Here is a 144179-nt window from a genome sequence, read left to right on the forward strand (position 1 = left end):
CTACCCAGTACCAGCTTACATGCTTTCATTAGTCAGAGTAGAACCATGCACACAACTGAAGATCGCCCAAATACAACTCTTCAACGAGGAAATTCTGCTGTTTCTTTGTAATTTGTATGTGACTGGACACAATAGGCTGTTAGAGAACAATCATATATTATGACCACCAATAGAAATGTTCCTTATGAATACTTTTCACATGCAAAAGGCACAATTCTGTTTTTGGATGGAGTTTAAATAGCTTTCTTCTTCCTAAACATATCTTGTGCAGATGCAGTCTCAAACCAACAAAGCAACAAGCATTTTGTGTGTATGCTTTTTCCTTGGTATATAAGGCAGAGTCCATGGTCTATGTAGCTTAGGCCATTGTATATCATAGATTTTTATATGCTTCTGAATGATTCAGTTGACCGGATCTTATCTACTGCATACCACTTTGTTTTATATCTCACCTCATGTGCTATGTTATCCTGACTTTCATTTCAGCAGTCTACAAATATCAGGCAGCAACTTTAATGACTTCTTTTAAAATGTGTAAGATATTTGCCTTGTCAGTTTGGTACTGAATTACATATGAACAGGTTTTAAGGTTCATAAAATTTCCTAATTGCTGACATGTGGAAAGGCACATGTTTATGAGCTTACCAATTACTGATGAGATTTCCTTCCATTTTTGGAACAACACATCGCCCTGAAATAAATAATTAGTGATGTGGCTAACTTAAGTTTGTGCAGACACATAGTCCTGAACTAAACATGTAGTGATGCGGTGTCCTTTCACTTGTAGATGTCGAGTGTCACAAGGCCCTGAGCCGACCTCTTTTTGTCATTCCTCCACAGTCTTCATATTTATAGATGTGATTAGGGTGAAAATAAATTAATTATTTTGATCGTCTGCTATCTATGACGGATGTCAGCAGAAATATGAATTGCAAAAACACTATTTTGTGGCATAGATATTAGACATATGCTTTAAGGGAGAAAATTTGAACATAGTAAGTTATATGTTAGGATGTGCAAAATATCCATTGTATCCCATTTCTATAACAGATTATTCATCAACCTGCTTCTTGTTATTCTGCTCTTTTAATATTAGTCCTGCCTGGTGTTGTGATTCATTGTCTCCAGTTAGTTCAGTCAAGGGCCATGTTTCTATGTAGTCTCACAGCTTTCAGGTCATTTGTTCTATGCTGTCTTGTTTGTCCCCGGTATTCATGTTCGCTTCATTACAAAATCCATAATTTTACACAAAAATTTTAAAATTGTGTTAGTAGTTAACAGGAAGGTAAATGAAGACTGTTATACTATAGGATTGCCCACTTTATCATGTAAGGGCTGTCCAAGAATTTTTTGTTAACAAAATTTCACTTTTTTGAGACTATCTAGCAACTACAAAAATGCATTTATTTTAATGTTTCTTTCGCCGAACTATCATCGTTAGTGTTCTTGATGCCTCCTACTAAATGTATTAGTTTATCACGATTTCACAAAGAATTATAACACCTTATTTCAGGAATTCGAAGTTTCAAAAATAATTTTTTAATTTCTTCGTTCTCAGTTTTTGAACGGGGATATATTTTTTCTCAGTTCTAGTACAAGATATTCCTAAATTAATTATCATCAATTTGAGACCTTTTCGAGGTAGATATCCGATTTAGAACTCGACACATTGTTGTTTGAACCTGAAAAGAAAACATAGTTTTTAGTTTTGAGTATATTTAAAGGGTTGTATTATGATTAGACCTGTTTGTTTTTACCTGAAAGTATTAGAATTCTCTCGCTGCATAGGTGCGACCTTCCCCTTCAAGTTTCTTGTCCTATTTCAGCTTTCTTCTTCCCCTGAGGTACCTCCTTTGCTGTCTTTGTTCAGAAGTGTTCTGAGGCTGACCTATGCGTACACATGCCTCATCAACTTGTGACACTCCTGATGCTGAGTACATATCAGGCACAACCTTAATTCTTCCTAAAACCTTTGTTTGAACCTTGTTTCCACAATTAAAGTGTAAAACTGCATCCATGACACCCAGTTTGAGAGTGGATAGCCCCACATATGTATTTTTTCTACACCTCATCCATACCGTACCATTGCATGACACATTGGTATTTTGAGTCAAACAATGAAGACATTTGAATAACATTTTTGGATTACAGAGCCTTTCATACCCAGGCTTCATTGCATGTGCCAACGGCCGTAGCCGTGATGAAACACCGGATCCCGTGAGATCTCCGAAGTTAAGCAACATTGGGCGTGGTCAGGAGTTGGATGGGGTGCCACACGCTGTTGGTGGGGGTAAGAGAATGGAGGAGCAGAAAGGAACTGGCCACCCTTCTGCATGTAAACTCCGGCTCAGGAACACCTCTGCGGAGGTTCGGACCTGCCTTCGGGCAGAATAACCCTTACCTCACCATTGCATTAGGACTTCCAGTGGTATTCCTGCCAAGTAGATTGTCAGCTGTGGCTCGTTGGTATAAACACCAGCTGTCTGTTCCTATAGGGCACCTGTGGTGGGGAGGCGCTTTATGGGCAGTCAAATGATACAATGTTGCCCATACAGCATTTGTCATATCTTTCATGAAACTGTAATTGGAACGCAAAGCAATTCCAAAATAATTCTGACACTTGTCTATCAGTGTTCCAGTTAATTTGCTTCTAGCGCCCATGGTTTGTTACGTTGTGCAATTTTTCTAAGAGCTGTTCCTATATGCTTTTTATAGTGGCCCACACATTCCAGTTTATTGACTTCTTTACCATTGTATGGATTGGAATCACACACTACCTTGTAACTTTTGGAATCCCCATCCCCATAGAAATCTACATACTCCAGACCTCTACTCTCACCCGAGCGAGAAAATATTTTTACTGTTCCATATTAGGCGAAGACCCACTGTAATTTTTGGCAAAGACTGCAGCATGATCCAGCTTTCCAACCTAAATAGAATGGGGAATGCTTATAATCATTTGAATGTTTCTTACATCCAATACAGTTTCTGGACATTATCTCAACAACGAATATACATCCAAAGGCACACAGGCAAACAGGCAACATGACAATATTTTTCACTAAAAACACGCAGTTATGGAAACCATGGAAGCTCTCAATACCAAATAGTATTACTGTTGCATACAAAGAATACGCATGTGGAGCCATCTATGGAGAGCTATTCTATAACAACGAGCGCCAAACTTGAATTAAATCGAACGGAACCATGAAATTCTCCGTGAAGCGAAGCCACGCCCATCTTAGACCAAGACACGGGTGCACTGTTCCCTTTATATCAATTTTCTGAGCATATTTATGCACGAAATATGTAAGTACTATACATATTCTTAAAGTAGAAGAATAAATCTTTCATCAGAATACAAAAATGGAAAAGTGAAAATTCTGTCTAAATACGCCATTTCAAACGTTTATGAATACCTTAAACACGTAATCCAGAGTTGCTCTGTCATTCAAACACTATTTAATGGAAAATAAGAACATAGATATTAGACATAGGCTTTAAGGGAGAAAATTTGAACATAGTAAGTTAAATGTTAGGATGTGCAAAATATCCATTGTATCCCATTTCTATAACAGATCATTCATCAACCTGCTTCTTGTTATTCTGCTCCTTTAAAATTAGTCCTGCCTGGTGTGAGTCTCCAGTTAGTTCGGTCACGGGCCATGTTTCTATGTAGTCTCACAGCTTTCAGGTCATTCGTCTTATGCTGTCTTGTTTGTCCCTTGCGCCTCTTTTCCCCTACTTTCTGTGTATACGCTCAATTTCCCAATATATCGTCCTCTGCACTGTCTGTGAGTCACATACTCTTGCCCTAAAGTTCAATGTTACAGTGCCCTACTTTCACCTGAGACCACATAGTGTCAACCTGCGAGAGATGCCGGTGCGGGGTATGGGCCCGCCTCTTTCCGGCCGAGAATCTGTCTAAACTGCGGCCTTTGGGACTATCAACCTTGGGATAGGCTTGGAAGCTGGACTCCAACCGCCCACTCCTTCCTAGGCCCGAACAATTCTATTTGGTACTTTATGGATGGTACCTCAGATTTCCCCATCCAGTCATCGTCAGCAGCAGCCACTCTTGCTACAGACTCTGGGAGCAACAGCCCGAATTTCTGCTACTTCGCAAACACTATCTGAACTACTTTACTTCAGAAAATTACAAGAAGGGACTCTCTATCAAGTGATACTCCAACTTATATAAGTTTTCTAAAAAAATATGCATGGCAAGAGTCAAGATTTCAAAGCTGTTCATACCGTGGTAAGACCTTAGGGGGTGGCGGTCTGTACCGAGTGTGCACTTTCTCCGTCCGGTCGAACTGCGTGCATTCTATAAGGCCATCTATGTAATTGAACTTGAAATAATGTTATGCAAGACACTTGGATTTTCAACTGTTAGATGCCTCCACCATTGGCGTAAGTACCCTCTCTGGCGAGATTAACGGCAATTAATTCTTAAAATGATGCTAATTTTCAGAAGTGGTTTAGCATAGTTTTGAAGTTTTTTTTGTTCTTGTGTCAAGGTTGTCATCACATCTGCCTCCCCGCTCAATCTCCCGTACCTATCAAACAATTCGAATTTGCGAATGCCTATCTGTAAAGAGTTCACTAACCTCCGCTCGAGATACTAAAAACGCTGGGTGGATTAAGACCGTGTTGTCATTGTCATGGCTCCACTTTTTTGTGTGCGGCGTATACTAAAGTGGCAGAGGTCGCAGATCTGCGTTCGGAAGGCTCAGCAATACAAGGTAATGACAGAATTTTCTTAACATGTGATAGCTCCCGGAGATAGCTTGAGGGAAGTAAATTTCTAAACCTGTTGGATTAAATATAACATTTTCGCCAGTCTGTTTTATTCCCAACTGGGATATATGTAATGTTAGGGGACAAGAGTGATTACCCTCTGTTGACCACCATTCAACTCGGTATGGGGTGACTAAAGTTTTTGGTATACAATTTTATTATTTAGTAGCCCTGGCGCACAATAGCCTTAGCCTCTGTATCTTGGGGCTATGAGCCCACTTAAGGTTTGAAGAGTTTTCTAGAAGGAGTGCTGGTTTTTCGCCTCCCTGCATTTTGTTTTTGGCCGATCATTATCATTCTTACATTGTGGCCATTTGGTATGGGCACTCATTGCCCCTCTTCATGTTTCCGGAAAATAATAAGAAAATAATTGCGCAGAAGTGACTGTAAATACCTCATTTGAAGGTTGCAATTGTATAACCTTGTGTGCTATAAGAAATTTATGCCTCTTAGAAACTGGACTTTATTAGAGTTTGGAGCTTAGACTTTTAGGCTATGGAAGTTAATGGAGCAAATCTACTCTTATACTATAGTGTACCTGTTTCAGAGCTAAAATACTCATCCCTCGTATATTATCATGCTGAAAATTCTCTCTACTTTTGTATCTGATTTTGTACTTTAAGTCGTTGTTGTTGAAGCTAACGAGTACATTATTATATTGCTATTGTTTATTCACATCTCATATTTACCAAATTTTAAATAAGAAAAACAAGAAGGAAGGAACAAAATTTCAAAATTTAGTTCATTAAATTATGCTCTTGTCAAATCCTTGTCAATCCACCTTCAGCCCAGCACCTACTTACACCTCTGTGATCCGCGATATTTCCGAAATAATAATAATAATAATAGTAGAGGAGCAATAGGGTTCCCACTCCACCTCGTCAGCACTTTCTTTGTTGCGTAAGCACCGGAAGTTATTGACCCCTAGTAGTGTACCTAAGCGGGTACTGACTCCAAGATCATTGACCCCTAGAATAGTAAAAGGACTAGGCCGATTTGCTGACTTTACTTAAAAGAGCGAGCGTGACCTCACATTCGCAATTTTCAGCTACTTGTTACTTGTTTCACGTCGCACCGACACAGATATGTCTTATGGCGACGTTGGGATAGGGAAGGCCTAGGAAGTGGAAGGAAGCGGCCGTGGCCTTAATTAAGGTACAGCCCCGGGATTTGCCTCGTGTGAAAATGGGAAACCACGGAAAACCATCTTCAGGGCTGCCGACAGTGGGGCTCGAACCCACTATCTCCCGATTACTGGATACTGGCCTCACTTATGCGACTGCAGCTATCGAGCTCGGTCGCAATGTTCAGGGGCGTAACCTCACTTTAATGGCTAATTGCCCTTCCCGACACTTAAGAGAGCGAGCCTAACCCCACATCCGCCACCTTGAAGGGGGCTATCCTTAGTTTTGGGGCAATTGTCTTTCCCGACAAGAATTCCACAAGATATCGGCTATACACAGCTCCTTATGGGATGGCCTAGGGCCACTTGCACAAAATGGCTACTATACATAGGCTCTTATGAGACGTCGTAGGGACGCTTGCGCAAGATGGTGGCTATCTAATTGCACAAGATGGCGGCTATACACAGCTCCTTATGAGACAGCCTAGGGGCGCTAGGGTACTAGGGGTCAATGACCTCGGAGTCAGAACCCGCCTAGGTACACTACTAGGGGTCAATGACCTCGCTTGCTGACGCAGCAAAAGAAGTGCTGATGAGGTGGATTAGGAACCTTATCGCTCCCTAATAATAATAATAATAATAATAATAATAATAATAATAATAATAATAATAATAATAATAATTTCATTGCACAGCTAGGCACTGAAAGGAGATTCAAAGGCCCAGTAGGGGATTACCCTGCGCACAAGAGAACCAATAACAATGGAGAAAGGCTTGCGAACTTGTGCAAAAGACACAAGATGAGAATCATGACCACACACTATAAAGCCAAGGCGAGTAAAAAGACAACCTGGGTAAGTCCGGGCAGTATAATTGGTGAAATGCAGACAGACCACGTAGCGATCTGAGACAAAAACCATGCAGAGATCATGAACACCAAAGTCAGGAAAAACAGCAGAATGGAGTCTGACCACTATCTTACTGAAATCAAATGTAGATGGATACCAAACAGAACTAGGAGAAACACAAACACACACCAGATCGACAGAGAACTGCTGAACAAAAACTGAGATCAGTACATGAAGAACCTGACAGTGGAGAGTAAATGGGAAACTTAAATGACAAGGTTAGAGAAGAATCCAAACAATTGGCCACTAATAACAAGAGAAGGAAGCATGAGTGGTGGACAGAAGAATGTGTAGAGGCGGTAGAGTACAGGAGGAAGATGTGGGTAAGGTGGCAGACTACCAAGAAGGAAGAGGACCTGTCAACATTCGAGAGAGCGAGAAAGATGGCTGCCAAGATGATCACGAATGCCAGAAGGGAAAGGTGGAATGAAAGGCCGGAAGAAGCTGATCATGCGTTTAAGAAAAACAAATCGCGATCCTTCTTTAAGGAGATGAAAAGCAGGATAAAGGGTTATGAGGCGAGAGAACCTTTTGTGAAAGAACAAGATGGCGAGTTGAAAATAGGTGAAAAAGACGTATGCGAGGAAATGGCAAGATATTTCAAAGATCTACTGAACACAGAAGTACCCACAAGGAGTATGGCTCTACAGTACAGCAGATACATCAACCAAGGACGAGCAACCACCAGAACAGGAGTTGTGAAGGCAATCAAGGATCTCGAGAACAACAAAGCGGCAGGTAATGATGGAATATGCGCCGAGGAGATCAAATGGGGTGGCCTGCAATGGAAGAAAGCATGTACAGAATAATAATGGACATCTGGATAAATAAGAAGATACCTAGCGACTGGAAAGGAGCCATAATTATACCGGAACTTAAGAAAGGAGACAAAAGAATACTGGATAATTACAGAGGTATCTCACTGCTAAACAGTGGATACAAGATACTCTCGAGATTATTGCTGAACAAAGTGGAAGAACAGCTTGAATCGACCATAGGAGAATACCAGGGTGGTCTCCGGAAAGGGAGAAACTGCGTAGAACAGATCTTTGGACTCAAGAGAATCATAGAACACAGGAAAGGAAAGGACACAATAGTTACATTTGTAGACTTCGTAAAAGCCTACGACTCGATAGACAGAAACACACTTCTGAACATCCTACGCGACAGAGGATTGGATTCTACGACACACGCATTGGTGGGCGAAACACTGAAGGCTACAACCTCTAGAGTTAAATACCAGAGTATGTTGTCAGACAGCTTTGAAATTACGACAGGAGTCCGACAAGGGGATGGTCTGTCGCCAATATTATTTAACCTAGTTTTGGATGAAGTGGTGAAGCAGTGGCTACACTTGAATAGAACCATGGGAATTGAAGGTGTACAGATTGAATATAAGATCAAAAACAATGTCATAGTGGATTGCCTTGCCTTCGCAGATGATATGGTGTTGTTACATGAGAAGGAAGAAGACGCGAAGTTGGCACTAGCAAATCTAGCTGAGACTGCAGCAAAGGTTGGTCTAAAAATAGCCTACAACAAGACGAAGATACTGAATACAAAGACCGATTGGAAGGTAAAAGACCAAGTGGTAGAGAGAGTCGACAGCTTCCGGTACCTAGGTGAGAACATCACGGGTTAACTACAAAGCAACAAAAGTACCACAGACAGAGCTCAACTGCTGCTGAAACTACGATATGCAGCCATGACTACGTATGGACGAACGCCGATCTGCGACACTACATGATAACCATGAGGAATGCTGCATTATATGCAACTGAGACGCTGACATTGGGCAAGAGAGCATGCATACAATTGGAGAAGGAGGAAAGAAGAATCTTGAGACATACACTGACTGACAGAGCAAATGCAACACCAAGAAGGAGTGGTTCGAAAGGGATGAAAGTTGGGGAAAAAATAGAGACGGCACGGACGAATAATTGATGTTTATTTCAAACCGATATGCAGGTTACACAATGCGCACGGCATCGACTCAGTAGGATGTAGGACCACCGCGAGCGGCGATGCACGCAGAAACACGTCGAGGTACAGAGTCAATAAGAGTGCGGATGGTGTCCTGTGGGATGGTTCTCCATTCTCTGTCAACCATTTGCCACAGTTGGTCGTCCGTACGAGGCTGGGGCAGAGTTTGCAAACGGCGTCCAATGAGATCCCGCACGTGTTCGATTGGTGAGAGATCCGGAGAGTACGCTGGCCACGGAAGCATCTGTACACCTCGTAGAGCCTGTTGGGAGGTGCGAGCAGTGTGTGGGCGGCCATTATCCTGCTGAAACAGAGCATTGGGCAGCCCCTGAAGGTACGGGAGTGCCACCGGCCGCAGCACATGCTGCACGTAGCGATGGGCATTTAACGTGCCTTGAATACGCACTAGAGGTGACGTGGAATGATACGTAATAGCGCCCCAAACCATGATGCCGCGTTGTCTAGCGGTAGGGCGCTCCACAGTTACTGCCGGATTTGACCTTTCTCCACGCAGACGCCACACTCGTCTGCGGTGACTATCACTGACAGAACAGAAGCGTGACTCATCGGAGAACACGACGTTCCGCCATTCCCTCATCCAAGTCGCTCTAGCCCGGCACCATGTCAGGCGTGCACATCTATGCTGTGGAGTCAATGGTAGTCTTCTGAGCGGACGCCGGGAGTGCAGGCCTCCTTCAACCAATCGACGGGAAATTGTTCTGGTCGATATTGGAACAGCCAGGGTGTCTTGCACATGCTGAAGAATGGCGGTTGACGTGGCGTGCGGGGCTGCCACCGCTTGGCGGCGGATGCGCCGATCCTCGCGTGCTGACGTCACTCGGGCTGCGCCTGGACCCCTCGCACGTGCCACATGTCCCTGCGCCAACCATCTTCGCCACAGGCGCTGCACCGTGGACACATCCCTATGGGTATCGGCTGCGATTTGACGAAGCGACCAACCTGCCCTTCTCAGCCCGATCACCATACCCCTCGTAAAGTCGTCTGTCTGCTGGAAATGCCTCCGTTGACGGCGGCCTGGCATTCTTAGCTATACACGTGTCCTGTGGCACACGACAACACGTTCTACAATGACTGTCGGCTGAGAAATCACGGTACGAAGCGGGCCATTCGCCAACGCCGTGTCCCATTTATCGTTCGCTACGTGCGCAGCACAGCGGCGCATTTCACATCATGAGCATACCTCAGTGACGTCAGTCTACCCTGCAATTGGCATAAAGTTCTGACCACTCCTTCTTGGTGTTGCATTTGCTCTGTCAGTCAGTGTATATGGGGCACCAAAAAGCAAGGTGAAATCTGGGTATACAGATCATGGCAGGAACTATATGCGAGTATAGAACCAATCTCGAGTGTGATAGGAAAGAGAAGGTTAGGATTTGTTGGACATCTCATGAGGATGGATGACAGTAGGATGACGAAGAAGATATGGAACGCAACCTGCTTAAACGGAAATAAGTGGATGAAGGAAGTCAGAGAAGATTGGGAGACTATTGGCATAAAGGAAAAATATCCACTAATGACAGTACTGGATAGGTCCAAATACAAAAAGCTCGTGGAAGGTAACAGATGGACAGACACCAGGATACAGATTCAGATCATGGAAGCCGAGAGAAAGAAGAGGTATTGGGAAGAAAGAAGACTTACCGAACAAGTCACTCGTGATCCTCAGGGGTCGTAACGAACCTAATAATAATAATAATAATAATAATTGTACCGGGCGGTACACCTCCACGCCGCTAATTTAAAATGTGCGCCAGTTGAAACTCCTCTGCTGGAGGAAGTCTGAACTTTATTGACGGTATTAAGTTTCAAGTTTCTCAGAAGATGTCACTACGTGGAAATTTTGGAGTTTTTGAACTGTGTCATTTTTGATGTGTTTTTGTTTTGCTTGAAGTAAAAAGTGTGAACTTTCTCTTCTAGAGGACACTACTGAAGATCAACAATAGTGCACCCTAGTGCGGAGTGAAAGAACTATTTTTGGAGAAATTTTTATTTCAAAAGTTTGTTTCTTGTTAAATTTCCTTCTGTTATTGTTTAAGTTGGCTGTATACCCCTCTCTTTCCCCTTGTTTTGTATTTAGCCAATCCCGAATTTCTTTTATTAATTTCTGACCAATCGGATCTATCTTCCCCCAACTTGAATATGTTGCTGTATCCTACCCAATAAAGAGTTTGTGGGAGGGTGTTTTCATTCCCCTAACGCCTCGAACCTTCCGCGAGAGGATATAAACTGCTGATTTTAGGGTCTCGGGGCCACTTCTGTTCCATCTTTCAGTGTGTAAAGTACATAGCAGGGGGCGGGAAGTGCCTCTTTCTTCGGCAGCGGTCAACAACAAAGGTAATGACCAATTAATAACTTCTTTCTTTGCTAGCTCATCAGTTTAACTCTCGGGGCGGGTCCGAAGTTTTTCCATTATGTAACCTTCCTTAAAATGTAAAGGAACTTGTATCTATTCCATCTTTTGAACTGCATATCGGGATAGAGAGTACTTAACCCTCTCGAGCTCCCAATCATATTGTTTTGAGGTGAACTTATTTTTCTCAACCTATTCTTCGTTAACGTAAAACAAATTGTTCTTTTCTAAAGTCACCTCTGTAGTATGCGATTAGCCCTTGCATTAGTGGCCTAGAGCCAGATTAGGTTTTAAAAACAAGTGTATTAGGAGTGCAGATCGCCTCCTCTCAAATTGTTTCTTAAGAGGTCATTGTAATTACCCTTTTTCATTTAATTGACCTCAGTAGGTTGGGTATGTTACCCCTGCGTCTATGTCCTGAGAGGACAACTTGAAGGTGGAGTTTGGTGTGGCCTTTGAGAGGCTTAAAGTTGAGAGCGAGTGGCTCTCTTTCGAAAATTGAGTGTTGTATGCCTTGTGGAGGCTTTTCAGTGTAATTCGGAGCAAGTGCTCCTGAACATGAATGGGGTTTTCTGCCCCTCTGGTAAAACTTATTTTGAAGTAAGGTTGGGCTGATTGTCCACGAATTGTGAAGTAAGGGCGCTGAGCCCAAATCCAGTAAATATTGTACCTACATTTTGTTGACTTGCTACTCTGTACCTGCAATGCTTGTTATTTCTTCATTTTAAAAAGAAAATATAACCTTGTTAAATTTTATATTAACTTTGATTCCGTAGTTTGAGACCCGTTCACGCCCGCACCTTCTTTCACCTCTACCTACCGCTAAAACACGGTAACAATAATAATAATAATAATAATAATAATAATAACTGATGGTCCCTGGTGTGTGTTACTGTAGTCACATTCTAGTTCGTGAACCATGAGCAACGGCTGAAAGGCTTAGTAAGTGGCCTTGAGGGTCGCGATACCAGTTGCTACGGAACGCGAATGGTTCTGTGTAATAGCCCTTCGCGTGCTCAGACGGCTAGAACTACACAATCCACCGATGGTCCCTAACCCGTTACGGGAGAGATCCTCACTTGGACTATGTGTAAGTAAGGTAGCATCCTGCTTCATGAATTTGCGGAGTTCAGAACGTTTTAAGCAATCCTCGGACCTATGGGAGTAATGGAGCCCCACTCTCATTTGACAGGTAAGGGAATCCTTGGAAACAACTTGGCGAAAGAAATGGAATTCGATGGAGAGCTATCAGTATTAATGGGGCTTTTGAAAGAAATAAAGTAGAACTGGCTGAGTCAGCTTAGAGGTGACGCACCCAGATGTACTAGGGGTAAGTGGTATTCGGGTAAGAAGAGATAACGAGGGAGAGACAGGAGATTGTAAAGGGTGCTTGTTGGGTGTTGGACTGGCAGAGTATGTGGCAGGACTGTTTATGAGAAATACTACTGTACGCAGCATAGTTTCCTTCAGGCACGTAAATGAGCCAGCGATGTGGGTACATTTGGCAGTTGGAGGAATAAGGACGAGAATTATCTCAGTGTATTCACCATTTGAAGGTTGCATATGATAATCAAGTTGACAAGTTTTATGAAACATCGTGTGACATCGTAGTTAGGGTCAACAACAAGGATAGAATAGTGCTAATGGGCGATTTCAATGCGGGAGTTGGGAATAGAACTGAAGGATACGAAAGGGTGATTGGTAAATGTGTGGTATATTTATGGAAGCTGATGGGAATTGGAAGCGTTTTCTGGACTTCTGTGCTAGTTTGTGTTTAGCCGTTACGAATGCATTCTTCAAGCATAAGGCTATTCACCGCTACATATGGGAGGCTAGGGTTACCAGATCCATAAAGTAGACTATATCTTAAGTGACTTTAAATTCAGGAAGTCTGTTAGGAATGTGTGAGTTTTCGGGGATTTTTCGGTGGTACAGACCACTATCTGATCTGTAGTGAACTAAGTATCTCTAGGCCTAGGATATGGAAAGTGAAATCTGTCTGCAAAGGAATAAGAGTAGAAAATCTCCAGGACGAGGAAATTAGAAGTACATGGATATGATTAGTGAGAAGTTTTGAACAGTAGACAGTAAGCAGGTTCAGGATATAGAAAGAGAATATGTGATATACACGGCTGCTGTATTAGAAACAGGAAGGGAATTCCTAGGAACGACTACGTGTACAGGTGGGGAAAAACGAACATCTTGTTGGACTGTCGAAGCGACAGCAGCTTGTAATCGTAAAAAGAAGGCCTATCAGAAATGGCTCCAAAGAAGGACTGATGCAGACAAGGAATTGTACGTAGATGAATGAAACAGAGCGAAAAAAATAGTTGTTGAATCCAAAAGTTAATCTTGGGAAGATTGTCTTACCGGTAATAACCTGGAAAGGCTATGCCAAGCAGCAGCGAAACCTCTCTGGGCAGTAACAAAAAGTCCTAGGAAGTAAAGGAAAAAGAAATGAACAGTGTTTTGGGTAATTCAGATGAACTCATAATAGATCCCTGGGAATCATTGGAGAGGTGGAGCGAATATTTTGAAAATCTTCTCAATGTAAAAGGAAATCTTCCTGGTGGTTTCGCGAACAACCAAGTTAATGGGCAGGCAGGAAATGATATTGGTGAAATTACGCTTGAGGAAGTGGAAAGGATGGTTAATAAACTCCATTGTTATAAAGCAGCAGAAATAGATTAACATGGACCTGAAATGTTGAAGTATATTGGGAAGGCAGGGATGAAATGACTTCATAGAATGGTAAGATTAGAATGGAGTTTTGATAAGTTACCTTCAGATTGGACAGAAGCAGTAATTGCACCTGTCTATTAGCAAGGGAACAGGAAGGATTGCGACAACTTTCGAGGTATCTCATTGATTACTATACCAAGCAAATTATTCACTGGCATCTTGGAAGGGAGGTTGCGATCAGTGGTTGAGAGGAAGTTGGATGAACGCCAGTGTGGTTTCAGATGACATGGAGGCTGTCAGGATCAAAATTTCAGTACCGCTATGCGCCAGATAATTGAAAAATCCTACCAGAGGTATAGACATTTGTGTTTACGTTTCGTAGATTTAGAGTAGGCTAGGCATATGACAGGGTGCCGAGGGAAATGATGTTCACCGTACTGGGGGGCGTGGGGTGAATTTAAGGGTAGATAATTAAAATCAATCAAAGGCACTTACGTTGACATTTGGGCTGCAGTGAGAATTGATGCTAGAATGAGTTTTTTGTTCAGAATACTTACAGGGGATAGACAGGGCTGTAATCTTTCACATTTGCACTTCGTAGTTTACGTGGATCATTTGCTGAAAGGTATAAATTGGCAGGGAGTGATTCGGGCAAGTGGAAATGTAGTAAACAATCTGGCCTCTGCTGACGACTTCGTCTTCATGGCAGATTGTGCCGAAAACCTGCAGTCTAATGTACTGGAACTTGAAAAAAAGTGTAATGAGTATGGAATGACAATTAGCCTCTCGAAGACTAAACTGATGTCAGTAGGTAAGATAATCAACAGAATTGAATGTCAGATTGGTGATACAAAGCTGGAACAGGTAGATAATTTTATGTATTGTTGTTGTGTGTTCCCCGAGGATGGTAATATAGTAAGTGAGATTGAATCAAGGTGTAGTAAAGCAAATTCAGTGAGCTGACAGTTGCGATCAACAGTGTTCTGTAAGAAGGAAGTAAGCCCCGGACGAAATTGTCTTTACATCAGTGTGTTTTCAGACTACCTTTGCTTTACGAGAGCGAAAGCTGGGTGGACTCAGGATATCTTCTTCATCAGTTAGAAGTAACAGACATGAAGGTAGCGAGAATTATTGCTTTTACTAACAGAGTACTCGGAAGGAGGAGATAAAGTCTAAGTTAGGAATGAACTCAATGGCTGATGCTTTACTTAAAAAAAAACGTCGTCGGTGGTGGGAACATGTGAGACGAATGGAAGAGGATAGGTTAGTCTCTATTATGGAGGGTAAGAGGAGTAGAGGAAGACCAAGATGACAGTGGTTTGTTCAGTTTGTAATGATTTAAGGATAAGAGGTATAGAACGAAATGATGCCATGGCACTAGTTCAAATAGAGTATTGTTGCCGCGTGCCCTTATAGTAAATTCACAGAAGCTTGTAGACTGTACGTTGAAAAGCATATCGGACTATAATGATAATGCATATGTACATGTATTAAAAGAACCGTACAATTTTATTTCCGTGAGTGTGCGAAGAATTGGATCGTAAAATTCAATCATTTGATCCCTCCTCCCATGGCTGTCCACATGCGTTATGACTTATGGACCTACTTTTGTATTCTTTTTTCCGCCCGGAGAGGTTCCTTCTCCCTTATATATGAGGGGTGTAGATGCAAAACTCATATTCTCCACTTTTCCAAACTTTCGGAAAAGGTGAAAAACTGTTTAATGTTGAAGGCCATGGTATCGTACTTTTCTTTGTTACAAGTTTGTTTCAACATGAACTGTTTGCCCACACTGCAAAGTTTTGTGTAAAGAGGGCTCTTTTGTAATTTTAAATTAAAATTCAGACAATGTGAGTTTTGAACAAAACTGTGGTCAACTGTGAGTTTTGCAACAAACTTTCATGGATAATGTTAGTTATGAAGCAAAACGGTTTAACTCTGAAAACGGACCAAGGAAAATATCGTGGGTTGGTATGCTGTTATAGGTTGGGTTAGCAAAAAGGAAACAAAAAGCGTTAAGGAAATAACAAATTTTAATATCTAAAATGTTAGACACTTTATAGTAGTCTACAGGTTTTACACATTAATGACAATGACTTCTTCAATCGGCTCACAAACTGGTTCCTCTTCTTCAGTGTCATCAGCCCCATCAATAATGTTTTTGAAAAGTAGCAACTCCTCGTTATCTCTCCTGTGGTCCCCGTGATGTTTCCTTAACAAGTTGTTGACATCAACCTTCTTGGATTCTTTTGTTGTGTTTGACGAAGGAATAACGTTAGGACTCATGCTAGAAAGCCGTTTCCTTGACTTGGTTAGAGATTTGGACGCTCCAAGGTCTGACTTGTATGTGTACTCTCCCCGAACAAGTACGTCATTCGCTTTAGTTCTTGTCAGAACAATCCTCCTGCAGGCTCCCAGCCGTAATAATGAAAGATTAATTAATTAAAAACTTGCTGCGTAAACTGAGAGGTTAATGCTAAGAGCGAGGTGAACAAAACATCAACAGAGTGAAAATAATCCCAAGATGCCCTGGGGGCATCACATGCTCTTAGATTGGTTGAAATGGAGAGAGTGAATTTTGCTGTAAAACATCCGTTGGATAATGTGACTTACGTTTCAAAACTCCATTTACAGTATATAATGTGCGTTTTGGTTCAAACTACCATCACAGTTCGATGCGCTTTTACAAGATGATCATGGTGATATGCATAACTCAATACCTTAAAAAATTGGAGAATGAGGGTTTTGCACCTTCACCCCTCAAAAATCCTATTTGAGCCAGACATAGCGGGACATTGCACCCAGTGCAGCCAGTGCTCTTTTCAGTAAGTGTCGCATAATCTGTAGTTGTGACTGGTAATGCATCCTTTCCTAAATTCAACCAGTTCTACTGGCTGTTACAAATCAAATTTGTTCTTCCAGAGTTTCTTTCAAGTTGTTAAACCACCGCCGTCTCAAACCTATATACTACCTGCTCTATGCCATCCAGTTAACATGCTTCTCAGTGTGAGCTCTAAGTGTCACGAACCTCCGCTAGGGGCGCCAGCTAAATCACCCAACTTATCTCCGTACCCACGTTGTTGTGTTCTAGGGCGTTTGTATCGAGCATTTGTGTGTGTGTCTCTTGTTATAAAATGATTAATTGTTGTGTTCCTCTTTGTATATCAAAGCAGGAAATCCAAATTCTTCAGGTGTGAGGATTTCTCTTATCCCCCCATTAAAGATCTTCCGGAAAATTGGCTTAACGCTATATCAGTGCAAGGATCAACCAAGGGTAATCAATGGATTCCATTCGATTATTCTCGTGTTTGTAGCCTGAAGTTTAGAGATGGAGATCTAAGGTAAAACTAAAAGAAAAATATATTGAAGCCAGACAGCGTACCTAGTTGGTCTTCGAATTATCCCCATTACCTTCAAACCAGAAAAATTGCTCCACGAAAGACCAGACAGCGACAAGATATTTCTTCGGAAGAAATCTGTGATAAAACCAGCTCTTCAACTGAAGGAAATGCATTGGATGACGAGTACGAAATTAATTTGAACAACGATGTATCAATCCAAGTCAATATTCCATCGAGTAAGAATGCCAACAGTGATTAGAAAATCAGACATCAGAGGCTCTGATCAAGAATTCTAAGACTGCGATAACAGTTGATGACTACCGGTATCCATAATGAAGTTGAAAGACTGCGGAGGCAATTCGAAGACAACCAAATAATTTATCGTTTGAATAAAGTAAAGGAAACAGCCAAATATAAAGGAAAAACTTCCGGTTTTTAAAGAATTTCATAATTTTCGCAAGACAAAATCCAGGCAGTCAGAACAAATCATGCGGTACTATGTGGCTTGGTGAATAGTATCCCAAACGGTTACGAATATGGCAGGACCCCTGGTCTACTGTCGGCTCCGTCACAAAGCACTCTGGACAGTAGCCTAAATGGGAAATGTTGATAGTGTTTGCCGGAATTTCCCAATTAGTGAAGGAAAGACTTAGAGCTGAATGTAAAACTTTCAGACCAACAGAGAGGAGTGTAACAGTGATCGCCGATTAAATGGCTGATTAGGTACGGCTCCTCTATGACCGAACCAGTGACAAGTTCGTTTGCGTGGTCAATGTTGAAGGTGTATGCGGCACAAATATTGTAAAATCTCCTGCTCTCGCAAATAAACTGTTGTGTTTTCTTGTAATCCGACTTTCAATGAAGTTCTCTAGTCCTGCTTCCTACTTCGTCGTTAAAGGCTTAGAAGTCTCCGATCTACCCTTCTAGTTCAGAAATGATTACTGTAATGCCTTTCGGCAAAACAATCCAGATTGTGTGCATTTCGATTGACCAGTGGATAAAATACTTACAATGGTTGAATGATGATTTCATCGAGTACGTTAAAATAATTCGTTTGTAATCAAAACGTGGAAAACTGAAGTGTCTGACTTATGAGACGGCAGATGCTGTGTCGCTAACTGTGAAATCTATAGTGGAATGAGTGTCTTATCTGTTACAAAAAAAAGTAATTTTTTTTTTCACTAGATGATTTTCTGGAGACGCAATAGAAGCTCTATATCGTTCAGTGAGATTGGGTGGTGGATTTAATGACATGGGGAACGCACGCATTATGTGCCGTAAAACTTATCCTGAAATCTGGTCATGAACAAAGGGTCAGCGAAATAGTGATATACTTTTTTTTCGTCCACTGTTGGTAAGCAACAGTAAGACTAAAAAGGAGCTCCGTCACTCGTGTCAAGAAAATTCTGAAATTTGTATGTACCATGCAGCAGTGAGACGATTCTAATATATTTGCTGTAACTGTTAAGATTTCATATATTTTACGTTTCTATATCTTAAGCCAAGTTCAAATGTGAGATGTTAGTTTCTGTATGTGTATTATCTTCTCAATTAGTAACATGCTAAGAATTATTATTCATTTTATATTGGCTTTGCGACGAACTCTCATTTAACCAACATGTGCTCTGGGTGCGGTAAGTGCTGCCAATGTCGCTGTAAACGCAATTCCCGCGGCACAGAGCAGGCAGTATGTAGAGATCAAGGATCATATAAGAGAAATAGATCCGTCACTCCTGTATAATAAGGTTGGCTGAGAAAACAGGTCATGGAAGCTGCAGTGGCCACTTTCTGTCTGCCAACATAAGGAAATAAATCCCACGATAGTACCTCGTAGCAAACACGATTATGATAGTTGTTACTTTGTTAAAATTTCAATTGTGATAGAGATAATGATTGTATTTCGGTAGGAAAGTTGTATCTAAAGCTTCTCTAGTGTCTTTTACTTGAAAAGTAAATTGCAATTACCGTATTTGTATGTTGGCAATACTGTTATAACGCTAGCTTGTATCGTTGATTCACCGTTCGCATTTTAATGTAAATTTACATCTATTAAGTGATAAATGCAACATTGATTACTGAAAATGTTAATGCAATACATATAAAACCCCAAAACGCCCATACTTGCCTAAATCAGATCTAACATAACCTCATTCTTTGGTTCGTTCGTTGAACCCTTCCCACGACTTTTATGTAAAGGAATGGAAAACACGAGAAGGAAAGGATGAAAGTAAAACTCAGCATAATGCACACAGTTTATATTTTGAATTTATTTATTCCAACCAGCAGGTAAAAAAGCAGAATCACACAGAAGTTTACTCGCAACAGGTAGGTAGTTCAATGTGAAGTACGTTCATGATCATAATACCGTACTATTTCTTCACACTAAGAACGCGCATAATTATAATTTCACACCATACCCTCAAAAAACTGGATCAAAAATCTCGTTCAATGCGAAAGAATCTCAACAAATTTTCGTCTAACAAGCACTATTACATACCGTACGACCAAGGTCCCTTCGCGCGCAACGATAACGGTTTTGTGTTTTGAATTTGCTGTACCACGCAACTGAATGTGTAATGCCAACCTCTGCCATCTAAATTAACCCTCTAGTTTTCATTAGTTGGCGGAGATCGATTGGCCCATCTCAGAACTGCTTCGGACGCTCCCTATGAAGTGTCACCCCCCTGGTAGAGATTGAGACGGCGGTGGGTTAAACATTTATATATCAGGTTTTTTGTGTTATCCTTTATATCTCGGCCCGGTCCAGTTTGTGTATGTAGAAAAGGCGCCGAGAACGGCCACTCTGGTGTGAATATAGTGCCCTGTGTCCTTGTATAATTTGTGTCATCCCCTTTAATTTTGTAGGTATACCAGCAATTCCAATCCAAATTGTAATGGTACAACCACAAATATGGTTTACCCTTCGAGTATGTTTTAGTATATACCCTGGATATTAATATTTTCTATCCTCTTAATCTAGTCTCGTAGTTTGATCAGCAAAACAGCAAGTTTTACATTTCTATAAGACAGTTATACCGATGTCTGGGACTTCTTGCTGCTGTAATCTATGCATATAAATTGAGGAAGAAGCAGAAGAGGAAGTAGTGTACGTGCTACCAGTATTAGTGATCTCATTGTGTGATACTACTCCCCTACTGATTATCTATTTCGTGAGTCATTATAGAGAACATCGCGCAGTGTATACAGTTAATTAAGCTAACTTAATTGGCAAAATATTAATAATAAAGATCATACATCTTCATCAAGAAGTAGAATAAATATCAGGTTTTGTTTCGAAGTGGCTGGTATGGTATGTATGGAGCGTGTTAGCCAATTCTACAGCTTATTCCGTTAAGTGAGTTACGGATTTTCCTCATTGAGGAATTGTGATTTCTATCATTTGACACTGTGTCCACAACCTCTGACATATTGACGGTAATGTTCAAGTTCAATAATTTACTTTTGCTAAATGTATAGATCTCAGTTGAGAATATTAGAAGGTAATACTTATCTTTCTCAGTTCCAGATTTCTACATATCGTTAATATTTAATGTTATTAATTTTCTTAAAATTTATTTTTAATTAAGCATTAAAAATGAATACGTATATAACTAGATTGCTTTTAGAAAACTCCCAGCATTTGTGTTGCAAGTTCCGGCAATTGTGTGTAGTAGCAATATGTCGTACGGTACCGTATATCTAAATTTAGTGGAATGAGGATTATTTTCTGAAGAGCTACGGTAGTTTCAGAAAGAAATTGCAACATGTAGTGTGTAATTTTAATTATTGTTTTTCTGTGTTATTTACCTCTGTGTGCAATTTTATATCGACGCTGTGAATGATGAGTTGTTCTTTACACAGTAGGCTGCAACATATGGTAGTAGGTTCGAAATCTTGAGAGGTTTCGATTTAGGATATCTGTATCTCTTTATTATCAGTGTTGTTATGAAGATTCTTCTGTATCACTTCATTACCCCACGGCAGCTATATCCGGTATTTATTCGTGATGATTTAGGTAACAGTATATAGGCTGCCCTCTGATTTATTGGTGTGGAAAAGATCTTTGGGCGTGAGTGGCGATGAGTTTACATGGGGTCAAATCCTACGATAGGCAGCCCTGAAAAGCGTTTCCGTGGTTTCCCCATTTTATCATTAATTATAATTATTTCTGCTGCATATCTAATATTGTCCCTTTCCCTTGGAGTTGTTAGTGCAACATTAAACTGCTGGCATTAATGGAAGAACAATCTTCAGGAATAAATTCTGGCTGTGGAAACTGTAGAAGGTAGTTACTTGAGAGTAAAACCAATAATATATTAATAGAATAACCTGTGATGGCCAGAACACTTAAACACGGCACACTTCAGTGTTGTCCCCTACATTGAAATATACAATTGAGCATATTTTCCTGAAGAGATATGTGTATACATAGAAATCTGCTCCCTGGCAATGTGTAAGAATCGACTCAATTAGCCACAGGAACGAAGCTTGTATTACCTGTAGGGGAAATTGTAGTTTTCCTTGTTAGTGCAGTAAGTTTACATTTACAGTAAAATATCACAGGGCCCGATGACCTTCGATGTTATGCCCCTTAAAAAACAAGCATCATCATCATCATCATCATCATCAAAATATCACAAAGTGACTAATGAACACTGCTATTGGGTGAAATGAATTCTCTGAGGCACTACTTGAGGTATTCAACCTAGACAAGTTTCATGCCACCTGGGGAACAATGAAAGCTGCTAAACATTTAAACCAATTGTTTGACACAGAACTTCCTACAAGGGGCGCTCCGATAAACATCACTCGGTTGTGTCATTAGACATGACATGCACAGAAAAATAAGGAAAGGACACTTAAGTAAAGGTTGGTGGCATTGTTCAATGAAAAGAGCTGATAGCTGTATTGTGTAAATTTTTGTCTTCATTTCAACAGAATTTTCTTTGTTTTCCATTTCCAGTCTTCTGGGTTGAAATGTGAATCAAGAACCTCCTTATTTTTCTCTTTCTCCACCAAGCCCTTCCTTCCTCGAATATTTTTTCTACTTTTACTCCACTCTTCTCTGTACTCTCCTCACCGTATCCATTCACCCCATTCTGGGCATTCCCCAATATCTTTCTCCTATGACTTTCTCTATAAATACTTACTTCAAATCAAATCAAAATATCTTTATTTGCAAATGAGGTGTCTACCTCGGTGGCAAATGGTACACTAAAATTGTCAAGCACTAAATTAACAGGAGAAGATGAACATTTTCCTAGAATACAATATTGTACAATTTATGGTAACAATTTTCTCTATTCATCCTAATTAAATTTATTTTGTTTACAAAATTCTACTTATAACATCTCCTGTACTTACAAACAAAGTCAACTCACATACAGTATGTGGAATTACTTCAAATGATACTATACAACTTGTACAAGATTAAAATTCTCATTGCATTTATTTACTTATTTGTTTTTTTTTTACCTATTTTGGAACCTATGTAGCATTACGACCTGCTGCATCCTAACCAGAGCCCCTTTTGCCACCACTTTTCAGTGTTCCTGTAGGGTTTTCACAGCTACCGTAGCGGCCCCAGGGCCCTCGAAGTCCCCACTGTACTTCACCCCTACAGGCAGTCTGCTAATTCGGCTGTCCATACTCCTTAGACCCGGGGGTGGAATTAATTTATTCACACACATTTTTTATTTACAATAACCTGCACTGGTCGAATGCCCTGTAACATTTAATTTATTTTCTCTGTTGCTGTTTATTCTCTTCTTGAATATCTGTGCAGATTTTGGAAAAGGATCAAACACTACCCCTGGTACACTGTTCCACTCCTTCACGCCCTTCCCATTGAATGAAAATTTACCCCAATCGCTTCTGCTAAAATTCCTTCTAATTTTATACTTGTGGTCAGTTCTGCCATGGTAATTATTTTCCAACTGAAGCCTCTCATGGGTTTCTCCCCATGCTGCTTCTCTTGTACGGGCTCTATATAATTCTCCAAGTCTAGTTTTCTCCCTTCTCTTACTTATTGTTTTCCTCCCAAGTTCCTCTAACATTTCTGATACACCACTTTTTCTCCTGAAATCCCCTGTTACAAGTCTTGCTGCTTTCCTCTGCACACTACCTATTTCTTTTATTAGGTATTCTTGGTGAGGATCCCAAACACAGTTTGCACATTCCAATAATGGAGAAACCATACTTATATAACTTTTTCCTTTTAATTCTTTGTTGCATCTTTCGAGTAGCCTCATTATGACATGTAACAATCTGTATGCTTTCCCAACAATGTCACCAACATGACCCTTCCAGTGCAGATTACTTTCCAATCTCACACCTAAGTATTTGCACTTGCCATCTTTTGGGATAATTACCTCATCCAAAGGATATTCAAATTCAGTTTTAAAGCTCCTGTTTGTAAATGTTGTAACAGTTGATTTGCCTCCATTAACCTTCATATTATTTTCTTCAATGCATTGTTGGATACTCTCAAGGTCCGTTTGTAATTTTGAACAATCCTCAATGTTATTTATTTCCCTATAATCTGCATACAAACTTATTCTTGATGTTATATTGTTTCCTAAATCATTTGGGTATATTAAGAAAAGTAACAGACTGATTATACTACCCTGTGCAATTCCCTTCCAAACTTTCCTTTCCTGTGATATATTATTCCCTACTTTGACTTTCTGAACCCTTGAATTTAGAAATGTTTTTTCCAACGAATAACCCTTACATCCAATCCTATTCCCTCCAATTTCTTTAATAATATTCCATGTTCCACTCTATCAAAGGCTTTGGAAAGACCTATGGCTATGCAATCTAACTGGCCTCCTGAATCCAACTGATCTGACATGTCATGCTGAAATCCCACCAGTTGTGCCTCACAAGAAAATTTCTTTCTAAATCCATACTGGCTTCTCATGAACCAATTTTTATCATCACATATCCCTCTGATGTACTTTGCTATTAAACTCTCCAGTATTTTACAAACTATACTGGTCAGGCTGATTGGTCTGTAGTTCTCTGGTTTCCTTTTATCACCCTTTCCTTTATAAATTGGTATTATTATAGATTCCTTCCATACTTTTGGTATTACACTATTATTTATGACATAGTCAAAGAGAAATTTTAAATAAGGCACTGTGTACCACCCCATTGTCTTTAATACCTCCCCAGTAATTTGATCAGTTCCTGCTGCTTTTCCTTGCTGAAGCAGTTGGATTTCTCTGAAAATATCTTCGTTTGTGAATGAGAAGCTTCTTGTTTACCTATGTGTGTCTCCCTCTCTATCTTCTCTTACAGTTTCCAAGTCCTGACAAACTTCTATTGAATCTCTGAATTACTTTGGAACTCCGTCCTCTTCCATTCTCATCATGTGTCCATGCCATTTCAGTTTACTGGTCTCTGTCTTGCCTTTCAGCTCAGGGAATCCCATTCTCTTCCTAATTTCTATGTTTCTGACTTTATCCCTTCATGCCCTCCCTGTTATTTCTCTGAGGAATTTCATCTTGGCCTCTTGCATTTTGCTTTCATCATGTTATGTTGTTGTCCATGTTCCTGATGCATATGTCAAAATTGGGGTGTAATACATTGGGTGCAAAATTTCCTTGCATTCCTTTGGGACGACCCAGTTACAGACTATACACCTCACACATTGATAAAACTCATTGTCTTCTTCAATTCTCTTTCCAATTTCTTAATTTATTTTTCCATCTTCTGCAATTATTCGCCATGAATGTTTGAAGCTTTTGGTCTTCCATTTACTCTTCAATATTTCCACTTCCTTCTCCTTTACCTCTCGTCACCACTACTATATTACACTTTTCCATACTTATTTTCATTTTTATGTTCCTCTATCTCCTGATTCCATACAGTATCTTGTTCTTGTGCTTCCATTTCATCTTCTCCACATATTATTGTGTCATCTGTGAGGAGTGATGCCTTTGCCTCCTTGGTTCCCATTTTGTGTTGAATACTTTTGTGGATTTCATCCGTGATTGTAATGAAGATTGGGGGGGATGAAACACATGCTTTTTGAAGTCCTGTTTCTACTTTGAACCAGTTTGTTTGTCCTATCATAGTATTCATACTACTTACTCGCTTTTCGTTCATGGGTTTTATAACTGGTTCTGCTCCTCTCCCTGCTTTCTTTTTTATCAATGCATCCGAGAGCACTTGCCTTGGTATACTGACATATGCTTCCTCAATATCGATAAATATCATCACTGAAACCTATCTAAATTTCCATCTCTTCTCCACATTTTTTAAGTTCAACAGATTGAAAAATTTAAAAATTATGTTTACACCGAGTAAGGAGTACAACTCCATATGAAAGTGAAATATGATTAATAACTTGTGCCAAGTAAAAAAGAGTTGAAGCCTTTGAAAGGTCATGTTATCAGAGGTTATTGAAGATCATATTGATAGAACATGTCTCAAATAAAGAGATAGTGTATCAGCTTGTTGAGAGGAGAATGGTTTGAGAGAATTTGATCCTGGGAAGGAAAATTTCTGATAGAACACACCTCAAAGAACTGTGAACATTTTCAGTTAGTTTTGAAGCTGATTGCAAAGGATATAAATTGGTAGGAAGATTCCAAGGTATGGGCCCGGGTGATCAGAGTGATATGCAAACAGAATAGTGACTGAATTTTCAAGAAGTTTTGTTCATTTTGATCACAAGCGATGTGCGTTGAATTTTTAACAAGAAAGTCATCTTGTTGTGGTTTCAGTTCCATATAAAACTGTATGTTACGTAGCTATTAATGTGATATATGTCATGTAATACTAAGGGTCCTTTGGCTTTAATCTTCATATCGACAGATATGTTAACTTATATTCCTATGGAAGTGATCATCTTTTCACAAGTCATGTAAAACTGGAGGTCGTTAGCTTTGACCAAGGTATCAGTCATAGAACACTTGAGGTCTTATAGGTATGATCACAATATCAACAATCATGTAAAATTTCAAGTTTTTCAGTATGATCATAATATTCATGGTCATATAAAATCACAAGCTTATTGCTTAGTCTGTTGACAAACAACATAAGTAGCAATGACAGCAATAAGGTAATATATTTTTCTGGTTTATGTTTCAGTGTAAGGTCGTTGGAAGTAATCAACAATCCCAGTACCTTCTAACTACTTCGGCTGCAGTGCAAAATGGATCTAGATATAAAGGTGAAAGAGAAACCAGCCTGGCTTGAAGAAACAACAACTGCACCACTTGTAAGTCTCATTTCAGATAACTTTTTAGAGGGCAGAAATTAACCCTTAATAGTTGAATAAGTTTGGCAGGAGCATAATTTTCTATTTGCTTCCTCAATATTAACACCAGCAGTCACCATTTGCTGCATGATCATTTATTCATAATGCAATTCTTTTTGTTTCTTTGTATGGGAATACACCTCTAAGCACTACACAAAGCTGCCTACTCTTAGGACCTTAAGGTTGGGGTTGGATTAGTCTGTACATTTTACTGTCAGTATCGAAATTACTTTGGTTCATGGGTTGCACCTCTTCTGTTCTTCCCCTCTCATTATAATAGACACCTGGCAAATGCCGGGGCTGTACCTTAATAAAGGCCACGGCCGCTTTCTTCAAATTCCTAGGCCTTTCCTATCCCTTCATCGCCATAAGACATACCTGTGTCAGTGCGACGTAAAGCAAATAGCAAAAAAAGAAATATTATAATAGAGGATGGTTGGCCCATTGTTCTTTTCTTTTAAACTAATATCTTCTAACACTACTGCACCACCATTAGCACCATATGTTAAAAATTATTACTCCTATCGTAGTTAGTGTAGCAGACGTTAAATCACAAATCCTTCGTTAGTGTTTTTGAGACTGGATACACCAGTCTGCTAAACAAAATGTCCACACAGGTGTGATTATTTTGGGTTACCCTCGCATCCACAATGTGCTGGAAGATATGTGTGTTAAAGAACGAGCAGATTTGCCTAAGGTATACGAGGGATAAAATAGCTGAAAATCTGAACATATATTCTCTCAAAATAAGTATTTTGCTCAGACGTTGAATTCATTTAGAAAGGCAGAATAGTGGTTAGCTCATTTTATTTCTGAAATACAGGTCAGATTCTGTATTATATAGAGAAACATGTCTAAGGGCTCCAGGATGCAGGATTTCTGAGAATAATTTATTTAATATGCCCCTTTCTGGGCTCTGACACTTTAGGGACTCAAGGCACATTAAACAAAAATTTTCTTTCCTCGTCATTATTTCTCTCTCCTTTGTATGCATCCTGTTCATGCATTCCTTAGTTCAGCTACTGTTCCCTTCTATATTGAATGGGTTAAGTCAGTATATTCTAGAACTTGATACTTTAATTCACTTTGATTAGTAAGTTAACTTATATTAGAACATAAGCTTTTGATCAACTTATATTAGAACATAAGCTTTTGATCACAGTCTCTTCCCTTCGTTTGGTGCCAACAAGGTTTTATGAATCCAAGTGAGAAATTTAATTGTCTCATAGTAGATCTTGAAAGATCTTCTTAAACTGCAGATGTACACTCCAACATTGCTGACTTTCCACTGACAGTGTCTTCATCCCCACAGTTATTCAGAGAACACTATATAACATGCTTGTAGTAGTAAACTATTTCATTTCTAGTTGCTTTGACTTTGGGCTACATCACATCTTTCGCTGTTATAAGACTGATAAGCCTGCTTCTTTCATGTTTATTTTTTTATTTTACACTTGGAAGCATTGAAATATATGTTTGAAACAGAACTGTCTTAATGCTTTATGTGGCCCCTGTGATCTCAGCAAAACCAGAGTAGAGAATGTGATTTCAATATTTCAAGTTATTTTAAGCTGTCTATAAACAAACTCCATGCTGAGACAATAAATTATTTAGAACAGTTGTAACACTTGTAATTGGTTTAAACAAATTTTAAGATATGATTGATATGATTGTACATTTGAAAACAATTCATACAATTTAGAGTTTATTCCTATGGTTGCTTCCTTCCAAATTCTGTGTGAGATGGCCCCAATTCCATCTCTGGTATTATATCTTCTGATATGGCTAGAAAATGTTTTGCATTTTATATTTTGTTCTCAGTCTTATCCTTTCTCTCCCATAAGGAGTGAGCAAGAATAGTAACACCATTCTCATTACAGCCTTTCTTTATAACAATCCTCTGCTGGTAGAAATCTTCCTTAAATATTAGTGAAATTCTGAAAGTAACCGTAATACTGGAAATTAATGAATTAACATGCTCATTTTTTGGTGACTATATTTGTAGATGTGTGTTACAAGGATACCTATTATATCTTATTTTCCGCAGGAAGTGATAGCTGTGAAAGAAGAACTTAAATCAGAGTTAACGGAGTCAGGGTCAACGCAGGAAAACTCTCTTGAGGTAATGTACATAATTTGATAAGCTATTGTCAGGTAATTGAAATGGTTAGAAAATGGCTCAACAGATACCAGGGTTCGATCCTTCATTTCAGTGCACATGATTGATAGTCCTACAGAAAATATGCTTTTTTATGAGATTGACTGTTTACTTACCTAATTTTAACTTTTTCTTCAAGTTGTTCCAAGATCTTGCGTTATGAATCATGCAGCAATTAGGATTACTCCAAAGACCTCTCCTCTATATTGTTTGGGAGCTGGTATCATTCCTACAAATACTTCTGAATTCATGAATAGTTTTGAACGCAATGTAGTTATAAGATACATTGTTTTGTTACTGTTACAGGATATTTTACTAGTTGCTTCCAAATGAAACACCCTTGTTATCTTATTGATTATTTTAAATATTGATTTCTAGATAATACAGTAATATGTTGATACAAGTTGCAGGTGATATTCTTGTTTACTGTGTGCGTTCGCTTATATACTACACACATTGTAGCCATCTTGTGGCAAGTGAAAATTATTCTTCCTAATGTGGTCTGTGGTGTTACTTGTCCATTGTGACTTATAATATTACTTAAGCATGCAGTGGAATAAATAAGCCATTCAAGAGTTATCTTGAATTTCTGTTTCATACTTCGTACAGGATAGTGTTTGTGAATTGGCCTTGTAAGTTCACCGTTACACACCTGAACATTCTTTACATGAATTAATTTGTTGTTACGAGGATACACATTTGATCACTGTCATCATCCACTTCATAGCATGCGTGTCCTCTTCTTTCAGTATGACTATGTTGCTATGGGGTATTTCATTGTGCATTTATTGAGATATTCATATCACAATCTCTTCTAGGAGTTCTGTGTAAGCTTTTGAAAATATAGCCATGTGGGCAAGGTTGTGATGAGAGAGGAAGTATAATCAGTATCAGAGAGTGTGGTAATTTGCTCTCCTATAAGGAACCATGTGACCTTGCCGCGGTGGGGAGGCTTGCGTGTCCCAATGATGCAGATAGCCGAGCCGCAGGTGCAACCATATCGGATGGGTATCTGTTGAGAGACCAGACTAACGAATGGTTCATCGAAAGGGGGGTAGCAGCCTTTCGGTAGTTGCAAGGGCGGCAGTCTAGATGATTGACTGATACGGCCTTGTAATAATACTCAACATGGCTTAGCTGTGTTGATACAGCTACACGGCTGAAAGCAACGGGAAACTACAGCCGTAACTAACTCCCGAGGACATGCAGCTCTCTCTGTATGAATGATGTACTGATGATGGCTTCCTCCCGGGTAAAATATTCCGGAGGTAAACTAGTCCCCCATTTGGATCTCAGGGTGGGGACTACACGGGAGGGGGCGATCATCAGGAAGATGGATACTGACATTCTGCGAGTCGGAGCGTGGAATGTTAGAAGTTTGAATCGTTGTGGTAGGTTAGAGAATCTGAAAAGGGAGATGGATAGGCTAAAGTTAGATGTAGTTGGTACAAGTGAAGTACGTTGGCAGGAAGAACAAGATTTTTGGTCAGGCGACTACCGAATTATCAACACAAAATCAAACAGGGGAAATGCAGGAGTTGGTTTAATAATGAATAAGAAAATAGGGCAGCGGGTAAGCTACTACGACCAGCATAGTGAAAGAATTATTGTCGTCAAGATAGACACCAAACCAATGCCCACCACAATAGTGCAGGTCTATATGCCTACTAGTTTAGCGGATGATGAAGAAATCGAAAGAATATATGAGGAGATAGAAGATTTAATACAATATGTAAAAGGTGACGAGAATCTAATTGTGATGGGAGACTGGAATGCAGTGGTAGGCCAAGGAAGAGAAGGTAGTACAGTAGGAGAATTTGGATTGGGACAAAGGAATGAAAGAGGAAGTCGGCTGGTTGAATTCTGCACTGATCATAATTTAGTCCATGCCAATACTTGGTTCAAACACCACAAACGACGGCTGTATACGTGGACGAGACCTGGAGACACTGGAAGGTATCAAATAGACTTCATTATGATTAGGCAGAGATTCAGAAACCAGGTGTTGGATTGCAAAACTTTCCCAGGAGCAGACATGGACTCTGACCACAACTTGTTGGTCATGAAATGCCATCTGAAGTTGAAGAAATTAAAGGAAAGAATGCAAAAAGATGGGATCTAGACAAGTTGAAAGAAAAGAGTGTGAGGGATTGTTTCAAGGAACATGTTGCACAAGGACTAAAAGAAAAGGCCGAAGGAAACACTATAGAGGAAGTGTGGAAAGTCATGAAAAATGAAGTCAGTAGGGCTGCTGAAGAAATGTTAGGAAGGAAGAAAAGACCAACTAAGAATCAGTGGATAACTCAGGAGATACTAGACCTGATTGATGAACGACGAAAATACAAGAATGCTAGAAATGAAGGGGGCAGAAAAGAATACAGGCGATTAAAGAATGAAGTGGATAGAAAGTGCAAGGTAGCTAAGGAAGAATGGCTGAAGGAGAAGTGCAAGTATTTCGAAGGTTGTATGGTCCTGGGAAAGGTAGATGCTGCATACAGGAAAATCAAGGAAACCTTTGGAGAAAGGAAATCTAGGTGTATGAATATTAAGAGCTCAGATGGAAAGCCACTTCTAGGGAAAGAAGACAAAGCAGCAAGATGGCAGGAGTATATCCAACAGTTGTATGAAGGTAAAGATGTAGATAATTTGGTTCTGGAACATGAAGAGGGTGTTGATGCTGATGAAATGGGAGACCCACTTTTGAGGTCAGAGTTTGACAGAGCTAGGAGTGACCTCAATCGGAACAAGGCACCTGGAATTGATGATATTGCCTCTGAATTACTGACTGCCTTAGGAGAAACCAGCATGGCAAAGTTATTTCATTTAGTGCGTAAGATGTATGAGACAGGAGAAGTCCCATCCGATTTTCGGAAGAATGTGGTTATACCTATTCCCAAGAAAGCCGGTGCTGACAGGTGTGAAAACTACCGCACCATTAGTTTAGTATCTCATGCCTGCAAAATTTTAACACGTATTATTTACAGAAGAATGGAAAAACAAGTTGAAGCTGAGTTGGGAGAAGATCAATTTGGCTTCAGAAGAAATGTAGGAACACGTGAAGCAATCCTGACTTTACGTCTGATCTTAGAGGATCGAATCAAGAAGGACAAGCCCACGTACATGGCGTTCATAGATCTAGAAAAGGCATTCGATAATGTTGATTGGACCAAGCTATTTATGATTCTGAAGATTATAGGGATCAGATACCGAGAACGAAGAATTATCTAAAATCTGTATAAAAATCAGCCTGCAGTGATAAGAATCGAGGGCTTTGAAAAAGAAGCAGCAATCCGGAAAGGAGTGAGGCAAGGCTGCAGTTTGTCCCCTCTCCTTTTCAATGTTTACATAGAACAGGCAGTAAAGGAAATCAAAGAGAAATTTGGAAAGGGAATCACAGTGCAAGGAGAGGAAATCAAAACCTTGAGATTTGCCGATGATATTGTTATTTTATCTGAGACTGCAGAAGTTCTCGAGAAGTTGCTGAATTGTATGGATTAAGTCTTGGGTAAGGAGTACAACATGAAAATAAATAAGTCCAAAACAAAAGTAATGGAGTGCAGTCGAACGAAGGCAGGTGATGCAGGGAATATTAGATTAGGAAATGAAGTCTTAAAGAAAGTAGATGAATATTGTTACTTGGGTAGTAAAATAAGTAACGATGGCAGAAGTAAGGAGGACATAGAATGCAGACTAGCACAAGCAAGGAAGAGCTTTCTTAAGAAAAGAAATTTGCTCAATTCAAATATTGATATCGGAATTAGAAAGATGTTTTTGAAGACTTTTGTGTGGAGCGTGGCATTGTATGGAAGTGAAACATGGACGGTAACTAGCTCAGAAAGAAAGAGAATAGAAGCTTTTGAAATGTGGTGTTACAGAAGAATGCTGAAGATGAGATGGATAGATCGAATCACGAATGAAGAGATACTGAATGGATTTGGTGAAAGGAGATTGATTTGGCTAAATTTGATGAGAAGAAGAGATAGAAATATAGGACACATCTTAAGACACCCAGGACTTCTTCAGTTGGTTTTTGAAGGAAGTGTAGGTGGTAAGAACGGTAGGGGTAGACCAAGGTATGAATATGACAAGCATATTAGAGCAGATGTAGGATGCAATAGTTACGTAGAAATAAAAAGGTTAGCACATGATAGAGTGGCTTGGAGAGCTGCATCAAACCAGTGTATGGACTGATGACTCAAACAACAACAACATAAGGAAATGAGATGTAGTTGGGTAAGGAGTGTCAAAAGGATCATCATTTGGCTTTGGTGAATCAATGTGAGTATATGTTGCAAGAATGGTCCATTCATTGTTCGAGAAGCGATAAGAATCCATCACATGTCTGAGGCGTTAGATCAGACTCTTGACAGCTGCTTCCCAGATTCCACCGAAGTGTGGTGTTGCAGAAGGGATGAAATGTCACGTCAGTCCCTTGCCTGCAATTGTGTGAAAAGTTGGTTTTCTGAGGGTTGTTTTGCAGAAAGGCCTTGATTTCTTCAATTGCTCTGAAGAAGTTTGCTCCTTTATTGCTGTAAATGTTCAGGGGTTGAACTCTATGAGAACTAAGTCAAGAAAGTGCAGAGAAATGTTGTGGTGAGATCACGTATCATGTCTATGTAGACAGCCTTGGTAGCTAGGCAGTCTGGTCTCGTTCGATTTCACACGATTTTTTATTAGAATTTGGCCAGCGTAGTCAATGCTAGTTTTAAGGAATGGGTATGTCGGGATTAAAGGCACCATTTGTGTATTTCACATTAATTGTTCTGAGGTACCTGCATGGAACGTATAACACTTGAGACGTGTATGAATGTGGCTTCTTTCCATTCCCCTTGCTGATGAGATCCTAAACTTGTCTCTCAGAGGGTTGAGTGCCAAGATGAAGTAGTCGAAGTTGTTCCGCCATCATAATTATATTTGTGTGATGATATGATACAGAATTTGTAAAGTTTCCCCTCCACTAGTATTGGAGTGTTGTGTAGTCGTCCACCGACAAGAAGATAGCCTCCTTGTTCTATGATTGGATTTATAGTAATTATATGAGTTGTTAGTTTCCTACACAATATTAATATAACATTTCTGTACAGGGTTCAACTCTGATACGAACAGTGGAATTTAATTTCACTCCGTGGGTTGTTTACAACAATCTCAGATTATTGTATGTTACAAATCTCATGACTGGTCCGTATGGAAATGTACATTAATTCAGCAATGTTACAAAAGTTTATTGAAATCCTCATATTCAGTACACATTGGGTTCTTAAAAGGAGGATTTATATCTTGTCATAATAATTTAAAGGGACATGTTTCGCCCATTGCATGGGCATCATCAGGCATGGTCTCATGCCTTAGGGATTAAAATCAGGATCCTGATTACTCTAGTCAAAGTGTTACACAGAGGAACATGTGTTATAAAAATGAGGAAACTTGTTGTAAGTTCACAAATGACAATTTACACAATTAAGACACGCCTAAGTAATATTTAGTTAGAGGGTGTAAGTATGTGTTGTAAGAGTGGTCCATTCTTTGTTGGTGAAGCGATAAGTATCCACCACTCTTCTGAGGTGATATATCAGACTCTTGACAGCTGCTTCCCAGATTCCACCAAAGTGTGGTGCTGCAGGTGGGATGAAATGCCATGTCAGTCCCATGCCTGCAGTTGTGTGAAGAGTTGGTTTTCTCAGGGTTGTCTCCCCCTGTGGGTGGGGGCGGTAGAATAACACGCACGGTATCCACTGCCTGTCGTAAGAGGTGACTATGAGGGTCCCGAGGGGCTCTGGTCTTTGGAGCGTTGGTTGGCGACCACGGGGCCCTTAGCTGAGTCCTGGCATTGCTTCCACTTACTTGTGCCGGGCTCCTCAATTTTCTCTATCCTATCTGACCTCTCTAGGTCAACTCTTGTTATTTTCCAACCCCGATGCTATTAGGTTTGCGAGGTCTTAGGAGTCTTTCATTTTCACGCCCTTCGTGGCCCTTGTCTTGCTTTGGTCGATATCTTCATTTTTTGAAGTGTCGGACGCCTTCCATTTTTCCGCTCTGATTAGTGTTATACAGAGGATGGTTGCCTAGGTGTACTTCCTCTTAAAACAATAATCACCAACCAACCATCTCAGGGTTGTCTTTTAGAAAGGCCTTGATTTCTTTTGCTACTCCGAAGAAGTATGTGCCATTATCGGTGTAAATGTTCAGCCTACGGCCAACAGCACATAAGCTTAATGCTCCACTCATCTCCTCTCCTCTGCCACACCCACTTTCCTCAATACCACACAGATACAATACAGAAAGTGCAATTATCATTCGTTCTGATTCTGCAAAGGCAACTAGTTCACACCAGAAAGGTCGACGTGGTAAGTAAATGTATACACAGCGTTTTTCGTCAAATTTAACCCTTTCTTCTCTACTCTTAAATATCCTTCTACCCTCATCTCGTTACTCACTCTTCACTAAACATCCCTCAGTATTCGATTTCAACATTGACTCTGTAGCCAACTTCAAGCACGAGCATCCCCATTTGACTAAAAGGACAAGAGGAGGCTTTCACATCAGCTAGTAAAGACATACATGGCAACACACAGTTGTTCACCTTTTTTTAACTTCTTCAACACAAATAAGAAGACTGTGGCCTCGCCATAGAAATACGGGTTTAGCAGGGCGGCCACCCATATGGAAAACCGGAAACTGGGGAATATCAGGGTATTGGATTAATAGTGGGAAAACCAGGAAATGTCAGGGAATTCAGAAAAATCTGGAAATTCGTTCCGCTGCCAGATAAAATGGACATACCGTATTTATCCCTTAGTAGAAGCACATATTAAAAATTTTTATAATATTAATCTTGTGCATGTCTTTTCTGCCAGGAATAAATTGTAAAGAAAACTGAATAAACATTAACAAAACCAGTGTGATCTCGAATGTGAAGTAACAGGTAGCTTCATTAGCTATATGGATAGCCTATAGCAAGCAGTAGCGACTATGATCAATTCAATTTTCAATGTTTTGATCTGCTTACTCTCGTATATTCTGTGTTGTTGGGGAATGGCGAGGCCTATATCGTGTTCTAAGTATTCTAATCGCTTAAATGTATGGCTTCCACACTGTGTTTGTTTACTAAGCAATGACATGTGTGATAGTCACTACCTCGTAAATTCTAAAAAAAAGGCTACAAACACTGACTAAATGCAGGAAAGTGTGAAATTCACTTGAAGTTAGTACTCATTCGAGTTCTCATTATTATTATTATTATTACAATTATTAATTGTGCTGATGTAGGAAAACCTTGTGTAAATGTGTAATGCATCGTGACACCGTTCGGGCTGTACCATGTTGAGTTTCTAACCTATCTGATGAAATGGTTGGTGGCGGACATGGGTGAGTGAGGCTCCACAGTAATCAAGTGATTTGAAGGTGTTATTCAGCAGTGGAAGTGATAAAAACTTGTGGAAGTGTTACGTTTGTATTTACGAATCGATATACCCACACGTTTTGTCAGTATTGATCGTCTTTTTCTTCCAAATTTGCATTGTAACAAAAACGGGCCACCAAAACAACGGAGTTGGAAGCCCAGCCACTACCAGTGCTGCCAACGTAGACTGCCTCGTGAAGTGCTGGCTGTGCGACTTCATTAACTCGGACAGCTTCCTTGAAATAATTGTGTATGCCATTTCGACCCGCTTAAAAAAATTGGTCATAAAGAACTTGAAGAAAGTTTAAGATTTAATATCAAAGCATTTCCAGAGTTAACTGAAAAAGTTGATAAGAAAGAGCCGGGAATATACAAACTGAAGGAGGATGTGGACACCAAGTGCGATTCAATTGAGCAATACAGCAGGAGAAATAATGTAAAAATTTCTGGCATCCTCGAATGTGCCAACGAAAACTGTGATGAACTAGTGCTCAAGATGTGCAAAGCAGTAGGAGCAGATGTTAGACGTAATGACATTGATAGGTGTCACAGAGTAGGACCTCGATCACCAGGGAAAACAAGACCTTCCTAGTGAAATTTGTGTCTTATCGCTCACGGCAGGATGTCTTCACTAGGAAAAGAAAACTGAAAGACTCATCCACAACAATACGTGAAGATCATATGGCTATCAGAATGTTCATCTTGAAGACAGCAATCCAGCATTTTGGTCTTACAAACACTTGGACTGACTCAGGAGACATTGTAATCAAGAAGGCCAACGGGATGAAATTAAGAGTGCCACTTAAAGGAACTTCCTATGGCTTAAGCTTCTGTTGCAGTGCTGCCTTATCACTTGACAATGTTAGTCCACTCCCATCCTTTACTGTTAGTCACAGTTGAGAAGCTAGCTTTTTTATTTTTTTCAAGTAACTTTATCTATCTCGCTATCTTCATCTATCTATCCATTTACTGTATTTATTTATCTATTTATCTAAATATCTCTTTGCTATTCTGTCTTTTTATCCTACCACCTGTCAATCTACTTACTCTTTAATAAAATTTTCCTAACTGGTTCTAATTTAAATCAGGCCTCGGTATTACGTCTACATAGATCTAACATCAACATGTCGAATAAGCTCCTACTTGAGTATTCTGTATGCCTATTCTGCTGCTGCATGGTATCACTATTATTATTATTATTATTATTATTATTATTATTATTATCATTATTATTATTATTACTGACAATGTAATTTTCTAAAATACGTTAATTGCTGACCATTCATGGAATGTAGTCACATGCTGTGTTCTAGTTAGTTTCATTTTAGGAATTGGCAATGCACACCACAAACAGCCGTAATCCCTCTGACCATAGCTATACTTTGCACACTTCGCCTTCCCCACCTATCCTTTCAACCGGTCTACCTGCTAGTCCATTGACCCAAACCCCACCCCTTGAAGCTGCAACACAATCTCCAGTCAGCCCTAAATGGGCATAAAAGCGCACTTCACATATGTCACGTTATTGCCCAGAGTTTAGTTTCTCAAAATCGTATACATGAATTAAAAGCGATTTTCATATCACTGTCCTTTAATATAATCTTATGGAGAGAAAGTTGTTTGAAAGTCCAAACATCAGGCTAAGAATCTGAAATTACCTGGCTACTGCTTTCTGAGGAATGACAGACTTGTCAAAGGGGGAGGTGGGGTCTGTGCTTTTGTCTCTTTGTGCTTGAAACCTCAAATTATCTATCAGTATCAGTGTGAGCGAAAACCTGAGTACATATTCATAGAGATACAGGTCTCTACTGTGAAATGCTTAGTAGGTGCTGTATACAAGCCACCTAAAACTCGCTGCCTGAATGACGTAGAGACTTATCTTTACAGACTGTTACCTACGTACGAACATGTTATAATGATCGCAGACTTCAATACAAACATTCTAGTTACAAATTCTTCCGAAATCACCCATCAATTGAATTAGTTTCAGGCATGCAGTATGGCAATCCTCCCACTTTCTCCCACTCACCACACTTAAACTCCACACACACTACTGGACCTAATAGTAATGAACAACCCTGATAGAGTATTACATCATGGCCAAACATCTGCTCCCAGACTGTCAGCCCATGTCATTATGTTTATGACTTATGCGCTGCAATGCCCCACACATAAACCTAAGTAAATTACTTACAGAGACTATAGCCGTATTTTCAATGTTATTGGAAGACGCTTTTTCGATGCCGTGGCAGAAGATAACTCATAGACCTAACATTGACGACATGGTCACCATTTTCAATAACATGATACCACATAATTTCGACAAACACGCTCCTCTATGAACAACACACATCTGTAAAAGACTCTCCCTATGGCTATTTGATGATATTAGAGCAATTATAGCTAAGTGGGATGCAGCTCATAGAAAATATAAACATTACCCGACATAGGAAAACTTTATCTGTTACAAACGCCTATGTAATAAAACGACTCAGATAGTAAAAAACACTCAGCTACGTTACGCCCATGACCTTATAAAACCTGACTTTTAAGACCTGCTACCTTGTGGAAGTTCAGTCCGTCAATCTGGACAAACCAGACAAGCTAGATGATTTGGGGATTTCTCTTTATGAACTGAATAATCACTTCGTATACTCCCATGTTCAATAAAACAAAGAAGCAAACGGAAATCTTTTGAGTGCAAATTACAACACACCATCCATAGGCAGAGGCAAATTTTATTGTAGTTATTTCACACTCCTGCAAGTGAAAGCATCTATCTTGCAAATTAAAACTAAATCCACAAGGGTGGACAATATATGTAATATAATGCTAAAGAAAATTATCAATGCTATTAATCCAATATTGACATTCATATACATCTTCTCCCTTCAAAACAGTGTATTACCAGCTGTCTGCAAAATGGCCCTGGTAGTTCCTTTACTGAAAACAAAATCTCGTAGACTAAACAGTGACTACAGACCTATTAATATACTGTCTATAATAGCCAAGGGACTCGAACACATAGTGCTTAACCAAATTGTGAACTATCTCAACAACCATGACATACTAGACCCACACCAGTCAGGTTTCTGACAAAAGCACAGTACATGTACTACCTTACTAAGCGTGACAGATGATATAAGACAGGCTATCGATGAGCAAAAACTGACAGTTATAGTATTATTGGAATTCAGGAAAGCATTTGACTCTGTAGAGCATGAGTTGCTCCTATCCAAACTTTATCACCTAGGGTTCTCCTACAGTTCTCTGAGATGGATGGGAGCCTATTTGCACGAATGTCAACAATGTGTCGTCAAACAAGGTACCTTTCCTTCATGGCAATATGTGAAATGGGTGTACCACAAGGGTCAATCCTAGCTCCCTTGCTATTTTCTGTCTATATCAAAGACTTGGCTAAACTGCTGACTCATTGTAAATGTCACATTAATATTGATGATGTACAATTGTACATCCATGCAAAACCAACAGACATTTCGAAAGCAATTGAGCAAATTTACATGGATCTAGAGGCCATAAGCAAATGGTCTTCCCAGCATGGACTTATTTTAAACCCCAAAATTCCCAAACCATAACAGTAGCCCACCCATTTCCAATAATTACCGAACTCTGACGTACGACTTTAAAACAAAGCTTTATACTTTCGCAAGAGCGTAAAACGTCTCGGAGTGTTCATTGACCAGCACTTCTCATGGACGGATCAGACAATATCTGTGAGTGGGCGAATTTTCGCACTGCTGGACATACTAAACAATTTCAAATTTACTTTTCCATTCAGTTTAAAGAAGAAACTATTTGAAAGCCTTGTTATTCCAATATTCAATTATTCTGACGTAGTTTACAAAGACATGAAAACAGAGCTTCGATATAAACTACAATGTGCACAGAATGCCTGTGTAAGATTTATATATAATCTGAAATTTTCAGATCATGTTACCCAGTCTTACGTTGTCTTCGGATGGCTATGCTTTGAAGAGAGATGCAAGCTGCATACCTTGACTTCATTGCACCGAATCCTTACCTTACAGTCCCCATCTTACCTGTATCAATGATTTCATAGCCTTTCTGAGTGCTATGATAAAAACACCAGAGCACTGAGCTAGACATTGCTTGCTATTATTAAGCATAAAACGTCAACCTACAACAATTCCTTCACTGTTGTGGCCAGCCGTGAATGAAACTTCCTTCTGCAGGAGGTCAGAGGGATATCAAACCACGGATGACCTAAAATATGTGCTCAAAATACCTCTATGAAATGAGCTCGTAGTGTGACAGATTTCTTCTTTCTTGTCTTCTTCTTCTTCTTCTTTGTCTTTTTCTCCTTCTCATCCTGACCTTTCTTGTTTGTCTTCTTGTTCTTCTTATTATTATATCATTCATCAATAGTGATAGAGCATACTCAGCTGTGGTTCCCAGCATAGTTAACCTTAACCCAATCCCCATTTTGTAATGTTTTTCACTGGCAATGAAAACACGAAAACTGTAATATTCATTAGTGTGATATATTTCTGGAATTGGACAAATTAATTGTAAATATTAGGCTTGTCTATAAAATAATAATAAGGCATTATTATTATTATTATTATTATTATTATTATTATTATTATTATTATTATTATTATTATTATTATTATTACCGTATTATTATTATTATTATTATTATTATTATTATTATTATTATTATTATTATTATTATTGTTGTTGTTGTTGTTGTTGTTGTTGTTGTTTTTGTTGTTGCAATTCGTTGTATATTAATTTTTTGCAGGTATTATATTATTATACTTAGGAAATGTTTATTTATATTGTGTTTTATAGATGATAGCTCAGACGGAAAAATTCAAAAGGAGAAAAAAGGAAGAGGGTGAAGAATGGTTTAATAAAGAGTGTGAAGGAACGGGGAAGAGGGTGCTGTTAGCCTTAGGAGAGGATAGGAAAAAGGTGGGAGGGCAGAAAGAGAGGTCTTCTGTAAGTTAAGGAAAAATTATAAAAAGAAAATTTGTGAGGCAAGAAAGGCGTTGTTGGAGGAACAGACTGAAGCCATAAATAAGGAATGTAAGTTGAATAGCATTGAAACAGTGTGGGAAAGGATTAACAGAATAATTAAGGGTGGAAGGAGCTGAGAGAAAACGAGAATTGAGGAGGTGCAGTGGGTGAGCCCTTTTAGTGAATTACTCGGGGGAAGGGGGAGGTATGGTCATGTGAGACAGCGGGAGAAGTAATTTGGAGGAATAGGAGAGTGGCAATTTATGATCTAGACAAGGAAATTACAAGGAAAGAAACCTTTGGAGTGATAAGAATCAGGGGCAGGGCGGCGGGGGGTTGCAATGGGATCAGTAATAAGTTTTGAAAATGAATTAGCAAAAATGGGACAATGATAGAGGGCATAGTGAAACTATTTAATAAGATTTTTGACGAGGGGAAGTACCCTATGGAGTGGGAGACAGGATTTGTATGTCCAATATATAAGGGAAAGGGTAGCAAAAGCGGTATGGATAATTATAGGGGAATATCTCTGTTAGATTCTGTAAGTAAAATTTATTCAAGGGTGTTGGTGATCAGGTTAAGTGAATGGGCCAAAAGAAACAAGGTATTGTCAGATAACCAGGGTAGTTTAGGAGAAAGAAAAGAACAGTTGACAATATAATGATAGTGAAGATGGTTATGGAGAAGTACATGAGTCTGTCAAGAAGTAAGGTGTATTTAGCGACAATTGACTTTGAAAAAGTGTTCGATGTGGTGAATAGAGGGGCTCTATTAGAGAAATTGTGTAGTTTTGGGGTTTCAGAAAAGATGATAAGGGCAGTGGAAGCTTTATATAGGGTGGTCAGTTGCTGTGTAAAAATCGCAGACGATAGGTTGAGCAGACCCTTGGAGTCTAGAGTGGATTTAAAGCAAGGTAGTAAAGATTAGAAGATCGAGAAGCAAAGGGAAGGCTGCCCTAGCATCAGTCAAAATCTTGCTGGGTAAATTTCCGGGAATCAGTTACAAAACTTTGAGGTTAGTTTTAAGAACAGTGGTTTTTGGTAGGGTAATGTATGGTGCAGAAGTATGGGTTGAATGAATAAAAGAGTGGAATTAAGACGGATCATTATGAATTTTGGTAAGTCGGTGATGCGGCTTCCCCAGTGCACAGCTAATGCAGGGGTGGAATTAATATTTGGGGATGATTTGGAATTTGAGTGTGTGAAAAGAGTAGTTAGGTATTGGATGACTTTGAAGAGACAAGAACGTGAGAGGGTTTACAAGCTGCGTATGAGCAACAAAGGAAGAGCATGCATAAGGGATGCTGGCTAGTAAAAATTAAGGTATACTTAGAGATAATAGACTTAGAGTACATGTGGGGGAGGTGAGGATGAAGACAGAAGCCAGGGGACTGAATGTGCTTTTGAGGAGGATTAGTGATATACATTCGTCGCCATAAGACCTATCTGTGTCGGTGCGACGTAAAGCCCCTAGCAAAAAAAAAGAGATATACATAGGCAGAATTTATTGTGAGAAAGTAGATTAAGAAGTTATCTCAGTGTTTTTAATAAGGTAGAGGAAGTAACGGGGATAAATATTAGATACATTGATAGGTTAAACAGGGGTGGGTTGGTATGGTGGCTGATGGGACTACATAAGAATAAGGGTTGGTTAAAAGGTAGAGATAAGACAGTATGTATACTATGTGGGGCAGTGAACGACGATTTTCACTTATTAGGTAATTGTAGAGAAACAATTAAGTTAAGAAGTAGTTTATTGAATGCCAAGCATCGGGAAGTATTAGGAAAAGGGGATGAGCAGATTATTATAAGGTGGATTATCAAGGAATGGAAAGAAGGAGGAGAGTTGAACTGGTATCTATGTGCGATAAAAAATTCCTATGAGAGAAAGATGAAAGAGGGAGAGTCATATGGGTAATAGGTGTATGTGTAAGAGATGTAAAGTGAGAGGAGTGAATAAGGAGGCAGAATTGGAGTGGAGTTTGAGCCTTTTTTTTGTGTGGTAAGAATGAAGGTGGTAATGAATATGGTTGTTGGTGTTTGTATGATGAAATTGTTGATAGTAAGTGTAATGGAGGTATGTGCAGTGAATTCAACGAGGATGAAGTATAGGTTAGAGAGGATATGGGGTTGTGTGTTTGGAATGATGACGTGTGTTTATGGGAGGCTTGGTTAATACGATGGTGATATTCAGTGGATAGAGTTTGTTTGGTAAATTTAGTAGTAAGTGAAGTGCTGGTGATGTGTATATAGTGGAGAAGGTAGAACTCCAGCCTGGAGGTTATCTATGACCGAGTGATAACAAAGAGCATTGAGTTAGTGGAGTAGGTGAATAGTATGGTAAGTTGGAAATGTAGAGGCTCTACTGATTGCGATATTGCAGGATAGTATGCAATTGTTGTCATTTGGTGTACTTGAATCCAGAGAGAGTTGGTCAGGGAACAAGGAATGCAAAGTAAGCAGCTGAGTAAACATAGGCATGTGCAGAGTCTGTAGAAACGCGAAATCAGCGGTTCTTGCAGCAACGATCTGTTGTGGCGGTTACGTGGAGTATACAATGACAGGGTGGGGCTAGATTAGTCTTAGTTGTATCAAATTAGTATATAGATTCTCATTTTATTATTATTATTATTTATTGTACCAGGAGATACACCTCAACTCCGCTCATTCAAAAGAAGTGCCTAAACAAGTCTATCTAGCGAACAATACGTGAAACAGCTACGGCATGAAGAAGATCAGACATTAACCTGAAGATGTCAACATTGAAGTACTGAATAATAGTGTTATTGTAAAGTTGCCTAAACTGACTGGATTTATTTGCTCTGTGTTTGTTTACTTCAAGAAGTTTGAACTTTTCTCCATAGATATCTCTACAAGAAAACTGTGGTCATGCACTCTGGTGCAAGACGGAGGAAGTAGTTATTTAAAGAAGTTTTGTGTTCTTATGTTTACCAACTAAATTTATGTTCATTTTTTAATATTTTTCTAGTTTAGCAACACTTCTCTCTCATTCTGCCAGTTTTTAATCTGAACAATCACAATTTTTGTGTAATTATTTTTCAGCCTATCACAGGCTTCTTGTTGGTTTTGAGTGTAACTTTTGATTCTGCCAATAAAATTGAGAGGGTATATCCGGATTAGTCCAGAACCTTCTAGAACCGTCCCCTCGCATATATAAACAGCAGCCTTTCTGACTACCTTCTCTCATTGATTGTCGTCTTTCTGAATGTGTGTGTTAAGACAGGAGGGCCTCATTCTTCGCCAGGCAGACCAACAGCTCAGGTAATGGCCACCAGTATGCTATCTTTCTAGCTGTCTCCGCAAACTTCGAAGGTTCGAATTTATAACTATGTAACCAACCTTTTCTAAAATGTAAATTTTCTTTTGGTAATGTAAAATTTCATAAAGTCTTCAACCTTAAATCGGGGATAGATAGTGCTTTACCCTCTCGAGTTCCCCTTCAACTTGGTTTGAGATGACAAAATTTTGTAACTGTTTTTCTTTACTGTAATGCTTTAAATGAACCTTCTTTTGAGTCACTTCAGTAGCTTGGGATTAGCGCCTGTATCATCAGGCCAAGAGCCGAGTTGGGATTTTTTACTTCATTATCTTGGAGCGCAAATTTACGCCTCCATTCAGGTTGTGTAGGGGCCATTAATATAACCTGTTCTTTTTCCTCGAAGGCCCACTGGTTTGGGTAATAGATACCCCTGTATAAAAGTAATTTTAAATTGTAAATTGTGGCGAGAGAGGCCAGAGATCGTAAAGTTTTTTGTAATGTTGCTTTAAGCGGGCTGTTAGAAATTGGTTAATGTTGGGGAACATGTAAGCTCTTTTCTAAGTTTACTGTAATATTGAGGGGTGCCTTTGGAAGGCCATGAATTGATACTGTTGGAGCCAAGTGCTCATGAACACTGTGTACTGGGAGATATCTCTCCTTATCTGACTAACGCAACATTTGCAAAACTTGTAAATTTGGAGCCTGAAGATCAAAATTTTTAAATTACCTATTGTTGGGTTTTCTTATTTTTGTATCTCTATTGCTATTTTTTACCTGATTAGCAGTACCTGAAAACATTGTTTGTTAAGTTTGAGATTCTAAAAGAAATATAACCTTTATTGAAAGTTTTAAATTAATTTTTGATATCATAGTTAGACCCATTCAACACCAGCACCTTCTTTCACCCCTTTCTGCTCCACGGAATCCCCCAGAACAATTATTATTATTATTATTATTATTATTATTATTATTATTATTATTATTATTGCATTGTGAACATGTATTTGGGCTGAACGCATGTTATGTTCAATAATGATAAATAAATAAATATTGTGTTTTATAATAGATATTTTATGTATATTTTATGTACAGCAGGATAGCACAATAACATAGTAATTTGTTTGTCTCTTTTTAAATTCAGTATTCAAATATTCTTATTTTATGTTATTTATGTATTTCACTGGTTAAGTGTAAGACAGGAACATGTGTCCCTAACTTTGCCAGTTAAAATAAACCATATCTATCTGCCTTTCATGTGAGGTGTTCGGAATCTTGAGGCACGACTACTAGCTTCTAATATCAGGTGTAATTTTGTGAATAGGGAACAAGATTTAAAATAAAGTGACATCACATGGTATGATGAAAGTTTTTCGTAGGTTTGGAGTTCATGAGATTGTGAAGTATGATTCTATGAGTTCGGTCTTGATCCAGCCAATCCCAAGCTGCCATTCATATCGATTTATATAGATTGAGTGCAATCTCTAAACCTGCCAGCCAATTGTATTGTCTACAATACATCACCAAGTGGCAGCCACGTGGTTAAACTACCTGGCTCGGCGTTTGCGATATAGGTTTAGTAGTCTTCAGTGTAGACGTAATTTTATTTACATCCCTCTGCTGTTTAGTATATAGTTTGTCTGTGTACCATACATTAGTATAGTTCATGAAAGACAAGTGGCAAGAATGTGACTCCACAAAAGTTGGCGCCATGGTCTCAATCAGCCAAAACATCCTTCCCATGCCGGTCATTAGCCGCAAATAACTTATTTCTTTTATTCTTAATAATAATATACGTATTCTTATTTTAGTGTTGGATATTGTTAGGAAGTGTATACACTATCTTAGTGATAGTGAAGTAGATACTATTTTGAAGCTGTTAAATTTGGGTTTTTCTTGCTTCTGTTTTTCCCATCCACATATTTGTCAACATTATGTAGGTTATCTATAGCACGTTCAATGACTGTTGAATTTTCAAGCCATCTTATAGCACAATATTTCAAAGGAAATACTTTGGAACCCAAATAATGTCTTACAAGAACGTAGCAAAACAAGAAGTGAAGAGCACGAAGAAACTCTGCAATATTCCACTGGATTTCTTTTACAGGCATTTTATATGATTTGTGCACAGTATGCAAGCCACAAGGTCCAATGTTCACCAAAATAGGAGCATCTGGATCATCATTTAATAAATTACCAATATCCTGAAGCAATTTTTTATTAACATTTGGACCATCCATTGAAATTTGTTAGAGTTTTTTAGATTGAGTCCTTGCAGTGCTTGCAAAAAACCATTTAACAAATCCTAGGAGGTAGAGTGACCAAGATACACGGAATCAAAATAAGAAGTGCATACATCATTAGTATCAGGATTGAAACAACAAACTACAAGATCCATTTGGTCCATCTGAGAATCTTTATTCAGTGACTCATCAAACCAATTGTGAAATGTGTGCACTTAATTCACATCTCAAGAACTTGTTTATGAAAATAACAAGCCAAACCATGAGTGATTGTATATGCAACTTTTGTTCTGTGTAGTTGAACTTTCGAAGTGATTTCAGAGTCTGGAAACTTTAACGGGAACAAATGTACACTAGTTTCACTGGCTCATGAACAATGGTGTTGCATGCCAGTATGCATGCCCCATATAATCTCAGCTTTGGTTACTTGCTCTCTTGAAAGATATTTCTGTAGATATCTCACCTCTGGTGAACCTTCTTTAATGGAAGTAGAAGAAGAAGCAGTGGAGTCATATGTGATAGAGTTCGTTGTGCTAGCTGTGGTAGGCAGAACACAATTTGTGTTTGCAGCAGGGTATTAAGGCCGCTTTGTTGCTGAAAGAATTAGAAGAACAGAAGTGGAGGGTGATTGCAGAAGCTCGACAGTCATTGGTGTCTGTATACAAGGAAATTTCTTCACTGCAGCAGTATTGGTAATCAATTTGTTTAGAATCTTAAACTGAATTTAATTGTACTAGATTTAATTTCCAAGTTTTGAAATTTAATAAGCACAATTTCAACATCTTCATTTGGTGGACACTCTGTTTAATAACAATAACAAATCCATCAGTCACACAGCTGTACACTCTTTGATAACCCTACAAGCTTCCTACAAGAATATTCAGAATGGAAAATTCTAAGTTCCCATGGAGGGAATTAGATATTTTTCACCAATAGAGCTTATCAAAAACAGATCAGATGTAAGGCCTTTCAGGCATTTGCTCTATTAACCAGCATTTCATCTTAGGTCTGACACTAGACTCATAGAATATTCAGTGTCATCTTTCAAAGATAAAACTACTTAAGGTTTATAGTAATCATTCTACGACTTCATATTTAGTTGTTTTAAACCAGATTCCATTCATACTTTGAACTTGTAACTTGAGGACATAATTTTAGCCATAGACATTCTTATCATTCATGTAAATATAGACAGATTAGCTATTTTTAAAAATGGTTTAAAGATATAAAAGTAAAACTCCACCAACATTAACCACTATTCACACATTATTTAGACATGTATTAATTGTGTAAATTGTCGTTTGTGAACTTGCAACATCTTCCGCATTTTTATAACACATGTTTCTCTATGTGACACTTTTACTAGAGTATTCAGGATCCTGATTTTTATTCCTTAGGCATGAGATAACGGGTGATGATGCCCATGCAGTGGGCGAAACATGTCCCATTCAATTAGTTTGACAAGATGTAAATCTTAATTTTAAGAACCCAATGTGTATTGAATAGGTGGATCTCAATAACCTTTTGTATCATTGTTGAATTAATCTCAGATAATTTGCAAACAATATGAAGCTACTCTGTATACCTTGTGTAATACTGCAACTTTTATTATGAGCAGATCATTATGCCTGAGCGTAAGAAGCATTAGTGGCAATTTTTGAATTGGGAGATTAATTTGAACATTATGTTTTCATATTGGACTACTCAAATGATCTTGATTCAACCGTCTAGGACCATGGCAACAAACTGTATTGTTGATGATTATGTTCATTTGTAGTCGTCTTGTCACTAAGTCAGCGTGTTTCCCCTATTCATTTTAAATTCGATATCCTCCATAATGTTTCTTATTTCTCATTGTACAATTGGTTAGTAATCATCTGTTCTTTTTAATGAGTCTAATTTAAATGTTAGTGTCACTCTCACTGAGATTTCCTTTGTGATTAGTTTTGAAATATATTTCAATATTTTTTGTGCAGTACTATTTGTAACTTGTGTCTTGTGTTTCATTACATTCGAAGTAGCCAATTCTTGTTCATACACTAGTGTCCTTCTATTTGCGTGACTGCTTATGTATTATTTATATCATCCCCCCTGTGTACCGTCCATCTTACACCACTTTTTGGCCGGCACTTTCATATGTCTCTTTGACGATCATCTTTTATCCTTTGTAAGTAATTATACTAACCTATCCATCACAGATTCTCCTCAATTTTTTTGTTTTGGAGAACTGGATAGGTTTCATGTATTTTCTGATCCATTATTAAATGCTGCATGAAAATTTGAGTTCATGTGAGCCTAATTGTTAGAAACTACAGTAGAATATCCCATTTTGTCTCTGACAACTGAATGTGGAACATGTCTATGGTTCAGGATAAGCACTTTGCTTGGTAATGATTGAATATTACAGGAATGATGTGCATGTAGGTGTAATCCAGGCTGATTTAAATATTCTAGAATGTTTTAATTCCCAGTTAGGTTGGGATTTTATTCTTGATAGGGTAATTCTGATAAAATGCAAACTCCTGCGGGAATAAATTCTGGCACTAGATTTCTTTTTCTTATTAGGTATGCATGTAGAGTATTCAGTACAAAGGTGGGTTGGATCCTGCAAATTATTATTGTGTATGTAATCCAGACTGATTTAAATTTATTAGATTTGGAAATTCCCAGCTGGGTCGGGGATTTTATTATTTATTACCGGGTAGGTGATTCTGATAAGACGCAAACTCCTGCAGCACTAAATTCCGTCACCAGCTAATTTTTTCTTGTTGGGTATGCAGTTGAGTATTCAGTATGACGGTGGGTTGGATCCACCAATTTGTTATTATCATCATTAAATGTGTGGGTGTGTTTTTGGCACTTAATAGTTGAATAGCCGAGCTCAGTAGCTCAGGCGGTTTATCTTTCTTATTGTGCATGAATGTTGAGTATTCAGCATGAAAGCAGATTTGATCTTCAAATTTATTATTGCAATCTTTTGACATGTTCGAGTCTAGTTAGTAAGACGTAAAGCGAATATTATTGTTCCCCCCCCCCCCCCCTATGAAAAGAAGTCGAACTTGATGCGTTTCAATTAAACACACAAGCTTTTAATGTACAGTCATTTAGTTAGCATGCTTGTTTCTTGCCCATGTAAAGAAGCCACTGCTTCGATTCCTTGTCTGATCGGTGGTTTTTAATTTCTTTTAGTTCGAAGGTTGTGTGTTCTGAATCCTTTAGCTAATATGATAAGAGTCCAAGGGAAAGTGTGCCGAATTTGATTCCCAGGCGGCCGAGGATTTTTTTATTTGCTCGCTGCTCTAATGTTAGGTACCATGTGATGTAAATATTACAGCAGTCAATTACACGTCTCCAGGGTTTAAATCTGCAGCCCAGAGCTCAGTGCAGTGTAGTCTTAGCAAATAAGTTACTTCCAAGTCTAGTCATCTTGGTTGTACCACCAATGTTCTTTTTCTGAGATGTGCATAGTAGGCTAATTGCAGAAACCATGAACTTTGTATTTTATGTCACAGCACATATTCCAAGTCTAATCAGAATGTTCCTACAATCATTTTTGTTTCTGAGACGCACATATATCACGAACTCACTTAATACAAAATTTGTTGCATTCTCTCTCCACATTCAGTTAACATTGTTTGTGCTAATCGTTCACACTTAGTCTTCAGTGAAAGGAAAGCTCGTCATCGATTCCGGGTTGGGTTGAGGACTTTTAACATTTCTTCTTCTTATGAACTTAACCCCCTTAGTTCTGAGGCGAAGTTAGATCCAGGTCTTTAGAACCCAAATCAGCGATTGTTTTCTTTGCTCACAATTAGAAGTTTAAATTTTCAGAGTTAGTTATTTGAATCACTCTTCAACTTTGTGTCCAAGTGAGTTCCACATTCAAATCCAGGTACTGTTGGTGATTTTTTCCTTTGAATCTTGTAACACTAAAGCTAGGTGTTTCAGTGAAGCACATAAGCTGTTAATGTACAGTCATTTAGTTAGTGCGCCTGTTTGCTTCCCAAGTAAATGAGTCCCGGGTTCGAATCCTAGTCGGGTCGGCGAATTTTTCATTTCTTGTAGCTCAAAGTTTGGGTGTTTTTGAATTTAACACACAATAATTTATTTACTATGGTAGTCAGCATTCCAAGGGAAAGATTGCCGAGTTACATTACCAGTTGTTATGTAGATTTTTTTAATTTCTCGCAGCTCAAACTTCAGTTGTTTTCAATTAAATGGACACGTTCAGTGTGCAGTCATTTAATTAGCATGATACTCAGCTGTCCAAAAGGATAAGCTCTGTGTTATATTCCGTCACATGCAGTGCGAACATTTTTTTCAGTTCTGAACACTTAAGTTTTAATCTGTTAAGTGATATCAGCAGTATTATAATTCTAGAATAACTCTAGAATTCAGATCTCTGAGCTCAAATTATTACTGTACCAGGAGGTACACCTCAACCCCGCACATTTAAATAAGTGCCTTTGAGAACGTTGTCTATCATAGAAAACTTGAAACAGCTAGCGCATGAAGTTGGGACATTGATCAAAAGATGTCACTTCTAAATGATAGAGTAATATGTTATTTTAAAGTCTCCTATACTGACTGGATTTTTTTGTTTTGTTTTGATGTATCACAAGAAGTTCGCACATTTCTCCATAGATGTCTCTACTAAAGAACTGAGGTCATGCACTCTAGTGCAAAGTGGAATAATTAGAGAATTAAATGAGTTTTGTGTTTATAGGTTTTCTCAACTGAATTGACTTTCATTATTTTTGATACTTCAAGGTTTGCAACATTTCCTTCTCATCCCGCCAGTTTTGGAGTCTGGCCATAACAAATTTTGTGCATTTATTTTTCAGTCAATCGTAGGCTTCTTGTAACCTTTTGTTTAGCCAATAAAAATGAGAGGGTGTGTCCGGATTTAGTCCTGAGCCTTCTCGAATCTTCCTCTCGGGTATAAAAGCTGCGGCTTTTTCATGTTAACTTGTCTGATATCGTCGAATTTCTGAGTGTGTTTGTGTGTGTTAGAGAGGAGGCGAGGTTCCTCATTCTTCAGCACGCAGAACATCAGCACAGGAAATGGCCACCAGTTTTCTATCTCTGTAGCTATCTCCGCAAACTGACCCGAGGGGAAAGTTCTAATCTTTAACTATGTAACCGTCTATTTTCTAAAATGTAAACTTCCTTCTATCTCATGTAAAATTTCATGAAGTCTTAAACTGTAAATCGGGGATAGAGAGTGCGTTACCCTTTCGAATTCCCCATCAATTTATCTTGAGTTGACCATGATTTTGTAGCTGTTTTTCTCCTGTAAATCATAAATTAACTTGTCCTTCTAGTCGCCTCAGTAGTTTGGGATTAGCCTCTGCATCATCGCGCCGCAAACCCAAGTAGGGTTTAAAACTTGGTTTTCAAGGAGCGTAAGTGTATGCCTCCATGCATTTTTGAGTTTGGACCGGTAACTTAACCTGTTCTTTTTCACGAAGCCCCAGTAAAATGGCTACTAGATACCCTTGTGTCAACTAAATTTCATATTAATTGTAAATTCCAGGTTGTGCCTAGACAGGCCTAAAGGTTGAATTGTATTGAGCAAAGACGCTGTTTTTCGTCTTGCAATAGTTAATGGTTGCGCTGAGTAGGCTTAAGAGTTTGGGAGCGCTGTCTCGTTGGTAGAATTTGTAGAGCATGTAAGCTCTCTTCTCATATTTGTGTAATACTGAGTGGTGCCTTTGGAAGGCCGAAAAAAAGTAAGTGTTGGAGCAAAGTGCTTTTGAAAATTGTGTTTTGAGAGATATCTCTCCTTGTTATGTAACTAAACGCAACATTAGCGACGTTAGAAACTTGTAAATTAGGAACTTGAAGCTCATAACTTATAAATTACCAGTCCTTGGTGTTTCCATTTTTGTACCAAATTTGCTATGTACCTGAAACCTTGTTCTTTCACCAGGTGAAGAGTTTTGTTGAAATTTAATATTTGAAAATAAATATAACCTTTATTTTAAAGTTTTGAATTAATCCTTGACTATTGCAGGTAGACCCATTCCCACCAGCACCTTCTTTCACCTCTGTGATCCACAATAACACGGTAACAAGTGGTAGCAGAGCGTGGTTGAATCTGTCTAGATAAAGCCGCTTTTGACGGCTAAACGTAGAATCCGCTCCGAATCCTAAGAATTTTCTCAGTTGCTGGAAATTTTCCAAATTATTACATTTTTCTGTCAACATTTCTGGTCCTCGGATGTCCTCGCTCCCGGGTAATGCGAAAGGAGGAATTAATTTACGAGCTTCTAATTACAAACGTCCAATCTGGAGGCAGGGTTGTGGCAGATATTCCCAACCTCAAAGAGTCATTAGAAGTTACTATTTGCATCCCATTGTTTGGGGAGAAAGAAATTGATGAGGCTATATCCACTATCACAGGCAATACAACCGAGCTAGCGTCTGTAGTTAGTTTTTTGAAGTGAGTGATCCATCTGCCAACCAACTTAAAAGAGTTCAGGCTAGGCTGTTTCATTTCTGCAATAGGGCCAGGTACCTATTGTCTATAGAATTAAAGGATGATCATGCTAAGGAGGCTAGCAATTCGGATGAACATCTGTCAGGTGTGTCTAATAGAGTTGGTCAATTATTGCCTGGGGCCGCTACTCCCAAAAGCGACCAAGTCCCTTTGGTAAACTTGGCTACTGATGAGGATCCTAGTAAAGCCATAGAAAGTAGGAAATCTGTTGCAACTCAACAAACATCTGTCCCACTGGAAACTGAGTCTCGTCATCCAAGACAAATCCCACCCTTCTTTTCGACTAACGCTGTGTTTGAGCCTTCTCAAACTCCTGTGCCGTCACCTAATACGTCACCCGGTTTCAGTAGTTTGCCTCACCCATTGGCTCTATTGCTTAAGGGCGTATCCATGTTTTCGGTAAAATCGGCTAATGAGGTCATTTATGTCTTAAGATGTCTAGTGGTATTTCAAGACCATGCCTTAGTGATTGCTCTCTCTCGCTCCCAAATGCTTAAATGATGTATCCTTATTCGGGAGGCGTCCTTTCGTTCAAAATAGTTAAAGCCGTAGCTGATCGATCCCCTTTAGAACACTTCCACGCCCACCTCCTGGCAAGCTTTATTCCGGCTAGAGCCAAGTTATCATAATTCTAAAGTTCTACTTTAGAGTACAGCAGTTGGACGAAAACCTTGCAGGCTTCATTCAAGACATTAAGTTTTACACCAGGGAATTCGTTCTTCATTTCTCTGAAGACAAAAGAGTGCAAACGATTGTCGAAAGTATCTCTCCGCCCTATAGGTCGTACCTATGTTTCGCATCTCGTCCTCAAACCTTTTCAGAATTAGAGGTAATGGCTGTGTCAGCTGAAGGAGTAAGGTTCGCCGACACCTTACGAGTTGCTAAGGAGTCCCCTCCGTCATCTAAAAGTTCTTGGCCTGCACCTCGCCGAATCTTCCCAACACGCAAGTGTTATGCATGTGGATCAACCGAACACCTTCGAAAAAATGCCCCTTGATAAAATCGAGCGGAAATAGGAATGGAGCTACTTTAAATGCGGCTCGTTTTCTCACCCTGCTAAGGATTGCACTAATCTTAACAACACACCATCTTCCTCAACTTCTGGTGCCACCTCCGCTAACCCTGATAACAGGAAATGACTGGTATCATCGGCTGAGCCAGCATGTTTGCCTTCCCAAGGCTCAGCCAGCGTTAAACCTAGTAAAAATTCTGTTTCTTCTAATTTATCATTTGAAGGCCCTAGAGAATGTCGTAGGATTGCGGAAGAGGTCCCAGGATTCGTTCCATTCCTGAGAATTGAAGGAAATAACGAACCTGTCATCGCTCTGTTAAACTCAGTGGGTGTGAGTTCCATAATTTCTGAACAATGGTATTCTAAATTAAAAACTGCTTGTAAGTTTCCGGACTATTGTTTCTCTTCTAAATGCGTTTTGGCTAACTCATTTCCATTAGAAATTTTAGGTTTCATTTGGGATAAAGTTCGTATTTCAAAATTTACCTATAAAGTGAAGTTATATGCTACCAAACAATTGTCTTGTCCTGTAATATTGGGGGGGGGGGGCGATTTCATGTGTAATACTGGTCTTGTGCTCGACATTCAGAGTAAGTCATGTACCTTCAAATTCGATAGTAACTGTAATATTCTCCTTTGCCTCTCGTTGACCTGAATGCAATTGACAAGATTTGGGCATATTCTACAGATCTTTCACTGCAATTGTTACAGTAATCTTGGGTACAACATAACCTAGTTCCTACTGTATTGAAAATTAAACCTTTTTTATGGATGACTCCAGTACAAAACGCGGTGTAGGCAAACGCAAAGATATGCTGTATATGAACTGGGTTTCACAAAAACTCCAGAACACAGGGAAAGAATTGTCTTTGACGAACGTGTTGCTAAGAAACCTGTCGCTGAATCGAGGCGCACTCACTGTAATGACCTGTGTACAAGGTGTATCAGAACTATACTGACAATGAAATCAGGGATGTTCTTCGTGTAATGTTGAGAATGATGGTGAAGTCAGATTCTCGGGGAAATGTTTCCTTTTGAGGAAATGAAGTGGCCTTGTTACTTACGGGTGTGCAGTTCAAATTGATGAACTTGCTGTATTTGATATGCCAGAGAGTCAGCTGCTGTGCGTCATGAGAAGGAAGGGATGTGGGAGACAGAAGTAATGCTCGGTGCGAATGCACAAGTTTCTCGTTCATTTCGCATAGTCCCGAGCTCCGGTAGGCAGTGTACAGTTTGTTCTACACGAATTGACTACTATGTGAACCCCATAGAAAGAGTAGTCATACTTGTACTAAGTATACAGGCAGCCTTCCAAACCGTTCGCCACACACTACACATCCTGGCCAGAGTCCAAAGTCTGTCACTACTACTCCATTGTGAACTATGCGGCGAAGTAGGAGGAGGCTATATTGAACATATACTGTAATCAAACCATTGGGCGTGTTGATTCCTTCGTTCAGTACGTCATTGAATTTTCAATGTTATGAGTGAAGTAATACAGAATCGCGACGCGTCAGCGTTGCATCTTCGAGCATGTTAATTAACATAGAATATTACTGCGACAAACAGACGAGAGGAGAAACAATCTGGTGCTTTCCTTGACTGACAAGTGTCTTAAATACAGTGTGTTCTTTAATTGTGTGTGCAATTACGGCTATTTAGTAAATGAACTGCGGGTATTGCCTGTTATAGACAATCCTACCCTTGTCTTCCCTGAAACACGGCAACAGCTCGTCAATTTGAATCGCGCACCCGGAAGTAACAATTTAACCTCATTTTCTCAAAAGGAATAATTTTCCCCGCCAGTCTGATTGAGCCATTGTTCTGAACATAACACGAAAAGCATCTTTGATTTTTTGTCTGTATAGTTCTGATAAAAACTGTGCACCACTGAACTCAAAAGAAGGAGAAAAGTACTATTTTCCAGCTGACCAAAATTGACACAAGTATTGAGCACTCTGTGTGCATTAGAGGCAAAGATGACCAGTGATTACAGGACAAAGAGGAAATCCTCAAACATTAGCAACAACATTTGTAGAGTTTTCCTGCATTGAATTCCCACATCACCCCTGTTCCAGATGGTAAGCCCCATCTTATGCTTCACATCAAAGGAAGTCGACGTTGCCATGATGAGTATGAAGAACCAGAAAGCGCCAGGAGCAGATGACCATCCAAGAAACTTCTGAAAATTATAGCAATTTAGAGAATTCATTATCAACAGGCCGACAAGCTTGTTCGGTGCCAGAGTTGACTCTGACTCTGTTCCAGGTCATTGGACTACAAACATCCTTGTGCCTATTTTTAAGCAAAATGTCGATCCAGCAGAATGTGCAAATTACCGTCTAATTTGCCCCCAAATATCCATGAGAAGATCTTTGGGAGTATCCTTCATTATTGACTGGGTGAAATCGTCGGCATTATTGCTAACCAGTGCACCTTCATTAAGGGTGCTGGAACAACTCATGCAATTTCACTGCCAGAATGCTAATTGAAAAGCACTGTGAGCATCAGCAGGCAGTGTACATTGCCTTCCTTGATATTAAAATGAGTTTCAACCGTGTTCAGCACCATATGACTGGTCTGCACTCATGACCATGATGTTTCAGAATTGCTTATAATTAAGATGCTATACACGAACACCAGAGGTTGTGTATGTTGTGCTGCCAACGTCTCGGAGAGCTTCTCAGTGAAAGTTGGTGTGTACACCAATGTTCCACTCTGTCCCCATTGCCCTTTGTCCTCAGCATGGACACCACCACATGGGACCTGCATAGGAGTGTTCCTAGGACTCTCTTATATGCAGATGATGTTGCACTTACTGATAGACCCCGAATGGGACTGCAACATCAAGGTGAAAATAGGTATACCTATTTCTCACAATTCAACCTTAGAATGAACAAAAAGGGGAGTTAATACCTGGAGTCATCCGAACCATCTAAAGGCTCCATCCACATTGATTCATGTATCTAGAATTTTGCCTACAGACTGACTGCTAGTGGGGTGCGAATTATAATAAAGGCAGTATGGATGAGATGAAGGGAAGTCGCAGGCACACTCTGTGACTAAAGGATGCCACCACATCTGAAGTCCAGAATACACTGCATGGTACTATGTCTTGTTGCTGTGTACAGTGTTGAATGTCGATAGACTGAGAAAGGTGTGCAATAGCAATTATACAACATGGAAATATGTATTCCCCATTAGTCGATGGGCATCAGAGTCCTGCCTCACGTAAAAAAGACATCGTTCATCGGCAAATGCGCATCGCACCCGCCACTCGCGAGGCACAGGACATGTCACCAATGGTATGGTCATGTCTTTCTGCATTATCTTATGCAGTTGACTATTTCACCCATTCTTTTGAAATTATTTTGCAATGTCCACGTGGACCTACGACGAAAAAGGACATTGAAAATAAGATACAAATATTTAAAACTAGAAATGCTGCTGGGATTGGTAAAATGTCTGGGCATATACGAAAGTCAATTCGTTGAGATATAGAACCAAATCTGTAGTTCTTAATTGATTAGTGTGTATATGAAGCAGGTATACCGGATGAATGAAGAATAAATGTTGTAGCACCCTGTGTATAAGGAAAATGTGAGAAACATAAAGCCAATAATTACACACAAGTCATCTTGACTGGTGTTGCATGCGACCTATTGGAATGCATTCTTTCTGATTATATTCAACACATTTACGAAATTACCAAGTGGTTCGATAGAAGGTAGTTCACGATTAGACAACATTATTCCACTGAAGCACATCTGGTAGATTCCAGCAAAATATAGGAGATACATTAGATTCAGGAGTCAAATGTGTCACGATTGACATAGGCTTTTGATAGGGTAGATTTTGGGAGACTACTGACAATAATTTGTGCAGTAGGGCTAGATAAAATAATGACTAACTCGGTGGCATTAAAGATGTGGCCAAATTATTAGAGTATTAAAAAATGAGAATTGAACACATAAGATGTTACCAATTTCTAAGTTCATGACCTTAGTAATTGCTATGCAATGGACTAGCATTTTTCCAATCATCAGATGACCAATTTTGGAGAGCTTTCATGAATGACTTGATTTGACCGGGATACCCTCAATCAAATTTTACACTGACTAAATCGTCATCATAAAACCAGATCTGAACGAGTTTGTCAATCAAGACATTTTTTGTCCTTATAATTGTTTTTCGGATTTTTCTTTGCTATCCCCCAAAGATATATATGGGGTTCATGTCTGGCGTGTTTCTAGGCCAATCAAGCACTTTTACATTATTTTCCCTTAAAAATTCCATTACATTTTCGGCTTTGTGGCAAGGAGTCCCATTTTGCATAAAAATAAATTCACTTTGGCGAAACCGCTCTTGCACCTGAGGTAGCAAACGGGTTCTTAATACTATACTGTTCACGTCACGTAGTTCCTTCTACAATATATAATCGTCCACAGCCGTGCCGAGAAATCAAACTCCAGACCATCACTAATGTTGCATGCTTCACTCTTAGCTTCAGACAATCTGGATGGAATGCTTCTCCTACTTTTCTTCTGACATATTGACTTGTGTTTTCTTTGACAGGTAATACCGATTCGTCACTAAAACAAACCTGAAATAAATAAAACAAATAAGCCTAGAACTAATTGCAATAAGCTGTACAGTTTCAAAGAAGAATTGCACACCTGTACTGTACGGTTACATCAGTTACATTGGCTTAAAAATAGAATAATGAATGATAATTTAGGAATTACAGTAATTGTCATGGACTAGCATTTTTCCAATCATCAGATGACCAATTTTGGAGAGTTTTGGCCCACTGGAACCTCCTGGCAGCCATAGCAGGAGTAATCTTTGCTTTTCTTCAAGGTCGTCTTGCTTTCATTCTAGCATTAAACAGATCACGTCTCTCAGTCCTGGCTGATACAAATGTCCAGTACTCTTCTAATACCTTACGTAAATCCGAACTAGTACCCTTGCGATTGCTTACTGACAAATTAAGCAACTTTCGCTTACTTCTTGGGGTTAGTTTCTTCTTTCGCACACAGTTTCCAACACGTTGTTGACATTGTGTTCCTCTTATCTTCACGTTCTTTAATTCTACAAACAGATTGCTGTGATATTTGCATATAGAAGCTACCTATTGCTGTGAGTAACGTTTCACAACAAGTAGCTCTCTAACAATGCCTTTATTCGTGGAAGTCTTTCCGTCTGCCTATAACCTCAAAATTTGACAGTTCTTTGGAACCACTCTTATAAAATATCAACTGAACTCATGAATGTTATCAATAATGCATGTAACTTACAGAATGCACAGACATAACAACAGGTTACATTATTTACTTCCATACAGCAACAATATGCCGATATAGACGATAAACAACAGAACATGAGCACTTACGAAAGTGACACAACCACCTGAATAATGAAATTATACTGTGGTTCTCAATGTAGCCCTTATATGAAAAAAATACATTATTTAGGTCAGGGATATCCCAAGGGGTAACTTTACCACCAAACATGTTCTAGGATTAGGCTATAAAGTTCGATAATTTACTTAAAGATAGAAATATCTCTTTTACCCTAATAATTGGACCACATCTATGTATTTCTAGAAAGTAGAACTCAGGGCATTAGAGTAGGTGAAGCTTTAGTTGATCCTGTGTCAGTCATGGAATTGGGTCCCACAGGGCAGTATTATGAGACCTTTATTTTCTGATATATGTAAACAATATGAATAATGAACTTAAATCAGAGATAAGGATCTTTCTAATAAATAAGTTTCAGGATTGTGAGTGACTGCGAAAAGACCTTGACGATATTGTAATATGGACATTGGGAAATGTTATGTTGGTAAACGGGTTGTGTGTTTGACAAATGGAAGGCGTCCTCTCTGGTTTAATTATTGTGTTGATGGGGTGAACATTCGTCCTGGCGATCTCTGTAAGTACCTAGGTATTCATGATAAGGATAGATCTACATTGTGGTAATCACACAAACAGGATTGAAAATAAAATTTACAGATTTGTTAATATGATTATGAGGTCATTTAGGGGTTGTAGAGGAGAGGGCATGTAAGTCTCCAGCAAGACCACAATGAGCATATGTGACTGTCACCAGTATTACTTGATTAGAGAACAGGAAAAAATCCACAGGAACAGCTCCATTTCTTGTAGGTGATTTATGACAAAAGGGTTGTGTTACAGAGATTTTGTAAAGTTTCGGGTGGGAAGTATTTGAGAAAGGAGACGAGCTATTGGATTGAGCAGTTTATTCTGAGGTGTCATTGGAGAGATGGCTTGGAATGATATTAGTTGATGATTTACAGTAATTTGAGTCTTGTTCTTTAAATATAGAAGAGATCAGAACATGAAGATAAGTTAGAATTTAAAGGGATACATTTTTGCAAATGTTCACTTATAGGAAGATGATACAGTGATTGAAATAATTTACCAAGGGAGTTGTTTCATACAGTTCCACAGTCTTTTTTCTACATAAACAACTGACAGCCCTAAATGCTGTTGATTGATTGATTGATTGATTGATTGATTGATTAATTAATTAATTGTTTTGGTCTTAATGCGATGTACAGAGAGGGATGATGGATATTTCTATGGTCATGACTTTTTTTTGCTAGGGGCTTTACGTCGCACCGACACAGATAGGTCTTATGGCGACGATGGGATAGGCCTAGGAGTTGGAAGGAAGCGGCCGTGGCCTTAATTAAGGTACAGCCCCAGCATTTGCCTGGTGTGAAAATGGGAAACCACGGAAAACCATCTTCAGGGCTGCCGATAGTGGGATTCGAACCTACTATCTCCCGGATGCAAGCTCACTGCCGCGCGCCTCTACACGCACGGCCAACTCGCCCGGTGGTCATGATTTAAGCATTGTCTACTTGTTTTGAAAGTGGTAGGAATAATGTGGGATTATTTGATATTACAGTGAAGTGTTCTGGGAAATAAAGTATATAATAACATGGAACTGAACAAAGTAGTGACACGTCAGGCCATGTATAGAAAGATGGGAAGAGGGGAATGTGAAAATAGGTAGTCATTGTCGAAATAGGGATCAACAATAAGAGAAAGAGGAGCAAGGAATTGTATTGGTAATGATTTGGGGATAGTATTTATTATTTTTATTATTGTTATTGCACTGGAGTACACCCACCATGTTTATTTAAATTAAGCGCCTTCGTTAAGGTCCTCCTTAAAGTAAAGTTTGAAACGCCTATTACAAGAAGTTTGAACATTTCTGAACAAATATCTCTACTATAAACTTATGTTGTTCCCTCTGGTGTTAATGTGAACTGTTAAAGTTGTAGATAAATTTTGTATGTAAAGGTATCTTAAACTATAATGTTCGTTTTTGTTTTTTCATGTTCAAAGTACTACAACGCTTTTATCACTTCCCGCCAACTATGATGTAGGCCAATGAGAAATTTTGTTCATTTATTTTTCTACCGTTTGAAATTTTCTGGTATTTATTTGTTTATCCAATACGAATTCGGGGTGTGTCGGGGCTTAGCCCAGAGTTTTCTGGAACTTTCGCCTCTACTATAAAAGCTGACACCTTTTGGACCAAGTTCTCTTAGTGATCACTCCGGTCTAAAGTGAATTTATAAAGGAGACGGGCGCGCCTCGTTCATCTTCGAGAGGTCCACCAGTTCAAGGTAATGGCAGATCCTGATGAAAATCTGATAGTCTTCCATAGCTAGCTCGAGGGGAAGGTTTCAAATCTTTCGTAATGTAACTTCATTTTCTAAAAATGTAAAGTTCAAACTCTAAATGTAAGTTTCAACCAAGCCGAAGGAACTTAACAGAAATCAGGGAATAGAGAGTGATGTACCCTCTTGTGTTTCCTCTCAACTTGATTGTGAGGTGACTATGATTTTGTAACCTTTTCTGTCTTGTAATTTTTGAAACTTAAACCTTTTTCTGCATCTAGTCACCTCCGTAGTATAGGCTTAGCCTCTGTAACGTCGGGCCATGAGCCCAAATAATTTTTTATGGATGTAATATACAATTCTAGGAGTGCCAGTGTTTGCCTTCTTATCATTTTGGTTTTTGGGCCAATAATTTAACCTTTTATTTTAACCATAAGCCTTGTAGAATGGGTACTTGTTACCTCTGTTTAACTCCATTTATTTCATGTTAAAGGTATCAGACTGTTGAGCAGTTTCCAAGACAGAGAATACTGTTTAATTTTGTTAAATGTAACTTGTGCCTTTGATAGACCTCAAAAATGTGAATTTTCGTAAACGTTTTTTAAGTGTGAATTCATAAAGCAAGGACGCTCTTCCTATTAATTGTAAAGGCATTGATGTAAAGGCTGAATGGTGCCTTTGTAAGCCTGGAATGGTACAATGTGTGGAGAGTAGTCTGCTATATAATTTTGTGGAGCAAATATGTTCTTACTGATGGTGTAAAAGCAATTGGAAGATCCGTCTCCTTGACTATTGATTGAAAGGGAGCAGCTGTGCTCGCGTAAAGTCTGTAAATTGAGAGCTTCAAGCTCATGTTGTAAATAGTTGTTTTTTTTCCATATTTGTCACGCAAGGGTACGAGCTAGCAAAGTGTGTATATTTAAGATTTGAAAAGAAAAATGAAAGGTCAAGAAAAGGAATAAAACTGCCAACTTCAAAGAGTTTTAAATCAATCTTTCGGTTTTTGCATATCCACACATTCATCTACACAACTTCTTTCACCTCTATCAACTACGGTATCCCCGAAACAATTATTATTATTATTATTATTATTATTATTATTATTATTATTATTATTATTATTATTTATTATTTATTTTCCTTAAATTGTACGTGTACACATACATGGAATTGTCTCCATTCCCACATGTATGTGTACATATACTCTGCTGAATATTCACAATTATGTAGGTAATTATGAATTTACATGTGTACAAATGATACTCCTTTTCTATGCTACCCTGCCTACTGCTATCCTACAGTGTGTTCCTTTTCAAGTTTTTATCCCTCTTATCGCCTGTCCGAAAAATGCTGGCATAAGGGACTCGGGTTAAGACGCAGCAGGTCGTTATGTAAGTTAGGTTCCAAAAAGTGTAAAAATAAAGTAAATACATGCAATGTAAACTTTGATGATGATGATGATATTTAAAGGGGCCTAACATCTAAGGTCAAGCCCCAATGCAAATTTTAATCTAATAGCAGTTGTATAGTATGATTTGAAGTAATTCCACATGTTTTATATGAGTTGATTTTGTTTTTAAATACATAAGATATTATGAGGAATTTTGTAAATAATATAAATTTATTAAGGATGAGCTGTGTGTTCAGTAGAAATAGAAATTGGTGTAAATTGTATAATACTGTATTTTATGAAACTGTCTTCTTCTCTGTTCATTTAATATTCAGTGCTTGGTAATAATGTGTTTATGTGTACCATTTGCCACAAACCTCTTATGCATTTAAAGTGATTTTTTATTCTTCCTTTCCATTCTTTTATTTATAACATGGGAGATAAATTAATTATACTCTTCTTGTGCCACTATGTAATTTATTTTCTCAGCTGTTTTTTGTTTAGGCCTATATATTTTTATTCCCTTACTTCTTTATTCTACTTTTCATATTTCTTACTTACAGCCTTCCGAAGGTATTAAGGAGGAAATATTCATAGAAGAACATGCTGATGATCAGCCGTTGCTGTACATCAATGAAGAAACAAGGTACGTACACTAGAAATCCTATAAAATATGGAATATGTTTTACCTGTTCTCAGTTGTATTCAGTAGTGGTTGATTTGTCCCCCAAAACTAGCCATTTTTATCAGTTTAATCCCTTCTTTACGAGATTACATTTAAACGCTAATATCTTAACATTCTATTGGTGAAAATTATCTAAAATATTTAGGAACTTTAAGATCATATTTAATATTCTCTCACGTAGTATCTTTGACTATATGTTCACAAAAGGAATCTCTGGTAAAACTAGGCAATTTTGAAGTGTATTTGTTTTCAATACATTTAAGCAACCATGAAAAATGTGTTCTTTCTTTCAATGTCTCTGCATCATGTGTTCATCACATCTTTATCATCTGAAATTCCATCTGCAAATATTGACTTCAGATATTCTAAGTAATTTTGTACATTCGTACAGTGACACACAGGAAAAGCCATGTTTGTAGATTATAAACTAAATCTGCAAATTCAAAATTGTTAAGTTTTATGTACATTGCAAATAATATAATAATTTCAAACTAATTCAATTAGGTTAATTAATCAATATAATTATGACTATGTTCAATAGTGCAATAAGTGAAAGCATGCCATTTTTAAATTATTTATATGGCTAGATTCCTTTTTTCATGATCTTTTCTGTTGTTTTGTGTATTAAGTCAGATTCCTCTATTTGTAGACACCGAAGCAGATAATTTGTAGAAATGAAATATTCAGATCAGTAGTGCTACATACTAGATATCATAGTTTTCAAATAAATCTTCCACATTGTTGTAAGCATAAAAGAAATTGTGGTATTGAATTTATGTTTGTTTGAATGTTGTCGTCACACTTGCTGATTGTCACAAGTTCCAACTTTTACCAGACGAGTGGCCGTGCGGTTAGACGCGCATGACTGTGAGCTTGCACCCGGGAGATAGTTGGTTCGAATCCCACTGTTGGCAGCCTGAATATGATTTTCCGTGGTTTCCCATTTTCACACCAGGCAAATGCTGGGGCTGTACCTTAATTAAGACAACGGCCGCTTCCTTCCAACTGCCAGGTCTTTCCTATCCCATCGTCGCCATAATACCTATCTGTGTATATGCGACGTAAAGCCACTAGCAAAAAAGTAGTAGCTGTTCCCACTTTTCATTTTAGTGCTCAGTGTAGTGTGTCTTGATTGCAAACACATTTACACAATTATATAAACTATTAAAATTAACAGCTACAAGTGCAGTATGCCCAAAAAAATCAGAATTCTTCAAGTAAGTGAATTTATAATCTCATAAAAGTAGGTCAATAATAATGTAATGATATAATATTATTTGTAAATTGTAATTTTTATCACTGACATTACAAAGTAGCACAAGTTTATATCCTGTTTTCAAACATTTAATGCTGTAGTGTTTCTTGAACTGTGGGTGAGCCATTGGACTACTTGCTAATTAATTTTTTGCTCTCACACCTTTGTTGGTTACTGTGTGAAATGATCTTTGATAATCCCTGGGAAATGTTTGTATAATCTCGGATTGGTGCTCTTAACTGATTCCTCTTATCGGTAGGTCCTGCAGTGGCTAGTTTTAGCCTAAAGTTTGACTTCAAACCAGACTAGTGATGAAACTGTGAATTCTGGAAGGGTTATTTGATTTTGTGGGTGGTTAGTCTCTTTGAATTTTATGTGACGCATTGACTTGTTCCTACTGTACATTCGCAACTAGTGGCAGGATATATTCATTTCAGTCCTCAGAATTACCCAGTACCAGCTTACACTCTCTCATTAGTCAGAGTAGAACCATGCACACAACTGAAGTTCGCCCAAATACGTCAACTCTTCGAGGTTCAAATTCTGCTGTTTCTTTGTAATTGTTGTGTAACAGGACACGTTAGGTTACGTTAGGGAACAATATTGTATTATGACCACCAATGTAAACATTGCTTGTGAATACTTTTCACACACAAAATGGATATTTCTTTTTTTGGATGGAGTTTAAATTAGCTTTCTTCTTCCTAAACATATCTTGTGCAGATGCACTCTAAAACCAGCAAAGCGACAAGCTTCTGAATGAATCAGTCGAGTAGATCTTATCTACTGCTTCCCACTTTGTTTTATATCTCACCTCAGGCGCATGTTATCCTGACTCTCATTTCAGCAGTCTATAAATATCATGCAGCACCTTAAAATACTTCTTTTAAAGTTTCTGAAAGAATTGCCCTGTCAATTTGGTACTGAATTACGTAAGAACAGGTTTTAGGATTCATATAGTTTCCTAATTGCTGACTTGTGGAAAGACACATCTTTCTGTGCTTACCGATCGGTGATGAGATTACCTTCCATTTGTGGAAGGACACATCGCCCTGAGCTAAATAATATTAGTGATGAAGCAAATTTCCATGTGTGAAGAGACATATGATGCTGAACTAATCACATAATGATGCTGTTTCCTTCGACTTGTAGAATGTCGAGTGTCACATGGCCCTGAGCTGACCAATTTTTGCCACTCCTCCATGGTCTGCATATTTATAAACGTGATCGGGGTGAAAATAACGAATTGATTATTATAATCGTCTGATATCTATGATGTATGTAAGCAGAAATACTGTATGAATGGCAAAATTCCATTCTAGCTAGAATACACCGACGGACTCCCCTCTTGTTGGTCTCGTAAAATTTCAACGGAGAATCAAACCGCCACTCCCGATTAAACCGGGCGAATTGGCCATGTGGTTAGGAGCGCACAGCTGTGAGCTCGCATCCGGGAGATAGTGGGTTCGAACCCCACTGTCGGCAGCCCTAAAAATGGTTTACCGTGGTTTCCCATTTTCACACCAGGCAAATGCTGGGGGTTTATCTTAATTAAGGCCACGGCCGCTTCCTTCCCATTCCTAGGCCTTTCCTGTCCCATCGTCGCCATAAGACCTATCTGTGTCGATGCGACGTAAAACAAATAGCAAAAAAACTCCCGATTAACACCCATAATCCTCAAATATTTATTTTGTTCCTTGTGTATTTTTCGTTATAATGCATTTATAGGAGTAACTTAAACATGAAATCCATAAGCGTTCTGTCTTTCAAACACTATTTTGTGAAAACAAATCTTTATAGATATAGGACGTAGGCTTTAGGGGAGAGAATTTGAACAAAATATGTTAAATGATAGGGTGTGTAAAATATCCATTGTATCCCATTTTTATAACAAAATGTTCATCAAACTGGTTCTTGTTATTCTGCTTCTTTAGTGTTAGTCCTGCATGGCGGCAGGGACCGGTGGTGTGATTCATTGCTTCCAGTTAGTTCGGTCTCGGGCCATGTCTGCATGCAGTCTCACAGCTTTCAGATCGTTGTGCACTTTATCTGTCCTATGCTGTCTTGTTCATCCCTTGAGCCTCTTTTCACCGACTTTCTGTGTATAGGTTGACTTTCCCAATATATCGTCCTCTGCACGCAACACGTGCCCAAACCAGCGCACACGCCTTTCCTCAACTTTCATCTGTATCAGTGCAAAGACAAAACGTTTTCTAATAACAGAATTTGAAATATGATCTAGTCTAGTTATGCCAACCTTCCACCTAAGCATATTCGTATCCATGATGCTTAGTTGGCTATTCGTGCTACATCTTCACCATCAACATTCATGGTTCCAACTTTTCGATGATGTAATGTCATATATTCTGTCTTCTTTTTGTTGAAGCGCGGGACATATTGTGCTAGTCGATTGTTACAGTCTTCTGTTTGGCGCTTATTCTCTGCATCCAAAATGATATCATTTGCATAGAGAAGTATCCATGGTATTGGAATCTGCAGGTCTGATGTAATGGTGTCCATCACAAGAATGAACAGCAGTGGTGATAAGGCAGGGCTTTGGTGGACTTTAAATGCCCCCATTATTGCCTAGCTAAGCCCAGCCAGTGAGCGAGAGATCCCAAGGTGGACCGTTCGTTCATTGGCTACTGTTTTCTAGAGGCATTTAAGGGAAAGAAGGGTTTATGACCAAGCCGAAAAGAAAAATTTTAAAAGAACACTCTGACATTTATTAAACACAAGCAGATCACAAATAAAAATATTCTTGCTGATATTACTTTCTTTTACATTGAACTTTCATAACATCCATTTCTTCCTCAGTCTTTGAGAAGCACGTATTTCTTAATGGACAGCCTTTCTATTCTGTAACGAAAATCAAAGAAAAATTAGGCCTACCGCCTTTTAAAAATCAAAATTTTCGGCTGAAAGAAATTCAAAGAAAAACTTAACAGAGAGGTTCACAAAATAACTCGATAACTGTCTTGCTGATATTTTTACAATAAAGTAGTTTAAGGCTTCATGACCTTAAAGTAGCCTCAACACGTGGTCTAAGTTGAATTCTACTAAGTTTTATCATTTAAAGTATTTACCATTGGTCAATAACACCCATTATAAGCTTTAATAGAAAATCGAAATTAATTTCAAAACTTCAAAATTAATTAATTATTATTCTTATTATTAGTATTATCAATCTCTCTCCTTATTTAATTAACACGTCCTTCACCATCACACGATCGTGTTTCTAATTAATTTCTTACTGCATCATTCACATAGCGATTGTCATTTACATTCCAAAATAATTATTTTCCAATTAATTATTGTGACTCATTATCACCAAAATTCAAAGTAATTATGTAACTAGTGAACATCTACTTCTGATCGTTGCATGGCATTTACGTTTCAAATTAATTTTAAAATATTTCAAAATTCAAATATAAATGTGTTAGAAAACTTATCCACGTGTGGGCTAGTTAATTAATAGTTTACTTTACAAATCGATTGCCTTCGTGAAAATAACGAGATGATCTTTCCTTTTAAATCACGTTCATCAACAAAAATAAATTCTTTCCTAGTCTTCCTCGACTTAAACGTATCAAAATTTTCCCTTAAGGGCACGAAAATTACTTCTTAAGGTAGCACACAACGATGAATGTAATCTGCGTCATCACAAGCACACGACCAGATCAAGTTAAAAAGAACAAACATGAAACAAGAAAAATACACATATTTACACACACACACACACACACACATTCATTCTGGGAAACACATATTTTATATACATTATTTACATCGAATCCTGTTCCTGCAAGTTTACTTTTGACTTTTAAGAATGGTCGGGTCACGTCATATCCAGTAGGAGATAATTTGCGTACAGAAATTATTTTTATCATTAATAGTGACTAGTGATCGAAGTTAGGGATATCACTTGGGTAAGAATATGCTTCTCATACAGATGGAAATCAGCTAACTTTGAAATTATAATCGAAGATTTCAATAAAATCCGTAATCACTACCAGCACATGGGTGATAAGTTGAAACTATCGCGTCCGTGAGCCTCAATCGCATTATTATTATTCCTTGTCCGTGAAATACACACGCAACACGTGCTCCATTAATTATAATTTATCTTGCGCTCCCAATAACACAAGAACAAGTCAATCATCATAAATAACTCATCCAATAACTCAATTACATACCAAATATCCCGCAGGATTGGTCATATTCCAGACACTTCATGAACAGAGCACATTCAATCTCACATATACGGAATCTACTGTAAAGTTATGGCTCGCGAGCGTTTAATTCTCTTTTACCCGATCTTTAGTCATTGTTATTATTAATCAAGTGATTATTACATCTACTGATCCTCGTGAAATATCATAAAATCAGATGATTCGATCCTAAGGAATGCAAGTGATCTTGAAAAGACTCTAGGTTCGACCCTATCTCACAAAATGTACACGTGAATTCAAGTCCGATAAATTTCAACATTACATAAAAGTAGATTTATCGCGTGGTCAGTGGTTTTTAGATATTTAGCTCATAAGCACGGGAAATCATCTAAAGACAAACTACATGTCTACTCTAACAGGTTCAAAATTTCATTCACACATGTGACTCGTCTACCACGACACCTTAAGAATTGGAAAAATGAAATGCTTCTAACTACCACAAAACTAATAGCTCTACGATTTAAAGTAGAAAGACCTCTAGTTTTACAAAAGATGAGACAGTAATTGAATTAAGTGGTACTCAAGTTTAGATGAGGTTCGATCCCAGGCAGCAGTCAATCATTCCAGCATTTCCCCGGTCAGTTTCCTTCCCATGACCAGAGACGCCTCACATTTTAGAGATCCATGGAGACTTGGTCGTCGATGTCCCTCGATGAAGTTGAGTTGCAGATGATCGTAGAATTATCCATGTTGGTGTACTGCAGCTTTCAAGACGACTTCTGTTAAGTTCCGGACGTAAGCTGTAACTGAGATGGCAAGAATAAATATGGGCACAAACACACGCAGAATTTTGATTATTCTTCTAGATAGTCACACATAACTTGGATTTTAAGATGATTTTTACACCGTAGGAGTTAGCTAATTAGTTCACTAAGTTGTTGGCAGAACGGGCTTCTGCTTGCGCTGAAAATTACTCCTCCACGTGGTCGTAGCAAGTACAGAGAATGCAGAATCTTCAGAATGCAGCGTAGAATAGAACATTCAGAGCAGAGTAGAGCAGAGCAGTCAGATTATTCAGAGAGAGTGATTTGCTCGGAACGAGGCTTTTTATATTCTCGGCTTGGGAGGCGTGTATTCCAACTAGAACTGTAATTGGGCGTTAGGTCTTCTTTAATTGGCTCAGACTATTCTGGAACCAAGCTGTCTGTCGTTCGCGCATGGCAAGTAGTGCATGGACACGTCACGTGATGTGCCTTGGCCTTGGTCGAAGCTCGATCAATACGTCGCCCCTCTGAATGACGAAAAAAACTTGTTCTCAGCTCGCCACATTACTACCCAAATGACAAGTTACAGCTCCAGGCAGAAAATAAAATTTTTAATATCCGCTTGTTGGAAATATACTAAATATCACCAAATTGACGGGAACAATTCAGTTATGCGGAAATCATCAGACGCTCCTGCGGTACCTTAAACATAACTCCTTGGTTCTTCGTAGAGTTATACTCTCTCAACAAGGTGCTCCGCAATACAGTGTTCTTGTAGCGCTGACTGCTTAGGTTATGAGGTACCCGATGGAAGGCCTTCTCAGGGTCCAAAAATTCGTGATGAAGCCTCTTATTCTTTTGACAGTGTCTCTCAAGTAACAGCCCTGCAGCGTGGGTTGCTCCTGTTGCGCCACAATTTTACACAAATCCAGCTTTTCTTGTTATATGTTTGGCTAAATTGCTCATCCTTTTGTCGACGATTTGTTCGAAATCTGTCATTGTGTGGCTCAGAGGTATGATCGGGCGGTAATTAGAAAACTCAACAGGGCTTTCCGTATTTTTGAATGGATACTTTGTCGCCATTCTGTTGGTTTTTGACCTTCCTTAATGATCTGGTTGAAGAGATTCCTTTAGCCACACTGCTGCATCCCCCTTTGAGAGAAGCAAAACTCTGCTGGAAGATAATCGGAACAGATGCCTTTCCCTGCTTTCGTTTCCTTCGGCGTAGCCTGGACTTCCGTGACGTCAATTCCCTACATTGGACCTTCAACAGCGGAGGTGATTAGGATTGGTAGATACGGAAATTCCAAGATTGAAATTAAGTAGTTCCGCCAGTGTGCCTGCACTTCCCGCCTGTCGAGTAGCAAATCGTCTGTTTCCTTATTGGTGCCGTTTTTCGATGCCTCGAATAGACTATCCGTTAAATATTCCGCTCGTTTTCGCGCGTGTCAAGTTTCACATATAGACCTGCTTACCGATTTGCTTTTGTTACGGCAACGACATCCTCCACTTTAGTAGTGGCTGTTTTTAGGCGTTCCAGCGAGCAAGAAACTCGTGGGACAGCTGTTTCTTCAACCGTACTGCACACTTAAAATCGTCATTCCGAAGCCTCCTGTCATAGTTAAGCTTTCGTTGTCGTCTCCCTGACTTAGTTGTTCCAAGAATAGAGCGTGCGGCATCTTTCAGTTTAGTCCGGCTCATTTCATCTGTGGTGATTTGTGGCACTGTAACTTTTGCAACAACGTTGGCCTCCCTCTTCAGGCGCCACTATTTGATCCCATTTGGTCCATTTCCTGTGAAGTATTGAGCTCTTGGTGACTTCATGCGCAGCTTACAGATGACAGGTCGATTTCGGTTTCGTAAGGAACTACTGTTGTCTCTAGAACATCTTTGAGATTCCTTCCTCTCACAAGGATGTAGTCAATGTCAGTTGGATGGCAGCCACTATATTACATGGCTACATGAATATCACGCTTTTTGAACCGTGTGTTCGTGATGATCAGTTCCTGCATAATCGGGAATTAGTTGGCCATCGTCGTCATTGTGTCCGTATCCATGACCGCCATGGACTGTGTTTTCTTCTTTCCTCCGCCCTACACCTCCATTCAGATCACCGGCAACGATAATATTGTCAGCGGTATTCTTGTCAAGCAAAGCCCAGAAGTCATCTTTGGTTTCCGTGCCCAGGCCAGTTTGTGGAGCGTTCCACTGAAAAATTAGAATTTCCTTCTCTCCCCAATGTGGAGGAGTTACATCAAGCGATTGTTATACGTTTGGACCTCGGAGACTGAACCGTCAAATTTTGCTGATTAACAATGCCAACACCATTACTTGTTCTTCGGCTTCCGTTGTACGTCAGTTAGTAACTGCACCCGATTTCGCATGACATTTCTCCATTCCAAACTTTTCCTGCACCTCACAAATGCCTATATGCCTTCTCTCAAGTGTTGTGGTTAATTTGTTACTTTATCCGGACATAGTTCAGTGATGGGATACAGAATGGGGGTACTCGCTTGCTTAGACGTCGCAGCCCGTGCGACGGTAACCCTTGCATACTTTTCATGCTGACTGGGCACTTCCAAAGCACTTCCCTTGCAGCGGACGCCGTAAGCGTGGTTTCGATTCCATGAGACATATTTCTGTAAACATGTGATAATATTATTTTACGGCCGGCTTGTCTTGAAGCATTCTAGAGCTCACAGCAGGTTGTTACGCCGCTCGGGACATGGGGAACAAACGGCTTTTGCAGCTGCTCCTGTAGAGAAGAAATACTACGCTCCTTTGTGTATTAATTTCCAACTGCTCCGTACTGAACGTCGCCTTCGCCGCCAAAATCGCCATTAAAGACTTTGTACGTGTTTGGTGCGCGAGAGCTATTATATTTTGCCCACGTCTGCTGGCAGGCCAGTGGGGAACCCGTATGTGTCACCTGGGACGTGCCATGTATTACAGAAATATAGCTGATTCGTAGATAATATTTATCAATGCAAAATGAAATAGCATTTATCTCAAAAACTAATTGTGAACCTGATTAACCGCTTGTTACAAAATCACATAATCACGTAAAAAAGAATGGCCACATACTTTTGCACCTTTGCTTGGCGTGATATGGCACAAAACGTATGACATACAATCCATTGTCGTATTTTCTGCCCCCTGTTGTCTAGTGGTGTCAACATCAATATCTTGTGTGATGATCAAGAAGTCTAGGCTGTCGTATTGGGAATCAATGTCCCCCTTTTATTTGTCCACTTATTTTCTCCTAAGAGTGCAGTAACAATACGTGGTCGAGCCTTCCTCTACTTTGCTTGTGAGGAAGTTATGCATTCAACTGTGCCATGTGAATTCAGTGCATACCGTATGAATTGGGAAGTGCTACTTCATGTTGCAATGAATTTTGGCCTGTGTGATCGGCTTTTCCCATGTGCCTGATCTCACCTTTAACATAGAAATTTGTATATCTCACTCTTCTTTCCTGAAATGTGTAGAACCACTCTGCGGTGTGGAGACAGGCACAGACTTGGATGCTGTGCAACGATGAAATGAAATGGCGTATGGCTTTTAGTGCCGAGAATGTCCGAGGACATGTTCGACTCGCTAGGTGCAGGTCTTTCCATTTGACACCCGTAGGCGACCTGCGCGTCTTGATGAGGATGAAATGATGGTGAGGACGACACATACACCCAGCCCCCCCTGCCAGCGAAATTAACCAATGATGGTTAAAATTCCCGACCCTGCCGGGAATCGACCTGTGACCAAAGGCCAGCACGCTAACGATATTATCATTCTACTTAAAATAATCACTTTGTCCATGATATTTTGAAATGAAAAGAATCTCATTCCTTCTCTTGCATTCCAGCAATATCCACTACAGTGAAATTCAATGTCCTGCCATTCGAATTTTGGCTTAAGCCTTGATTTTCTTGCTCCTTCTAGCTGTAGTATTAAAGGAACACAATTAGAATATTCAAGTACACGATAGCTTCAATTTGGGTTCAAATTTAGACTATCAGAACATTGTAATAAAATACCACTACCAAAGCCACATCCTTTGTTGCCTTCATAATGTCCATGACAGAAGTATCTGGTCGAGAAAAGAAAGCGTCCGTGCTAGGGAAAGAGCCATCATCTGCTTGTTATATTCCAGCTTTTTCAGGATTTCATCAGGATGCCATGTTGCATATGGCCTCTTTCAAAGGCAGCAATTAATACATAGACTGATGTAATAGATGGTAGTAAAATGGGAACAATTTATTGGCCCTCCTATTCAATACAAAACAATGTTTTAATGGTTAAATTACAACATTTTAATTACTAGTTGGGACTAGTTTCTATGCCAATTTTGTGTCATCTTCAGCCAAAAATTGACAAAATCAGTAATAGACACATATATAAATAACCATACAGGGTAATGCATTAGAACAATGTAACTCTGTTTAAAATGATTGGGATGAACTAGCGGAAATTTGACAACACTGAATTTAAAATGTTAACATTTATTCTATAACAACACCTTACATTTTAAAATAGTTTCCTTATTGAAATCATTCAGGATATGAGACGCCAAGTTCAAATATTCAATAGGTTCTTTTCACTTATAAGTATGAGATTCTCCAATGTTGGGTTTAAAACATGACATTCATTTTTATGACAAAACATAACACTTTAGAACTTGTTTTCTGCAAGTCTAGTAGGATCTTGAGGTTCCGGGTACAACTTTGCGTTGCCAATAATTTAATATAAGACTTATGTCGCATTTTTAGGAGTATGATGTGTGTCTTCATTACATGAAAAATCAGTTGAATACTTTTGGCTGAAAATTGTAGTATAAGAATAAGATGACGTGTTCATATTCCGAACTTGGTGATGTGCTGTAGCTTGTAATTTGAAGTGTGTTAATGTTATGTATGTAAGGTGGATGCCCTATTGAGTGCCAATATCCTATAAAGAATTCGTATTTCAATACGAGACCTGAAGAAAATAAAAAAGGGGGAATTTATTAAATAAAATAAAATAGAGCGTATTTTACGTGAAAGTAACGAGACAGTGTTAGACTCAATTCTAGCGGCGTGTGCTGTGGCGTGCGGTAGAGAAGAAACTGAATATTATGATGCACCGGGTCGCAGAAGCACTTAGTGCTGTGGTAGAGGAGGGGAAGAGGAGAAGTGTAGGGGGAATTTAGGGAGGGAAATGCGGAGAATGTGCGTGGCGTGAAAAAATATTGTGCATATTTTGAAAGACTAATCTGCTATTAAGAATTGTATTGGTTCTAAAAAATGTGATCAGGAAATCAAAGATGTTTTAGATTTTTCTGAGATTTCATTTAAATTTAAGCCTCAGTTGAAATATTGAACTAAGTGGATGTAAAAACCTTCAGTAATATCCAAAAAGGGACCTTTATTTAGAACTTTAAATACTTCAAGATCTTGTTCAATCTCAGTAAAACCTGACGAGTTGGCCGTGCGTTTAGGGGCGCGCAGATGTGAGCTTGCATCGGAAGATAGTGATTCGAATTCCACTGTCGGCAGCTCTGAAGATGGTTTTCGGTGGTTTCCCATTTTTACATCAGTCAAATGCTGGGATTTTACCTTATTTAAGGTCATGGACACTTCCTTCCCATTCCTAGGCCTTCCCTGTTCCATCGTCGCCATAAGACCTACCTGTGCCGCTCCGACGTAAAAAATAGCAAAGAAATCTCAGTAAAATTATGTTTAAATTCTTTCGAATGTTAGCCCACTGCTGAGAAGCTATGATGCTTTTCAGCATTGATGTGTTCTGCATATCTGATTTTAAAATTACGTCCAGTTTGGTCCAGGTACGAACTATTTCAGTCTTGACACAGAATCTGTAGACTCCAGATTTAGAAAAAAACTGCTATTCTTATTTACTGAAGTGGAGTTATGAAGAGTAGTGACAATTTATGTATCCTAATTCAAACTCAAGGTCATTCCAACGGTCATTTTTGTTGGGAGTCAATGAGTGGGCCTGTAGCGAGTCACGTGACCACTTCAGGGTGACCAACTGTTGAAAAGGTACGGTATAGTTCGCCACTGTTGTTGCTAGGGCGTTCGCTGTGGGTTTCCCGCCAAGGCGTCATTTTGAGTCATGGCCGTTGGTTTACCGCCAAGATGTTATGTTGGATATATAGGTTTCCGCCAAGGCGCCGTCTTGAGACATGGGCGTTGGTTTACCGCCAAGATGGCAAGATCTGGGAGTAAATAGGTGACTGCATGGGATGTAGGTTCCCCCCAAGGCGCTAAAATCATGGAGTAAATAGGTGACTGCATGGGATGTAGGTTCCCGCCGAGGCGCCAAAATCATGGAGTAAATAGGTGTCTTGTGCGCAACAGGGAATGCTAAGGATGGGAGCGTGGTTTGGCGTTCCCGCAATGCCGAAGACGGGACGCCTATATGCCCTTCCCACGTCGTGTCCGCCATGATGGTGGTGCGTTGGCGGCCGCCTACCCGGCAGGCGTTCGTGGTTGCTATGGTTACCCTTACGTCCGGATGCCCTTCCCACGTCGTGTCCGTCTGCTATGAAGGTGGTGCGTTGGCGATGACCTCCCCGACAGGCGTTTGCAATGGCCTACCCGCAAACACCAGTTGAATAATCAATCAATCAATCAATCAATCAATCAATCAATCAATCTAGCTCCTAAACCGTTTATCAGAAAATGATGCTTCCTTTACCTAAAATAATATTTTAAGATGCTCTTTCAGATGAGGTGGTGAGAGGGGGTCTAAGGGGGTGAAAAAGCACTTTTTGCTAAAATTGACCTTAAACGTAAGAAATGTTGTTTTCTAAATCTATATTCATGTTTATACGTATAATTTAATAATTTTGAGCTGTGCTACATTTTCAACCCCTAACATATTAAAGGCTACAGCTCCTAAACGGTTTACCCGAAAAATTATAATTCTTTCACCTAAAATCAAGCCTTGGAAAGCTCTTTCAGAAAAAAATTATATTTAAGGATGCTGTTTAGATTTTAAAAAGGAAGCGCTTGAGGAAGATTTAATTAAGTAGACTAGAATAAGGTACATCAGATTGTTTTATGTACATTTTTTCAAATACATTTAAAAATTCTTCCTTATATTGTCCACACTCTTTTATTATTGGATTTGGTCCATAACAAGCTTGATTTTCTGGAACTTCAAGGTAACCGGGACACTAGAATGTAAGAAAACCTGCCGCTAACACCACTGCGAGAGTTGTATTCTCGTCTTGTCGAGGTGTAGCCAGGGCGACAAAAGGGTGATAAACGTAATGATATTACAGAAATCGGGTAATATGATTATTAGTACATTGACAGATATGTGAGAATATGAAGAAAGGTACGTCAGGAAGGGCAGCAAGCCGTAAGGATAGCATGAACACAAAAAGCAATTCGTTTTTAGGTCAAATGTATTATAAGAAATAATCGGTACGAAAACAGGTTTTAAGTATCGTAACAGCAAGCGGGGTTATATGAAAATTTATCCCTACAAAATATCCTGCTATCTTAATTTACAAAACGCTGTTGATTGTATTAACGGAAGAATTTATTAAACGTGTATATTGCTATTTACAGGTGAAATTAACCATATTGTTGAAATTAGCAAGAATATGGGGAAAAAACCATCCCCGGCCTAAATTACTCATTTGACAGTTCTTAAGTAGAGGGTATTTTTAACCAAAGAACTCGATATTTATTTTTTACGGTTGCAAAGTTACAGCATTTTCAAGTTTAATAATAATCAAAATTCGACTCAATGGCTGAAAGGTCAGCGTTGAGGCCTTCGGTTCACAGGATCCCGGGTTCGATTCCCGGACGAGTTGGGGATTTCAACCGCGTTTGAATAATGCTTCAGGTTCAGGGACTAGGCGATTGTGTTTGTACGAGGCTGGGGACCACGTTATATTCAAAACTTATACATAAAGCAGCAACAGCCACGACTTTGTGAAACACCTGATATTAAGAGAGCATGAAGCGAACAGTTACTAATAATAATAATAATAATAATAATAATAATAATAATAATAATAATAATAATAATAATAATTGTACCGGGCGGTACACCCCCACAATGCAAATTCAAATATTGCGCCAGTTTAAATTCCTCTACTGGAGAACGCCTGAACTTTAACAAACTATATTAATCCGATGGTTTCTCAAAAAGATGTCACCACAGTAAATTTGGTAATTTTGCAGTGTCTGAACGGTGTCTATTTCGACTGGTGTTTGTTTCCTCCGGATCAAGAAGTTTGGACGTTCCCTAACAGATGTCTCTAAAAAACTATAATAACGCACTCTGGTGTTAAGGAATGAACTGTCCTGAAGAAATTTAACATTCATAAGTTTTGTTTTTGCTAAATTTTGTTCTGTGGTTTGAGAGTTCGCAATATTAATCCTTTCTTTCCGCCAGTTTTGAAATTAGCCAATCCCGAATTTCTTAAATTAATTTTCGGCCAATCGGGGCTTTCTTCCCCAACCTCCTCTGTAACTGAGTTCTGTAACCAATAAACTGCTGTGGGTGTGTCCTATCATTCATGAAAGGTCTCGAATGTTCCTCGAGGGTATATAAACTGCTGATTTTCTGGTCTCCTGGCCACTTCAGTAACATCTCTCCTAGTGTGATTATGTAGCAGGGGACGGGAGCGCCTCTTTCTTCGGGCAGCAGTTCATCTATAAGGTAATGGCCATTTTATAACTTCATTTCTTGCTAGCTCAGCAGTTTAACCCGCAGGGCAGGTTCGAAACCTTTCTCATGTAACATATCTTTAAAATGTAATAGACACTTGGTAAAACTTCGTCTCTTTAACTATATATTGGGATAGAGAGTGCTTCACCCTCTCGAGCTCCCACTCCTATTGTTTTGAGGTGACTTTGTTTTCACAACCGTTTCTGCCTTTCTTAATATAATGTAAATAGTTTTCTTATATAAGTCACCTCTTTAGTACGGGATTAGCCCTTGCATAAGCGGCCTAGTGCCAAATAGGTTTTAAAAATGTATTAGGAGTGCAAGTTACGCCTCCATTCAACTCGGAATGTTGGGCCATGTAATTGACCTGTTTCTTTACTGAATAGGCCTCAGTAGGTTTGGGTATTATTACCCCTGTTTTTGTGTGCCTCGAGGGCAGATTGAAGGTGGAGTTTGGTGTGGCCTTTGAATAGGCTGGAACTTAGAGAGCGGGTTTGCTCTTTCTTAAAAGTGGATTTCCTGTGTGCCTCGAGGAGGCTTTACTGGGTAATTGGGAGCAAGTGCTTCTTGGCATGATTGGGGTTTTCTGCCCCTTTGTGGAACCTTGTATATAGGTAAAGTTGGGCTTATAGCTCAAGGTTCGTGAGTGTCGGGCTCGAAGCCCAAATTTTGTAATGACCTAAAATTGTACTTTCTTACTTTGTTGATCTGCTACTTGGTACCTGTTATATTCTGTTATTTATTTACCTTGAAAAGAAAATATAACCTTTGTTAAAATTTTAAATTAACTTTAATTTCGTAAGTTGAGACCTATTCACACCCAGCCGCTTCTTTCACATCTGCCGTTCCACAGATATCTCGGAACAATAATAATAATAATAATAATAATAAACTGCTGTTTATCTTGTCTCCTGGCCACTTCAGTAACATCTAGCTTAGTGTGTGGATATGTAGCAGGGGGCGGGAAGCCCCGTTCTTCAGGCAGCAGCTCTTCATCAAGGTAATGGCCTCTTAACATCTTTATTTCTTGCTAGCTCAGCAGTTTAAATCTCGGGGAAGGTTCGAAACCTTTAATATGTAAACTATTAAACATGTAAACACTTTTTCTGCTAAACTTCAGTTTTCTTGAACTTTAATTCGGGGATAGAGAGTACCTTACCCTCTCGAACTCCCCTTCATTTGAAATTGAGGTGACTACGTTTTCGTAACCGTTTCTTCTCTTCCTTAATATATTAAAGTTTTCTCATACGAGTCACCTCCCTAGCTTGGGATTAGCCCCTGCATATCGGCCTAGAGCCACTTAGGTTTTAATATTGTGTATTTAGGAGTGCAAGTTCACGCCTCCAGTCTTTTCTGTACTTCGGGCCATTAACTTAACCTGATGTTTTGTTTTCTTCATGCGAAGGCCCTGTAGGTTGGGTATTAAATACCCCTGTTTCTTTGTGTGCCTTGAGGGCAGTAGGTGTAAAGTCAATTTATGGCCTCCTAAATAGGCTTGAAAAATTGAGAGCGGGTCAGCTCTTTCTTGTATGTGAAAGGTGCTTCTGGGAGGCTTGAGGTTGAAAGTTGGGGGCCAGTGCTCCCTGTATGAAGGGGTTTTCTGCCCCTAGGATCAAATGTGTGACTTGGCAAAGTTGAGCATGTAGCTCGAGGAATGTAAAACGGGGCTCGAAGCCCAAATCTTATAACGAACTGTAATTTGTACTTTCTTAATTTGTTGATCTGCTACTTGGTACCTGTTATACTCTGTTATTAGTTGACTTTGAAAAGAAAATATAACCTTTGTTAAAGTTTTAAATTAACTTTAATTTAGTAGTTGAGACCTATTCCAGCCCGCACCTTCTTTCACCTCTGACTTCCACGGAAACTCCGTAACAATAATAATAGTAATAATAACTCACTTTAACCATATTTTAATACACCATAATCATGTTTTCGTACACCGAAGCTATTCCAGTTTACTTTTCAGTTAAAAAGAGTTTTGATCTCCTCATACATCAAGAAGGCACGACAAGGATATTGTATTAATATTAAATTAGTTGAATTACAAACAGAAGCATTATTTAATTATTAAAATAGCCTAGACATGTCCAGTAGCTAACACATTGACCTACTTGCCGTGCAGTGCTCTAAGATAAGAAAAAACAAATTCATTCTTGTTGCTTCTTTTACGTAACTCAGCTGTAGAAGGTGACTACTGTCTACAATATACATAACAATAATAATAAGAGACGTCTAGTTACTTGCCGAAGATTTAGTTCAGATGTCCTATACAGCTCCAGTTTCTTCACAGTGGATCTTAATTGTCCTGATCGTCGGTTAATAGTACGTACTGTAGCCGCTTACAGTGCGGGAACAGGCGCTGGACTTCGACACAGGCTAAAGGATATACTCACACGTGATATCCTCGAAGAATAGCTGTGCAAATTTTCGCAGCTGGGCGAAACAGATTTAAATTTACCCACGACTTATAAACCAGAAGGAATGCTAACCTGATCAGTGTGTTAAGCTGTAAAATAGCATATCAACTCTTATAGTTGTTTCTTCAGTTCAAGAAACCCCTCCGTATGCACGGTATACAGCGAAGAATTTCTTTTATTAATGTTAAAATTTTGAATCCGGGGTATTATCTTGGTTAAATTACATGAATGAGTTAAACAACAGAAAACTAAGAAGCCTCGCATCGCTATTTGCATGTCATTGCGGAGCTATGGCGTCAGAAATGGCATCCAGCCGTAACACAGGGTTAAATCCCCTTGTGTTACACAGTTCACATCCACAACCCTACAGATGTAGGAAAAAGCACTAAATGTTTTATAAATTATACTGTACCGAGCGTGAAATTTAATGCAGTTCCGTGTATGTGCAGTGTTCTTTAGGGGGTGGAACTATAAATTGGTTTTTATTATGTCATCAAAGCAATGGCCCAAACTCCTTATTGAGGTAAGATTTATCAAATTGTTTAAATTAGCGAGAATAGGGGAAAAACAACCTTCTCAGCCATGCCTAGTCTTGCTCAGTTGAAAGGTCTTGACCGAGCTCGATAGCTGCAGTCGCTTAAGTGCGGCCAGTATCCAGTATTCGGGAGATAGTAGGTTCGAACCCCACTGTCGGCAGCCCTGAAAATGGTTTTCCGTGGTTTCCCATTTTCACACCAGGCAAATGCTGGGGCTGTACCTTAATTAAGACCACGGCCGCTTCCTTCCCACTCCTAGCCCTTTCCTGTCCCATCGTCGCCGTAAGACCTATCTGTGTCGGTGCGACGTAAAAAAACAACTAGCAAAAAAGAAAGGTCTTGAGTAAAGGTGTTTTTAATGAAAAAGGTAGATTTTTATTATTTGCGCTTCCAAAGTTACAGCATTTTCAAATTTAATAATAACAATAACGGACAGTAATCGGTTTACTAAAAATCTATTCAATACAATCAGTTCAGAGAAGGTCAAGATCAAACGACTAGAAGAAATAGGCAGGATTTACAAGAACGCTACGGAATATACCATCAGAAATCTTAAAACGTTTGGAATTTCGGTTCCGAATCGCATATTAGCGTAGAAAGCTGTAAGTTACACTGGATGGGCTGGTGGTGATTATTGTTTTAAGAGGAAGTACAATTTGGCAGCCATCTTCTATATGACACTAATCAGAGAGAAAAAAAAATTGAAGAGATTTGAGCCTTTGAAAAGTAAAGGTATCGGTTAATGAAAGACCAGGTCCATGAACGGCATGAAAATGAGAGACTTCCTAGGCCTCGAAAGCTCTAATAGCGTAGGGTTCCGAAAGGAACAAGAGTTGATCAAGGGATGTCTGATAGATGAAAGTGAGGGGTCTGATATAAGTAAGTGGAATCAATGCCAGGATTTAGCTGAGGCCCCCGTGGTCGTCAACCCAAGCTCCCAAGTTCAGAGCCCCTGGGGCCCCCTTTAGTCGCCTCTTACGTAACAAGTACAAATACATATGTTATTTGGAGATAATGAAGGAAAATAATAATAATAATAATAATAATAATAATAATAATAATAAAGTCTGACGCCGAGCTGGCCATAACTCTTTATGCAGTTCTATAAAAGCGTTACTCACGACTGTGACCTGTCATGCATTTCCGTGTGTATAATAATTGTGATTGATTGATTGATTGATTGATTGATTGATTGATTGATTGATTGATTGATTGATTGATTGATTGATTGATTGATTGATTGATTGATTGATTGATTGATTGATTGATTGATTGATTGATTGATTGATTAATTGATTGATTGATTGATTGATTGATTGATCACAACAGATATCGACACTACTAGGTTAGTGTTAAAAATGCATATTAATTTGGGGTAATAGAACCAATGCTATCTAGACATATATTTAGATAAGCAATATGTGAGAAATTGAAAATGTTGTGATAAAGTCGTGGTTGTTGTTGCTTTATGTATAAGTTTTGAATATATCTTGGTCATCAGCCTCGTGTACCCTTATGCAAGTATAATTTCTTTGATAACCTGTGTCACTGCAGTGTCTAATAGCGCATGTATTTGTAGTAGGGTCCACGATTGGGGGAGGGTAGAGGTAACCTTGGTTCTAAGTTAGAAACCATCCCAGCATTTGCTCGGAGTAGAAGTTGTGAGCCATATCTGCATGGCAAATTTCCCAAATATTACTGTTCGGTTATTGCTAATGGCCTCTTGCGACCTCACCTTGGATGACTTGATAACTTCCATGATTATACTGGAGAGGGCAGCTCCCTCGATGTTGGGCACTGATGGTCGTATCTTTCCGACGAGATGTTAATTTTATCTCCTTGACTCGAATCGTTGGTGGTTGCTTTGAGAGAAGAATATAAAAATGTACTCCACGCATATCGGAGTAGCGTTTTTGACGTACAGAAAAATCTTTAAACGCTTCAAACTTACCCTGCACTACCATCCTTCTCCTTTCTTTGACAGTTAATATACTCCATGTATGGGTATTCTTTCGTAATATTTGTTCAATGATATATATGTGATATGTGTTGTTCGGTCCGCAGTATGAATGGACTGTATGTTTTTTCTTGTGGTTGTTTGGATTATGATATGTTTGATGGTACGGTCTCATATACTGCTGTGTATGTGCGCTGCATTTTAATGTAATTCGCCATCTGACGACTGTTTGCCCTTTGTGTCGGCGCGAGCTTCCACTCGTGTCGTAAGAAGCGCAAACCTTGATGAGTTTGTGCATGGCTCCGGGTTTTGTCTGATCCCACTGCTGTATTCGTTTGACCAGTGCACGCAACTGGAATAAATGAGACCTCTTTTGTGGCCTTGGGGTCATGACATATGAATTTGAATTCGTCATTTAACTGACGCTGCTGCTCGTATTGTTTGCCGAACCCGGCTGTGTCTGAATGTGTGCACGAGTGTTAGTGTGAGAGGGGAGAGGAACAAAGACGTATCAATCAGCTGAATTTGTATTTTGATCTTGTTTCATTATTTTATTTACGCATTTTCGTATGGTGCTATTTTTTTGCCTTCGCACCTATGTTGGCCGCTCATTTACCTGCTGAGCTGCCATGTTTTATCTTTCGTTCATTTAGGATATGCGCATGTCTGGGATTTTCTCCTTTGGTTATATATTATCTCCTTGGTCCAGAGTCATTTCTCTTTTATCCCATACTGAAATCCTACGTATTTTATTTCTTTTTAACTCGAGTTTTCTCCTTGATGCGTGGGAGTTGGAAGATCTGGGGTGATTGTTATTAATGAGGGTGGTGTCTGAGCGTTGTTCAGTGGAAATTATGTGGAATATACTCGTTGGAAAGATCGACCATTGAGATAAATAAATACTGGCATCATTTGAAAGGTATTGTACTTAATTGAGTGAGGCCACCGAATGTTTAAATATTGTTTTTTGTGACTTGATGCTCACGGAATAATGTGGTGCCAACAACTCGGTCTGGACTGATTATGTATGTATCCGTTCTTTATCTTTTATTTGAATTAATTTCCTTTCCCTGATTTGAATAAACCCTTATTTCCTGTATTTTGAATTTTATTACTTATATATTTAGTCTCTTGATATTATTGTCAACAGGATCGTTTCCAGTTAAAGGCTGTCTGCAATGAGGCCTTTCCTAGTCGCGATCTACGCCTCAACCTTCGTTTTGTATCTTATTGGTAGTGGGATTGTTCCCGCGATGCAAGGGGGCGTGGCTCAGTTGTGAAACTACGGAAACCCACTTCCATGATGGCTGAGGTGGGATCGAATCTACCTCTTCTCAGGTTTACCTCACGAGGCCGAGGCGTAGTGTACCACGTTCCAACTCTCAGACCAGAATTACATTTCCTGACAAGTTCTTTAAAATAGAGTGGGGGCTTAGCCAAGATGTTAATCGACACAGGGGGCTCCATTGGATAGCTGAGGTGGGATCGAATCTACCTCTTCTCAGGTTTACCTCACGAGGCCGAGGCCTAGTGTACCACGTTCCAACCCTCTGACCAGAATTACATTTCCTGACAAGTTCTTTAAAATAGAGTGGGGGCTTAGCCAAGACACAGAGGGCTCGATTTCATCAAAAATATATCAACATATTGTCCATATGAACCATAATGCGAGGGCTATCAATCAATACTTTTTACCCTTCTCCCGTCATCAGATCGTTAATATTAAGGTGCCATTCGAAAGATCAATCCTTACTTCGATATTTCTATCGAAACAGAGGACAAACACAATCACCTTGTCCCTGATCCTGAAGCATTATTCAAACGCGATTAAAATCCCCGACTCGGCCGGGAATCGAACCCGGGATCCTCTGAACCGAAGGCCTCAACGCTGACCGTTCAGCCATTGGGTCGGATCTTGATTTTTATTAAACTTGCAACTGCTGTAACTTTGCAACCGTAAAAAATAAAAATCGAGTTCTTTGGTTAAAAATACGCTCTACTTCAGACCTTTCAACCGAGTAGTTTTGGCTGGGGATGGTTTTCTCCCCATATTTTTGCTAATTTCAACAATTTCGTTAATTTCACCTGTAAATAGCAATAATATGCGTTTAATAAATTCTTCCGTTAATACAATCAACAGTGTTTTGTAAATTAAGATAGCAGGATATTTTGTAGGGATAAATTTTCATATAACCCCGCTTGCTGTTACGATACTTAAAACCTGTTTTCGTACCGATTATTTCTTATAATACATTTGACCTCAAAACGAATTGCTTTTTGTGTTCATGCTATCCATACGGCTTGCTGCCCTTCCTGACGTACCTTTCTTCATATTCTCACATATCTGTCAATGTACTGATAGCCATACTGCCCGATATCTGTAATATTATTACGGTTGTGAACGTCTTCTTCTTACTTTTTCATATTGTCACATATTTGATACGCAATAAGTGCATTTAGGCTCATTTCACTAGTAAAGTGACAAAGGTTTTTCTTCCAAAATCCGCTTCAAACGTAAAACATAATGTGTTTTAAACTTAGAATCATGTTTGATGCCATCCTATTCAGCTTTTAATCTGCAAGCTCTGCCAATGTACTAATATTTCTGTAATATCATTACGGTTATCACCCTGGCTACACCTCGACAAGACGAGAATACAACTCTCGCAGTAGTGTTAATAGCGGTTTCTACCTTCTCTTGTCCCAGGTTGACTTGAAGTTTCACTACGTTGAGCTTTAACTATTTGATGCTGGAGCCTTCTCATAGGGCAGTATAGTAACTGCTACACCTCGATTAGACGAGATTACAACCCTCGCAGTAGTGCTAATGGCAGTTTTTACATTCTAGCGTCCCGGTTGGCTTCATGTTATAAACATGCGGTCTGTATAATCGTAGCCGGGTTAAGAGTGTTGATATTTCCGTAGTTATCACAATCATCAGGCCTGTATGCTACAACAACACTTTCGATCCACAGGTCATTACAGTCATCGGTCTCCTGCACCTAAAACACGTCTTTTAAAATCGCCTTGTACCTTAATTGTTTTAGTTAATGTAGATATTACCGAGCTCCATAGCTGCAGTCGTTTAAGTGCAGCTAGATCCACTGTTTGGCAGACCTCACTGTCGGCAGCCCTGAAGATATTTTTCTGTAGTTTTCCTATGCTGGGGCTGTAGTGTACGGTCGCTTTCTTCCTATCATCACTACTTTGCTCTTAAAACAAAAGCTCTTGAAATTCCCTTAAGACTTACCTTTCTGTTCATAAATATTATCACATAGTTTCTGTAGGATCATCGTTACACGACTATAAATAAGAATGTAACTGATCTGTTGACATCACTGTTAGTTTAAACATTGTAGAAGATTACTGCTGAGAATATTAGATGACATGGCAGACGAAAGTGCAAGATTTAGGTTAGAAGCAGAGCGTTTGAAGACATTTAACAAGTGGCTTGTAAAATGTATTGCTCCTTCAAAATTAGCAACAGCTGGGTTCTATTTTATTGGAACTAAAGACATTTTTCGATGCTGTTTTTGTGGAATAGAATTAGGACATTGGGAAGAAGGTGATGATCCATTTTATGAACACCAACGCTGGTCTCCGCCGTGTACTTATATTAAAAACAGGTAGATCTGCAAACAGACATGTAAAACAAAGGTGCAAATGTAAATCCTGCTTACCTAACACCGAGTTCGATGCCGTACTAGTTATTTACCTTTCGCTAGTGAGTGATGCTATTGCAGCCTATTATAAGCATTGAAATGAAATGGCGTATGGCTTTTAGTGCCGGGAATGTCTGAGGACAAGTTTGGCTCGCCAGATGCAGGTCTTTTGACTTGACACCCGTAAGCGACCTGCGCGTCGTGAAGAGGATGAAATGATGATGAAGACGACACATACACCCAGCCCCTGTGCCAGCGAAATTAACCAATTAAGGTTAAAATTGCCGACCCTCCCGGGAATCGAACCCGGGACCCCTGTGACCAAAGGCCAGCACGCTAACCATCTAGCCATGGAGCCGGACATAAGCATTAAAGTTTACGTCATATGCCACAGCATCTAATAGCGTGTTTACCTACTGGATTTTTGTCCACGTATGCCGCTTCTGATGTTAACAATTATTGGGATCTTCTACCTCCTCACAGTAATGTCATCAAATGTGCCCGCATGCAGACGCTGTCATTGAGACTTCAAGCACCGGGGTGAAAGTGGAGACGATTGCGATGGACCAAATCCAATAATAAAAGACTGTGCAAAATGTAAGGATGAATTTTTGTATGTAATTGAAAAATGTACATAAAACAAACTGATGTAACTTATTCTAGTCTACTTAATTGAATCTTCCTCAAACGTTTCCTTTAAAATATCTAAACAGTATAATTTTATCTGAAAGAGCTGTCCAAAATTTTATTTTAGGTGAAAGAATTATAATTTTTGGGGTAAACCGTTAGGAGCTGTAGCCCTTAATGTGTTACGGGTAGAAAATATAGCATAGCTCATAATTAGTAAATTTTAAGTATAAACATGATTCTAGTGTTAAAACACAACATTTCTAACGTTTAAGGTCAATTTTAGAAAAAAAAAATTTTCACCTCCTCATCTGAAAGAGCATCATAAAACATTATTCTAGGGAAAAGAATCATAATTTTCGGATAAACCGTTTAGGAGCTAGATTGATTGATTGATTGATTGATCGATTGACGTTTGCCGGGTAGGCCATCGCAAACGCCTGTCGGGTAGGTCACCGCCAACGCATCTCCATCATAGCGGACAGGACGGTGGAAAGGCATCCAGGCGTAAAACTAGGGATCAGTCACGTGACCCTCTGTGGGGCCTCTTATTGGCATGGGAGGCCGGATGACCTTGAGGCGCCTTTCAGGGTAACCATAGCAACCACCAACGCCTGCACCATCATGGTGGACATGACGGGGGAAGGGCATCCAGGCGTAAAACTAGGGATCTGTCACTTGATCCTCTTCGGGGCCTCTCCTCGACTTGGGAGACCGGATGACCTTGAGGCGCCTTGCAGGGTAACCATAGCAACCGCCAGCGCCTCTCGGGTAGACAACAGCAACAGCCCCCACCCCGTCTTCGGCATGGCGGGAACGCCAAACCACGCCCCCATCCTTAGCATTCCCTGCTGCGCACAAGTCACCTATTCACTCGATAACTTTAGCGCCTTGGCGGGAACCTACATGTCATGCAGTCACCTATTTACTCCCAGCTCTTGGCGTCTTGGCGGTAAACCAACGCCCATAGCTCAAGAGCCCTAGCAACTACAACAACAGTGGCGATCTATACCGGATCAGTTGATCACCCTAAAGTGGTCGCGTGACCAGCTACAGGTCCGCTCATTGGTCCTCGTCAAAAATGACCGTTGGAATGACCTTGAGTTTGTATTTGGATCCTCAGATTTTCACTAGAATGAAGAATGTCAATACTTCTGTTACCAGTTCGAAATGATATTTTCGTATTATGTTTCTTAAAAAACGTTTGTGATGTTTGTTTCCTCGTTAAACGTGAATGTTGCAAAGCCGCCAGCTTTAGATTTATCTCTATATATAAAATAAGAGTTTTGTCTGTACATTGCTCAAAATTTGAAAAAAATGTATTTCTGTATCGGTCATGTCCATAGTAACAAGGAAATGCACTTTTTACTTTTCCGTAATTTCTGTCTGTCTGTCTGTCTGTCTGTCTGTCTGTCTGTCTGTCTGTCTGTCTGTCTGTCTGTCTGTCTGTCTGTCTGTATGTATGTATGTATGTATGTACACGGATCACTAGAAAACGGCTGAAGGGAATTTAATGAAAATTGGTATGTGAAGTCGGGGGATGAGCCGCTACAATCTAGGCTATAAATCATTTTACTCACGCTAAGTGAAATGGTAGTTTAGGGGAAGGCCTAAAATTTAATTCTCAAATATTTATTTTAATAGTGGTCCTATCGATAAATACTACATAAGGAAAGTTATATATAATTAAATTTCCGATCATTTATGTCATACATTGTTACCGTACCGGCTTCAATAATACAGATATTCATCAATTCGTATTTTTGTTGCCAAGTCCACATCAACGCCGAGCCACGAGACAATGGGGTAACAGAATTTAATGAAAATCGGTGTATAGAGTCAGGGAATAAGAAACTAAAGTCTAAGTTGTAAACAGTTTTATTCACCCTGGATGAATTTGTAGTTTAGGGGAAGGCGCTTAAAATTTAATTTTTAAATACCCGTGTTATTGGTCCTACCGAAAAGTACTACATAACATAAGTTATAGAGAATACAATATCCGATCATTTATGTTTTATTCAGTTTTACCGTACCGACTATGATAAGAGTGGTATTTCGGAGTCGGAGGAAAACTAAATGTGGAGGCCTACAATTTTGAAAGTGCATAACAATGATCAACAATAACATTACCATTGTTTGTTGTGATGTTCTTTGTCTCTTATGCTGCTGCTCAACTCAAATACTGTAGATGGGATTAATGCTGCGTAACGATTATAACAGCCTGACTGAATATTGGCGGAAAATAGCTAGGGAGTAAGAAAACTTTCTTCTCTAGCATGCCATTCCTCTGGTTCATATATTTTCTGATACTGCCGGTACGTTACAGGCTGGTTCATCAGAGTATTCCAGCTATTCGATCCCTACTCTGACGCACTGTTTTGAATGAGCAGTGTGCACACTTAAGGCAAACGCTTACTTAGTAGTATTAGTATTAGTATGACCTGGTCTAGGATTACAATTTAGAACTAATCCAAATTATAGCACCACAATACACGAAATAACTCAAAATTCAACCCTGAAAAGAGCCGTTTCTTAAGGAAAGCTTCTTCCTCTTCACTTTTATTAAATTCTACATGCATTTTATTCCAAATTAGCAGTGAGGTGGGGTTTCTCCTCTGGCTTGGAGGAAAAATTTGTCTCCAAGTCAGATAGATTTTTCCGCCGCCTGCGCAGTGAACTGAGATTTCCCGACTCAACGGGTACTCCTATTAAACAGATTATTAAGTGGGCATAGGTTTTGCCCTGAGAGTCTCCACTATTCGACACCCTCACCCGGCCGAAGATAAGACGAAGTGTGTTCACGGACCACGGCTCTCTGCGGCTTGGTCATTCCAGCTCTGGAACTTTAGGCTGTTAGATCGGCAGAGAAAATGTGTGGTTTTTCATTTGATTGAGTATTTCATATAAAAGCATTGCTTTTAATCGCGCCATTCATACTGACGTCATTGTAATAACCTATGTTCATTTCAATTGGGGAAACTACTAAGATAGTCTTTCTGAGGATGTAAAAAGGCAGGTAGAGAGTGAGTGTCTGTCATTAAAATGAAAACTCCCCAACCTGATTGTGACTGATGGTTTGCAAGGTGGCCTACCCTTACAATGAAAATTCCCTAACCCAGTCTTCATATGAGAAAAAACGTTTGGTGACTTCCCCGTCGTGTTTCTAGGGTAACGTTAAGAGCTACGCGATTTAATACAATCTTGCTCACAACGTGTACACTACCTAAACTAGAATACTGTATACAATGTAGAATTCCGTAGCGAAGCACGGGTACATCAGCTAGTCTCTTAATAAAGTAGTGTCCGGGCGATGTCTGAACTTATTGATTGTTCTTTTGATGAAGGTTTCTTTGAATCCATTGAATTTTGCTATAGACCGGATGATGATGAGCTCCTTATTTGGTCTCTTTTTGATATAGGTGTTTTAAATACTGGACTCTCATGTTCCCAATGATTTCAATAAGGAAACTGTTTTAAAATGTTACGTGTTGCTATAGAATGAATGATAACATTTTAAACTCTGTGTTGTCAAATTTTTCATAGTTCATTGTCACTCATTTTAACTCTTGTTCCATCTCAATCATTTTAAACATAGAGTTACATTATTCTAGTGCATTGCCCTCTATGGTTATTTATATATGTATCTATGTCTATTTTTCAATTTTTGGTTGAAGATGACGCAGAAGTTGGCACTGAAACTGTTACGGAAGTTTTCGTGGATCACAGAGGTGAAAGAAGGTGCGGGCATGAACGGGTCTATCTACTACAAGCAAAAGATTAATTAATATTTTTAGAAATCAAAGTTATATTTCATTTTTTCTATATTTTTGTTTTCTTCCAAGAAACTGAAACCGGGCGAGTTGGCCGTGCGCGTAGAGGCGCGCGGCTGTGAGCTTGCATCCGGGAGATAGTAGGTTCGAATCCCACTATCGGCAGCCCTGAAGATGGTTTTCCGTGGTTTCCCATTTTCACACCAGGCAAATGCTGGGGCTGTACCTTAATTAAGGCCACGGCCGCTTCCTTCCAACTCCTAGGCCTTTCCTATCCCATCGTCGCCATAAGACCTATCTGTTTCGGCGCGACGTAAAGCCCCTAGCAAAAAAAAAGAAAAAAAGAAACTGAATATTAATAATCAAATCGCTTTGCGAAAACAGGATTTTAGTTACAGAAATAGTTAGATCATTGACAATGTAGGTAACATCTGAAACATATTAAACGAGTAACACATTAAGAACCTGAGCTTGTCGCTCTTTAAATTCAGCGAGAAGGATCTCCCAATTTTCTTTTTACGAGGTACAGTTCTTCTAAGAGCACACTCGCTCCACCACAACATTACCGCGTTCCAAAAGGCACCATTTAACCATCAAAGGACAAATAGCGTCTTTGCTCTACGAATATCTAGGAGACTGAGCTCCCACCCTTATCCACATACAACAAGAGGACCTTTGCTCACTAAACATGTACAATTTGCAGGCCTCTAGAGGCACAATCTACATTTAATAGTTCAAACAGATTTCACTGTCTTTAACTCTCGACAGTTTAACCATTAAACATTAAGAATTTCTGCAGGAATATATAATACTCAGTCTACCAGGCCTTGTTAGGATAGAAAACCACAGTTTAAGTTTACTGGCCCAGAGGCAGAATATTGCACTGTTTGAAATTTGCACACCAGATAAAACCCTATTTGGGCTTCTGGCCGGAAGTTGCTGAGTCTACTGAAGTGACTAGATGGAGAAAATTTAAGTTACAAGGCTACAGACAGGAAACGGTTACAAAAACATATAGTCACCTCAAATACACGTTGATAGGGAAGTCGAGAGGGTGTCGCATTCTCTATTCGCGAATTTCAGCTAAGTGCTTTTAGGCTGGTTTTGAAATTTACATTAGAAGATTTAGTTTACATTATTGAATATTGGAAATTAATGTAACAATCTTAAGACAGGAGAATTTCCCCTCGGCTTGTCTTTCAGAGGCTATCACCTTCTTACAACATGGCAGCCATTACCTTATTGCCCTACAGAAAAGCGAAACGCCCCCGCCTCCACTATTAGCACACCCTCAGTTCACTCGATGATCGAGAAGACAAGGTAGCTCGAAATAGCGTCAGCTTTTATACCCGAGAGGAAGGTTTGAGAAGGCTCTGGATTAAGTCCAGACACACTGTCTACTGTTTATTGGACAATCGAAAATTTGCAAGAAGCATATAATTGGCTGAACATTGTTGTTGTTGTTTGAGTCATCAGTCCATAGACTGGTTTGATGCAGCTCTCCATGCTATTCTATCCTGTGTTAAATTTATCATTTCTACGTAACTATTGCATCCTACATCTGCTCTAATCTGCTTGTCGTATTCACACCTTTGTCTACCCCTGCCGTTCTTACCTCCTACACTTCCTTCAAAAACCAACTGAACAAGTCCTGGGTGTCATAAAATATGCCCTATCATTCGATCTCTTCTTCTCGTCAAATTTAGCCAAATCGATCTCCTCTCACCTATTCGATTCAGTATCTCTTCATTCGTGATTCGATCACTTCATCTCACTTTCAGAATTCTTCTGTAACACCACATTTCAAAAGCTTCTGTTTTCTGAGCTAGTTATCGTCCATGTTTCATTCCATACAATGCCACGCTCCACACGAAAGTCTTCAAAAACATCTTTCTAATTCCTATATCAATGTTTGAAGTGAGCAAATTTATTTTCTTAAGAAAGCTCTTCCTTGCTCGTGCTAGTCTGCATTTTATGTCCTCCTTACTTCTGCCATCGTCAGTTATTTTACTACTTAAGTTAAAATATTCATCTACTTCCTTTAAGACTTCATTTCCTAATCTAATATTTCCTGCATCACTTGCCTTCGTTCGGTTGCACTCCATTACTTTTGTTTTGGACTTATCTAGTTTCATCTTGTACTCCTTACCCAAGACTTCGTCCATACCATTCAGCAGCTTCTCGATATCTTCTTCAGTCTCAGATAAAATAACAATATCATCGGCAGATCTCAAGGTTTTGATCTCCTCTCCTTTGACTGTGATTCCCTTTCCAAAATCCTCTTTGATTTCTTTTACTGCCTGTTCAATGTAAACATTGAAAATGAGGGGGAGAAGCTGCAGCCTTGCCTCACTCCTTTGAGGATTGCTACTTCTTTTTCAAAGCCCTCGATTCTTATCACTGCTGACTGATTTTTATACCGATTGTAGATAATTCTTCGTTATCTCTATCTGATCCCAATCATCTTCAGTATCTTAAATAGCTTCGTCCATTCAACATTATCGAATGCCTTTTCTAGATCTACGAATGCCATGTACGTGGGCTTGTCCATCTTGATTCGATCCTCTAGGATCAGACGTAAAGTCAGGATTGCTTCACGTGTTCCTACATTTCTTCTGAAGCCAAATTGATCTTCTCCCAACTCAGCTTCAACTTGTTTTCCATTCTTCTGTAAATAATACATGTTAAAATTTTGCAGGCATGAGATACTAAACTAATGGTGCGGTAGTTTTCACACCTGTGAGCACCGGCTTTCTTGGGAATAGGTACAACAACATTCTGCCGAAAATCGGATGGAACTTCTGTCTCATACATCTTACACACTAAATGGAATAACCTTTCCATGCTAGTTTCTCCTAAAGCAGTCAGTAATTCAGAGGGAATGTCATCAATTCCAGGTGCCTTTTTCCTATTTAGGTCACCCACTGCTCTGTCAAACTCTGGCCTCAAAATTGAGTCTCCCATTTCATCAGCATCAACAGGCTCTTCATGTTCCAGAACCAAATTATCTATATCTTTACCTTGATACAACTGTTGGATATGCTCCTGCCATCTTTCTGCTTCGTCTTCTTTCCCTACAAGTGGCTTTCCATCTGAGCTCTTAATATTCATACACCTAGATTTCCTTTTTTCAAAGGTTTCCTTGATTTTACGGTATGCAGCATCTACCTTTCCCAGGACCTTACAACCTTCGACATCCTTGCACTTCTCCTTCAGCCATTCTCCCTTAGCTACCGTGCACTTTCTCTCCACTTGATTCTTTAATCGCCTGTATTCATTTCTGCCCTCTTAATTTCTAGCATTCTTGTATATTCGTCGTTCATCAATCAGGTCTAGTTTCTCCTGAGTTATCCACTGATTCTTAGTTGATCTTTTCTTCCTTCCTAACATTTCTTCAGCGGCCCTACTGACTTCATTTTTCATGACTATCCACTCTTCCTCTATAGCGTTTCCTTCAGCCTTTACATTTAGTCCTTTTGCAACATGTTCCTTGAAACAATCCCTCACACTCTTTTCTTTCAACTTGTCTAGATCCCATCTTTTTGCATTCTTTCCTTTCTTCAATTTCATCAACTTCAGATGGCATTAGTAGTATAATACAGGGATTCGGCGGCCACCTCCACCTCCGGCTCCCAGTGGCCACCTCCACCTCCACCTCAGCCAGAGGCCTCCCAGTGGCCACCTCCACCTCAGCCAGAGGCCTCTTCCAGTGCTGCCAACTTAACCTAACTAGCGCGAAATTTGAATTTGTAAACAAAGCCACGTGCTTTTTGACAGACAACAACGCACCGCTAACCTCAGTACTGCCATCTTGACGGGCCTAAACCTCAGTAGTGCCAACTTAACCTAACTAGCTCGAGATAAACAAAGCCACGTGTTTTTTGACAGTCATGTGCTTTTTGACAGATTTGTAAACAAAGCCACGTGCTTTTTGACAGCTGTCATCGACAACAACGAATCGCTAACCTCAGTACTGCCATCTTGACGGGCCTAAACCTCAGTAGTGCCAACTTAACCTAACTAGCATGAGGTAAACAAAGCCACGTGTTTTTTGACAGCCACGTGCTTTTTGACAGATTTGTAAACAAAGCCACGTGCTTTTTGACAGACAACAACGCATCGCTAACCTCAGTACTGCCATCTTGACGGACCTAAACCTTAGTGGTACCAACTTAACCTCACTAGCGCGAGGTAAACAAAGCCACGTGCTTTTTGACAGCCACGTGCTTTTTTGACAGCTGTCATCCGCCATCTTTAAACCACAAAGCACTGTGCTGCCCTCTATATCGCAGTAGCTGCAAAATTCGTCACCTGTCATCGGCAGTGCTACCATCTTGACGGGTCTAAACCTTAGTGCTACCAACTTAACCTCACTAGCGCGAGATAAACAAAGCCACGTGTTTTTTGACAGCTGTCATCCGCCATCTTTGAGCACAGTGCTGCCCTCTTTAGCTACTTACCTTTGAAATGTGGTGGCGGATAATTTGAAAAATGCTTTTTTGACAGCAGCCATCTTTGTGCACCGTGCTGCCCTCTTTAGCTAGATACCTGTGGTGGCAGGCAATTCCACGTGACAGCAGCCATCTTTAATCAAGAGAGCGCCGTGCTGCCCTCTATGTGGTGGCGGCAAATTGAAAAATTCCACGTGCTCTTGTTTGGAAACAAACTCATGTGCTTTTTTTGACAGCTGTCATCTGCCATCTTTAATCAACAGAGCACAGTGCTGCACTCTTTAGCTAGATACCTTTGAAATGTGGTGGCGGCAATTTGAAAAATTCTATGTGCTCTTGTTGGGAAACAAAGCCACGTGCTTTTTTGACAGCTGTCATCGGCCATCTTTAATCAATAGAGCACCGTGCTGCCCTCATGCGGGGCAATTTCGTCAGCTGTCATCCGCCATCTTTAATCCAGAGATAACAGTGCTGCACTCTATGTGGTGGCGGCAAATTCCACGTGCTTTACAAACCCATGTGCTTTTCTGACAGCTGTCATCCGCCATCTTTAATCCAGAGAGAACAGTGCTGCACTCTATGTGGTGGCGGCAAATTCCACGTGCTTTACAAACCCATGTGCTTTTCTGACAGCTGTCATCCGCCATCTTTAATCCAGAGAGAACAGTGCTGCACTCTATGTGGTGGCGGCAAATTCTACGTGCTTTACAAACCTATGCGCTTTTCTGTCATCCACCATCTTTAATCTAGAGAGAACAGTGCTGCACTCTATGTGGTGGTGGTAAATTCCACGTGCTCTTGTTTGGAAACAAATTCTACTCGCTCTTCAGCTGTCATCCACTATCTTTAATCAAGAGAGCACCGTGCTGCCCTCTTTGTGGTGGCGGATAATTTGAAAAAATTCTTTTCGACAAGCAGCCATCTTTAATCCAGAGGGAACAGTGCTGCCCTCTTTAGCTACTTACTTTTGAGGCGGTTAATTTGAAAAATTCTTTTCGACAAGCAGCCATCTTTAATCCAGAGAGAACAGTGCCGCCCTCTTTAGCTACTTACCTTTGAGGCGGTTAATTTGAAAAATTCTATTTAACAAGCTGCCATCTTTAATGAAAAGAGCATCGTGGTGCTATCTTGCGAGTAATATTTTACGTCACAGCTGTCATCCACCATCTTGCATTGCTAACCTTAGTGCTGCCCTCTTTAGCTACTTACCTTTGACGAGCTGTCACCTGCCATCTTGCATCGCAAACCTCAGTGCTGCACTCTATGTGGTGGCAGATAATTTGAAAAAATCTTTTTGACAAGCAGCCATCTTTAATCAACAGAGCACCGTGCTGCCATCTTTAGCTACCGCCATCTTACATCGCTTACCTCGCTGCTGCACTCTATGTGATGGCGGTTAATTCGAACAAGTTTAATCACGCATCGGGCAAGCTACAGTAAGCACGTGCTGTTGTGATGACGTCATTGTGCATGTTTAAACTTGTCCGTTTTCTTAAGAGTAAGTCGATGTAAAGGGATGTGGTAGCGGTAAATTCGAACAAGTTTAAACATGCATCGGGGAAAGCTAGAGTAAGCATGTGCTGTTGTGATGACGTCATTGTGCATGTTTAGACCTGATCGTTTTTCTTAAGAGTAAGTCGGAGTAAAGCAATGCAATAAGTACAACATTTTTGAATGCGATCAAATATTTATTTACAAATGTACTACAACAGTGTTCGTTTTTTGCTGCTGACAAGGTTGGTGTGCTTCTTAACAACGTATGCTTCTGAAATGCCTCCTGCAACATTCAAATTAAACAAAGCATTTAGAAATATATTATACTAAGTATGTTATGCTTTACAGAGAAGATCATATACTTCTTACCTTGCTGTTATTCCTTTTCGGAATCATCATCATCATCATGAAGTACTAGAGAAAGTTCATTCATACACTGTGTACAGTGTTCAATCCTCGGATTTGGTCCATCCCAATCATCATCACCATTTTCTCCTCGATGCTTGTAATGTCGTTCACAAGTTCTGCATAAAGCTACTTCGATTGACATCTTACTGTGTAGAGGAAGGATGTCCCAAAAATTATGTACGTAAGAGGCAGCGTACGTATATAAAAATCCTGGTGGTAAGTATTGAATAAGATGTTTCGGCATCGACGATCTACGTTTATAGAACATCTTAATAGCCTCACTCACCCGTGAAACATAAATAAGATGTTGCGTATGAGCATGCAAACAGCATGCACATTTACAGTTTTGTTCCATAGCGTACGATGTCGAAGCACACACTAATGAAAATGAAAAAGATCTATTCTTATTTATAGTCTCGTAACAATATTCGTTAGCGGATGGTAAGTAACATCACTCATATGAATAATAAGACAATAGGCTGCTGTGTTAGCAGGAATGTTTTCAGATGTTTCAAATTCTAAACGAATATCAACTGGAGATTCTTTTATAGATTCTTCATGATAAGAGCAGTCTATAACTACAATCGGTGCTTTATTTTTAAATTCTTGAGGTGTAAATAGCGGACGATCTTCTTTCTGATAATACGATGATTGAAATTTACAAAACATGTCATAGAGCATCCCAAACTTATTTTTCTCAAAGTTAATGTCGATGTTTTCGTAGGGATACGTAATTCCATTGAGATATAGTCTAACGTGTCTTAATTTGCAGTGATCAAACAGTGAGCTATCTTTTTCGTGATTGAATTTACGATTAGTTTGAAATCCAAAAATAATGTACAAGGGCTTCTCAGTAAAACGTGATGTTTTAACAGCCCAGCTATGCTTGTTTGTAGGTGGTAACACAGGATATTCATGCAGCTCCCAACTTCTAAAACGTATAGGTAATGGTGTATCATTTTCTACAATCTTGAGCAATCGAAGTTTTTCACGATCAGATAAGGTTACATGTGGAATCCGCCACAGTATACGATGCAGTGTTATTTTCGATTCTACAGGTGTTTCTACTGCTTTAAGAGAATTGTAATCACTTCGATCACGGATTAGAATAAGCTCTTGTTTTGCGTTGATTATAATACGTGTAAAGTCTTCTGCGAATCCAAAAATATGTTTCAGTGATAACATACCCGTAAAAGTTCCATCCTCATTAATCATCCAGTTGTTAGTAGCTTTTGGACACCATCCAGCCATCCGCAAAAGATTACTTTCTTCATCACAGAAAGAAGGGTAGAGTTTCATTGCACTTGTAATACCAACATTCTTCGTTCGATCTATTTCAACATTATTTACTTCATATCGCGCTTCAGAAAAGAGAAAAGCTAGAGCATGGTTGTTTAGTTGTGAAGTGCTTGGTCCACTTCCATCAGACTTTTCTAATCGTCCTTCAATATAGAGGTAGCTTTCGTGTGGTAAGGTGTAAACATCTTGTTGATTAATGATAAAATGAATTTCATCATTGTTATTTAATCCAAACGTAAAAGGTTGATAGGAATGAAGCTCACTTCGTACTACACCTTCACGACTTTCTACTGTATTCGTAATGTCTAGCATTTCTTCCATTCTGTTGTAGTAGTGTATATCCTAAATCTTGGAGTATCTGCTTATGGGTATCTGTTAACTCGATGAGTCTCTGCACACATGTAGTATGTCTTCGGAATGTACACCGTGTTTTATAGATGGTTTTCATACTGGTTTAAGATGTAGTTTGTAAGCTACGTACGCGTGCTGATCTAACTGAATAAGCTGATTATGTTTATTTACAAGTCTAAGAGTAATGTTGCTAATGTGTTTTACAGACACAGGATGATAAAGAACTACTGCTGGTTTCTCACAAATAGTATATCCACGTTCCTCTGTAACAATAAAGTCGTGCAGGACGTGCGAAGGTTGTAGATTACTATTCAAGTCTGTAATAATATTACAAGTAATGTTCACATTATAATCATCGAAGAGTTTTATAGGTTGATCAGACTCGTAACGTACGTTCGGTAGGAGCTCCCTCGATGAAAATCCAAGCAGTGGTCCTATCGAATCAGGTTGTGATTTGAAGTCAATCTTAAATGATGATTCAATAACACATTTATGTGTAATGTTGCTTATAGTGATAGAGAACTTGTAATTATGATTACTAAAACTATCTTCCCCAAACTGATCAATTAACGTACTTTCAATATAGTCGTGAATATCGTCTACTGTATAACTACCTGAGGGTAGTGTTAGCACATACTCATCGTAATAGAACTTGTTTACACCATCACGCACATTATGGATTTTATTGTAGCTTTCAAACGATACTAGTCCAAGACTATGCGGCTGATAACCAAGTTCGATTGGCGGATTAAAATAGATGGTTGTTTCAGGTCCTTCTCCACGTACAGCAAACGTTCTTTCACTGTTCGTCATCACGTAGATACTAATACACTTTCTCTACTGTCTGGGTTTGATATAAGAACATAAGACATAATCGTCCGCACATGCGTGTATTAAAGTTTTGCACACGGTTTTTATTGTAAACAATGTCTGCACTGCTTCCGAAATAACGTATGAGCTCAAAAGGAGGAGGTAAATCTCCATAGCTATCAAAATACCATACTTTAGATTTACGTTTTACATAAGCAACGTAATGAGTTCCAGGTCCACGGCTGTCGTCCAAGTTAATTACGGCACTTTCACGTTCACGTGGACGTGCTGGTAGTTGATCGCGCATATACACTCCTCGAAAATAATGAATTCCTAGTTGTTTAGCAAACGTAAAAACTTCATCATGCGTTAGAGCTCGATATGGCAGTGCATTCAGTAGACGTTTTTTGGAGAAATGTAGATACCAAGCCCTTTCTTGTATGGCGCTAGCTTCATGTTCACACCTTTGCCTCGTAACGCAATTGCCTCCATCGTCTTGTTATGACGTTCACTCTCTTTCAACTGTTGTTTCGCTTCTTCTACAGCTTTGACAGTTCTCGCTACAGCACTAGCACCACCTAGCAATGACCCTAAAGCTGCTAAGCCAGCAAACAGCGCAGGAAGAAATCCTCCTCGTTTTGGTACAGGAATAATTCGCGCACGTTTACTAAATATTGCTCTGCACTTTGGAGAAATTCTCGCTCTTGCTGCGCGTAACGCCTTAGTAATAGCTACACGAGGATTGTATTCCCCTCGAATAGCTTTTTGCGCAGCCTTTATAACATCTTTCCATCCAACAGTTTTTACTTTCTTCTTCTTCTTCATGTCGTTTGGATATCGTTGTTTCACCATGCTGGACACGACTTTACTAGTCAAGAGCAAATCATAAACTAACCGTTGCCTCTTGTTTCGTTTAATATATATATTACTATTACGTACTTTATGATTCAGTTATCATGAAGATTATAAAGCAGCAAGACACGCTACCTGTTACCGACATTGTACCACATCTCTTACCTAGTTCTAGTACAACTACAAGAAAACGTAATGGAACGTTGTTTCCTTTTACTGTTCGATGTATTATATCAGGTCCGTCGGGATGCGGTAAAACAAATCTTTTACTCACACTTATTACTTCTGTAAATGGTGTACGCTTCGAGAATATTTACGTTTTCGCTAAGTCACTCTATCAGCCGCTATATATTATTCTACAAACTGTAATGCACGATCTAGTTAAAGATGGAATAAGATATTTTAAATTTAATTCACATGAGCAAGTACCATCACCAGACGATGTGCTTCCTAATTCTCTAATGATCTTTGATGATGTCGCAACAGAACAGCAAAACGTTATTCGTGCATTCTTTAGTATGGGTCGACATAAATATGTTGATTGCATCTATTTGTGCCAAACCTATTCTCGTGTGCCCAAGCAGTTGATACGCGACAACGCAAATGTTATTGTGCTTTTTCGGCAAGATGAGCGCAACATGCGACATGTGTATAACGATCATGTTAACACTGATATGACATTCGATGACTTTAAACGTATGTGTGCTAAATGTTGGTCATTACACCGTTACAGCTTTTTAGTTATTGATAAAGAAAGTGATGTACAGCATGGACGATATCGCATGGGTTTCGATCATTTTATATGCATTAACACAGAATTACAGTAACTACTTGATTAAAAACCACCATCATGTTAACATCTAGCAAGGAGATCACAAAACATATCATCCAAGCTCGAAACAATATTCGACGGAAATTTAAAGAGCTTAAACGTATTCAAGCAGACACGGATTTATTTTTAAAAACACAACTAAGTACACCACTCAAAGAAATTTTTAATTCTACTTCATTACCGCAGTCTACTTCAAGTTTTGCTTCTATGCAAACATCATATCATAAAGAGAAGCATGAAGAAGAAAAGCATGAAGAAGATACGGAAGAGAAGAAGCAGGATGTAGATCAAGAAGAGGAAGATAAGGAAGAAGAAGAAGAAGAAGAAGAAGAACTTAATGATGCATCACCATCTAAGCGTGTTGAGTTTTTAACTACAGATGTTATTGCAGAAACACCTACTACATCGACGCAAAATCTACCATCTTTGTCTGAGGTTATGATTACACCAGAGTATCGCAATCAGTTTAGAACTTTTATTCAAGATACCTATGGATCTCTCTTTGAACCTTATATAGAAAAACTTTTTACAGGACAAACTGACACTACCTATGGTATTCGCTACGAAGATGACTGTTTCCGGATAGGAAATTCAAATGTTAAGATTAATAGCAACAAACTCATTGTAAAAGGTGTTACCTATAAACCTACGAAAGGACTCTTAGAACTTCTTTTCTCACGAATACCTGACAAGGATATAATTTTACAAGATGATCTTAAAAAGTATAAAGCAATACTTTTTGCTACCGATGCAACACGACGTAATTACAAGAGAACAGAAGCTGTAAATGCGAATAAGAGTTACAAGTATCGTGAGTTTATTTCTAAGCTGTTTCCAACTGCACGTAGTCTAGACGTTATCTACAAGCCTTTGTTACCGTATGTGGATGTAAGATACTGGAATGACCCAAACTTACTCGTTGAACGATTACAACTTTTAAGAGCATCGCAAGAGGCTGGTCACACTGGTCACGGATCAGAAATTCTAGAAATAGAAAGAGAACTACGTTATGCCGGTATTATTTTGTAATGGCTCGTCAAGAGAAGATCTCACCTGTAAAGGTAAACATCGCACATGAGTTACATAAACCAGCACGTCGCACCTACTGTCGCAGACGCGTTATTACACGAGGAAAAGATGATCTCTGGCAAGCAGACTTAGTAGAAATGATTCCATATGCTTCTAGTAATAAGGGCTATAAGTATCTACTTACTGTTATCGATGTGTACTCAAAGTTTGCTTTTGCACAACCCGTGCGTTCTAAAACAGCAGCTCAAGTTAAAGAAGCATTTAAACATATTGTTGAAGAATCGAAACGCTGCCCAAGGCTTCTTCAAACTGATCAAGGTAAAGAGTTTTACAACAAGGATTTTTCTTCTTACCTCAAGTTACTTGGCATTCAACACTACTCTACGTTCAGTAATCTCAAGGCAAGTGTTGTAGAACGCTTTAATCGTACACTCAAAACAATGATGTGGCGAGAATTTACAGCGCAAGGTTCATATCGTTGGATTGATCTGCTACCTAGACTTTTATCTACCTACAACGATACACCTCATCGCACTATCGGAACAAAGCCACGTCTTGTTACAAAGAATACACCTCGTCTAGATGCTATTCATCTTGTAATCAAAACAGCTGATCCACGTCGCCATCGCTTTAAAGAAGGTGATTTCGTTCGCATCAGCAAACACAAGTCTATCTTTGCAAAAGGATACACACCTAACTGGAGCACTGAAATTTTTCAAATCAGAAGTGTTAAGCTTACTAATCCAGTTACGAATTTACTTCGCGATCTCAGAGGACAGCCTATTGAAGGAGGATTCTACATCGAAGAACTGCAGAAAACAAAATATCCTGATCACTATTTAGTTGAACGTGTTATTCGACGTCGTGGTAATAAACTGTATGTTAAATGGCTTGGTTTTAATAACAGCTTTAATTCATGGATTAATAAAGAGGATGTACTTTAAATCTTATGTGTGTTTTCTTTTAATCCTCTACGTTTCCTTTCTTCAAAGTCACTAGGACATGCTGTAGGATTAAACAACACCTGTAATATGTTTTGACAATTCATATTTATTTTAGAATATATATACATACATTTTTATCCTTTGTTTATGTTACGGTCTTTGACACTCAGTTTTCGTTTTATTGCACCAACAACAACAAGTGCTGCTATATTCTTCTGAGCAGCTAAAGCACTAGGTAATAACACACACACACACACAGCATAACTTTACGAAGCAGATTTTAACAGCTACACTCTATGCAGGCAGCATGTAACTACGTATCAGGCGAATGTGTTCTAGGGCTGCAGGGGAGATGAAGCACGAGGAAAAGAAGATCAATCACTCTATTGATGAGTCCACGCCCAACATGCTTCCTCATCTTTCTCCCAGCACGTTTCTTCACCTTTTCCTTGTTTACTCTCTCCACAGCCATGGTAAGTGTTTATAAGCGAAGACAACTCGTTAGTTTTAGGTCCGTGATACAGTTTAATTAGTTGACATGTACGGCACTGTCTCACAGAAGGTCTTCTAGCTAAACTCACGTGTTCATGATGTAAACTACACGTTTGAAGCTCTGACAAAACAGGATCTTGAGTCCACTCACGGGGCACCTTTTCCCAAATCTTCTTTACAGCATTCGCAGCTACGTGAACCAAAAATGCCTTTGGTAATGCATTTAACTCTTCTTCAGTAAAAGTGTTTAGTTTCTTTTTGCATGCATAAAACTTTACGATCGCCTTTTCAACTGCGTTACACTTAGTATCTGTTAGAAATGACATGATGTCTTTACTCTACAAATGTTTCTTTTACACTAAGGTTATTTCGACACTGCACTTTACATATGTTGTTCACTTCCCGGCATGCACTGCGACACAACCAATCAAAGAGCATACCTACATGTTGTAAAGACTGTTTACTTGTTTCTCTGCTATGCTCTTTCGGAAGAGTTTTAAATGATGGGCACCCCAATTCATGCATGTCGATAACTTCACACGATGATGGTAGAAAATCACGCAACCATTCTTTCTTTTCACAACCCTTTAAAAGAACAAGATCTGCTCTTGACAAATGTGCATTCATCATTAAAGGTAGAAAACGATAAGGTATTCCTTTTTCTTCCCACTTCAAACCTAAATTGTTTTCAATCCACTGAGTCTGCTTTTTATCTTCATCTGTTTGCAAACAGTAAGGGAACGGTGGACTAAATACTAAACTAACAAGTTTTGGAGCCCACAACACACTGCAATCTAACACAGCCACCTCTTTAAACACAAATTTGTTTCCATTTACTTTAAAGCCTTGCACATCAACTATTAATGTTTTCGTCATGTTTGCACTCTACACTCTATCACTGTTTCTCGAAGACTAAACCTTTTAGTCAACGAACGGGTTTAAACATGCACAATGACGTCATCACAACAGCACGTGCTTACTCTTGCTTGCCCGATGCGTGATTAAACTTGTTCGAATTAACCGCCATCACATAGAGTGCAGCAGCGAGGTAAGCGATGTAAGATGGCGGTAGCTAAAGATGGCAGCACGGTGCTCTGTTGATTAAAGATGGCTGCTTGTCAAAAAGATTTTTTCAAATTATCCGCCACCACATAGAGTGCAGCACTGAGGTTTGCGATGCAAGATGGCAGGTGACAGCTCGTCAAAGGTAAGTAGCTAAAGAGGGCAGCACTAAGGTTAGCAATGCAAGATGGTGGATGACAGCTGTGACGTAAAATATTACTCGCAAGATAGCACCACGATGCTCTTTTCATTAAAGATGGCAGCTTGTTAAATAGAATTTTTCAAATTAACCGCCTCAAAGGTAAGTAGCTAAAGAGGGCGGCACTGTTCTCTCTGGATTAAAGATGGCTGCTTGTCGAAAAGAATTTTTCAAATTAACCGCCTCAAAAGTAAGTAGCTAAAGAGGGCAGCACTGTTCCCTCTGGATTAAAGATGGCTGCTTGTCGAAAAGAATTTTTTCAAATTATCCGCCACCACAAAGAGGGCAGCACGGTGCTCTCTTGATTAAAGATAGTGGATGACAGCTGAAGAGCGAGTAGAATTTGTTTCCAAACAAGAGCACGTGGAATTTACCACCACCACATAGAGTGCAGCACTGTTCTCTCTAGATTAAAGATGGTGGATGACAGAAAAGCGCATAGGTTTGTAAAGCACGTAGAATTTGCCGCCACCACATAGAGTGCAGCACTGTTCTCTCTGGATTAAAGATGGCGGATGACAGCTGTCAGAAAAGCACATGGGTTTGTAAAGCACGTGGAATTTGCCGCCACCACATAGAGTGCAGCACTGTTCTCTCTGGATTAAAGATGGCGGATGACAGCTGTCAGAAAAGCACATGGGTTTGTAAAGCACGTGGAATTTGCCGCCACCACATAGAGTGCAGCACTGTTATCTCTGGATTAAAGATGGCGGATGACAGCTGACGAAATTGCCCCGCATGAGGGCAGCACGGTGCTCTATTGATTAAAGATGGCCGATGACAGCTGTCAAAAAAGCACGTGGCTTTGTTTCCCAACAAGAGCACATAGAATTTTTCAAATTGCCGCCACCACATTTCAAAGGTATCTAGCTAAAGAGTGCAGCACTGTGCTCTGTTGATTAAAGATGGCAGATGACAGCTGTCAAAAAAAGCACATGAGTTTGTTTCCAAACAAGAGCACGTGGAATTTTTCAATTTGCCGCCACCACATAGAGGGCAGCACGGCGCTCTCTTGATTAAAGATGGTTGCTGTCACGTGGAATTGCCTGCCACCACAGGTATCTAGCTAAAGAGGGCAGCACGGTGCACAAAGATGGCTGCTGTCAAAAAAGCATTTTTCAAATTATCCGCCACCACATTTCAAAGGTAAGTAGCTAAAGAGGGCAGCACTGTGCTCAAAGATGGCGGATGACAGCTGTCAAAAAACACGTGGCTTTGTTTATCTCGCGCTAGTGAGGTTAAGTTGGTAGCACTAAGGTTTAGACCCGTCAAGATGGTAGCACTGCCGATGACAGGTGACGAATTTTGCAGCTACTGCGATATAGAGGGCAGCACAGTGCCTTGTGGTTTAAAGATGGCGGATGACAGCTGTCAAAAAAGCACGTGGCTGTCAAAAAGCACGTGGCTTTGTTTACCTCGCGCTAGTGAGGTTAAGTTGGTACCACTAAGGTTTAGGTCCGTCAAGATGGCAGTACTGAGGTTAGCGATGCGTTGTTGTCTGTCAAAAAGCACGTGGCTTTGTTTACAAATCTGTCAAAAAGCACGTGGCTGTCATAAAACACGTGGCTTTGTTTACCTCATGCTAGTTAGGTTAAGTTGGCACTACTGAGGTTTAGGCCCGTCAAGATGGCAGTACTGAGGTTAGCGATTCGTTGTTGTCGATGACAGCTGTCAAAAAGCACGTGGCTTTGTTTACAAATCTGTCAAAAAGCACATGACTGTCAAAAAACACGTGGCTTTGTTTATCTCGAGCTAGTTAGGTTAAGTTGGCACTACTGAGGTTTAGGCCCGTCAAGATGGCAGTACTGAGGTTAGCGGTGCGTTGTTGTCTGTCAAAAAGCACGTGGCTTTGTTTACAAATTCAAATTTCGCGCTAGTTAGGTTAAGTTGGCAGCACTGGAAGAGGCCTCTGGCTGAGGTGGAGGTGGCCACTGGGAGGCCTCTGGCTGAGGTGGAGGTGGAGGTGGCCACTGGGAGCCGGAGGTGGAGGTGGCAGCCGAATCCCTGTATTATACTACTGGCATTCCATGACCAGTAAGTTGGGTTCAGAGTCCACGTCTGCTCCTGGGAAAGTTTTGCAATCCAACACCTGGTTTCAGAATCTCTGCATGATCATAATGAAGTCTATGTGATGCCGTCCAGTGTCTCCGGGACTCGTGCACGTATAAAGTCGTCGTTTGTGGTGTTTGAGCCAAGTATTGGCAATGACAAAATTATGATCAGTGCAGAATTCAACCTGCCGACTTCATCTTTCATTCCTTTGTCCCACGGGGTTGAGGTGAACCTCCCGGTACAGGAACTAGTCCCAGTTACTAATTAAAATATTGTATTTCAACCATTATAACATTGTTTTGTAGTGAATGGGTGGTTCCATAATTTGTTCCCGTTTAATTCTCAGCTCATTACGGATATATATACGATGAAATTCTTATATATATATATATATATATATATATATATATATATACATACTAGGAAGTATGAACTTCCTTGTATAAACCTAGCGTCCTATATGTAGGTCGGCTCTGTTTGATTGCAAATCAATGCTATGTAATTAGAAATAATCACGCCGTGACGTAATAGAATGCTACACTGATCTGAAAACAAAGTACAAATACAGTATGTATGCTTGCGTGACTGTAAATAAAATTCATAAAAGGTAATTCAGCACATCTTGCTGACTATCGGCAAATAATTTTCTCACCTTTATTGCAACACTGAGATTCTCTAAAACAACCTCAACAGCAAAGGCTTTTACAAAAATTATTACTTGTCTGGTACAAAGCGCAGAGTTGTGGAACAATATCAAAACTCGAAAGCATACGCTGTCATTTATGTAGGACAACAGATATATACGGATTTCAATAGATAAATGTGTGCCGGAAAAAAGAGGTCGTATTTCCCCTTTTAAGCTGGACCATTTCTCAAGTTGTCTATGAACTCTTACATTCCTAAATCGTCAGAAATTTCTTGCGCATAGTATCGTGATTCGAGAGAAAAGACGCACCACATCCTCGTAACAAGTGTGATCTTTTGAAATTTATGACTACCCTCTGAATTTTACCTCAGATTATGTTTACTCTCAGGAATGTGATGTTCATGAGTAACGAGCTTCCCGAATGTCTTATCGGTGAGTGGAATGTTCAGTAGCAATTCCATTGTGTGTGTGTTTTGTTGTAGTGGTGTTGGCTGTTCAACTATTGATCACATTCTTTTAAATTTGTCACTGTAGATCGAGGCCCGAGGTGAACAACGCAGATCATCAACCGCCGAATGGCGGAACACCTTGTTTTAGGTGCAATGTGTGCGGTAAAGTCCTGGCCCGTAAGTTGGGTCTCTTGCAACATCTGAAGAGACACAAAGAAGATCGTCTGTTCAAATGTGATCACTGTGGAAAGCTGTTCGGCACCGAAAACAGCTTGTCGGAACACCTCAGGATCCACCCGTTCCTAGTGTGCAGATTTCACCATAAATACTTTACTAAGAGGTACATGCTGACAGAGCACATGCTTTTGCATTCAGGAAGGGTAACAAACGAGTTCAATAATAAAAATACACTCTCGAATCACATGTTTAATCACATAGCCGAGAGGCCATATTTTTGCAATGTCTGTGGCAAATCTTTTACCATACAATTCAGACTAGCAGATCACTTGCGGACTCACACAGCCGGTAAGCCATTCTGCTGCAATCACTGTGGCAAATCCTTTACCAAGAAAAGCTATCTAACAGATCACATGAAGACTCATACAGGCTTTAAGCCATACTGCTGTGATGTCTGTGGCAAATCCTTTAGCCATCAAGTCCATTTAACATGTCACATGCGGATACACACGGGTGAGAAGCCATATTGCTGCAATGTTTGTGGCAAATCGTTTACCAAGAATAGCAATCTAACAGTTCACATGCGTACTCACACAGGCGCCAGGCCGTACAGCTGCAATGTTTGTGGTAATTCCTTCAGCCATAAAGTACTACAGGTAGGTCACATGCGGATTCACACGGGTGAGAGGCCATACTGCTGCGATTTGTGTGGCAAATGCTTTACCCAAAAAGTCCATCTAACAAACCACAAGCGTGCTCATACGGGCGAGAAGCCATACTGGTGCAATGTCTGTTGCAAATCCTTCAGTCAGAAAGGCCATCTAACAGTTCACACACGGGCGAGGATCCATACTGCAAATCTGTGGCAAATCCTTCAGTCAGAAAGTCAAACTAACAATTTGCATACTGACACATAGTGTCGAGCAGCCGTATTTCTACAATATCTGTGGCACATCCTTCAGCCACAAAGTCCATCTCACAGATCACGTGGGCGTAAGTCATATGGGTGTAATGTTCCTGGCAAATCCTACAGCTATCACATGTTAACTCATACAGGTGAGAAGCCATATAACTACAATGTCTGTAGCACAACCTTCAGTCATAAAGTCCATCCAACAAATCATAAGCGGACTCACACGGACGAGAAGTAATACAGGTGTTATGTCTGGGGCAAATCCTTCAACCAGAAAGGCAACCTTTGTAGTTCACATGCTCATGTAGCCACACCGTTGCAGTATTTCAATTAACCACGTCTCCAGGAGAATTACACTCTTACAACACATAGACGATAAGCCATACTGTGAAATGTCTGTGGCTAATCTTCAGCCGGAAAGTCTATCCAACAGTTCACATGCGAATGCACACAAGTGAATGCTCAGTGATGCGGTAATATGAGCATTGAATCATGTAACTTAACCATGCAATTTGAACCACACTCGAGAGATGCCGCACTGTCCCGTGTTTTGTCTCAAATTGTTCGACGCAGGAGCGAGCTGTCGATGCCCACGGGTGAGACAGCGCACGAACGTCATGTCATGCCGCGATGAAGCCGCACGAGATTAATAATAATTATTATATTTTGCTTTACGTCCCACTAATTACTGCGCGGGAGTTCGAAGTTCCACAAAACCTTCTCTAATTCTGGATATATAGCCAGGCACATGCGATCGCACACAGCACAGAACTAATACGTTCTTCATTCAGAAGGACACCTTTCTGGCACACCTCTTGATGTACACCGGAGAACGGTCCATCCGTTTGTGCCATTTCATCTGAGATACTATTTTCAGGTAATATAATGCCAGGTCCGTGTGCGAAAGGAACAGAGGACATTTCATGAGTTATCTCCTCATCAATCACAGATATATGACACCTGCCTCTTCTCAGCTATGGACGAACCTTTTCCTATTTTCGGACTTCAGTAGGAGTGTGCTCAGTAGCACTCATTTAGGAGCCGTCCAGATGCGAGGATAAGAAGTAATCAGGATGAACACACAAGAATCATATGACAAAGACAAGTTGTAAAAGACTAGTATGCAAGAAAAATATTCAAACGATTGAATAAATAATTCAAGGGAATAAATAAGTGCCAAATCAAGTCATAATAGGGTATGGAATTGAAGAAATTGCTGCTGAATACTGAGCATAGCTGTGCTCCCCTTTCTACATATCGCTACTGTGTTCCTTTAATTATTATTAGACCAGTAGCTAAAAACTGTACCTGCTCCCTCGGCTATTGTACGATAATATTGTGTCTGGCAACCTGTTCTGAATGCAAATTGAAAGTACCACTTCAGTGCCCGTAGCTATTCATGACGGTCACGTAGTTCTCGAGGAAGCGTCTGTAAGTAAGGACTTGTATGTCAATAGCTGCAGTATACTCGCTCTTAAGTTTCTCCATTTTTGTTTACCGGGTGGCGAAGAATTGGCCATTCGTTTTCCTCTAATGAAACCTCAAATAAGTCACTGAAAATCGATTATAACTGAATGCTGTTAGTGTCGGAAGAACCATACTGTGTACTGAACACATTTCGTCATGTCAAACTAATACTTGCCTGTTCCAGGTCTTCAACATGAATTGTTAATTCTTGTGTCTCAGGGTGTGTTAATGGCTCTTCGTCACTTCCAAACATGACTATCGGGTATCAGGGAGGACCTACTTACTCAGGTTAAAAACTTACTTAATCTGACTATGTTTATTCAATCAAAAACAATTAAATATGACGGCGGGTGTGTTTATGAATATGGCCATAAACAGTGGCTTGCTGTCAGTGGCTTAATATAACGCTGCGGCTGGACGATTTCAGGATGAAATTAATATCCACCACAAAAGAAAGCCTGAAGGGATATATATACAGAAAACCAATTTTGGTTAACAAGAAAACAACAAACTGAGATTCATTCTTCTCTGCTCCATAAACAGTTATGCATTATGAAGTGATCTCCAGACCTTTTCAATTTAGGCTGTCCACTAACTGGCCATCAGCATAGGACAAGTTACCTGGGCCCTCAATTGAATCTGAGTAACCTCCAATTCACATTACTGAGTTATCATGATCAACCAAAAAATTAATATTTGAGGTTAAGGAAACGTGCCTGATGAAAAAATTGACCCCACATTGAAGTTAATTGAACGTGACTGATGACCAACGTGACCCTTCAGCTAAGTTAATAGAACGTGCCTGATGACCATGGTGACCCGAGAAAACAAGAGGAATTAAAGTGCCGGTGAATTAGGTGTAATATTGCAAAACATATACCAGTATTATTTATATAAAATGTATGGTTATTTCACAAACCAAAACAACATGTTGAAGTCTGTGATTTGAATAAATCCATGAAAACCTGTGAAAAGAAATCCTATATTACTACAATTTTACCTATGCCATTATTTTGTTATAATGTTCAATCAGACCCCAAAATAAACTGGACCGATGGGTAACCCTTAAATATTATTGGCCACAGAATTCAACTACATCCAGCTATATAGTCCTACTAAAATATATACATGCAAAATATTACAACTCTTATAAACAACATGGCCAAAAATTATGGGTGTCCCATTGACTAATGGCAGATCTTATGGAATACTATGTGGTACTGACTCTGTGTCAAACTAGTATTCTCATGTCTCATCTGGGTGCAGTTGACTAGCTACAATTCTTCATGGACCCAGCATGGCCGAGCAATCCTAAGGAGCCCTTCCATGCACTTCAACCACCATCCTGTCTCCACTGGAGGACACGCCATCAACAATCCTTAACACCTAGCTGCACTAAAAATATATCAGGAAGTGGATATCCTAAATACATAAGGACATCCTTCTGACACATAGGTAATTATTTAAATGCACACTGGGAATACGAACTATGGCTGTGTTATGGAAATATCGAAACTGGAATACAAAGTCAAGTGTTCGGAACTGTTATTGAAAATCCACTCTATAATTTTCCTATGCAATAGAATTGAAATTACCGAGCTCGATAGCTGCAGTCGCTTAAGTGCGGTCAGTATCCAGTATTCGGGAGGTCGTGGGTTCGAACCCCACTGTCGGCGGCCCTGAAGATGATTTTCCGTGGTTTCTCATTTTCATGTAAGACAAATGCGGGGGCTGTACCTTATTTAAGGCCACGGCCGCTTCCTTCACACTCCTAGCCCCTTCCTGCCTCATCGTCGCCATAAGACCTATCTGTGTCGGTGGGACGTAAAGCAAATAACAAAAATTGAAATTCAAATAACTTCCCAGTTATTTTAACATCAATAATGTTGTAACGCGCCCTTCTATTTCCGAACAGGGTCCGCGTCATATCAATGTGAGCACCTGTTATCTCATCAAACAGGTTTATACCTGCCGCTCTCCACTGGCTTACAAGTGAGCAAATAAATCTCGCTACGGACCGCCTTTTACCACAGCGCAAATCTACGTAAGATTCCTTGTATTATCAAACAGTTTATCGGCCAACATCATTGCCTTCAATAATGAACTGAAGTCTAATGCGATCTGTGGAACATGATATGTGTTTCACTGGTATTAATGGAGTTATTATTAGTTGAACAAAGCATCCCTCTGGATATAGAATCCCATTCAAAGTTCAAATCATAGACCTTACCAAATTTCAAAACATTCTGTCTTGACGATTTTCCCTCGGGCCTTTTTACAAAGTAACCTCGGCATTATGTACATTGTTACCTCTCGGATATCTACTAGGAACGTCTCACAGAGTCATATGGTTTCATAACTAGATGGACAAATAGAACAGATCTAGCACCGACAGTCATCGACAGTTATCAATTTTCTCACTTCCCATGGAAATATAATACTCCAGACGCATATGACACTGACTTCGACATCGACCGCGAAACACATTTGACCGAACCCCGTGCTATCACTTCCTGACAAATTTATAGGAGACTGACCTATCACGAAATAAAGCATACCACACGGATAGTAACTATTACTAATTCCATTACGTATTGTTATTAGTATTTCGAAATGGTGTGCCCAGCTAGGGAGCGCGAATTTACTTATTTTGCAGAGGAGTGTGCTCTCTTCTCTTCCCAGATTCTCTTCTTCCCTCACTCTGTTTTCCATCCGTTCTGCAGTCCATGCATAGTTGTACTCATCTTGGGTTCTCAGCAAAATGATGTTTGTTCACCAACGTTCTAAAGCTAGGCGTGTCTCATATAATTTCATCTGGTATGTTGATTACTTGAAGGTCCCTTTCAATTTCGATTATCCAGTTATTCTGACTTTTAGCGATGAGGCATTATTAAATATCTTTTTAGTGATTCTTTCCTCATCCATTCTTTGAATATGCAATCAAACTTCAATCACCTTTTGCAAATATTGTATCTGATTTTTTCTCAGTATGATGATATTATTCCGGAGACCTCCTATTCATCCACACTCCTGTGCATACTGGGCCATGGTTTCCCTAAGGACTTCTCTTTCTTTTTCTTCGATCATTTTAGATAATGATCTTTCTCCACTGATCAAGGTTTCTGACGTGTGTAATGTTTGAGGCTTAATTACGGTATTTTAATATTTTAATTTAGCGTTCCGGGATACTGATTTTTTTCTCGTACCTTTTCCATGTGATTCTGTGGCCTACTTCTAATATATAAATCTCTCTCTGTTTGCTTCATGATTTAATGCAGATGGTTGGATGACTTCCCCAAGTATTTGAAAATATTAAGCTGAGTAATTTTGCCAACCTGAGTTACCAGATTTTGTTTGTGAAATTATCGAATAGATCCTTCCATGTATTGGGTTTTCTAATATGAGTCTTAGATTCGTTTTAGATGCAATTGCATGAAGTTTTCCAGGGACTGAATTCATTCCTGCCTATTGTTGGATAAAATAATGAGAACTTTTGTGAAGACCAAGCATTTGATATGAATTTTATGATTAACTAGCTTCACAGAAAATGTCTGGAGGCAACCTCAGATACTAAATATCTTAGTTATACTGCTGAGATAGAATAAAATCGAACTCTCCCCTGTCTTCAACTTATTAGCGTGATGAAATCAATTATTGTTATTAGTATTAGGTATTACTATAACCTTCCAAAGAATGTTGGATTCGAGTCGGCGAAGACATTGGAAGTTTATGGTGAAATAAAAATCAATGAAATCGTATGCCCGATTACTATACATCCAAGTGTGACAGAAACCCAAATAACTCGCGCAACTGTATGAACAACAGGCAACGGATTGAAGGTATCGGCAAAAATGATAAGCTCTGAACCCCGTGCTATCACGTTAAGTTACGGTGGATAATAATATGCCTTGGCACGATATACAAAATTAAGTAAATATCGCAGTTTCTTCAAGTAAAAGTTTAAAAAACGTAAATAAATGGCGAGAATATCAATGATAGAAATGTATCGGAGGCCATGGAAAGAGTTGGATTAAACGGGCTAAGTTGAATCTGCATATGATGGCCATATCTCGCCTATCTAGTACGATACGATTCGATAATCGTGACTGGTGATGAAATTGTCGATTATTAACCATTATATTGTGTAATGGATTATTAAATGAATTCCTTTGCCGACGTAAATGATTATATAAGAGTACTCTGTATCAAGAAGTCAGGTGTTTAATTGTCAAAAACGTATGGAAAGTTAGGAAATATGGAGAAGTCCTTTAAAAGCAAACCGTCTGTTATTATTGTAATCTAGTATTAGATCTTTTTCAAAATAAGAGAAGTTTACAGTTCTGTTGAAAACTTAGAGGGTATCAGAATTGTTGCACACGCATCGGAAAGAGATTAGACGTGAAGCTAGATTATAATACAATATTGTCAACTGTAAGAAGAAATAACATTTGTAAAGAAACGAGATGCAAGTGTTGTAAACGAATATTGTGAATGATATTAACGCGTGTAACTCTATACTAATAACTTATTACGAGTTTCAGGTATCATGAAGTCAAGAAGTATTGGAGATGACTATGAGATGGTTATGAATCCCAACATGTTTTGCTAAGTTACAGTAAATGGTCTCAACGGACCTGACGAAAACTGGGGTGGGCACCCGTGGAGGATGAGAGGTGTCTTCTTCCTGAAGCCAACGAATGATGAGTACCCAATTTAATGTCTTATTATCCCGCTATGTAGCTGCTTTTAAGTAGAGTAGTATATTTTCACTATATCAAATTGTGACATGCCAAATTACACAACTTGAAGGCAACCGTTTTATTCTTAATCTTTGCCTTACGATGGTAGGAATGTTGTAAGTTGTGTAGTGAATTATCCTGAATTATGATCTATCGTACGCTATGTCGTGTGAATCTAAGCGGTCGCTAGTAAATGTTATGCAGATCGATTTAGGCATGGATAATACCCGTGTTAAGGATAGTGCCATTGTGAAGAAATTCTATTTAATTTATGGTCTGAATATATATTGGAAGGAATTGGTAATAACATGTGCGTGATTTAGATTCATCTGCGATCATATTTTTATATTAAGGGTAGTGTTCGCGAATGCAATTGTGATGTTGTTGCTATGATATTGTGTTAATAATGGGGTTAAAATGAATAGACTTCTTAATGTGAAGTGCTTGAGTATATTTTAATGAAATGAGAATTCGTTGAGCATGACTTGTGTGTAATATGTTGAAAGGTTTATTATAATTGGGTCGTCGAAATATGAAAATGTTTAACGTTATATGGATCGTCCTGAATATGTTATTGGGATTAAGCATTTTTTAGAATGATGCGATGTAGAGGTCCTGATGAGATTTATTGTAGTGGAGATTGATTTAGTCATACGTATGAATTTGATTTGCTGTGATGAATGGTAATTACTTAGGCATAAGGCGATATTTACAATGATATTTTGAGGCAATTCGAGGACACTGGTAGTATGTTAATTGAATACAGTATAGGTAATTGCGCACAATGTTGGATTTATATATTCACGAGTTAATGACATTACATAGTTAGGAACCATGCCACAAAATGGAATGTGTGATCTTTATATAAATATGGTGAGTACATTAATTTTCCTTCGTAGATGAATTCCTTATTATAGATTATTGAGTTGACGCTTAGAGCTGATGTAGTTTTTACAGGTTGATTTCACGGAGGACACCTGTGCTGCAGAGTCATCGTAGTCTTGAAATCATTGTAGTTGGTGATGATCATGTTTTTAAATGTTCATTATGTAGGTGCAGATGCCGATGAAGCTCAGAAGAGATCAATTTCATTTCTTATTTGTTCAGTGTTTTTGTTTGAAGGATTACGATATTGTCTTAAGTTATTCGATCATGTTCTTGACCTGAATGATAATGAAGAGCATAGGTTACCGGTGCATTCAAGTTGTTAGATAGATTTCTTTAAAATGAATTATACGATGATTTTAACATAATAACGGGATGTTGAGACATTCATTTGAGGTCAATGAATAGACGTGCCAAGCCAACAAGAATTTGAGATTTTCATCCATCAGTCTGAAGACGAATGTGGTGAATGATGGACTTAGTTAAAATATAAGCCACGTGTTTTTTGACAGCCACGTGCTTTTTGACAGACAACAACGCATCGCTAACCTCAGTACTGCCATCTTGACGGGCCTAAACCTCAGTAGTACCAACTTAACCTAACTAGCGCGAGGTAAACAAAGCCACGTGTTTTTTGACAGCCACGTGCTTTTTGACAGACAACAACGCATCGCTAACCTCAGTACTGCCATGTTGACGGGCCTAAACCTCAGTAGTACCAACTTAACCTAACTAGCGTGTGGTAAACAAAGCCACGTGCTTTTTGACAGCTGTCATCCGCCATCTATAAACCACAGAGCACTGTGCTGCCCTCTTTATCGTAGTAGATGTAAAATTCGTCACCTGTCATCGGCAGTGCTGCCATCTTGGCGGGCCTAAACCTTAGTGCTACCAACTTAACCTCACTAGCTCGAGGTAAACAAATCTACGTGCAGCTGTCATCCGCCATCTTTAATCTATAGAGCACAGTGCTGCCCTCTTTAGCTACTTACCTTTGAAATGTGGTGGCGGCAAATTCTACATGCTCTTGTTTGGAAACAAACCCATGTGCTTTTCTGACAGCTATCATCCGCCATCCTTAATCCAGAGAGAACCGTGCTGCCCTCTTTAGCTACTTACCTTTGAAATGTGGTGGCGGCAAATCCCACGTCCTCTTGTTTGGAAACAAACCCATGTGCTTTTTTGACAGCTATCATCCGCCATCTTTAATCCAGAGAGAACAGTGCTGCACTCTTTAGTTGAAATGTGGTGGCGGCAAATTCCACGTGCTCTTGTTTGGAAACAAACCTATGCGCTTTTTTGACAGCTATCATCCGCCATCTTTAATCCAGAGAGCACCGTGCTGCCCTCTTTAGCTACTTACCTTTGAAATGTGGTAGCGGCAAATTCTACGTGCTCTTGTTTGGAAACAAATTCTACTCGCTCTTCAGCTGTCATCCACCATCTTTAATCCAGAGAGAACAGTGCTGCACTCTTTAGTTGAAATTTGGTGGCGGTAAATTCCACGTGCTCTTGTTTGGAAACAAACCCATGTGCTTTTCTGACAGCTGTCATCCACCATCTTTAATCGAGAGAGAACAGTGCCGCACTCTTTAGTTGAAATGTGGTGGCGGCAAATTCCACGTGCTCTTGTTTGGAAACAAATTCTACTCGCTCTTCAGCTGTCATCCACCATCTTTAATCAAGAGAGCACCGTGCTGCCCTCTTTGTGGTGGCGGATAATTTGAAAAATTCTTTTCGACAAGCAGCCATCTTTAATCCAGAGAGAACAGTGCTGCCCTCTTTAGCTACTTACCTTTGAGGCGGTTAATTTGAAAAATTCTTTTCGACAAGCAGCCATCTTTAATCCAGAGAGAACAGTGCTGCCCTCTTTAGCTACTTACTTTTGAGGCGGTTAATTTGAAAAATTCTATTTAACAAGCTGCCATCTTTAATGAAAAGAGCATCGTGGTGCTATCTTGTGGGTAAATTTTACGTCACAGCTGTCATCCACCATCTTGCATTGCTAACCTTAGTGCTGCCCTCTTTAGCTACTTACCTTTGAAAAAAAATATATTTGACAAGCTGTCACCCGCCATCTTGCATCGCAAACCTCAGTGCTGCACTCTATGTGGTGGCGGATAATTTGAAAAAATATTTTTGACAAGCAGCCATCTTTAATCAACAGAGCACCGTGCTGCCATCTTTAGCTACCGCCATCTTACATCCCTTACCTCGCTGCTGCACTCTTTAGTTGAAATGTGGTGGCGGTAAATTCGAACAAATTTAATCACGCATCGGGAAAGCTAGAGTAAGCACGTGCTGCAGTGATGACGTCATCATGCATGTTTAGACTTGTCCGTTTTCTTAAGAGTAAGTCGGTGTAAGGAATGCAATAAGTATGCATCATAAAAACAAGAGTTTGCATGTGCTGCAGTGATGACGTTATTGTGCATGTTTAAACCCGTTCGTTGAATAAAAGCTTTAGTCTTCGAGAAACAGTGATAGAGAGTGGAGTGCAAACATGACGAAAACATTAATAGTTGATGTGCAAGGCTTTAAAATAAACGGAAACAAATTTGTGTTTAAAGAGGTGGCTGTGTTAGATTGCAGTGTGTTGTGGGCACCAAAACTTGTTAGTTTAGTATTTAGTCCACCGTTCCCTTACTGTTTGCAAACAGATGAAGATAAAAAGCAGACTCAGTGGATTGAAAACAATTTAGGTTTGAAGTGGGAAGAAAAAGGAATACCTTATCGTTTTCTACCTTTAATGATGAATGCACATTTGTCAAGAGTAGATCTTGTTCTTTCAAATGGTTGTGAAAAAGAATGGTTGCGTGATTTTCTACCATCATCGTGTGAAGTTATCGACATGCATGAATTGGGGTGCCCATCATTTAAAACTCTTCCGAAAGAGCATACTAGAGAAACAAGTAAACAGTCTTTACAACATGTATGCATGCTCTTTGATTAGTTGTGTCGCAGTGCATGCCGGGAAGTGAACAACATATGTAAACAGCAGTGTCGAAATAACCTTAGTGTAAAAGAAACATTTGTAGAGTAAAGACATCATGTCATTTCTAACAGATACTAAGTGTAACGCAGTTGAAAAGGCGATCGTAAAGTTTTATGCATGCAAAAAGAAACTAAACACTTTTACAGAAGAAGAGTTAAATGCATTACCAAAGGCATTTTTGGTTAATGTAGCTGCGAATGCTGTAAAGAAGATTTGGGATAAGGTGCCTCGTGAGTGGACTCAAGATCCTGTTTTGTCAGAGCTTCAAACGTGTAGTTTACATCATGAACACGTGAGTTTAGGTAGAAGACCTTCTGTGAGACAGTGCCGTACATGTCAACTAATTAAACTGTATCACGGACCTAAAACTAACGAGTTGTCTTCGCTTATAAACACTTTGTCATGGCTGTGGAGAGAGTAAACAAGGAAAAGGTGAAGAAACGTGCTGGGAGAAAGATGAGGAAGCATGTTGGGCGTGGACTCATCAATAGAGTGATTGATCTTCTTTTCTTCGTGCTTCATCTCCCCTGCGGCTTTAGAACACGTTCGCCTGACACGTAGTTACATGCTGCCTGCATAGAGTATGTCGTGTAGCTGTTAAAATCTGCTTCGTAAAGTTATGCTGTGTGTGTATGTGTTATTACCTAGTGCTTTAGCTGCTCAGAAGAATATAGCAGCACTTGTCGTTGTTGGTGTAATAAAACGAAAACTGAGTGTCAAAGACCGTAAAATAAACAAAGGATAAAAATGTATATATATATATTCTAAAATAAATATGAATTGTCAAAGCATACAGGTGTTGTTTAATCCTACAGCATGTCCTAGTGACTTAGAAGAAAGGAAACGTAGAGGATTAAAAGAAAACACACATAAGATTTAAAGTACATCCTCTTTATTAATCCATGAATTAAAGCTGTTATTAAAACCAAGCCATTTAACATACAGTTTATTGCCACGACGTCGAATAACACGTTCAACTAAATAGTGATCAGGATATTTTGTTTTCTGCAGTTCTTCGATGTAGAATCCTCCTTCAATAGGCTGTCCTCTGAGATCGCGAAGTAAATTCGTAACTGGATTAGTAAGCTTAACACTTCTGATTTGAAAAATTTCAGTGCTCCAGTTAGGTGTGTATCCTTTTACAAAGATAGACTTGTGTTTGCTGATGCGAACAAAATCACCTTCTTTAAAGCGATGGCGACGTGGATCAGCTGTTTTAATTACAAGATGAATAGCATTTATACGAGGTGTATTCTTTGTAACAAGACGTGGCTTTGTTCCGATAGTGCGATGAGGTGTACCGTTGTAGGTAGATAAAAGTCTAGGTAGCAGATCAATCCAACGATATGAACCTTGCGCTGTAAATTCTCGCCACATCATTGTTTTGAGTGTACGATTAAAGCGTTCTACAACACTTGCCTTGAGATTGCTGAACGTAGAGTAGTGTTGAATGCCAAGTAACTTGAGGTAAGAAGAAAAATTCTTGTTGTAAAACTCTTTACCTTGATCAGTTTGAAGAAGCCTTGGGCAGCGTTTCGATTCTTCAACAATATGTTTAAATGCTTCTTTAACTTGAGCTGCTGTTTTAGAACGCACGGGTTGTGCAAAAGCAAACTTCGAGTACACATCGTTAACAGTAAGTAGATACTTATACCCCTTATTACTAGAGGCATATGGAATCATTTCTACTAAGTCTGCTTGCCAGAGATCATCTTTTCCTCGTGTAATAACGCGTCTGCGACAGTAGGTGCGACGTGCTGGTTTATGTAACTCATGTGCGATGTTTACCTTTACAGGTGAGATCTTCTCTTGACGAGCCATTACAAAATAATACCGGCATAACGTAGTTCTCTTTCTATTTCTATAATTTCTGATCCGTGACCAGTGTGACCAGCCTCTTGCGATGCTCTTAAAAGTTGTAATCGTTCAACGAGTAAGTTTGGGTCATTCCAGTATCTTACATCCACATACGGCAACAAAGGCTTGTAGATAACATCTAGACTACGTGCAGTCGGAAACAGCTTAGAAATAAACTCACGATACTTGTAACTCTTATTCGCATTTACAGCTTCTGTTCTCTTGTAATTACGTCGTGTTGCATCAGTAGCAAAAAATATTGTTTATATATTTTAAGATCATCTTGTAAAATGATATCCTTGTCAGGTATTCGTGAGAAAAGAAGTTCTAAGAGTCCTTTCGTAGGTTTATATGTAACACCTTTTACAATGAGTTTGTTGTTATTAATCTTAACATTTGAATTTCCTATCCGGAAACAGTCATCTTCGTAGCGAATACCGTAGGTAGTATCAGTTTGTTCTGTAAAAAGTTTTTCTATATAAGGTGCAAAGAGAGATCCATAGGTATCTTGAATAAAAGTTCTAAACTGATTGCGATACTCTGGTGTAATCATAACCTCAGACAAAGATGGTAGATTTTGCGTCGATGTAGTAGGTGTTTCAGCAATAACATCTGTAGTTAAAAACTCAACACGCTTAGATGGTGATGTATCATTAAGTTCTTCTTCTTCTTCTTCCTTATCTTCCTCTTCTTGATCTACATCCTGCTTCTTCTCTTCCTTATCTTGTTTATGCTTTTCTTCTTCATGCTTCTCTTTATGATATGATGTTTGCATAGAAGCAAAACTTGAAGTAGACTGCGGTAATGAAGTAGAATTAAAAATTTCTTTGAGTGGTGTACTTAGTTGTGTTTTTAAAAATAAATCCGTGTCTGCTTGAATACGTTTAAGCTTCTTAAATTTCCGTCGAATATTGTTTCGAGCTTGGATGATATGTTTTGTGATCTCCTTGCTAGATGTTAACATGATGATGGTTTTTAATCAAGTAGTTACTGTAATTCTGTGTTAATGCATATAAAATGATCGAAACCCATGCGATATCGTCCATGCTGTACATCACTTTCTTTATCAATAACTAAAAAGCTGTAACGGTGTAATGACCAACATTTAGCACACATACGTTTAAAGTCATCGAATGTCATATCGGTGTTAACATGATCGTTATACACATGTCGCATGTTGCGCTCATCTTGCCGAAAAAGCACAATAACATTTGCGTTGTCGCGTATCAACTGCTTAGGCACACGAGAATAGGTTTGGCACAAATAGATGCAATCAACATATTTATGCCGACACATACTAAAGAATGCACGAATAACGTTTTGCTGTTCTGTTGCGACATCATCAAAGATCATAAGAGAAATAGGAAGCACATCGTCTGGTGATGGTACTTGCTCATGCGAATTAAATTTAAAATATCTTATTCCATCTTTAACTAGATCATGCATTACAGTTTGTAGAATAGTATATAGCGGCTGATAGAGTGACTTTGCGAAAACGTAAATATTCTCGAAGCGTACACCATTTACAGAAGTAATAAGTGTGAGTAAAAGATTTGTTTTCCCGCATGCCGATGGGCCTGATATAATACATCGAACAGTAAAAGGAAACAACGTTCCATGACGTTTTCCTGTAGTTGTACTAGAACTAGGTAAGATATGTGGTACAATGTCGGTAACAGGTAGCGTGTCTTGCTGCTTTATAATCTTCATGATAACTGAATCATAAAGTACGTAATAGTAATATATATATTAAACGAAACAAGAGGTAACGGTTAGTTTATGATTTGCTCTTGACTAGTAAAGTTGTGTCCAGCATGGTAAAACAACGATATCCAAACGACATGAACAAGAAGAAGAAAGTAAAAACTGTTGGATGGAAAGATGTTATAAAGGCTGCGCAAAAAGCTATTCGAGGGGAATACAATCCTCGTGTAGCTATTACTAAAGCGTTACGCGCAGCAAGAGCGAGAATTTCTCCAAAGTGCAGAGCAATATTTAGTAAACGTGCACGAATTATTCCTGTACCAAAACGAGGAGGATTTCTTCCTGCGCTGTTTGCTGGCTTAGCAGCTTTAGGGTCATTGCTAGGTGGTGCTAGTGCTGTAGCGAGAACTGTCAAAGCTGTAGAAGAAGCGAAACAACAGTTGAAAGAGAGTGAACGTCATAACAAGACGATGGAGGCAATTGCGTTACGAGGCAAAGGTATGAACATGAAGCTAGCGCCATACAAGAAAGGGCTTGGTATCTACATTTCTCCAAAAAACGTCTACTGAATGCACTGCCATATCGAGCTCTAACGCATGATGAAGTTTTTACGTTTGCTAAACAACTAGGAATTCATTATTTTCGAGGAGTGTATATGCGCGATCAACTACCAGCACGCCCACGTGAACGTGAAAGTGCCGTAATTAACTTGGACAACAGTCGTGGACCTGGAACTCATTACGTTGCTTATGTAAAACGTAAATCTAAAGTATGGTATTTTGATAGCTATGGAGACTTACCTCCTCCTTTTGAGCTCATACGTTATTTCGGAAGCAGTGTGGACATTGTTTACAATAAAAACCGTGTGCAAAACTTCAATACACGCATGTGCGGACGATTATGTCTTATGTTCTTATATCAAACCCAGACAGTAGAGAAAGTGCATTAGTGTCTACGTGATGACGAACAGTGAAAGAACGTTTGCTGTACGTGGATAAGGACCTCAAACAACCGTCTATTTTAATCCACCAATCGAACTTAGCTATCAGCCGCATAGTCTTGGACTAGTATCGTTTGAAAGCTACAATAAAATCTATAATGTGCGTGATGGTGTAAACAAGTTCTATTACGATGAGTATGTGCTAACACTACCCTCAGGTAGTTATACAGTAGACGATATTCACGACTATATTGAAAGTACCTTAATTGATCAGTTTGGGGAAGATAGTTTTAGTAATCATAATTACAAGTTCTCAATCACTATAAGCAACATTACACATAAATGTGTTATTGAATCATCATTTAAGATTGACTTCAAATCACAACCTGATTCGATTGGACCACTGCTTGGATTTTCATCGAGGGAGCTCCTACCGTACGTACGTTACGAGTCTGATCAACCTATAAAACTCTTCGATGTTTATAATGTGAACATTACTTGTAATATTATTACAGACTTGAATAGTAATCTACAACCTTCGCACGTCCTGTACGACTTTATTGTTACAGAGGAACGTGGATATACTATTTGTGAGAAACCAGCAGTAGTTCTTTATCATCCTGTGTCTGTAAAACACATTAGCAACATTACTCTTAGACTTGTAAATAAACATAATCAGCTTATTCATTTAGATCAGCACGCGTACGTAGCTTATTAACTACATCTTAAACCAGTATGAAAACCATCTATAAAACACGGTGTACATTCCGAAGACATACTACATGTGTGCAGAGACTCATCGAGTTAACAGATACCCATAAGCAGATACTCCAAGATTTAGGATATACACTACTACAAGAGAATGGAAGAAATGCTAGACATTACGAATACAGTAGAAAGTCGTGAAGGTGTAGTACGAGGTGAGCTTCATTCCTATCAACCTTTTACATTTGGATTAAATAACAATGATGAAATTTTTTTATTATTAATCAACAAGATGTTTACACCTTACCACACGAAAGCTACCTCTATATTGAAGGACGATTAGAAAAGTCTGATGGAAGTGGATCAAACACTTCACAACTAAACAACCATGCTCTAGCTTTTCTCTTTTCTGAAGCGCGATATGAAGTAAATAATGTTGAAATGGATCGAACGAAGAATGTTGGTATTACAAGTGCAATGAAACTCTACCCTTCTTTCTGCGATGAAGAAAGTAATCTTTTGCGGATGGCTGGATGGTGTCCAAAAGCTACTAACAACTGGATGATTAATGAGGATGGAACTTTTACGGGTATGTTATCACTGAAACATATTTTTGGATTCGCAGAAGACTTTACACGTATTATAATCAACGCAAAACAAGAACTTATTCTAATCCGTGATCGAAGTGATTACAATTCTCTTAAAGCAGTAGAAACACCTGTAGAATCGAAAATAACACTGCATCGTATACTGTGGCGGATTCCACATGTAACCTTATCTGATCGTGAAAAACTTCGATTGCTCAAGATTGTAGAAAATGATACACCATTACCTATACGTTTTAGAAGTTGGGAGCTGCATGAATATCCTGTGTTACCACCTACAAACAAGCATATCTGGGCTGTTAAAACATCACGTTTTACTGAGAAGCCCTTGTACATTATTTTTGGATTTCAAACTAATCGTAAATTCAATCACGAAAAAGATAGCTCACTGTTTGATCACTGTAAATTAAGACACGTTAGACTATATCTCAACGGAATTACGTATCCCTACGAAAACATAGACATTAACTTTGAGAAAAATAAGTTTGGGATGCTCTATGGCATGTTTTGTAAATTTCAATCATCGTATTATCAGAAAGAAGATCGTCCGCTATTTACACCTCAAGAATTTAAAAATAAAGCACCGATTGTAGTTATAGACTGCTCTTATCATGAAGAATCTATAAAAGAATCTCCAGTTGATATTCGTTTAGAATTTGAAACATCTGAAAACATTCCTGCTAACACAGCAGCCTATTGTCTTATTATTCATATGAGTGATGTTACTTACCATCCGCTAACGAATATTGTAACGAGACTATAAATAAGAATAGATCTTTATCATTGTCATTAGTGTGTGCTTCGACATCGTACGCTATGGAACAAAACTGTAAATGTGCATGCTGTTTGCATGCTCATACGCAACATCTTATTTATCTTACACGAGTGAGTGAGGCTATTAAGATGTTCTATAAACATAGATCGTCGATGCCGAAACATCTTATTCAATACTTACCACCAGGATTTTTATATACGTACGCTGCCTCTTACGCACATAATTTTTGGGACATCCTTCCTCTACACAGTAAGATGTCGATCGAAGTAGCTTTATGCAGAACTTGTGAACGACATTACAAGCATCGAGGAGAAAATGGTCATGATGATTGGGGTGGACCAAATCCGAGGATTGAACACTGTACACAGTGTATGAATGAACTTTCTCTAGTACCTCATGATGATGATGATTCCGAAAAGGAATAACAACAAGGTAAGAAGTATATGATCTTCTCTGTAATGCATAACATACTTAGTATACTATATTTCTAAATGTTTTGTTTAATTTGAATGTTGCAGGAGGCATTTCAGAAGCATACGTTGTTAAGAAGCACACCAACCTTGTCAGCAGCAAAAACGAACACTGTTGTAGTACATTTGTAAATAAATATTTGATCGCATTCAAAAAATGTTGTACTTATTGCATTGCTTTTCACCGACTTACTCTTAAGGAAAACGATCAGGTCTAAACATGCACAATGACGTTATCACTGCAGCACGTGCTTACTCTAGCTCCCCCGATGCATGATTAAACTTGTTCGAATTTACCGCCACCACATTCCTTTACACCGACTTACTCTTAAGAAAACGGACAAGTCTAAACATGCATGATGACGTCATCACTGCAGCACGTGCTTACTCTAGCTTTCCCTGATGCGTGATTAAACTTGTTCGAATTAACCGCCACCACATTTCAACTAAAGAGTGCAGCAGCGAGGTAAGCGATGTAAGATGGCGGTAGCTAAAGATGGCAGCACGGTGCTCTGTTGATTAAAGATGGCTGCTTGTCAAAAAGATTTTTTCAAATTATCTGCCACCACATTTCAACTAAAGAGTGCAGCACTGAGGTTTGCGATGCAAGATGGCGGGTGACAGCTTGTCAAATAGATTTTTTTTCAAAGGTAAGTAGCTATAGAGGGCAGCACTAAGGTTAGCAATGCAAGATGGTGGATGACAGTTGTGACGTAAAATTTACCCGCAAGATAGCACCACGATGCTCTTTTCATTAAAGATGGCAGCTTGTTAAATAGAATTTTTCAAATTAACCGCCTCAAAGGTAAGTAGCTAAAGAGGGCTGCTCTGTTCTCTCTGGATTAAAGATGGCTGCTTGTCGAAAAGAATTTTTCAAATTAACCGCCTCAAAGGTAAGTAGCTAAAGAGGGCAGCACTGTTCTCTCTGGATTAAAGATGGCTGCTTGTCGGAAATAATTTTTCAAATTATCCGCCACCACAAAGAGGGCAGCACGGTGCTCTCTTGATTAAAGATGGTGGATGACAGCTGAAGAGCGCGTAGAATTTGTTTCCAAACAAGAGCACGTGGAATTTGCCGCCACCACATTTCAACCAAAGAGTGCGGCACTGTTCTCTCTGGATTAAAGATGGTGGATGACAGCTGTCAGAAAAGCACATGGGTTTGTTTCCAAACAAGAGTACGTGGAATTTGCCGCCACCACATTTCAACTAAAGAGTGCAGCACTGTTCTCTCTGGATTAAAGATGGTGGATGACAGCTGTCAGAAAAGCACATGGGTTTGTTTCCAAACAAGAGCACGTGGAATTTGCCCCCACCACATTTCAACTAAAGAGTGCAGCACTGTTCTCTCTGGATTAAAGATGGTGGATGACAGAAAAGCACATGGGTTTGTTTCCAAACAAGAGCACGTTGAATTTGCCGCCACCACATTTCAACTAAAGAGTGCAGCACTGTTCTCTCTGGATTAAAGATGGTGGATGACAGCTGTCAGAAAAGCACATGGGTTTGTTTCCAAACAAGAGCACGTAGAATTTGCCGCCACCACATTTCAAAGGTAAGTAGCTAAAGAGGGCAGCACGGTGCTCTCTGGATTAAAGATGGCGGATGATAGCTGTCAAAAAAGCGCATAGGTTTGTTTCCAAACAAGAGCATGTAGAATTTGCCGCCACCACATTTCAAAGGTATCTAGCTAAAGAGTGTAGCACTGAGGTTTGTGATGCAAGATGGCGGATGACAGCTGTCAGAAAATAGCACGTGAATTTGTTTCCAAACAAGAGCACGTAGAATTTGCCGCCACCACATTTCGACTAAAGATTGCAGCACTGTTCTCTCTGGATTAAAGATGGCGGATGACAGCTGTGACGTACCACATTTCAAAGGTAAGTAGCTAAAGAGGTCAGCACTGCGCTCTATATATTAAAGATGGCGGATGTCAGCTGCACGTGGATTTGTTTATCTCGCGCTAGTGAGGTTAAGTTGGTAGCACTAAGGTTGAGGCCCGCCAGGATGGCATCACTGCCGATGACAGGTGACGAATTTACATCTACTACGATAAAGAGGGCAGCAGGGTGCTCTCTGGATTAGATGGCGGATGACAGCTGTCAAAAAAGCACGTGGCTTTGTTTACCACGCGCTGGTTAGGTTAAGTTGGTATTACTGAGGTTTAGGCCCGTCAAGATGGCAGTACTGAGGTTAGCGATGCGTTGTCTGTCAAAAAGCACGTGGCTGTCAAAAAACACGTGGATTTGTTTACCTCGCGCTAGTTAGGTTAAGTTGGTACTACTGAGGTTTAGGCCCGTCAAGATGGCAGTACTGAGGTTAGCGATGCGTTGTTGTCTGTCAAAAAGCGCGTGGCCGTCAAAAAACACGTGGATTTGTTTACACCGCGCTAGTTAAGTTAAGTTGGTACCACTGAGATTTAGGCCCGTCAAGATGGCTGCAGTGAGGTTAGCGATGCGTTGTTGTCGATGACAGCTGTCAAATGCACGTGGCTTTGTTTACAAATTCAAATCTGGCGCCAAAATTCAAATCTCCCGCCAAAATTCAAATTTCCCGCAAGAATTCAAATTTCGCGCGGGAGGAGGTCGCAGATTCCCTGTATTATACTACTAGTATAACTAACGTCAGGGGAGCGGGAGAGTCGGGTGATTGGCCAAGATGGCGTTCAGTATGTGAAGAGCAAGGGTGGAAGAAGGTAGTACACAGAGACAAAGTCCTACCTTCTGTTGCAATTTGTTAAACACCATCATTCCTTCTCTGAAATCTGTCTGGAGCAAACTACTGGCTAGGGTGGTACAAAACAAGAGATGTAGCATTTAATAAAGCTAGCATTATTAGGAAATACCATTGTTTACAACAGTGGCATTCCAAAAATTAAAAAAAAGCAATTATGGCCAATGGAAAATGGTAAATAAAAATGTAAACCGCCTATGGGATGGGTTTTAAGCAATAGCTGAGGAGTGTGAAAACGAATATGTACCTTTGAAAGTGGCAAGGGCCCAATATATCATAACAGGGAAATAAAGAGATTAAGAAGGATGTGCACATTCGAATGAAATAGAGTTAGGAATAGTTTCGTGATTAAGGAGAAATTGAAGGAGCTCACTAGGAAATTGAATTTAGCGAAAAAGTCAGCAAAGTTAACATGATGGCAAACATAACTGACAGCCAAAGGAATTTCAGGAAGCAATGAACGGATATGTAAAGATAGTCTAATGCAGAAGCAGGTACCAGGAAGGACATTCCAGGGATCGTTAATGAACAGCGGGAGCGAATATGCGAAGATTTACACAAGGCAGTTATTCAGTCAGCAATATGTAAGGCTAGTTGAATGTGAAGATACTGTCCTTGTAGAGGAGGCGACTAATATTGGCGAATTACCTGTATTTATACATAATAATAATGACATTCACAAGTTGCACAGGTGGAAAGTAGAAAAGTAGAAAGCTGGAAAGGCAACGGGGACTGGTAAGATTTCTGGGGATATATTAAAGGTTGTGATATAGTGCCATATCTGATATACTTACTTGATTACTGTTCGCGTCAATGAGCGATGCCAAATTAACTGAGAGTTGTAAGAGTAGCCCCATTTTACAAGAGAAAGCCGATAATTGCAGGCCAGTCATTTGACATGTGCTGTTTGTAAGCTCCTTTTTGCTGAATATATTAGACACGTGGGCGAAGTTACTAACTGGCTTGATTGAAGACTGTTAGGGTTTAGGAAAGGTTATTGCTGTGAAGTTAAACTTGTAGGATTCCAGCAAAGGATAGCAGATATTTTGGACACTTGGGGTCAAGTAGACTGTATCACTACCGACCTATCGAAGGCTTTTGAAAGGGTTGAAAATAAGGGCTGTTGGTCTAGGCAAATTTTTTTGAATTGATGGCTAAATTTGTATCTGTTAGGACTCAGAGAATTAGAGTAGGGGAAGTGTTATCTGATCTTGTAATGATTAAGACGGCGATCCCGCAGGCCGTTTATTTTTCTTTTACATATAAATGGTACAAGTAAAGAACTGCAATCACAGATGACGCTACACTGTGTAGAGCAGTAACAGAGTCGCAGGATTGTGGGCGACTCTAGGGGAAATAGACCGGTTCATGAAGTGGATCAGCTACAAGGGTTTGGGTATTTCTCTCTCTTCGTCCGATTACAAGTCTTTTTGTGAGATTATGAGCATGAGGACATTGCACTCACGCCGCAGATGTGCCAATACCCTCTTTCTTTATAAGTCTCCGACGAATAGAGTGGATTGCTCAACATTACTGGAGCTGATTCCATTACATGTTCCTCGTCGCAATACTAGGCAAAGGTGTATTTTTCATCTGCCTAAAGTGAGAACTGTGGCTCGGGCTAACTCATGGCTTGTGGGGGCACTAACATCAATGAATGAGGTGGGGAAATCACTCACTCCCGTCTAAAATCAGACATGCCCTATTGACCTCATGAATGTAAGGCCCTATCTGTATGATATGTAAATTCACAATGAAATATTTATTTATTTTCCACCTAGTCGATACAATGATTGCCTAAGGCAATTTTTATTGGTCAAAAGTGGTACATGTTTCGTATATTATCAACATCTTCAGCCACATAACACTGTTTAGATGAAAAATATATAAAATTGACAAAGTAATGCTTTAGAGGAAGTGTCCTTGAAATTAACATAAGATTGACAAGAATCTTGTCAATCTTATGTTAATTTCAAGGACACTTCCTCTAAAGCATTACTTTGTCAATTTTATATATTTTTCATCTAAACAGTGTTATGTGGCTGAAGATGTTGATAATATACGAAACATGTACCACTTTTGACCAATAAAAATTGCCTTAGGCAATCATTGTATCGACTAGGTGGAAAATAAATAAATATTTCATTGTGAATCTATTGAAGTGCGATACGGACCATGAAGCTGATTTTATGATATGTAAATGTTAATAGATGTAGTTTAATAATTTCAATTATTTAAGGCGATTTAGTTTTATTTATTTATTTATTTATTTATTTATTTATTTATTTATTTATTTATTTATTTATTTATTTATTTATTTATTTATTTATGTTGAGAATATTTATATATATTCATATGACTCTGGCTGAGCCACCATCAAGTAGCGCCACCTACACACTACGGTTTCTTTGTCCATTCTGACACGTCATGTTTGTAATCTCCATGGCTATTGTTTCACTGCATCCATCCTGTGATTTACGTATGTAATGAATAGTGTCATTTTAATATAAACCGTGCTGATCTTATTACTTTTCGATTCATCGTGCCTTTTCAACAGGATACGGGCCCAGGATGCGCGTTTGGAAAGTGATTAAATGTGTAGTGATAAAATACACTGGAAAATAGACGCGTGAAAGCATCGGGTCGCGCACGGTTGGCGAAATTGAGTTAAACATTTAGCCAAGTGTCTTCTGCGAAGAAATAGTGTGTGAAGATGAACACTTCAAGTATGGTGCGCATCGAGACGTTATCAAAGGACAACTTTGACACGTGGAAAATTCACATGAAAGCTGTGTTAGTAAAAAAATCGTACGTGGGCGTACGTAGCTGAACCGGTCAGCGAGAATGCGGCCGCTATTACAGAATGGGAAGAACGTGACAGTGAAGCAATGTCAGATATCATCTTGGCGATTCAACCCTCGGAATTGAAACAGGTAAAAGATTGTGTCACTTTGCGCGAACTGTGGCTAAAACTAGAGTCGATTTATCAATCGAAGGGGCCAGCGCGGAAAGCAACATTATTAAAGCAGTTCGTGGTTCAAAGAATGAATGAAGATGGGGATGTACGCGATCATTTGCGGAGATTTTTCGACGCCGTGGACAAGCTCAATGGTATGGACGTAGCAATCAACGATGATTTGTTATCCATATTACTTCTGTATAGCTTGCCAGCCAGTTTCGAATACTTTCGGTGCGCGATCGAATCTCGCGACGAACTTCCAAAGCCCGAAGTATTACGCATAAAAATTGTCGAAGAAAGTGACGCGAGGAGCAGTGATCGGAACAACATGATGCAAAACTGTATGACTGCTGAACGAAAATACAAGAACAAGAATTATAGAAAGCCCACAAGCAAAGTCGATAAAGGCGAAAAGGGAGGATCCATATCTCTTCGTTGTTATCGTTGTAAAAAGACAGGTCATAAGGCGAAGGGGTGCAAACCGAGTAAAGACGATCATGACAATGCTCACAAGGCCGAAGGAAGTACCTCGCTATGTATTACATCAGAACTGAACTCGTGCAAGTTCGTGACGGACCGCGACGCCTCGATAGCGGCTGTACGTCGCACATGTGTAAAAATCTGGACTATTTTTCACAAGTAGAATCAAATGTATCTGACGATTTAAAGTTAGCGAACAGTTCTACAACGAAAATAAGTGCAAAAGGTGTTGTGACAATGTCAATGAACATTGATGGTTGAGATAAAAGTTTCGAGCTATGCGATACATTGTACGTACCCGATCTGCGTACTAATCTACTCTCAGTCGGGAAGATCGTAGACAGGGGTCACCGCGTAGTGTTTGACAAAACATCCGCTCGAGTTACAGATGCGAACGATAGTTCCTTATTCATTGCACATAGAAAAGACGGACTTTATTACGTTAAAGTGTCGTACACCGAAGAACAGGGAAAAATTGCCCGAGAAGATGCCCGCAAAGCGTCTATTATGGACTGGCACATTCGATTGGGACATCTAAACATAACGGATCTACGTCAGGCAGTGAAGAATAAAAGGATAGATGGAATCGAAGTCATCGACACTGAAGAGGATTTTGAATGTGAGATCTGTCTCCAAGGAAAGATGACACGTACCCCTTTTCCGAAGAAGTCTGATAGGAGAATGGAACCAGGGGAATTGATTCATTCCAATATTTGAGGCCCTATCAGGGTTTCCTCGAATGGAAATGCGCGATACTTCGTCACATTCGTCGACGATGCGACTGGATGGTGCGAAGTGAAGTTTCTTCGTCAGAAAAATGAAGTCATTAATAAGTTACAGGACTTCAGAAAACGTCTGGAAACACAGAAAAACGCGAAGATAAAGATTTTGCAGTCTGATAATGGTACGGAATACGTAAATTCCCAATTCGACGCATTGTTGAAAAGCCGCGGGATCCTACGAGGCCTGACGATTCCGCGTAACCCGGAACAAAATGGAATAGCGGAAAGAAAAAACCGTACACTCCTCGATATGGCCAGATGTTTATTAATGCAGTCCGGACTTCCTCCTTCTTTCTGGGCAGAGGCTGTTTCAACAGCGAATTACATTAGGAACAGATGTCCTACAAGTAAACTAGGTGGACGAACTCCTTACGAAGCCTGAACTGTAAAGGTTCCAAATGTTAGTAAATTCGAAAAATTTGGATGTAAAACCTACTGCCTAAATCGATCACCGAACATAGAAAAATTCGACCCTCAAAGAGGAAAGGGCATATTCCTCGGATATGCAGAGCAATCCAAAGGTTTCAGAATTTGGATACCACAGGGACAAAAAGTGGAAATCTCACGTGATGTCAAGTTTCTGAAAGGAGACAGAAAAGAGCAAAAATACGATCTTGATATTTTCCCAAGTCAGCGCCCAAATGTAGAGCACTTTGATGAAGATCATCCCAGGATAGAGCCAGAGCAGGTTGATCCTTTCATCAATGTAAACATCACTCCTAGAGACACAGAACGTACAGAAAGCACCAAAGATCCGGATAGTTCTGAAGAAGAATTTCTTGGTTTTGAAAATGAACCAGAACCAGAAATACGACAATCTCGACGTGCTCCAGGAAGGCCAAAAATTATCCGTTCGGGAACACGAGGCAGACCTCGTAAGCTTTACCAGGAACACGATGGAGGACAAATTGATTTGGTATGTCTGGCTGAGGTTCCAATTCAGATGGCATTTTCAGGTCCAGAGAAAAATGAGTGGATGCTGGCCATGGCAGATGAATTTGTCTCTATTCTAAGAAACAAGACCTGGGATCTTGTAGACCGCCCAGAAAATAGGACGACGACTGGAAGTCGTGTAGTCCTTAGGAATAAGTACGGAGCAAATGGTGAGATCACAAGAAGGAAGGCTAGAGTCGTGGCAAGGGGGATTTCCCGGAGGCCAGGTGTAGATTATACAGAAACATTCGCACCAGTAGCACGACTCAGCTCAATACGCACTCGCTGCTCATCACGGAATGTATGTCCGACAATTCGACATAGCAACTGCATACTTAAATGGAATTGTTGAAGAGGAAATCTTTATGGAAGTACCAAAGTACACCAGAGAAATACTCAAATTCATCATACAGGAAAGTAATGCAACATCCGAGATCATAGCTGAAACCAAGGGACTACTGAAGGATAAGCACTGGAAGTGTTTAGAATGTCTGGGTGTCAGAGGACCGAAACGTTGAAGCTGGTTCAGCCTTCGAGAGGGGGTGTTGAGAATATTTGTATATATTCATATGACTCTGGCTGAGCCACCATGAAGTAGCGCCACCTACACACTACGGTTTCTTTGTCCATTCTGACACGTCATGATTGTAATCTCCATGTCTATTGTTTCACTGCATGCATCCTGTGATTTACGTATGTAATAAATAGTGTCATTTTAATAAAAACCGTGCTGAAATTATTACTTTCCGATTCATCGTGCCTTTTCAACAATTTATTTATTTATTTATTTATTTATTTATTTATTTATTTATTTATTTATTTATTTATTTATTTATTTATTTATTTATTTATTTATTTATTTATTTGAGGTGTATTTGTTGTATTTTATGTCTTATTGAATAATCTTTAATTGGGAAAATAACCTGTTGATGATAAATAAATCTAAGTCTAATGTTGTGAGATGGTGGTAAATAGGATGGAAAGACAAGAGAAAGTCCTGTCAGTTGTAATTAGTGTGTTGAAGAGATGATGGTACCTCACGGAGAACACTGTAAGTATCTAGGTGTGAATGACCTTCACTGGGGTGATCATATTAAAGAGGTTGTTAGGAAAGGTTACAGATCTCTTCGCATGATTATAAGAGTACTTAGTGGTCGTAGTAAGGATGTAAAGGAGAGGGCAGTTAGAGTATGGCTCCACACCGGGACTACTTGATGCGAGAACTGGAAAACACCCGAGAGAAAGCAGCACGATTTGTTCTGGGTGGTTGGCGACAAAGGAGTCTTCTTCTTCTTCTTCTGTATGCCTTGCCCAGTCTCTCGGACGTTGGCGATCGGTATGGGGACAGTGTTCTTTCATCTTCAGCAACGCGGTGGAGTTGTGCGACGGTTCGTATTCCAGCCCAGTCTTGAATGTTCTTGAGACATGACGTTCGTTTTCTGCCTACTCTTCGCTGTCCTTCGATTTTGCCTTTTAAAATGAGGTGTAATACTGCACAGCCTATGTTCCACCACGTAACACATGCCACAAGTACGCAACTTTCCTGCATTTGATGTTAATCAGTAGTTCTCTTTAGAGTTTGCTCTCTGTAATATTTGTTCATTAGAGACGTTATCTATCTAGGAGACTCGTAGCATTCGTCTATGAAACGACATTTCTAGAGCTCCCAGCCTTTTTATGGTGGTTATTTTTAAAGTCCAAGCTTCAACTCCATAAACCAAAATTGACCAAACATAACATTTAACCATGCGCTGTCTCAGATTTAAGTTTAAGGCGTCATCACACAGTAAAGCCTTCATTTTCTTGAATGCTGATCTTGTCATTGCTGTACGGGTTTTAATTTCGAGATCTGGGTCTAAATCATCTGATATCCAACAACTGAAGTACCGGTATTTAAATCTGTCAACTTGTTGAGCTTTCAGCTTCGAGATCTTCCTCGAATGAAAACCATTAATTTAGTTTTCTTAGTGTTGATATTGAAGCCAATTTCTTCTCCAACTGTGTTAAGCTTGTCTAAGTGCAGTTGTACGCTTTCAATACTACTGGCAAGAAATTGTGCCATCTGGATATCTCAGTGTGCATATTAGTTCTCAGTTGGCCTTAATTCCCAATTCTGTATCTGTTACAGCCTTAAATGCAGCTCTCGAGTAGATATTGAATAATAACAGGGACAAAACAGAGCCTTGTCGAACCCCTCGCCTAATTTCCATATAGTCTGATGTATCACCATCGATCTTCACCACACGTCTTTGATTCCAGTGCAGGTTTTCCATTACTCTTATATCTTTACTGTCAATTCCAGTTTGTTAGAGTTTTCTGATGAGCTTATCGTGCAAATACACCTTTCTGATGGTCCGAACATTCTTGGAGAAGTGTTGTTAATCCAAATAAAGCCCCACGAGTTCCATAACAATTTATAAATCCAAACTGGGTATATTCTATCTGGTCTTCACATTTCTATTTTATTCGGGCGAGCATGATTCTCAGGAAGGATTTCAACAAATGGCTCATTGAGCTTATAAGACTATATTCGTATGCATTTTTTAGAAATTGATTGTTTAGCCAGGGGAATGAAAGTAAAGAATAGGAGGAGTAGTGTTGCAAACTTTGGGCTGGGAAGACTTGGGAGTAAGGAGAAGATATGTTCGACTGTGTGATATGATCCGGGCTGTGACTGGTGAGACATTAGCAGACGAATAAGCTTGGACGGAGGGAAACTAATATGAAGAAAAAGTTGGAATTCAAGAGGACATTATAAGACGAGGAGCAAGGGATTCAAGAAGAAGCAATTCATAAGTAATCTGGTCGACGATGTTAAATACAGATCATTGATGGTGATGGGTTGATTCTGTTACGCGTGCCAGGTATGTGATAATTATTTTCTGCTGAAGGTGTTTTATTTCTGATGGCTTTACTCCAGCGAAGTTCCAGGGAGCAGTAAGCTGTGTTATGAGCCTGCACTTAACCACAGCTCTGATTGTCTTGAGAGGAGGATTAAGGTACAAGGTCAGAGGATGCAACAAGAATCAAACAACAAAATCAAGGCCACAAAGGGAAGGCTGGAGAAGGAGAAGGAAAAGATAAATTGGGGTTATAATTAGGGATGCAATTTTGCCGATTTCCCTATTTTATACCTGTAATAAAAAACGTAATATTTTAAGGTATAAATAAATGCAATAGCCTCATTATGGCGGCTACCTCTAATCTTTGGTGGGGCTATTTGAGGATCCAACCAGCATGTGTTCTTAAACTTAACATGCGGAGGTTGTGGAGGCGATTAGTTCATTTATAGAGATTTGCATAGAATGCTAAAATGTACAAATAATAATACTAATAACAACGTCATCTGTTTATAGTTTGGATACATTTCATGTGATCCAATAGATGTCACTAGGAGGGCGCCTGTCTCTCTCACTAAACAAAAATGACTTGCCTGAAAGAGTGGAATTCACAGAAGTAAGAATTCTCAGGAAGATCCTAGGTTCGGCATTGGAAGATGCGGAATACTGGAACTCTACTCCTCAATGGAATGGCTCTAATGCTGTGCTAGGGAAAGGTGACTGGCTTTCTATGGTGATGTGGCAAGGCTGTTTCTCAACCACCTGTTCGTCTTCTAGCGAAACAAGAAAGTCCGCACCACATGGCTGTGAGATAGAACGTGAAGAAGAATGGTTCCCTGTGGTTGGAGGAGATGTGACAACACTGGGCAAAGAACAAAGCCCAACAGTTGTACAAACCTGGACCCTGCTAAAAAAAAGAAGAAAAGTAGCGGGCGTGTGCACTCTGTTGCACTCGAGCAGTCTGCATCTTACCGCCCCAATGTTCCTCACAACAGATGTGGAGATTTGTTGTCTTGTCTTGTCCCATCCAACACCAAGAGTCTCGAAACGTGGAACATTAGGTAGTCGGAAGTCTCCGGAACTCCTTCCCAGCTAGTAGTATAATGGCAGGATTCGGCGGCCTCCTCCTCCTCCGGCTCCCAGGGACCCGCTCCTCCTCCTCCTCCCGAGGGGCCTTCCCAAGGGGCGGCTCCACCTCCTCCTCCCGGGAGGCCTTCCCAGGAGGCCACTTCTCCGAAGCTAGGGCCCTCTTCCAGTGCTGGCAACTTAACCTTACTAGCGCGAAATTTGAATTGGTAAACAAAGCCACGTGATTTTTTGACAGCCACATGCTTTTTGACAGACAACAATACATCGGTAACCTCACTGCTGCCATCTTGATGGGCCTAAACCTCAATGCTGCAAACTTAAACTCACTAGCGCGAGATTTGAATCGGTGAAAAAATCCACGTGCTTTTTTGACAGCCACGTGCTTTTTGACAGCTATCATCGACAACAACGCATCGCTAACCTCAGTGCTGCCATCTTAACAGGCTTAAACCTTAGTGCTGCCAACTTAACCTTACTAGCGTGAGATTTGAGTCGATAAACAAATCAACGTGCTTTTTTGGACAGCTGTCATCCACCATCTTTAATCAACAGAGCACAGTGCTGCCCTCTTTAGCTACATATCTTTGAAATGTGGTGGCGGATAATTTAAAAAATGTTTTATGACAGCAGCTATCTTTAATTGTCAGAGCACCGTGCTGCACTCTTTAGTTGAAATGTAGTGGCAGGCAATTCCTTGCAACAGCAGCCATCTTTAATCAAGAGAGCACCGCGCTGCCCTCTTTAGTTGAAATGTGGTGGCGGTAATTTGAAAAATTCCACGTGCTCTTGTTTGGAAACAAACCCACGTGCTTTATGACAGATGTCATCCACCATCTTGCATCACAAACCCCAGTGCTGCACTCTTTAGCTACATACCTTTGAAATATGGTGGCCGATAATTTTTAAAAAATCAACAGCAGCCATCTCTCAACGCTAATTGCACAAGATGGTGGCTATACATGACTCCTTAAGGGTGCTTACGCAAGATGGCCGCTATACACAGGTTCTTTTGAGACACCCTTGGGATGCTTGCGCAAGATGGCGGTTATACATGGCTCCTTATGAGACTCCCTAGGGATGCTTGCGCAAGATGGTGGCTGCTCTTATGAGACGCCTTAAGGGTCCTTGCACAAGATGTCTTGAGACGCCCTAAGGATGCTTGCACAAGATGGCGGACACAAGATGACGGCTATACACGACTCCTTATGAGACGCCTTAAGGGTGCTTGCGCAAGATGACTGCTGCTCTTATAAAGAAAGCTAACCTAGAGGCTAACGTGTCGTGCTAGTTCGATTCATTAAATTTGGGGCTTAAATGCAAAATGTTAAATATCCAACATCAGAACATTGCTAACCGCACTGCTGCCTTCTTGAAAAGTTCAGTGTTACAAACACTTAAAACAATCAAGCAGATACTGATTTCTGTTTGAAAAACGCAACTCATCGCACCTCGGGGATTTTATTAGGTAATTCTGATAAGACGTGACCCCGAGGTTCCATTCCTTGTTCTGAATACAAAACTATTTACCAATAAAGATTAATTTTCTACACTTAACAAAGTAGAAGCGTTCTTGCTGATAGCGATCGATGAGGGCGTTAAAAGTGTACCTACTTCAGCTAACTCCTTCCGGAAGGAGGAGGGCGTAGTAAGGTAGTGGAGGAGCCCTTTTGCCCTTTAGCCCATTAGCCCTTCAGCCCTTTAGCACTAGGAGAGGAGGAGGTGGAGGAATAGTCCTTCTGTTCTGAACACATCAATCAATGTTCTAATCACATCTTGAAGTTAACGACATCGAGTACAGTGTTCGATTCTAGTCTTAATTACTTCTTTTGTAATCTAATCTTCTTAGAACGAAAGCATCCCCTGATATGTTCTAAACACATGCTGTATCGAGTACAGTGTTCTATTCTAGTATTGATCACTTATTTAGTGTTCTGAACACATCAAGCAATGTTCTAAACACTTGTTGTATCGTTCCGCATGAGCTACATGCTTGTAACCCATGCCAACAGATTGACTGATATTTCATGTTACATGTTTATACGATAACTTGTTCGATTGCTAGGGACTTAAATGTAACAAATGTAATTCTTATAGCACTAAACGTTCTGTTTAATTTTACTCTCCGTGTTTGCGATAATAGAAGAGGGTTTGAATCTATGTTTTTTCTATTGTAACTAAATCAGATTATCGTTTACCGAGCGAGTTGGCTACGCAGTATAGTTTATTCTGTAGACTTTGATTTTCGCACAAGACGAATATCATAAGTTGTACTTTTGCTATATCGTTTACCGAGCAACTTGGCTACGCGATATGTACACAGTGTGTTTTCGATTTTTACACTAGGCAAATCATTGAAGTTGTACTTTTGCAATATCGTTTACTGAGCGAGTTAGCTTCGCGATATGTACACAGTGTGTTTTCGATTTTTACACTAGGCAAATCATTGAAGTTGTACTTTTGCAAAATCGTTCACTGAGCGAGTTAGCTACGCGATATGTGCACAGTGTGTTTTTTATTTTTACAGTAGGCAAATCATTGAAATTGTACTTTTGCTCTGAACACATCAAACAATGTTCTGATTACATGTTAAAGTTAACAGCAACGATTCTAGTCTTGTTATGTTTCAATCTAATCTTCTTAGAACAAAGATATCCCCTAACATGTTCTAAAGATATGTTGTATCGGGTACAGTGTTCGATTCTAGTCTTAATCACTTATGTAGTGTTCTGAACACATCAATCGATGTTCTGATCTCATGTTGAGGTTAACGACATCGATTCTAGTCTTGTTATGTTTCGCAAGTCTAAACATGCACAATTATGTTCTCACTGCACACTCTTGCCTTCGCAATGCAGGTTTAAACTTGTTCGATAGAGCAATGCCGTGACATAGGAAGAGGCCTTAACAGCTTATATATAACCGCTATTGTTTAAAGATGTCCGCTGTTAACTGTCAAAAATTTCTTTAATTACCCACCACCACATTTCAAAGGTAGTAGCTAAAGATAGCGGCACGGTGCTCTGTTGATTAAGCATATAGAATTTCAAATTACCCTCCACCACATGCATAACAGCAGCCGTCATCTTGCGCAGTAGCCTCTAAGCTAGCTTTCTTCATAACAGTAGCCGCCATCTTGTGCGAGCACCCCTAGGCTGTCTCATAAGGAGCTACGTAAAGCCACCATTCTGTGTCCGCCATCTTGCGTAAGCATCCCTAGGGCGTCTCAAGCCATCTTGTGCAAGCACCCTTAAGCTGTCTCATAAGAGCAGTCGCCATCTTGTAGAATTAGATAGCTGCCAATGCCAAAGGGCTTAAGTAGGAATCGAACCGTTGATCTCATCATTAGACTACTCTTTCCTTATGCTATCATGTTCCTTATACTGCGAACCTAGGTATTGGGCAGAAACATTTTGTCCGTTTTGCTCTACGATGTACCGTTTTCGAGATATTTAACATTTTGAATTTAAGCCCCAAATTTAATGAATCGAACCAGCACGGCACGTTATACTCTCTACCATAGCTAGACCTGATCATGTTATAAAGACTTGCTTCAATACAAGCTAAAACGGAGCAAATGCCAAAGGGCCTAAGTAGGAACCGAACCGTTGATCTCATCATTAGACTATTTTTTCTTATGCTATCATGTTCCTCATACTGGGAACCTACGTATTAGGCAAAACAATTGTCCGTTTTGCTCTACGATGCACCGTCTTCGAGATATTTAACATTTTGCATTTAAGCCCCAAATTTAATGAATCGAACTAGCACGACACGTTAGCCTCTAAGCTAGCTTTCTTCATAAAAGCAGCAGCCATCTTGCGCAAGCACCCTTAATTCGTCTCATAAGGAGTCGTGTATAGCCGTCATCTTGTGTCCGTCATCTTGTGTCCGCCATCTTGTGCAAAGCATCCTTAGGACGTTTCAATCCCTCTTGTGCAAGGACCCTTAAGCCGTCTCATAAGAGCAGCCGCCATCTTGTGCAAGCATCCCTAGGGAGTCTCTTAAGGAGCCATGTATAACCGCCATCTTGCGCAAGCATCCCAAGGGCGTCTCATAAGAACCTGTGTATAGAGGCCATCTTGCGTAAGCACCCTTAAGGAGTCATGCACAGCCACCATCTTGTGCAATTAGCGTCGAGAGATGGCTGCTGTAGAATATTATTTTAAATTATCCGCTACCATATTTCAAAGGTATGTAGCTAAAGAGTGCAGTACTGAGCTTTGTGATGCAAGATGGAGGGTGACAGCTATCAAAAAAGCACGTGAGTTTGTTTCCAAAGAAGAGCATGTGGAATTTTTCAAATTGCCGCCACCACATTTCAACTAAAGAGGGCAGCGCGGTGCTCTCTTGATTAAGGATGGCTGCTGTTACGGGGAATTGCCTGTCACCACATTTCAACTAAAGAGTGCGGCACGGTGCTCTGTCGATTAAAGATAGCTGTTGTCAAAAAGCATTTTTCAAATTATCCGCCACCACATTTCAAAGATATGTAGCTAAAGAGGGCAGCACTGTGCTCTGTTGATTAAAGATGGCGGATGACTGCTGTCAAAAAAGCACGTGAGTTTGTTTCCAAACAAGAGCACGTGGAATTTTTTGAATTGCCGCCACCACATTTCAACTAAAGAGGGCAGCGCGGTGCTCTCTTGATTAAAGATGGCTGCTGTTACGTGGAATTGCCTGCCACCACATTTCAACTAAAGAGTGCAGCACAGTGTTCTGTCGATTAAAGATAGCTGCTGTCATAAAACATTTTTCAAATTATCCGCCACCACATTTCAAAGATATGTAGCTAAAGATGGCAGCACTGTGCTCTGTTGATTAAAGATGGCGGATGACAGCTGTCAAAAATGCACGTGGATTTGTTTACCGATTCAAATCTCGCGCAAGTAAGGTTAAGTTGGCAGCACTAAGGTTTAGGCCGATTATAATGGCAGCACTGAGGTTAGCGATGCGTTGTTGTCGATGATAGCTGTCGAAAATCACGTGGCTGTCAAAAAGCACGTGGATTGGTTTACCGATTCAAATCTCGCGCTAGTGAGGTTAAGTTGGCAGCACTGAGGTTTAGGCCCGTCAAGATGACAGCAGTGAGTTTAGCGATGCGTTGTTGTCTGTCA

The 144179-nt window shown here is 39.5% G+C and overlaps 1 protein-coding gene across 1 annotated transcript; it reads left to right on the plus strand.

The window, feature by feature from the left end:
- Window positions 1-19841: 19841 nt before the first annotated feature.
- On the plus strand, window positions 19842-110111 carry LOC137503306 (zinc finger protein 567-like). The gene is made up of 5 exons (XM_068230855.1): window positions 19842-19913; window positions 26308-26437; window positions 28524-28598; window positions 63681-63763; window positions 109103-110111. The coding sequence occupies exons 2-5, from the start codon at window positions 26372-26374 to the stop codon at window positions 110109-110111; spliced, it is 1233 nt and encodes a 410-aa protein (XP_068086956.1). The 5' UTR covers window positions 19842-19913; window positions 26308-26371.
- Window positions 110112-144179: the final 34068 nt, after the last annotated feature.

Source organism: Anabrus simplex, chromosome X (assembly GCF_040414725.1).
Source record: "Anabrus simplex isolate iqAnaSimp1 chromosome X, ASM4041472v1, whole genome shotgun sequence".
NCBI lineage: Eukaryota > Metazoa > Arthropoda > Insecta > Orthoptera > Tettigoniidae > Anabrus > Anabrus simplex.

Bases quoted from the DNA above. Each gene is read 5' to 3' on its own strand.
- LOC137503306 (XM_068230855.1), top strand. From the start codon at position 26,372: ATGGATCTAGATATAAAGGTGAAAGAGAAACCAGCCTGGCTTGAAGAA. The intron at 26,438-28,523 runs GTAAGTCTCATT...TATTTTCCGCAG, and splicing joins AAACAACAACTGCACCACTT to GAAGTGATAGCTGTGAAAGA. The intron at 63,764-109,102 runs GTACGTACACTA...TTGTCACTGTAG, and splicing joins TACATCAATGAAGAAACAAG to ATCGAGGCCCGAGGTGAACA.